Consider the following 144,179-nt stretch of genomic DNA (forward strand, 5'->3'; position numbering starts at 1 on the left):
AACATACCGGTTGTCGCACCCAACCAAAACTAACGAAGTTACAGATCGAGCGGGTACTAAGCCTGTGCATTTAAATTTCGGGGAGGACAGTCTAAATAAGGGGAGAAAAACACACAAGCCCATTTTATAATCTGCAAAAGCTTCTGCAACCAAGCCTATCTCCAGACTGCCTCCCATCTTCCACAACCCTGCTGCCACCTCAGACCAAGCCCCTCCCCCCAGCGTCCGGATGTGATGTACGTCAGCAAAACAGGAACTGGTGACCTGGAAGTTGATGTCACATAGAGGTCAACTTCGCTCTTCCTGCGGCTGAGCACTGTAAGTTTATTATTAAGGTGTTATTATTTGTTTTTTTTTATCTCGAGTCTCAATTTCAGTCGTATAAATAAGTGTGTCCATAACGGTCCTTCACTTTACAGGCGTGGTACATCTGCCTGCTAGTTTTCGGTTAGAAAGGGATCGGGAAGCGTTTCAGCGCTTAGTGTTTGTACATTATTTAGTCCGTCACTCTTCATCTTTCTCATTTTAACGTGTATTGAACGTGAATTCTGAATTATCCAGTTCGCAGTGACATATGAATTTATGCGATTTGCAAGCTCACGCCATAGTTTGCAGTAATCCCGAGAGGAGAGAAAGATATCCGCCCAGATTAAATGTAGCATTTGCGGTGTGTCATGCTAGCGATCACCACAAAAGAAATCCTGTTTAAACTGTGATACATGCATTTGCGTTTTTATCGCTGCGTAAAGATAGTTGTTGTTGGAGTGGGCTTCCCTGGCGCATTTGACTGTATTAGTCACCCGTTTTGACAGCTGTTGGATGACGACACCGGTCGATTCGGACCCACACCAGTTTTGAAACTGAACACGCAATAGAATATATAGTATCTAAACGTGTACTATATCTACCAGTTTACTTTGTTACTTTGTTTTTTCTGTTTAAGTGTAGCAAAGCATGATGTATCGGGGGTTAAAATCACAATTGTACGGTATGTTTCAATGAAAACGGAGCTTGTGAACAGTAGTGTGCCAAGTTTATATCCAGAATGTTATTGCGTATGGTTAGGCTCTTTATATGTGTGTAAGCATGCATGTGTGCACAGATGTTTGCAGAATTATTAAGGTGTGGAGTTTGAGGAGTATTTAAAGAGCAAACTCACATTCCTGTGTTTAATTTAGTAAAGTACTCCTAACTCTCCAATTGGCATAGGTGGGCCAAATGACCTCCTCTCTTTTGCAAGCTTTCTTGTGTTTTAATTTTGATAAAAACGCAGCAGTGAAGCAATATAATTAAACCAGTCCTGCGTACAGCTCAAAACTTTTACTGATATCATACTTGACTCGATGTGATACTATAAAGTGGGCTCTATAAGCAAGGAAAACTATGCAATAAAAAGTGTACAGTAAATGCGTTTTAAAAAATGCATTCCAGCTGCTGAAATGTGGCATGCCTGTAGAATCACAAAGGTTAGGTCTATATATTTGTATAATTTGACAGTACCTCTTATAATTCCTCTTAAAATAAATAGCTCATAAGCAGTGGTGAAATAACACAAAGCAGACATACTGTTCAGAAAGGGTGGCAGAAAAGCTTGGCATTCTTTCTGTATATTTACTGCACGATCAGTCACTGAGAAGCAGTAACCTCCACTGGGCCAGATAAGCCTGATCCAACGCTCGATCATGCATGTGTGTTTAAAGGCCAGAGCACTTGTCAGTGATTACTAGAACACTCGAACAGGTATGGGTGCCTACCTTTTCTCAAGGAAGTTATTGCAGTTTAGAGCACGCAGTGTGCTGAAATGCGCACTGACAGGCCTCTGGCAGTATGACCCTGTCCAGTGAAAGTCAGACGTGGACACTGTCCTTGAGTGGATCGCCTCAGTCTGCCTGCCTTAGTCAGCCAAGCTACGCTAGCAGTTGCCTGCATTGCCTTTAGGAGGTGTTAATTTGCAGTGGCTATCCTTCCACCTGCCCAGGGGGAGTCTTGCACTTTCACTTAGCTGTCTTAAAAAATCGAAACTGGGATTAGCAGAGGTGATAGAGTAGTAAAGTGTTTTGTCTCATGATGGAAATTAATGTTCAGCCTTAGCACAGCATTCATAGGTACATCTGGAGACATTCATACCCACTTCTAGACACAGCGGCAGTCAGGCATGCCGGCTTGTTTTGTCACTACAGAAGGAATCATTAGTGTGTCAGTGCACTGTACCAAACTGTACTGCTGTCTTAAATGATGTCATGCTCATACTGTAGGTCCCTTGGACTGACCATCGCATTTAAGTGTAACAATCCATATTGCCCTGCTAAATCAGGTGTATTATTTATGCTGAATCCAAAATGCATTTGCATCTGCAGAAAGTGCTAGATTCCTGTGATCAGTCATCAGTTTAAGTGCATTGCTTAGGATGGTCATGTGGCTGAAAGGAAAATCAAGTTTCATCTCCAAAGAATGAAAAGAAAAAAAAAACAGGAGAGATGCCAGAAGCTCATCCACAACAAAAACAACCATGCATTAACAGAAGCCAGAAATATACAAGTTTTCCCAGTGCAGTTCAAAAGCATTTCCAGTCTATTTGGCCTATTCTTATTACATTGTATGGCTGTTTTTTGTGCTTTGATCATACAGCAAGAAAAGGGATTGTGATCCTGCACCCTCTGCATTTTTGTTTTTCTCAATGTTTTGTGCAGGAGCGCCAATGCTTTAATAGACTGAGAAAAAGAGAGAGAAGGAGATTTAAAGATATGTATCCAAGTGGACCCATATGTGCATGGGAACAGTAAGGTACTGGCAATGCTGCAGTCTTTTCCACATGTGAAAGGGTTCAGCTGCATGTTGGCAAAGCAGTGCAGTGACTTTGGTGGTCCAGCCATCCTCCATAAACAAATCACATGGCAAGGCATCCTAATATTTATGATTGTAGTAAGGCTCTCTTTAGGCAATTTATCAGTATAGGATTATAGAGTGCTCTCATTTTCCGTTTAGACTTCACACTAGCCAGGTTTGTTGTTAATATTGTAATACTTTTCTGCAAGATCAGGGTGTCTGAATTTGTGCTTTTGATTGATGATGTTGGCATGTTTCTTATTCAGATGGGAGACGCAATTATTTAATCATGGCTGGCTTAATTAATCAGTCGTGTTTGGTTTACAGCATATGGTTTTGTAGCCTCCAGACCTCAGAAGCTCTACGTTACTGTACAACTGTTAATTTCCCCCATTCCTCCTGTAAATGCCCATATCATTCATCACAGAAGGGCAGAGCCATTCCTGTAGAAAATAAAGAATGAATCGGCGTGGCTCAGCCAGATCAGAGCTCAGGTTGGGCAGAGATGTCTCTGTTTTGAGCATAAGTGATGTCACCAGCCTGCTTGGACTGGGAATGCCAGCTCTCAAGAATTAAATGCAGTGAAACCATATATTGAGTGCTTGGTCATGGTGGGATTTGGCTTAACTCACTTGGCTAAGAATCAGCCCCAGGCCTTAGGATGAGGAGGCTGGGACTCCCTTTCAGAGTGAAGGAGGGATTCAAAAGGGATGCAGGGTAAAAAAGGGCTCACCCACCGTACAGTATGTAGAGTTTTTTTATTGAGGAAGTGACGTCAGGAATGATGACGAGTTAGGGCAGCTGAGGAGCAAGAGAGCTTGGCTGTTGTCACTGCTCCCGAACTTTTATTGCAGACTCCATTTAGTAAAACTCAGCTCTGGTAATATAACATCTTTCTTATGTTATCAGGGGCCCGCAGGCTTACAGAGGTGACAGGGAGAGGAGCCTCTCCTGCATATAGCTGAGTAATCGGCAAATTACAAAAATCATTCACAGTTCCTATTTTTTTTATAAGGTTGAAGGCATAAATTGACTTGTTTATCACAAAATGAGAGATTCAGAACTGCAGAACGTGTACACAGGTAGATCCATATTATGGTCTGGTGCCTGACACATTGGAAATAAGGACTCTTCCACCATGTAAATGAAAAAGGGGTCTGACTGATTAGCCCTTTTTACAGAACAGTGGCTGTTTATTTGCAGATAACGCATGCAAAGAAAACAAAACAGTTGCAATCAAAATAACGTTTGCGTTGCATTGTATCTGCTTAGTATATATTTTAGTAAAGCAGTGCGCAGCAGAACGTTAGTCTATAACCTCAGTTTATGTTAAATCCAATAACAATAATGATTCAATACAATGAAATTCACGTATTACAGTTTGTTGATGATGTCATTTGTTAATTATTGCAGAACATTTTTAACTGACACCACGAGCTCTCTAGAGGCGCAGTAATGTAAATAAAACATCAGAGCTGTAGCTGACAACGTGTAGCTACTCCCCTTTGTCATATCTGTGTTAGAGAAAGTTACTTTAACAAATACATTACCCTTGCAGATTGCTTACTGTACATCAGGAGTTACCTTTTAAAAAAAAGTAGTGTGGGGAAAAAAAACTTCAGTTCCAGTGATCTATATAGTTGGCATATTGTTACTATGTAAAGTAATCCATTACCTTTTAAAAACCATTGGAAAAAGTCATTCCTTACACAAGTAACTTTGATGAATTAGTTTCTAAAGTAGTTTTTCCCCAAACCAAGTAGTGTGTTTGGATAGGACAGTTTGGCACATGTGACACATACCTCTTAGCTATTAAATAATGCCAATATGAAAACGAAAAGGCCGCTTTCATTAATATTTTTGATGTGGGTGTAGCCTGCAGGAGAGGAGAAAGTGTTGAGCTACTTGGAAAGAAATGACTGCTTGTTTGGCTGATGTTGTGAATATTTAATGGTGTGTATAAAAACGTGAATTAGGAGTTCAAAGTGCACGGCCGAGTTTGGAACTCGCTGACAACCTAATAAAAATCTCTTGCTCTCCCTGCATGCTGCAAAAATTGGTGATGCATGTGCAAGTCTGCGATAGGACTTGGAAATCATTGCAAAATCTTTGTGGTGCGCACTGAGTTTGTTTTGTAAAGAAAGGCAGTATAATGTGACTGTACTGCATAATGAGTCTAGTTATTTCTTTACATTTATTTAAGCATATGTCATTTCTGGGATCAGCTCTCTGTATTTTTTTGTGGAATCTGAAATTTTGAAACTCGTCTTTACAGTCGCAAAAACATTAGAATCAATATACCTATGTTTAAAATTGAATGTAATTTTCATACTATATGACAACCTGCACCAGTGTTCTTACTTATAGTTGCCACAGAGACAGAAGTGAAGTCACCACTGGTCATTTGGCCATTCATTAGTAAGTCATTGCTGATTGATCTAGGAGTTTTGAAAAGGTGAGCCTGACATATATTAGAGAACATCTATTGCTTTCCCTATCAAAATGTGCTTCATTGCAGTGTAAAAGGTATTCTGTAACATTTTTAAGAAAATAAATCTTTTTTTTAAATTCCTTTAAATATAATGTTTGAAATGCAGTGCTGTGTAACGAATGCTCTTCATTAAAAGAGAACAAAATCAAAACTCAAATCGGCAATCCCAAGAAAAAGGTCCTACACATCCCTGTGCATCTTTGTCAGCTCGTTCAGATTTGCACAGTTTGCCTTTTCACTTTTTGTTTGTGCTGTTATGCCAGATACAGTCCAAACAGATGAAGACTATTGGCTTCATTCGCATACAGAGGGAAATCCTTCCCTCTCTGCTCTGCGCAACAGGTTTGCAGTCCTTCCTTTGCTTACTGTTTGCCTATGTTCTAAGTGGTATAGTGAATGGAAATGTTTGCTTTCTTGGGTGCTTTATAGGGGGTGTATATATCAAGCTTCTTGTAGGGTGTTCAGGATTTCTGTAGTTGTGAATGTGTAATAATAGGACATTTCTTGTGTATCATTAGAAATCACACAGGATAGTAATAGTCAGATTTTGTAGGCTATTTATTAATACCTCTTCCTCTTCATGAGTGAAAGCACCTTGACAGTAGGTGTCTGTGGGAGACTGCTCGTTCTGTGTGTTTCTTTAACTATTGTTTTATGCAGCAGATTGTCTTTATCGTGCGGGTAACATTTTAGCGATTCTAATCTGAAGGTCCCAAACAACAGGGTTTACCCTGAAAGTGACCCTGTGGGCTGAGAGTCATGCGGCGCTATCTCCCTGACTCGGGCCGCGCTAAATGAAAACAAGCTGACGCGTTGCCTTCTGAGCCGTCCCCCAGACGTACTGGGGCTCATGTGGCCAGAGTGCAGATTTCAGGCGTGGCCCACTGAAGTGTAACTCGTCCTGCTTTAGCAGGATTGAACTTGACCCATTTCTACCCCTCGGTTCCTTTTCCAACTGGGACTAAAACAACAACAAAAAAAAAAAACCTTAAGATGGGGAATTAAAAATTCGGCGCAAAGTGTTTGCATTATCCAAGAGAACACACACAATGCAGGGTTCCCAGAATATATGTTACATCAGATTATCCTTATTGCTTTCCTTTAATTAACAGCAGTTCTTCGACTTCAGCTGTTGGCGTCGAAATTCTGTTTCCAATGTGTGCCTGATATTTTTGTTATGTTTTCAGACGTACCTGCGTTGCAGTGACCTGTAGTGTTGGGCAGTGTATGTCTGAGCGTACGGTGTGAAAAGGTTTTTTGCGGTGTTGAAGAAAAGGAAGTAGTTGGGGTTGTCCGATTATATTCTTTCTTCCTCTCATTCAAGGAAGGGCTTGCCGAAATCTGACTGGTGTGCGATTCCTTAATGCCTAGCAGTTTTATCTTCTTGGTCAACAGGATCTGTGCACAAACATGAATTGCATGATGTACTGTTGCATGATCATTTTAGAAGAATAGCTGTGTTGTATCCATATTCATATCCTTGCACTTTTCTTCTGATACACCTACTCATAACAAAATCCTTGATAAACCAGAAGGCACATAAACTGTCTTAATTGCTTTATGTCTCACAGATAAGCTAATTCTAAAACAGGGCAACTTTTCTTTTTAGCTGAAGGCCTGCCTGAGGCACAGTGTCCTGAGTGCTTGCTTAGGCAGGAGCACTGCAGCCCAGTGCTGTTTCAGGTGAAGGGGGGGAATTTGCGCAGTTAGGGCTTTCCAGTGTTTGAATAGATTAAGCTATAAGAAGTTTAAGAAGACTTGATCCGGCTGATGTTATTGCACGTAGGGGATGTGTAAAACGGAGAGATTTCATGCTTTCCTGGCAGATCTGAATTCCAGAGTGTAACAGTGAGGTGGTGTATCTTAAGGATATTAGTGTTAACCTATTAGAATGGCGTTTTCATTGGAGGGGAGCCATCTTCATGCTGAGCCTGTGTTGGTGCTCGAAGCCGTCCTGTCCGTTCCCTATCCTCCACCCAGCCTCGGCAGCTTCTTGACGGATCGCTAGCCATTTCCTGCCTTGTACACCAGCGCTAATTGGAAATTTGGGTGGCCTTGCTTATTTATTTTCGTGGAATGGAGCGGGTTATATTTTCGTGGTACTTTCTCAGCAGTGCAGGATTTCGGACCGGGGGGTAGGAAGAGGGGCTCAGATGTGCCTCACGGCATCTGATGCAGCCCTGTCAGCCTGCGGGAGGTCTGGCTCCTGTTTTCCACTGTTCAGATGCACGTAGAACCTGTCGATCTGTGTGTTCCTAGCTGAGTCTGTACCTGTAGTGCTCCAAGAAATAATGGCACTGCCCTGTAATTACTAAACGCCAAAGACAGGGCCCGCTTTACAGCTGTTCAGAAGTTGTAAACTTCTGAGGCACTTGTTGCATGCACTGCTGTACAAATTGTTCTCGCTTTGCAGAAATAGTTGCCCCTTTTGGCTGTAGCGTGAAAAATATTAGCTTACTCTGTTGACCAGATTGTGACGCCCAAAGGACTCATTTGCATTTTATCTGCAGTACTGCAGAAGATAGAAAAATCATGGCCCTGGTTCTTTTTACCTCTGTTTGTGCACAGACGTGTTGTTCAAGGCTATTTCATACGCAGTGTTTGAAGGCAACATCATTTTGCCCCAGGAAAGAGCCGCCCGCTGTGATGCAGCAGGTCAAAACCAGATCGACTCAAGCAAGTGCGTTGAGACGATTGCCTTTTAAAATGGCTCATCGTCTCTCCTCCGTGTGCAGGGAAAGTGTCTCCTTGCTTGAGGTTAAACTGGAACTCGAACCTGTCCCATTTCTGCTTCTTGCTTCTTTAAAAACTTTACTTGAAAAACAAAATCAATGTTACTTTCTTTGTGGTTCACTGTATAAACTTGAACATCAGCCACTTTGGGCAGTGGACCCACCTTAATAAGTCGGCCTAGGGTGTTTACTAGTTGTTATTCATTTCTTCTGTTATTGAGATATTTCACTGAAAATGTTGCATTTGCGTGGAAAAGAAAATAATTCCCTTTTACTTTTCTTTGTTTTCCAACCTCATAGCTTATATTGAGGAGTTTAGAATATAATGTGGTTCTGTGCAATTTTCCATGCTGTGCTTTGGGTGTTCAAGCTGCCTCATAAATCTATTGTTGATTGAATTAGCATGGGGGGGGCTAATTGCTGAAACCCACTTGTTCCCCTGTTGTCTCAATTTCCACGGCTCTGAGCATCAAAACGCAGCATGTCTTGCCAGGTAGCAATTGGTCCAAATCACTGGAGAAAACAGAGCGAATGATATGTGCTCATGATCATACTGCTGATTTCTACAGAAATATATACAAAGACATAATTTAAGGGTAAGTACTTCATAGGGAAGGCAAGAGAAGATGTTTGAAGAAACGCAAAGTGTGTGGTCAGGATCAGGCACATGTCGAATTAGAGAGGCTGCGATACAGGAGATAACAGTGCTGCTGTGGAGGCCTAAACCAAAACAAAAGGTCTGGGTTTTCTTCTGGTACTGTAGCAGTAAGGGCAGAGCAAACGGCTGTGGAAATAGTGATGTCATTGCTTTGGGCAAAGAATTTAACAACGCGTTGGACGAGTGTTTAACACAGGTGCTCGCTTAATGAAGTAACTAGAGAGGAAAGGGAGCTCAGTAATGAACGGTTGCGTCGCTACAGAGGTCAAAATGCGTGCTCTGAGAGCTCGAGGAACTCACCTGGAACAGACTGCGTTTTTCCACTTGCTCTCAACACAGTGAATATTACATGGACAAACTGGAATCGTTTCAGCAGAATATTTATTTAAAAGAAGACTATTAGCCAGTGATTGGAGAACTGCAAATCTGAAATCCATTCACCATAAAAGGGATAAAATAGCAAAGGAGCTACAGAGCCAAATCTACTCTTCACAAGAGAAACAGCTCAGTGAAAGAGATTTTGAACTTCCTGTAACTTTTTTGTCACCACCAAGCCCAAGTTGAACTGATGTTCTATAAGCTGTTCTAATTTGATAGTGTACTGTATAGACGTTAGTGAGTGTTTAGCCTAATTACTCATGAGAGCCTGTTAATGTAGGCCTGTAGTATATTTGTATAAGATCATATTGTGTTTTACTGTTTCATTTTTTATGAAGCCAAGTTTTACACTGTGCCACATGTTTTTGTCTTGTTCCCAGGAATTTATTCCTAGTTAAACTGAAAACAAAAGGGCTCATGATGCCCTAGCTGTAGCACACTGCCAGGGATATGGTCTCAATGCTCAGAAAGGTTTTAGTTTAGATAAGCAGCAAAGCAGTGAAGCAAGCCCAGGAAGCAGGAGATTAATTATCCTATAACTCGGCTATATGGATTTTTCTCTTAGTCCCACCCTTAACAGTCCTAAATAAATCCTTCAAAGCTTTCATCAAATTTTCTGCTCATTTTGGCGGTGCTGGCAGGCGGCAGTTTGGCTACCCGAGGGACAGTCTTGTGACCAAGGTCAAGAGCAAATGAAACAGATTGTTTGAAATATTCTGGCTCATTTCTTCCGAGAAGTGTATGTCCTGTGCGATATTTCTCACCATTGCTCAGAGAGAGTGCCTTCCCTGTGGAGTTTATCCTGAGAGCAGTAATGAACAGAAAGCAGTTTACACAGCGAGCAGTTTCTGTCTGCCCTTGCGCTGCTTTTATAAACAAACCCAGATCCCACCGTTGCTCATAGCTCTGGCAAGAGTGTCCCCTTGACAGCCCTGGGCCACCAGTTTCCAGAGCAGCACTTCAGTCAGAGAGGGATTGCCGTGCCTGTCTGAGTCTTTGAAATAAAGAGGACTGCAGTACGTAATGGGCAGTCTTCAGAATAAAACTAACAGGAAGATGCTGGAGTTCAAAGCTGTGCTTTATGGTGTTTTTTCGATGGTGCAGCTTGACCCTGACTATGGACTAAATTTAAAATCTGGTTCTAGACGTTTACACGGAAGGAAGAAAAAAATGAGTAACGTGGTGGGCACCTGTGTTCCCAGTCGTGCCGTATTTTGGTGTCCTTCAGGCCAGCTTCTGCCATGTCATGTCTTGTACCGTGTAAATCTAGTCAGATATGAAGAATGCGCTGTGTCTAATCTCAAACTCCAGATTAGCATGCTCTGTCTGAGTTAGGGGTCAAATATATGCATTTTAAAACTGGCACCTATGATGTTTTTTTTAATTGTGCACAGCCTGTTCAGGTCTCTTGAAAAGCAGTATTTCAGTTGCACTTTCTGTTGTTTCAGATGCTGAAAATTGATATGATACCTAAGCTAAAGTGATACTCTGCATAATGTATATTAATCGCACTTTAATTGTCGTTCTTGTTTAGAGAAATATAGGCTATGCTTTGGTTATTTAAGAAAACATCTACTTAATACAGATGGTTTAAATACACTCACACGTTACAGAGGGTATAGCTTTTTTGTCAGCTGCCTAGAGCTTCTCAATGGAAGTGATTATTTTTGGTGGTCTGATATGTGAACTGTAATCAACAGTACTGCTTGTGCTGAAAATGTTACAAAGCTGGAATGTTGCATTTATTGTGGAATGTGTACTCGGGGGTCTCCACTGCCTTCGTCTCCGCTCAGTGCTCAACGCCTGTTTGTCCAGGATGCATAATCAAAACACATTGTGTTGGATTGCGCTTATGTTTCACTTCTCCATGGGTGGTAGAAATGGGGCGCAGAAACTGTGCCAAACTGGGCTTTCATATGCAGTTGAGCTGGAGTCAGACCCTTGCGCTTGGGAAAACAGCGTTCGTGCTTGCAAAGGGGGGGCCTGCCACTCGCTAGAAATGGGGGTTTACCAAGCGGCACTGAAAAGGCTCTGTAGCTTTTACCTGTGGGGAAAAAGACCACTTTGACTTAACAGCTGGTGTACAAAACAGAGAAGTAAAACAAAAAAGAAACTGCACAAAAGTGGAGTGGTCAAATACCATTGAATCTACTAAGATGCTTGTTATAGTTCAGCCCTGTTTAGTCACCGATTTTGTCATTTTCAAAGGTTGAAAACGTTGACAGCTTGTAGTTTGTTGATGAAATAAACAGCTTGTTTTCTGTTTGTTTTTAAAGGTTGAAGACTTCAGAATAGCTATAATATTCAATTCGAAGGGCAAATAAGAGTTGGAAATGTCTCAGGAGAAGGGGGATTTAAATGGCAAAAATGGAAACTTTAGGTGCTACATTTGACCTTTTCTGTAATAACATCTTTTATTAAACCTTCTTGAACATTAAAAAGGGACTCAATAGTGCAAATAAGTACCTAAAATTGTTTACTACTACTGAACAGGAAAGAATTACGTGTATTGTAGAATAGTTGAGAGAAACAGAGAGATAAAGTCACTCACTCTCTGGTTGCTCTTGGTTTACAAAACTCTGAAAGATTTTGGTTCCTGTATTGCAGCAGCGTATGTTATTGTGGATGATTTCTGTTTTTCTCAGTGTAAACCATTATTTTGAAATAAAACTTATGTTGCAGGATCGGTTGTTCATGTTCAGTCATGTACGTCTGGCGTATACTTCCGAGGAAACATCTGTTATTGTGTCTTTTCCTCATAAACTTATACTTAGCGAACAAAACTAGTAAATTGTTGCAAATAATTTGTTGCTGAGACTATTTATTAGTGTTAGTTGAGACAGTAAATCATTAAATGTTACAGCTGTGTTAACAATCATTACTGCTACCCAGTAATTTTGTGGACCACAAAACTGAAGGTTTGTTTCAAGAACCCCTCCTGCTCCTGATTCGTTAATACTGTACTAATCACTTGCAGAATGTAGACAGTCCCCTTTTTCTTTTAAAAGCAGAACAGTACATAAAAATAAATTGTGTGCATTACTGTTCCGCAGAGCTTCAGTGCCTCAAAGTAATTCATGTCTTATTATTTTATTCTATTTTTATATTCATATACAGTATTTGTGGTTTAATTTCATCCCCAAATTGCTCTTATAAACGTTTTGATAGTTTTCAGCCTTAAACATAATGTTTTGTTTTTCTGTGTTTTTTAATTTGTTAATTGTTGAGCTTTTTGCAGGTGTTTATTTGTACGAAAAGCTGTGCAGCTAGCTACCCTCCACAGAACGAATTGAAATTGAACTTGTCGGTGCCGTTCAAAAACAGGGGTAAAGGAATAGGAGATTGCCGGAGTCTGTTCTATTTTAAAACATGTCTTTGCCTTCAGCTGTCCAGGCAAAACCGGGAAGTGTGAGAACTGAGCTTGTTGTGGGATCCCCAGGTGTCTGGATGGGGACCAAGAGAAAGAAGGAAGACGAAGGACTATCCCAGACAAATGACTCCGGCAATTGGGACTTTTATTCAGCAGCAGCATCCCCTGACTCTTAAAAACCACTGCAGTGTGTGGGACTCTGGCTACCGAGTCTGCTACAGTGCACAAGCTGGTGTGTGAGATACAGCTGCCAAGGCCACATGGCTGTAACATTTGAAGGGGATACTGAAAGGTTTATCCTGCGTAAAACTGAGCATGTTTCAGTATGAGTCCCCATTCACTCTGCGGGCATAATAAAAATAGTTTGAAACGGGCACACCCGATGGGAAAAATTGTAGGAAAATAAAAGCTAGATTTTAAAATATCCTCACTGGCTGATACGGTCAGCTTTCAAGGTTTTTGCTAAAACTCAAGGTGCATTGTAGGTAAGGAAGTAGATTGTGCATTTTGTAATAACTAGTGCTGCCAGTGCAGTGCTGTGAGGAATGGAGCAGGAAGCCTGGGAGAGGAGTGATGTCTGGGATTCTGAAGGATGATTTTGTACGGCCGCTCATAGTGTTGTCTGCTGCCCTCTAAAGGTCAGAAACGAAACTTTTAATTCTGTCAGTGTCTTCTACTGCAGTAAAGTATTCCGTGGTGAAGTTCGGCCAGAATTTAAAATGTGGGGAAACGCTGTTTTATCTGAGCTGTGCGCAGTAGTAGTGGATGCTTGAGGCATACATAATGGAGGAACAATGAGAGGAAGAGCGAGACTCTTTCAAGAGATCTTTCAGGAGCAGGTGCTGCCATCTTTCTGATTTTCGAGCAGTTCCTCCGACGTGTGCTAAAGCACGCAGGTTCATGTAGAATTAAGTTTTCCCACCTTTCAGAACATACGATTATTAGATAGCACAGCAGTTTGTGATTTTCTTATTTTCACTTTCAAAGATAGAGGGAAAATACGAGGATTGGGTATTTTTTTTAGTTCTGTAAATACTGTTCGTGGGAGTCAAAAAACAGCTACAGCCAAGCAAACGCATCACGCCTCTAAGTGCTTTACAGTACAACGGCAGAAGCACAATAAGCATGTGAATCCTGAATTAAAAGCGCACAGAAGTAAGTTTAAGACATGATTTAGACTAACTTACTAGATCCAGTATGCTGGGCGATCATTCTACAACCTTAGGGACTCGCACTGAGACATGAGCGAAGGACAGGGCGGTTTTTAAATCAGTTTCTGAGGGGTAATCACTAATTTATAAGTAGAGATAAAGATGAAAAAATAGGCCCTGACAGCTGCCTTTGATCCAAGTGAAGTAAGTGTTATGCAATAAACAACAAAATCAGTTGTGAAGAGAAAGTGTGACTCCTTTCTTGTGATAGTGGCTTGTTGCCAGAGGACGATTGCTGCAGCTGTACTAGTACTCCAGGTGTCAGCAGCTTCCCAGCTATGCTTTTGCACCTTAAGAGTGTTTGGGTAACCTGTGAAGCACTGCTGTCATGTTAGTAGCCCTTCATCAAGCCTAAGTTATAGCTGTAAAGTGCAGCTTTTGAAACACTGCTAATAAAACAGTAAATCATCTGAAAATAATCTTACTTGTCGCCATCCTTCTAACTTAATTGGAACCATGCATGTAGAACGCTTCACTCTGATACATTAAAGTGTTGATTAAAAAAAAATCCAGAGAGGAAGTTACTGAAACTAAGTTTAGAGCTCAGCAGCTTTGCACTCCTCTGAAATGCATCATATTTCAAGATACTCCTGTGCGCGCCGACACAAAGATGCAGCACACATATGGATGCCACAGAATCTCGTAAGGGTAATTGCTTTTTACTGTGAGTTCGCTTTTATAGGCTTTTTTGCAGCGCTTGGCCCTGAAAGCCTTCATGGTGAACGTTGCACACGTTCAGCTCCTTCCACTGCGTGCTGTCAGCGGTGTTGTGCAGTGTGCATACACGTCCTCAGGAATCTCTCGCTTCAGTCCGAACGAACACCTTCCAGAGCCATTTAACGCATGCCGTAGCGGTTTCATTGCAACATGGCTTCGGATAGATCTGCCGCTGTATAAGCTCAGGGCCCTTCCCCTCTGGAGCGGCGCTCAGTCTCTCTCTTCCTCTGTTGCCACATGAGCAGGGGGTCTTGACGTGGCGAAGGACGGGTGGTTAATTGCCGTTAAACGAGCGTGGTGGTTGCCCCTTGGTCGGCCCTTTCTTGCTACAGGGCGAGTCGCCGCTCATTACGGCACAAGGCCGCGACCGGTATGTTTTCTCAGCAGGAGACTGAGACCCCCCCCCTCCTCCCCGCCCTCTGCTCAGTCTGCGGCCCCCCCGGGCCCGGGCAGAGTGACAGCTTGGAGCCGTTGCGTGCGAGAGAGACTTCAGCTGGTGCTGTGTGGTCTGGGTGTGTGGTCTCCAGGCCGGTCGAGAGGCTGCTCACGGGGTGGGTGAGAAAGACCGACTCTGTTTACTTTACTCTCTGGGCCTTGCGTGGACGCAGGAACCCTGCCCAAGGACTATTATCCAGCGCTGGGCCCTGCGAGGAAGTAGCGTTCAGGTCATGAGGGCCTGGGCCGACGGGGCAGCGCTGAGCTCAAGTGGATCTTGAGGGTCATGCGAATGGATACTGGGGGAATTTAGCAGTGTTAAATGCCGGGATTCGTTTTAAATGACAAAAGAATAGCACCTCCCCAGTAAACATTACAAGTTCAGTGGTACTTTGCTGCTGCATTTTTGTCAAAATGTATTTCAGATTTAAAAAGTCCTTTTTGGCCGCCAGCCCTAGCTTCTGCCAGTTGCTGCACTGAGGCAAATTATAAGTTATCAAATTTGCACTGTGCTGAGTAAAAGAGGAGGATTTTTTTTTTAAATCAGGAACAGAAATTGTTTGAGTGAGACACTTGAGGGGGAAAAAAAGTGTGTTTTAATAAAGTTGGATTCATTCTAATTACATTGAGCCTGTTCATTAATGTCACATACCTACCAAGATATATCCACGACATAACGCCAACGGGAGGCAGCTGGTTTTCTTGCGTGGGAAATGAAACCTGCTGGGAGGTGATGTAAGGTACAGTATGCAGGACTTTCCAGTCTGTAATGACAGTGCTCTGTGCGTATCTAAAAAATATCACTTCAGTCGAAATAAAGGAAGATCAATGTGGACTCTGGTTCAAACGGGTTAATACACTACCTCTTATGTATTAAAGCATTTATGGAAACCGTGCCATTTACCGTGATCTTTTTCACTCCCGTTTTTTTAAATTTCATCCTCTTGTTTTTTCGGCGGTATTTATTTTAACTTGCAGAATCATCAGTACTTGTGGCCTTTGAAAGCGAATCAAGCACTCCTGTGCGAACAGGAACTTTGCCTCCTCCTTCAACTTTCAGCAAGTGCTTTGGACAGCCCTTGCAGGACAGATTGTAATACGTGGAGCTGGTGACAAATCATGATGCTGACCAGAAGCTTATTCTAAGGCTGTGCTTCATCCCAGAGCGTGATGTAAAATCGAATCTCAGCTGCTCTCTGAGTGAGCTCTGCCGCAGAGTTCTTTGAAGTGTCAACCTTACAGTTAAAGAATTCAAATGCAAATTGTCTCAGCCAGTATCAATAACATGAAAAGTCACAAAAATAATACATAAAATTTGATATAGCCTGTAAGCGACAAAGTCTAGAATAAATACACGCGTAGTGTTAAATTCCATATTTTTTTATATCGAATGTGAATGCTTTCACAGGAAAGTTATTTGCATTCACTTTATTAAGATGCTTTCATCCATTTTGTAAAAAAAAAGATATATATCAGCAATAGTTTGCCAGTGTTTTATTTTATGCAGATGAAAATACCCTCATCTCATTAAGCCTAATTTGAGGAAGTATTTTCAGTTTGGCACCAGGTAGCTTTTCTTTTTGAATGTGCTGCAGAAGTACAGCCTAAAGACTAAAAGAAATGACTGCGGTGCTTACTGGCTAACTATGCATGTAATTGCTCTTGGGACCTACAGTACCATGTTTTTAAACATTTTTAAAGCCTGTATGGTCGTCAATAAAAATAATTTAGCACCTAATACTGCGCTTTAGAGTGGTGTAATTCTCTACGGAGCTCAACCACATTCACACTCCGTGCCATCAAGTTTTGTTTAGCACATAACCGTGAGAGTAACTCCTGTAAATTATTGCAAAGCTTGCTCTGATCATGCCTGCAGTCCCAGAATGAATTGGATAATCCGATGCCACTCCGTTTTATGTTCAGTTTGCGAGCACATTTTATGTTGTTCGTTTTAAGACTTTGAAAGAAGTCATGGCTATGCACGAGTTTGTATGTAGCTTTTCCCAGTCTATTTTCCGATCACTTGTTCGCATTCTGCTCCATGCAAACCCGTTCTTGTTTATAGAAGGTGTATTGTATTGGTGTAGAGGAGCTGAAGGTGGCTGCATTGCGCTGCAAAATGTGCAGTGTGTTCACCTTTCCTGGACCTCTGTCAAACCTGGCCCAGATTTATTTGCAAAAGTTAGTGCTGTCGTTATTCTGTCTATTTACAATGTTGTTCTTTCTCTCAGTGAGGGACATATTATTCCCCTACAGCCAATAATAAGACTATAATCCCACTATTTTTAGAAGCCTGTAAAAAAAGTGTTTGTTTTTGAATATTTGTTTCAAGTGTAACAATTTCTTTCCACTTTCTGTGACATGTTTCTATTTTTCTATATTAGTTTTATGTGTCTATTTTTCTGTTTTATGCTAGCTTTAAGCAGTGTTGACCACAGCAATATGGAATGCTCTGCGTCTCAAAAACATACTGTAAGACTAAGAATAACTGGTGCTGATGCTTGTTTTTGCCACAAGTTGCAGTTGAAATGATGCAACATACTGTATATTGTTCTGTAGTGGAGCTCTTTCCTACTGCAGCTGTTGCAGCCAAGGGGGCTGGGGCGCATTCTTAAACATGAGTAATTCTGAGTGAAAATTGATTTGATTTTTTTTTTTAAAGAGCTTTCTTTTCCGTTTCGCTTTGAACAAATTGATGCAATTCAATAAACAGCTTTCAAAATGGGAACATACTTTATTTTGAGGGTGAATAATAAAATACGCCTTCATTTTCCTCTGTTTGCCTGTGTCTGCCTGGCTGTTTATTTTTACAACGGTAAACGCTGTCATTCCAAAGCCTTTGGAAGAAACTGCTACAGTGTGCAGCAGAGGCAACTCACTAGGCCCAACAGATTTATTTATTCTGCTTATTTCTCAGTGTACATTCCTTTTTCCACTTCATTTTCATCATCTTCTCCTGCTTTTTTTTCCCCACTGGCTCAGGACCTGTCTGTTGCACACTCATGGGGTCCAGACCAACGATTTTCATTCTAAAAGCTCTTTGTCTTTGCCTGTGGTTGTGTTGACAGGTTGCTGAAAGTTCTGGGGGACCCGGTTTGCTACAGCCTGTCATGTCTCGTGCTCGGCAGCCCCCTCTGGTCACAGGCATCTCGCCGAATGAGGGGACCTCATGGACGAAAGTCACGATCCGCGGCGAAAACTTGGGCACGGGGCCTGCTGACCTCTGTGGTAAGAAACACTCCTTCCCTGAGCAGCCCGAAGAGTTTGCTGCTTTTTACACACGAGATGGTTTTTCCATCTTTTGTAGAACAGAAGAAATTGTTTGAGTCAGAGAAGCTGCAGTTTTAAAACGCAGTGGTAGCGCACAGTCAAGTCAGAGCAGTGTCGGCCATTTATATCAGCGCCAGGCAAAATATACTGCAGATTCTGGTGAGGCGGCATCTACTCTCTCATCCAGCCTTGCTCCTCCTTCATTCATTTGTTCTGGATAATCATGAAGTCAAATGTCTTTTCAAAAGAAGGAGATGCAATTTGAGATTATGTATTTCTCAAGAGTATTAGTCGGCATATATTTTTTTTAATTATGGAGGACACATTAAGGTGAAGTCTTTTCAATTGATGTGTTTTTTAAAGTTGACAACAGAAATAGTTCTTGAGAATATCTGGCTTTTTTCAGAAAATATATTTAATTTTTTTTGCCACTTTTGTAAGAGTAAAATCTTCTATTGATTTGCTTACAAACATAAATGAGTTATTTTCTTGATAATATTGGTTTCAGACAAACTGATATTTCATTCTACATGATGATGCTTGTCTATTCAAATATGTGCTTTACCTGTTTTTTCCACATCTATATTTTTTCCGCAGTAGTTGAATTTTTGCACACTGCTTTGTTTAAACTAGCAGTAAAATTTTTAATTCATGCTGCACTTTTTTGTCAGTTGTCTGAAACTTAAAAGAGTGCAGTATGCAACTTCAGGCCTCGAAAGTATTTTGTTATCTTTTTTAAGTTGCAAATACAGGCAGTCCCTTTTAGAAACAGATGGAAATCCCAAGATAGACAGGTTTTTTATGGCTTAACTTTGTAGCTATGTACTGTTGCTCATCTTCGATCATGAGCAGTCCCTATCTCACAGACGTGATGTCTCATGCTTCTTCAGTGTTTCACACCAGTGGCCCTGCAGTTGTAGATGTGACGTTCTGGGTTTGGGGAACGTGGCTTTCTCATGTTTTGGTGAAATCGAAAGAGTGCCGATCAGATTTCCCCCGTGCGGAGCTAGCTCTCCCGACAGTTGCCTTCCAGTGGCGCTCGCTGAAAGAGCTGTTCTTCAGAGGGGGGCTGCTCAGCACACTTGTGATGACTTTACTGCGGCGCAGACGTTGAAGCCCTCATCACTTCAGCCTCCCCACAAGGGTCGCCTCATCACTCCGGGCACACACTGCAGAACATGAAAAAAATAACAGCAGAGAGGCTGAAAACCGTTCACACTGGAGACATTCAGAGGCATGCTAAAAAAAAAAAAAGCGTTTAAAAATAAACGCTGTGGAACAGCTCAGCTGGCAGTGAATCCTGCACAGCCACTCTGCTTTCATCAGACCACTTTCAGTTTGTTGAGCTGTAAAACTGCAGGTTTGTTCTTTAAGGCTGCTCAGGCTACGATGTCCCACATGTACCATAAGATGAGCCTGCGAGAATTTCTCTAGCATACGGATTTCACACTCTGTAAGGTTTCATATAGAAAAATGACACTTTTTCAAAGAATGCCTATTAAAAACAACATTTGCACTTCAAGCGACCATTTCTCCAGTTTCATTTTTGCCACAAATATTTTTTTCTGATTGAGCTCAGACCGCAATTTGTCTCTTTGTGATACTGTCATCAGATTGAAATCCTTCAGTTGTCTCCTAAGCTTCAGTTAAAAAGGATCAGTGAAGTAGCAAATTCTGTCATTATTTTTAATTTACTTGGTTGACTCTTTTATGCAAAGAGGTTTAAACGTGTACCCATTTATACAGCTGTGCATTTAACTGGAGCGATCTGGGTGAATTACCTTAGTCAAGGTGCAACAGCAGCAAGTCCCACCTGAGACTTGAACCCACAGCAGGCTAGTCCAGGACCCTAACCTCTCCAGCCACATTCCTTTGCAGTTTACAGGATGAATCCATGGTTCAGCATATACAACCTTGAGCTTTGTCCCTATTTTTAAAGGCGTTAAATGAAGCCGACTGTGTGCGCTATGTGTTGCATATGTTACACCACTGCCAAACCACCTACTAATATATACAGTCAGGGGAATTTCAAGAGACTTCTTGCAAAGAAATTTTCTCCCAGATTTATACTAAATGACTGTTTATAAAACCCCCTGGTCTTGAATCATTAAAACTCCATGGAGAAGGGTCACACAGGGCTATCCATTCACACAGGTCCATGTTTTATTTAGAGAGGGCTGTTTTTGTAGCCCATGAAGTATTAATGAAAAATCTTTCTGCTGATTACTCAGAGAGAGTTCCCTAATCTCCTTTAACTCCGACACATAACTTGCTTATTGAAAAGATTGTTGCACTTGTAACTGAAGGTGTATTTAAAGCCATAAAAACATTATTTTAAAAATGGGTTTGGCATGGACTGTTGGCTGATCTACCAAATGTATTACTTTGGTAATACGCTAATATTCACACTGAATAAGTTCAGCTTTTCAAAAGAAAGTGTAACTTTCAGGGGCAAACCTGCTGGTACCATACTACATAATTTTCCTGAGGCAGAAACAGAAAATAATTTTGAAACCCGCTTTGAACATATTGCTTTTTGGGGCAGCAAAAAAATATTTCATCTGTTGCACTTCTGAAGTCGTGATGATATAATTCTGCTAATTAGAGATCCTTTCAAGGAAGTAGACATGTCATCCTTATCCTGCTGTTGTGTGCAGTGTGAATTTTTTTTCTATCTTGTTTAATATTTTAGAAATGATTTATAGCATAAAAGTTGCTTTTTGCTCTCTTATAGGTCTTTCTATCTGTGGCCATAACTGTCTGTTGACTGCGGAATGGATGTCGGCCAGTAAGATAGTCTGCCGAGTGGGACCCGCTAAGGATGACAAGGGAGAGATCATTGTGACCACCAAGTCAGGGGGCAGAGGAACCTCTACTGTGTCCTTCAAGCTCCTCAAGCCCGAGAAAATAGGTAACGCTGATGGGTCCAGCCATTCTTATCCTCTGATCCCACGTACTGTTCCAGTAAACCTCGTTTCTTGTTTTGTGTTCATCCCTTCCGTCTGCCTGCTGTAGAACTGTGGGAAGCAACCAGATAATACAATACTGGTGTTCTTGAAAACGTGGCGCTATTGAAGCAGCCCCTCCGTTGCACAATTATTCCCGTCAACTTTATATTTTTCAGATGATAAAGTTGTGAAAAAACAGTGAGAAAAAAAGTCTGATTGTATGCCTCTGGTGGGAAAAAAAAATTTTCTTTTTCTACTGCTAGGATGAACAGGATTGGGGTGTTTAAAGATCTGATTTAGTGAAGGCCTCTGTCTGGAGAACAGGCCGTGCCACTCGCTGAACGTGGCTCGACGTACATCTGCCAAGAGCTGTGCTGATACTGGGTGGCAGGGAGCCGCTGAGGAGATCGGTTTGCGCTGCAGGTCCCAAGGCTCGCTGGGATCCTCCAGTGTTCACTGGACGCTGCATCTGTCCTCCAGCTGAAAGATGAATTCCTTTGTTTCCTTTGCACTGAGGGGGAAAGAAAGGCAAAGGGTTTGGCAAGCATAAGTGTTGATGAATACATTTATATGCCTTTAGTTCTCCCAGGCCAATCTGGGATTATAGTGGTGATTCATGTTACAAATTTGGAACGGATACACATGAGGTAAAACAATAATATTTGATTCGGAATTTACAATAACAAAAAAATGGAGGTCAGGTTTCTTTATTCTGGTAAAAAAAATGCTTCATTCATTTATTCGCTATTCACAAGATCAGTCCTTATCTGTTCCTCCTTCGGGCTGGGTTGGATCAAGGGTCCGAGCTGCTTTGTCCAGCTTGTGCAGTGCGGACACATCCCTCGCCGCGTCACAGCAAAGTCCGAAGTTCTGCTCTTCGCCTTGCAGGGATCCTGGACCAGTCTGCCGTATGGGTCGACGAAATGAATTACTACGACATGCGCACCGACCGAAGCAAAGGGATTTCTCCACTGTCCCTGCGGCCAGCCAACCCCCTCGGAATTGACATTGACAAGTAGGTAAACCACAGCGAATCTGGAGCTCGAGCAGCAGCATTCCAGGGCTTGATTGTTTCCAGCAGGCTTGGATTAAGGCAAATTAAGAGCTAGAGAAGAGAGACATAATGAAAGGATGGCAGGGAGCTGGATGCACTGTTCCAGGTTCCCTCTCAGCGCAGGCGGCCTGAGAAGGAAACTGCCGATCAGGAAGCCCATGTGCAAAGGATTAATTGGGTTCATTTTTTCTGTGCACACTGCCTTGTCTGTCAGTTAGCTATGTAAACACAAGTAAATTACATTGTCTTCTGAAATGTGTCAGTGTTACAGATTTACAGCGCTAGAGAAATTTTCTTTCCCCCTTTTCAAGGGTTCTGGTGCTTCTTCCGTAGTCATGAGTCGCACACAAACACGTGTTGATGTGTGAATCATCTGTACTAAACACACGAATAACTGAGCGGATTGGGAGCTGTAAATTATTAGTAAAATGCATTGCAAAGCTTGGTAGGGACTGCTCTTGTTAGAAACCAGATTGCAGACTCCATTAATTGCATGCCTTGATTACTTCATATGCTTTTTGTGATTAGTTACATTTTATTTTTGTGATCTTTGGGACATGGTTTGTCATATTCAGGCTCTGCATAGTTGACAGGCAAGCTCAGAGTTTTAAATCTTACAATATTCTGACCCTGGCAGTCCATATCTATAACATTAATATATTAATGTTCACACCTGAAGAAGGCTCCACGGCCGAAACGTTGCGTTTTCTTTCTTCTCTTTTCAGCATAGAATGAACCTATTACTTGTTCCTTTGCAGCCTACGCATGCTGACACAGCTCCCCACCTGAACTACATTAATACATTATTTTAACTCTAATCTGCAGCCCTTTTGTAGAGCTTGTCACTACAACAGAATAATACACAAAACAGAACTCGGCACTGTGAGCTGACATCAAAGAGCCTTGCTTTGTGAGAGCAGACTTCAGTGTGTGAATTGAAGTATCTTCTTTAACAAGGATAAAATGTCTGCTACGTTGCTAGGCAGTCCATCGAACAGTAATGAGAAATATGAGCTATGACTCTGTTAAATTGCAGTGTCCGTGAGATTTCCATTTCCTGGAAAAGGGAAATAATTTGCAAAAGGTTGTTTTGATCATTGAAGTTCAACATGTAACGTTTCCAACAGCAAGACTGTTTTGATTCCCCAAACCGTCTGGTGAGATATGTATTGGATATGAACAAGGAGACAGATTTGTGAGCATGAACTGGTACCTTCATTAATCAGTGCAGTTGAGGTGTAGTGATCTAGTGTAGTAGTAGGATAGTCAGCTGTAGTAATCAGTAGTAGTAGTGTAGAAGAACATGACCTTATAGTCTTTAGCATACCTTTTACATTTCAAGAGACTAAACGTAGGCACGGCAAAGACAAAATGTGAAAATGGAAAAAAATGATCCTAGAAATTCATGATGTTTTTATGGAACAAATCGCTGTAAAACTAAATCTCCTGCAAAAAATGGTGCTAATAGCTTAGTTAGCTTAGTTAGTTATCCAGTTAACGTACAGGCAAAGCAGGGGAAATCTAATTTAGGAGCACATAGGTTATAAAACGAGTAAGCAAGTAGGATAGGTAGAAGCCATTTAATCCCAAAGGATCATCATCAGGTACCAAAGTCTAAACATGAAGTTTTAACTCAAAAAGGTTGTTTTTTTTTCTCTGTAGTTCCCAGCCAATGAATCTTGAGACTGTTAATAGGAAATAGGCACCGTTGGAAACACTTTTATCAGAAGTTAATGAGAAGTGTTAAACACCCCATGTATCTGTGTGTATGGTTGCCTAATCAGGCTTTTGAAACTAATTAGTTGAAACTGATTCAGGAGATAGAGTGACTAAGCCAGAGAAAGTGCTTGTAATAGGATCCTCAGCATCTCTTGTGTGATGAATTGCCTAACTGAAGCTGTCGAAGCACCCACAGAATTAGATGAGTCAGCAGCCGTAATTACAACATAGATGTTTATGGAAATTTTCTGTACTGTTGACACAGAATATGGTAAAAAGAAGTGGATTTCCGCCCAGCTCTCATAAATCTGCAAAGAACACCTAAATTTGATATACATTTTATAAATAAAATGGTCAATAACAACCAGTTGTTAGCATATGTACTTTTAAGCCCTTCTGGGATGTTTGTAACATTCTCAGATCGTTTCAATGAGTGAGATAATTTGTGTCTTTCAGAAAGGGAATTGAAAATCAGAGTTTATATCTTAAAATATTCAGGATTTTTCCTGTAACATTAGTACTTCTCAGTGTTCTGTGTTCATCTGTAAGAAATGGACACAAAGGCTGCTTTAGGATTTCTAAAATTGAGTTCAGCAATACTTGGGAGTCTCGATCTTTAATTCAAGTGCATGAGAGATGATGTTATGTGAGATAACATATGACTAAAATATAAGTGACTAAAGATCTTTTTGGTGTCTAAAAAGATTTAGATTATTTTCTCTCCACTTTAAAGCTTATATTTTGATATAGGGAAAAGATAAAGACTTTTAAACAACTTAAGGCGTATAACCCTTTAAAAATGAATTTAGCTTTCTTCCCCTTTATGAGTGCAAAAAAATCATCTTGAAACTCCTAAATGCTAAAAATACATTTCACACAAGCATTTCCTTTCAAAATAAATACTGCACTTTTGTACCATATTCCAAACTTATTGTTAATGTGAGAGTGAACAATTCTGCATTATACTTTACTTAAAGTGTAAAATAAGCTGGATGTTTCTGTTACTGGATTGCCTTTTCTTGGGAAGAAACAGATTCGGTTGTGTTCAGTAACTTTAGAGTATAACATAAATTTATGTGGGCGAAATCTGGGATCTAAACAACCTGACAAAGAAAAGCATAACTTCTGTGTAACATCAGAGAGGGGTAGTCTAGCATTTTTTCTGTCTTTCCTGTATCTCCAAATGATCTGCTAATAGCTTGTAGAGATCTCATATAAGCAGCAAGTATTTTTTTCTAAAATTGGTTAATAGTAATTAAAACATCTGGATTCAAAATATTTACTTTGTCTATTCCTACTATAAGGTATCATAAAATTATTTTTGTGACAGCTATTAAACTGTAATGTTAAAATAGCAGGTCCATTTCAGATTGTCGTGAAAGGGATATAACTTACTGTATAATTTAAAATATTTAAATCTTTAAAAATGATATTTAGTGCATAGCATATGCAGTAATTACAAACGTTAGATTTTTTCACTCTTATGTGATTTTAATTATCTTGTTTACTAAATAGTGAATTTTTTTGTGTGCTTTTTGATAGCAGGCTGACATGTCGGCAAACAAGGTTTTAAGTAAATACATTATTTGAAATTGATTTTTATTTGTAAATTGATTTAGTATAAAATACATAAAGAAATACTGAACAAATTCTTGTTGAATGTTATAATTAAAATGTGGTATTGCTCACAGAAAGTTTCCCATTCTTTGTAGTTTTTCAAATTACTTATAATGCAAACTTCTATCAATAAATGTTCAGAATAAACTATCAAATCTCACATAAGTGTCCTGTTATTAACTCTAATAGCTCTGACAAAGCAAACATTTATCTAATTATTAAGTTTACTACCATATTGATACTGTACATTTTAATAATGTATGCAACAGCAGTACCTTACCTGAACTTCTCCCTTATAAATGCCAGACGTTTAAGTAATTAATTAGTTAACAAAAGTCTAATCTGTACTGTAAATGTACTGTTGTAGTATACTGAACCCTTTCCAGGAAAAACAACAACTGTTTTTACTCCTTAGTGTAGGTGCTCCGTTGAAGACTGGAATAATTGGTATCTTGAAGCTCACTAGAGAGTCTCAGTTTAGGAAACTGCCTTTTACTCTTCGTATTTTAAAGGAATTCAAAAAGTCAAATCCCCTGCACTTTATTATTATATTAAAGTTAACTTGCCGTGAGTACCGTAACCTCGACTGTCTTCAGCGATGATAGATGAGGGAGAACGTGTGCAGTGTCTTTCTGAGGTGAATACCGTCGTTGACCATTGCTAAAATCAAGCTTTCATGTATCTTTCAGTAAGGGAAATTCGTCTACTAGTGATGACAATTATTAAATCATACCGCGTTTTTAGTCTGAAAAGCTAAATACACGAATCGCTGCGATGGGCAGTAAAATGATAGAAGACAGTCTGGGGACCAGGTTAGAAAGCATACGGGTCATTAGCGAGGATAAAACCGCTTGAGTATATAAAAAATGAAACCCTGCGTGTAAAAACAGTGCAGGGTGGCTTCTAATGTGCAGTCTGCAGCCACCCTTCCGTCACACTGGTGAATTCTTCCCACGCAGACTGCTGAAGAACCAGGGCAACAAGCTTGTCTTGCACTGCCCTCTTCTGGTAGGTTTTATATTGCATGGTGATGCCTTCATACCGAAATGATGCAAGTTTTCAAAGTGGTTTTTGGAAATCCTCTGTTACTTCACTGGCTTAACAGGACAGCATCCGCCCTAGAACCAGAGTTTACTCTCGTGGTATTGGTCCACATTTTCAAAAGTTTTTTTTCTTCCCGTACTAAATAAATTGTTTTCAGATTTTACCTTCACTGATACACATAACAAAGACATGGAACATCCCAAATGTTTTTGTTTTTATCTTGATTTTTTACACTGTGAAGTTTATACAGGTTTGGCACAGGCCAACAAACTGTTTGACGTGCATAGTAAATAAATGGCAATAACTAAATGGTTTTGATTCTTTAAAATTGCTCTCCGCACTCAATTTAGTCTCGGATCACTCTTAGCAATCATTAACCAGCTGCAATGACATCACACTGCTTTTTCATTTCAGATCTTGGCATTCAGTGCAAATATCTTGGCATTCTTTATCCTACACTCAGAAAATTTCATAGGTTAAAATAAAGAACAAACATAACTTTCTCATTAAAACGAACAATGAAGTGTGTAGACATGAATGTCTAGCTCTGTTCTTGCTGCGCTGTGTGCATAATCCTGTTTTGTTCAAGTATAAATTCACAGTTAATTGGTGTAATTACTCGCTCATCTGCTCATATGTAATATGTTTCTAGGCATTTTTACAGCCGATGATTTGAAAGAAGCACTTAATTTGTGCTGCAGTAGCTAGAACACATCAGGCCCGGATATAAATGTTAAGTTTTTCCATTAAAGTGAATAATTAGTCCAATTGAATAAGTGTGGTCTTCCGTGGAAGTAAAGCTGGGATAGTGTGTTCCTGCTGAAACCAAATAGGGTTGCATCTGGTGTAGAAGGAAGTGAAAAACTGACCAGCAGCTTGTGTTGTAGAAATGGAGGACTGCATGACCAGTTCAATATGTTTTCCTGTTTTAAAGGAGAAAAATGTTTATGCTGTAAAACACAAAAAGTCTGTGTTAACAGCACTTTTGTAAAAACTCCCCTGGTCTCCTGTTTTGGCTGTAGATGAGATGGTCTCCTGGCATCTTCCTGTTCTATCTTTCTTCAAATGCAAATGTTACTCACAGAAAAGACAGTACTGGAGACGTAGCTATCACACTGTTCTCATGAACTGGTATATTATTTACACAGTCTTTAGAGAATTGATTTTTTAAAATTGAGTAAATAGGGAAACACTAAGGCAAACACCAGGATTAAACCAAAACTTTGTCCCACATGCCATCTGCAAATTACAGTCCCGCTATATGACATAATACAGTTTGTAATATGTGATTCATTGGTGCATCGAAGTGTTTGATTTAATCTGGCCTAAAAGTAGCATTCTGATTTTTGCCTTTTTTTCAAATCTGCAACAGTGATTTAATCACAGTACTAGATCGGTCTTGATGTCTGTGAAACAACATCTTAGGCTTTAGTTCTGCACTGGGGATTTTTTCATAAAATTTTTAAAAATATTTATGCCTTGAATAATCTCGTTCCATTTTAGCAATTAACTACTTGGCTTAGCAGTTTTTGTTTAGTACATCTGACTTATGCCAGACACATTCACTATTTTCATCCAGGATTTCCACTAGGTTCAGTCTTCTCCTTGAGCCCTGTGATGCTGGACAGCAGTTTATCTGCTTTATTACATTTTACAAGTCTGGGCAGACTGGTTAAGAAAAAAAACTATTTTGTTCTTAGCTGTTTGCAGAAACAATTACTCAAACATATTCTAGTCATATCCCTGTGTTGTAATTTGTTCACTGAAATGCTGGTAAGCGGTCTTAAGTCATCCTTGCATGTTTTTTGCAGTGTTCAGTGATGGGTGTTGAGTGGCTCAACTAGTAAGGCTGTTTTTGAAGGGTGTGTTAAGACAGTACTTCCCAAACAGAACGCCAGGGAAAAACCTCAGGTGTGCTGTGGAATCTGAAAAGATTGTCATTAAAAAGTGTTGAGCAGCAGCGTCTTGTAGCTCTTTTCAGCATCGAACTCAAATATTGGATGTATAATGATGTATTATAAACCAGAATATCACATCAATCCTCAATACCCACACCACAAAGTCATAAGCACATAAGAAAGATTCCGTGCGATTGTATGTTGTTTTTGTAAAAAAAAAACGAATGCAAATCCACCTGTTTGGTAATTATTAGTAGTTAATCGATCAATGATCTTCTCCAGCTATTTCTCGAAAGAAGTCAGTCGGCTTCAACCACATGGCTGGGTAGCTTGTTCTGTAGTCCCCCAGCTCTTTGGGTAAAGAAATGCCTCCTGCATTTGGTCTTAAATGCACTTCTTCATTAACCTGTCAAGAGAGAGGAAAAGCAGACAGCCCAAATGTTTGCCTCCAGACATCTCATAAACACATTAAGGGTTAAAATTGCCTGTTTTATATTGGGAGGCATCTTCTTGGTGACAAATATACATTGTTTTTGCTTAAGCAAAAGTAAAAGTAATTATTACCAACCAAAGCACATTCTTATTGTGTGTTTATACAACATATGACACAACACTGACACTTTCTGTCAGTGGACTGAATTCTGCAAGGTTTCCTGCAAGAAAGCAATGGCTTTTGCTGACAGCTCTAGTTTAAGTGAAAAAAGAAAAGACAGTGTTAAATTTTATGTAAGAGTGAATCACAGCCCAGGTCTATAGCACATCTTCAGAGACAGTGAGGAATCACTGGGCAGTAGAGGTCAGAGTGATTGTTAGAGGTCAGATGCATTGCTCTCCTCTTCCCATAAAGACTCTCCAGGGGCATGTAGTTTATGCAAAACTGAAAAATAGCTCTTAGTAAGTAGTGCTTGAAAGCCATTTATCTTCTTGTTGAGAGTAGGCTTTCAAGGTTTTAAAATAATCTTTTCTTTAACTCTGGTGTTATTTTCTGATCGTTTTATTGCCAAAACACAGACAATTTAATTTCTTTGTGTTTTCTGCTAGGTAATTTGAAGACAACAATGAAATGCCATATTTTTAAGTTTATTTTTTGGGGAAATTTGTAAGTTCGTGACAGAAATAGCAATGCTTAAGAGGACACCTACATTTTCAAATTAATTTAATTTGAATGCAAATTAAATTAATTTAAAATTAATGAAGCAGGTTTAAATATAACAAAAATATCTGGCATAAGTCGGGAAATACAATGATACAGTAAGTTAATATTGCTTTGAAAATAGTGACCATTTTGTATTTTTTCAGGGGAAAAGTCCCGCAGAAGGATTTGGAAAGCCTTTTTCCTGGAATGAGTGGCGATTTCACCAGTGAAAATTTTTCTGCCACCTGGTATCTTATAGAAAACCATTCTCTCACAAGGTGAGTTTTATGTTTTTAATAATGGAGATTCAGCTTATAGTCATATTTGGAAAACAGATATTTAGAATGTGGGATAAAACCCAGGCGTAGTGTTTGGTTCCTGACCTTACACTTATTTGTCAAGTACCTTTTATGGAAAGGGGGGTGATGTTTGGGTGACACCCCCTTACTGACTAGAACAGGGCTGCACCATCTTACAGAAGAACATAGATAGAGGCTTACAAAACAGAGGAAGCATTCGGCCCATCTGTCCCAACAATCCCTGCAAAGACAACGTCAGCAACGGCCAGCAGGATCTTCAAAGGGCAGCAGTGTTGTTTGCTGTTCATGAGGGGGAAAACAAAGGTCTGTTCTGTACACTGCCTTCATGTCACTGGCACTGGTTAGGTTTAACTTTAGTTTAGTTCGATCTTCAAATCCCTCCAACATATAACAGTTTGTAGTGTCAAAACAATGAAGATTTCACAGCTCGGTTGTTTTGCTTCACGGCAATCGCTGTTGAACTGCCCCATCACCACTGTCGTGCTGCATAGCAGTGAGGTATACAGAACTGACCCAGCCCAGCTAGGAAGAGTGAGTCAGAGCGAGTGCAATGAGGAAGTTATTATCCAGTATATTCGCATAGTCTGTGAGCGCTTGCACACAACCCTGCACGTTTTAGAGTTTCTCTTCTTCAGCAACAATGATTTTTTCCACACAGCGTTTCAATAATAGGCATCTGAGGGAATTAAAATAAAAATATAATTTTTTAGCAGAGCAAGAACTTAAGTTGCCTGCTTCTCTTCTACAGATCCAGCTAGCCACTGCTGTTTACTAACTAAAACTAAATAAATTGTGTTCAGGATAATGTATTTCTGTTATTTGTTCAGCAGGTTCATGTGCATGGGTGGTTTACTGCAAAACCAAACTGCAAATTCAATTTAAGATTTAATTATAGCCACTACTCACTTACAATGTAAAAATATAAACCCCTCACTTTTCTATTTTAAATGTTTTGTAAGAGGTCAGTTTATAACACTTCATTTCACCAGGAAAATGCAGAGAAATCATTTGCTGATGCATTGTCCTTGGTATGTTCAGTATGATATGGAAATCATGTTTTATAGTTCAGGCAGAAAGTGATGGAGTGATGGATCTGAACATAATCAACATAGTCATTGGAAAATAGTAAAAAAAAAAGCTCCTAATGTACAACCACTGCTCTTCTGCAGTGCATGACAGGTCTGTGACTGTGTTTTCATATAGATCTGGGTTACTTGGTTTTACAGTAGTTTGCACATTAAGAGTAAGAGGAGGTGCACATTTTTGGAGGGTTTATACCCAACCAAGCACAAGGTAAAGTCCCAGCATCTCATTTTCATGGTGCTAATTGTGATAGAGAGCGACAAAGTCAGGTCGGCACCATTCCCGATACATGCCACGCGATTTGCGGCCACTATAAAACCCATTTCTGTAGTTTTTAGAACCATTTAGCCACAATCTGGCATCTGTTATTCACTTTGCTCGTCTCCTGACATCACCTCCTATATCTCAGTGCAGTCATAAAAGACAAGCAAGCTAATTCATGTGTAAGGTGACTTCTGTAAAAAAATGTTTTGAGCATAGAACACTTTGATAGTAGTTTGGTGGGGTTTACTATTCTCTCTTTTCCATTCAGAACAAACAACCTACTTCTTAAAGTCTGATGTGAATAGAAGTCTCATTCAAGTCTTATTCCAACCCAGCATATATCATACGGGGAAGGTACTTTTATAATAAATCAACATGCACTTCCAATGAATGATTGTGATTAGGGGAAACTAACTGTATTCCTTACTGCATAACCTGGCAGCCAAGACACTGACCCCCTTTTTTTTCCTGCTGCAGTGAACTACCTTAGCTCGATCTTTTTAAAAACTGCACAGATTTTCCTTCCCATTTTATAAGGTTTGATTGGCTTCTTTCAGGGCCTACGCAAGCAATAAATGGCCGTGTTTTTAAGGCACACAGTTCGCTTTGTATGAACCCCACAGTACTGAAGGCGGTACTCTGCCGTTTTTGTCAGAAGTCCTTGCCTCGCTGCCGAAATAAATCACACTCCCGATGTTTCACAGAATGAAAAAAAACAGACTTGAACAAGCTGTACTTAACATCACTGAACTCTGTCACATTATGCTACCCTCTTCTGTTTTGAAGGTAGTGCCCTTCTTACACTTCCATACACTTTATTTAACCCAGATAACAGGAACCCTGAATATTGGGAACTCCAGTGTTTTGCTTAACATATGTGTGTTTTTTCCTTGGAGGAAACTCTGATTTGGGTCGAAAATTGCTTTCCTGACAGAACGTCATGACAAGTCTAAATAAATAAGGAGGGCTTCAGGCCCATCCACCAGGTAACAGGAAACTGCAATCACATTAATTGCCTGACTGGCTATAAAACAAAAATATTGTATTGGCAGTTGACAGAAGGTGAATGAAAGCTTGTTTTTTTTTAAAAAAAATACCATTGAGCTAAACAATCGTTTGATGTATTCTCTGGTTTTTATAATGGGAGAGAAATACTACGTACTACTGTTTATGAAAATAGGAGGCACAGTTTTTATGAATTGCTTTTATCTATTTTACAGTCGGATAAACTTTATGACAGTATAAGCCCACAGTTTTAATTTTTTATTTCTGTTTTTTAAAGTTCTGATCATTTTTAAATGTTGGGAAAACTTGTGAAATGCGAAAACATTTTGAATGATCTGTTTAAGGTGTCTCGAGATATAAACAAAAGCAAAATACAAAACAGTGTACTGGATATTCGTTGTGTTTTCAAGTGTAATCAGAAAGATTACAGAAGGGAATGAGCTCATTTTTTAAATGTTGGGAAAATTTGTGAAATGCGAAAACATTTTGAATGATCTGTTTAAGGTGTCTCGAGATATAAACAAAACAAAATACAAAACAGTGTACTGGATAGTCGTTGTGTTTTCAAGTGTAATCAGAAAGATTACAGAAGGGAATGAGCTCATTTTTTAAATGTTGGGAAAATTTGTGAAATGCGAAAACATTTTGAATGATCTGTTTAAGGTGTCTCGAGATATAAACAAAACAAAATACAAAACAGTGTACTGGATATTCGTTGTGTTTTCAAGTGTAATCAGAAAGATTACAGAAGGGAATGAGCTTTGAAACTGAATGGTAGCCAGTGGTAGTCTGCTTCTGCAATTTTGAAGGTTTGAAGGGAGAATCCAAGACTGATTTTTTTATCATTTAAGACATACAAAGGCAAACAGGAGACACTGACATTAGCTTTTGTAGTTCTCTTGTATTGACATAATTTTCAGTATTATTTTAACTTATATAGACAGTTTTATTTTTTATTGTCTAAAGAAAAACATTGCAGTAATCAAAACAAGGGCAGTTAAATATGCAGGTGATGAGGTCTGGTAAATATATGTGATGAGGTTTGATAAATAACTGCAGATATCCAGCCTGTCAAATGGGCGCTTTCCTGTTAAGTATGAAAGCCTTTCAGCTCCGTGCCTTTTGGGGCCCGTAGTCAGTAGAAGGATTCTAATGCTGTCGCCCTCTTTCAGCTTCGATCAGCTCCGTGTTGCAGCTACGAACCTGCGGAAGCAGTCCAACAAGAAAAACGAAGGCAGCCTGGCGTATGTGAAGGGTGGCCTCAGCACCTTCTTCGAGGCGCAGGATGCCTTAGCAGGTAAATGCGGGATCTGAATCCTTGCAACTTTCTGCTTTGCTGTAAGCACTGGTCTCATATTTTGAGTGAGAAGCTGTTATAGAAGGGCTTAGTTTAATCGCTACTCAATTACTAGTTTATTAAGCAAGTCTGACTTTTTTTGTCCAAACCGCCTTCAGTTGCACCTCTTCATACAGCTGGGCATTGTATTGCAACAGTTCAGATGAAGTGCCTTGCTCAAGAGGCACAACAGCGGTGTCTCACCACGGATTTCAACCCGCAACCTTCTAGATACAAGTCTCGGACTTTAACCTCTGCAAATGTAATACAGGATCTGACAATGCAACAGCACAGTGAAAGTGGCATAAATAAAAGTTAGGGAAGGTTGTATTACATTGTGCAAAACAAAAAGTAGGAAGTAGGAACCCAATTTACAAACCTCTAGCTCGGCAGTGAAATTCTCTAAAGCATTCGCCAGCCTACCAAGAAAATGTGAATGCTTTCTAAAACAGACATTTCAGTTTCATGTGCTTCACATCCCCTGTTATACAACAAAAAATGTGTGGATATTTTTCTGCACAGTAACAGATAAAATATTGAAGGAAAGAGTGGAATAGCATTGTTTTTCTCTCATTTATCCTATGCTAGCGTATTCTGTAACTGAAACATATGGAGAGCTGTAACATTGTTCTGTTTAGGAAAGCTTTTTGTTTTAATTATTTCTGTAACACTAGAAAATGAAGACGTATTGCCGAGTCCTTGCTTTTTAAAAGGTTCATCCATTAGTCTGTTGTCATTCTGCAAGTTACCTACAGCGATGAAGTACAAGCAAACCCTTTTAGCTAGGGTGGCAACGAGAGGCAAGACTGTGCTGTACATTGTTTCGTGTTTATTTTAGCTGCGGTAATAAGGTCAAGAAAAACAGTTATTGGAAATACTGTTCTAATTAGCGACATTATTCCTCTCACAAAGCATCTCTCTGAAGGAAAGAAACCTTTTTAGGCCAAGCTATTTTCATGTCGAAAGGCTTTTTATTTACATATTTAAGCTTTTAGTTGGGCTGATTAAAGAGAATGTTACTGTGGTACTGTATTTAGGAAAGTTTGATTCCCTTGTCATGATTTAAACTAGTAAGGTCTTACCCAGCTACAGTTTTGATCTACATGATAACTGTTTTTGTTTTTCAGTTAATGTAAATTAAAAGCCTTTAAATTGTACTGTATGTTGCCCTACAAAGACTTCACAGCTTTTCATTTATATTGTGCTTGCATAAACACAAAACTCTACTCACACAAGCTTGAACTCCCCTCTCTGTTGGTCCTGTAGTGATGTGTCCGTTTGCAAAGACTAGCTGTCCTTATATTCTTGGGTAATTTAGCTGTTACTGCATGTCCTTCCTTTGCAGATTGGTTGCCTGCACTATTAAATGTGTAAATATGTACTTTAAAAATGCCAACAAGTTGCTATTATGATTCCTATTATTTGATATCAGTACCTAAATTGTGCAGATGTTGTTGTGAGTTGAAAAATACAACTGTCCCATCTGCCAGAGAAATTGGGGAAAACAATGTAATTATGGGAGCAAAGGTATCTGCAGTCTAAACAACCTCCAATCTGACATCCAGGTCGCATGGAAAGACCAGCTTTCTATGTTCCTTGTTTTCCAGACAAACATCCGTGTCATAGGCAACGACATGTAAACCGCATCAGAATGTCATAACGAATACATGCCAACTTGTGATGCCAGGATTTGGAATTAATTTTTTTTTCTAATTGGTTTCTCAAAAATGTCAAAGATTTTTGGACCATTGGAAAATCAGTATTGTAAAAGACTGACAAAATATCCTAGAGTATGCCAGAATAGTTAATAAACAGTAATACCATTTTTATTTACTCTGTCATTTTGTAGTTCTTAGATGTATCTTCTTTCACTTTCTTTCTCTTCCACATTATTTAAGGCATGAGATTGCATAAATGTTTTACTGAGCCAGTATTATAAGCTATCGTCATATTATCTTTGATAACTTTTTAACTTAACCTTTGAGTTAAGTTTGAGTTGAGATAAGTTTAAGTGTATATCTTGAAAACATACCATTCTGGTGCTCGGGTGTTTCAATTATTTTAATTAGTAAAATGAACTTCACTCTTATATGTGTATCTCAATCAATAATGTTCTGTATGTCATATTGTCAATCCAAGGTACTGTACTGGCTTGTTTAATTCAGGCACAGTTTAAAGGCAGGTATTTAATTTGATCATAATTAAATATTCTGGCAATTCATTTGATACCAACAGAGCTTTAAACAGGAAGACTTAAGTTAAATATTTCTGTTAAAGCGGTATATATATTTAATTTTCTTTGTTACTTTGTAATATTTATAAAGTGCACTGTGGGTTTTTTAATCTCATTTTGCTGAAATATCGTTCCGAATTGAGGAGCCCCCTGTTTTGAATACCTTTCAAAAATTTTTTGGCTCCTCTCAGTACATCTATGTTTGCCAAACAAAACAACACCATAAAGGCAAGATTTCTAAGAATCTTGAAAGGTTGGAAAAAAATAGCAAGAGGAGAAAGGGAAAACAGAGTTTGTGGTGATGTTTTTTTTACCTACCCCATAATAATTGATAATAATAACATGTCTCAAAATCTGTGAATCTGATAACTCAGCAGATATGATATCTCACCTAGTGACTGATTAATTCCAACTGTTGTCACTAAAGGTATTTTTTCATAGTTGTCAAAGACAGTAGTGTTTTGCAGTTAAAGGGTTTCTTATTGTCTTGGGGGATTAAAGAATTGGCTTCTGAGGAAGTGTTTCCTGGTTACCCAGTAAAAGCTAAGCAGGAAATGTGTTGTATCCCAGTAGAGCTATGGGCTCGCTTCTTTTGACCTTTGAAATACAGAGAACAACTTAAAAACAAATGAGCATTCAGCTGAAAAACCACAGTAACTAATGGTCTCCAAGCTTAGTGCTTATACTGGACTAAGAACATAAGAAAGATTAGAAATGGGAGGAAGCCATTTCTTGAAAGACCAGAGTGTTGACTTTGACACCAAGGCTGGGTGTCGTAAAAAGGGTGAATGTGATACAAAACAATTTTCTGTTAGTGATTAAACGTGTGGACGTGCCACAATTTGAATTGGGGTTATACGCTGTGAGAGATCATTATTAATGGTGGTTTTGTCTCATACCAGCGCAAGGGGAAGAAATTGATAAATTCCAGGTCACCAGTGAGACAGATGATAAACTTGACGTGTCAAGCTCAGGTCCACGCTAGAAATATTTCTGTTCCGTTTCTGTCAGGCGTGCATGTGTGAGATCAGCTTTAACATCCCGTTTCCGTCAGAATAAAAAATAACTTCTGAGCTTAATAATTTATTTGAGAAGTCGTGAATAAATCATATGACACAACTGTCATGTTCGGCTCCTGACGTTTCGAGTTAAAATGAAGGATTTTTTTAAATGAAAAAAATCTAATTCGGTTTTTGATGCCTATAAATAATTTTATTTTGGTCCGTTGTGGCCCCATTAGCTCTTTAAAAGCCAGTCATCCACATATTCAGCCACTGCAGGACTGGGAAACGAAATTTTTGGAAGCCATGAGCTGCCTGACCGAGCCAAGATAAACACTCTGCTTGGATCGTGGCAACGAAGGATCTAGTCTTTGCTTCCCTGCTCAGCTGCAAACTCTTTAGCGTGTGCTGAAACCTCCCGCCACAAGACTCCTGATGCACGACATTTGAAACACCTTCTCCAACAGAAATAAAAGACAGGCTTACATCTAATAAGGCTTAATTTGCCTCTCCTTCTGCAGTATAATAACTCTGGTCTTTGTTCTCATGGTATGTTCAAAGCGAAGCCTCTTTAAACTGTTGCAATCCCCCTGTGAAATCTGGCGCAAAGCATTTCTGTTTGCTTAGCAACTGGAGAAGCATTGAAAATGAACAACATCCAAACGCTTAGCCTGTACTTCTTCATTTTCATTTTTATATAAGTGTTTATCGGCCTCGCTGCACATTCAGACACTCTGCATTTTAAATTGCTGAGCAGCTGTTCACTAAAGCTTAAAGATGCCTCATTGAGCATTGAGTGTCAGTATTTGCCACACTAGATCAATGAATTACTTTTCGGGTATCAATGATGGCTTGTATCTGCCAAAAAGTAATAGGTCTTTTTTTTCCCCGTGAGATCTTGTTTCATTCTGTTTTGGATAATTGTTTGAAGTCAGGAGGATTACCTTTTATTACTGTTTTGATATTACCTACCATTTATTTTCCCCAAGACCAAATAATAAAAATTCCTTAAAAACTGTTGTGATTTATATCCATTCATGACCATAACATGTGCCTCTGTCTGGTTAGAGTGATTAAGAAACCTTGACAGGTTTCTAGGATAAACCAATGCAGTGTTCACAGTAATGTTGAGTTGTGGACTGTTTATGATTTTGAGTTAATCAAACTGTTGAACTGTTGCAAAGCCAGTGGTGTATTAAATAATTTGCTCTGACCTCAGAACTAGTAAATATGTGTATCCACACAATATAGAGTATATTAGAAATTAGTTGATTCAACTGAAATACAGTTTTATATTTTTATTGACAAAATCGGAATGTATGTCCTTTAATGAAAGAGCAGTTAAAGTATGTTGAGCAATGCCAGTTTGTTCAAAGCCCTGTGTACTTTTGGTTGTCTGTACACTCTCCACAGTGCAGTGTCTGTGGTTGGATTTCTGGGTTCTGTGACACCCACTGGAAACCAGCCTCACCAGATGGATTCTTGTGGCTGTTTTTTTAGTAGAAAAGTTGGCAATTGTGCTGTGACACAGTCGGCTAGCAAAATAAATGAAAAAAAGAGACGCATCTTTCGCACAAAAACTTTCTTTGACGATTAATGTTCTGTGCTTTCCCTCAATGTTATGACGTCTTTCACAGTGCAGTCAACTTGATTATGACAAAAGCTAATATATTCAATTTATGTTTTAATAAAAAAATGTTCTGATCAGTAAAGGCACCACCAAATAATAACGTCAGGTAAGTTAAACCAGTACCACATTTCTGTGTTTTGTTGAACATACTGTAGAAAAAAACAAAACTGTATTTTTGTAGAAATAAGAGATTTTGGTGCTGGTGCTTCTGTCGCTGAAAAGACCAGACGACGTTGAAGAGAAAACTGTGGTTTGTGTTGCAAGTTGTGAGGGTGGAAGCTGGGCTCTGGTGGATGGTTTGTGTTTCCCAGCTCGGGCACGGGATGTTGAAAGAGGGTTTAGAAAGTCAGCTGAAGGTCAGGAAGGTCGAGGACAGGGAGGTATTTGGTCTGAATTCCGTCTTGGCTGGTGTTATCAGATAGCGTAACCCTCCTTTCTGCCACTCAGCCCCTGGGAATGTCTGACACAGACTCGGCTGTGGCGGAGATGTTAAACAGGAAGTTTGCTTCGTCAGCGCGATTTGGCTTGTGCGCAGGAACCTACGAGGAGCCGTGTTCACCTATGTCTGACCTTGTGGGTGCTGGCTGATTGAATTGGATGGGGTATCTGTGCCCGTCTCTAGCTGACAGCACATGACTGCTGACATTGCCACTGACAAACGCAATGGGCCAGGTACTCCGTGCGTTGTGTCCTGGGTTCCAGTTTTATACAGTTTTTCTAAAAGTAAAAAAAAAAAGGATTTATTGTACAACCCAAGATCAAAACATTCCCAACTGCAAAGATTAAGATACTTCATTTTTCCTTTAACGAAAAGTAGGGCCAATCAATCCTCAGGTTAGAATGCACAAAATAATTTTGGCCTGGCAGTATGTTTTGGGAACGTACAACACTGTCATAGCCGAGGTACTATATTATAGACAGAAAGAGGATACACAGCTGCCTCTGGTGAGGGAAACCAAGCAGCTGAAGTGATAGATCCCAGACCTCATAATCCTGCTGTAGGTCTGACAGAGGTGAAACTTTGTGTATCCTATCCTTGGGTACTGTGCGCTCCCATTTTACCACACAGGAACACAGTGTGATTAAGCAAGGGGAGGAAAAACTGCCCTTTTTTTGAGGGGGGGGGAGAGGAAGGAATGCTGTGGGTGAGCACGAGTTTAGCAGTAAGGAGGCGATGTAGATTGTTAGAAAAGTATGTCATGAAAGTCTATTAAACCTTAACAAATTATTTCTCATAGCATAAACACATCTGCGAATAGGCTTCCAACCACAAAAAGCAGACATTTGCACTTTACTTGAATGCCTCACAGTATTCATTTGAAAATGCAAAATCCACAAATCATTCCCAGGCAAAAAAAAAAAATGCTGTACCTTAAAACATCTTTCTGATGAAAGACATTTTTTTTTGCTTTCAATCTGTTTCTTGATTTTGGGCCTAAGGCCATTTACTGATTTCACCTGTACAACTGTTACAGCCTGCTTTGCTCTGTCTCTGCTAGGGCGTCTCCTAAATCCATTATTAATTCTGAGCGTGTGTTTTGTGCCAAACAGATGAACTTGATTCCTCTTCTGGGCTGTTCTGAGATTTGTTCTATGAACCTGACTTGACAGCTTAAATAAATTCGTGGTCCAGTTCACTTGGGGGCAGGAATGGAACTTTTAGCTTTCAATTATATATATCTATTATAATTCATTTTACTTTAGATGTACATTAGATTAAAACACCACCCCTTTATTCCTTGAATTACCAATACATTTGTATTTAAAACTCCTATTGTAATAAATTATTGAATGTTACATTATAACAATGATAAGATCATGAGGAAGCCTAATAAGAAAACAGGATTTTGTCATTATTTCATAATGACAATGCTTGTGCTAATGACAGAAAATGACAAAAATATTTTGCTCATGCTGTAAGCTGTAAAAAACTAAAAAAAATCAGGTTGTTGGCTTATTCATTATTTATCCTCAGAAGATCATTCTGTAATGCTCTTTTTCTTCAAATTACTGTAATTTTTTTTTTTACTTTTGGCAACGCCTTTGGCAGAGCAGGGGTAGTGTTGCAATTTGACAAAGAGGCTGTGGTCTGGATTAAATCAAAGCTTGGACTCACCTGCCAATCCCAAATTCCACATGTGATGTTGGATCTCTTGGGCCGAGCCTTCTCCTACCCTTCCCAGTGGAAGGCTTGGATCACATTTTATGCGTGGAGTTTGTGAGTGATGGGCAGGTTGAAGGTTTTCTTTTTTTTTTCTTTGAGGACCCATACCTAATCATATTGATTTCCCTGTTAGCAGGAAAAAAATAACTACATCCAGGTCAGCAGCCATTTAGACATGCTCAATATAATGACATAATTGTACGTGGAAAAAGCCAGCGTGGAAGGAGAGATAGTCTTTTTTACTCACACCATCCTCAGGCTGTACTGGGCTTGTAAGTGCTGAGATCCCCTGGGCTTCACCCTGCACAGTAGAGTACAGTATTGCTCAGTTTCTTAGATTTAAACTAAATATCACAGCCTATTAAGGTAAGACCACATGCATGGCATTTTAAGAATTCTTTCAGCTCTAGAGTTTAAGCTTTAGGCGTAACTAGAAAAAAATCTGCATTTATTTGGATAAGTCCTTTGCACTCGGTGCTTTCCTGATAGGCTGCTTGACAGGACGTGTCATCTGTGGTTTTCTCTTCCAGCCCAACTAAAGAGGAGCTGCATTGTTTTAACTTAACCGAACGACGCGCCACCCCCTCGTTCTTTCAATAAACCGCGCAGATTTAACACAGCACGTGAGAGTGATTTGTTTTTTGATCTGGCGGCTCTTGGCGCCGGCACGTGCTTGGCCGCTTCGTCTGGTCTCTTCGTGCCCGACGACAGGCCGGTCCAGAGCTCCGAGGCGTCGCACCTCGAGAGAGGCCGCTGCCAGACTGTTTATTGGTTCTCGAACGAACCGGCGCACAACTCCAGGAACTTTGGGAGCAAAATCCGGAAAACGAGGAGCAGGAGCCGGAGGTTCCAAGGTGTCCCAGCGACTCACGCGCCGCCATTCGCGTTGAGTTCTGCTAACGAGAAGTGCAGGCTTGGGGTATTTCCGGAAAACACCCTCCTCCCTAAAAAAAAGCCAAATAAAATGTAAATGTGTCCATTCTGAGAGTTCTTTGATGCATCTAGCAATTTCTTATACTGTGCGTTACAGTATTGCGTTGACATAATAGTGTTTAAATAATTCTTCTGATTGTTACACAATACACAATTGTAATGAAAGAAAAGAGTCGGTACCCTAAGCATAAGAATCAATCATGATTTGTGCAAACATTTCCTAAAGCCATTGACTCTATTAAAATGTATTACTTTTATTTTAAAGCGTATTAAAATAATAGGTAAAATGTGGATGTGTAAAAAAAAGGAAAGTTATGTAGTAGGATGAAATTTGTTTGAATAAAATGCCTTGTTTTTTAGTTGGTGCTTGGTGACACTTTTAAGAAGTCTCAGTCTAAAAAAACAGAGAGGTTCTTAAGGTGTAGTGAATAAGGAGGCTTTGTTTTTCATAACCACACTGACTTGCAGCTCTCTGGGAATCCTTTTCGTGAAGATCTGACACAGGAGTGATCCGTACACGTATCGGCCACAAGGTTATCTCACATCAGGAATCGGAGGTTGTTTATTGTTTCATCTTCTGTTCCTGAAATTGAAAAGGTCCCGGAATTACGCAAGTTAAATTGAGCAGCAGAGACATTTTATTTTTGAACAGGAGGTGGCTTAAAATAACTACACACAAGCAGTTGCCTCTGAGGAAACAAAAAGACTTTTTATTCTTACATTTTTGGTCTCCTCATCATGCAGTTGTGTTTACAGGAATGCCTTTACTTAGAATAGGACTTCAGAGATTTGGACTTTAAGAGCAGGTAGCTAGTTTATAAACACATAGATTTTATTTTTAGGTCCTAGAATCGCCACCAATTTGTACAAGTTACAAAACCAACAGAAAGAGATGCAGAATTTGAGCTGTGGTCAGATAAATTGAGTTTTCACTACTGCCGATATGTTAACTACTTGAAATCCAACGGAGAAGTGAAAAAAAGCCTTTTGCAAAATAACTGAATGGAATCGAAGCTAGAAGCACAAACCCACGACAGTGAAATAAATAATATTGTACATAACTCTTATCTGCCATAGTTTGTGCTGCTCTTGAAATGCCAAGGATCAAATGTATAAGAACATTATTTGGAATTCATGTTAGGATTTGTTCGAGGTCCTGGTATTCTTCTGGACATCTTATTGCAGTGGTATTAAAGTTAGGAAAGCTTTACAATTTCAATGTTGTAAATTATAACTCGATTAAAGACACATGAACAGATCTTTGCTTTTTTACAATGCTTGGTATTGTACTTTAATATAAAACCACTACGGTGGATGTTTGGCTGTATGCAGTTTAAGAAAACATTAAAAAAAACTTTGTGGACAGGAAAAATATGAAATGACTAAGCTTAAGGGGATTCCCCTGTATTAGTTAACAGTACAACATGTCTTGGTTTGTGTTTAGCGAAACAGAAAAGGAGATTATTTTCAAAATTGGAATATCTTCTTGAAGTAATAATATCTTATTGAAAAGAGAAATGCCTGTGTTTTTACATATCTTATTTTCAGTAACCATAGTGTACTTATTTGATTATTTGATTTATTTTTTCTGCATAAAAAAATATTTTTTGATTGACACCTGACATCTCACATCCCTAAAGTTCGGCACACGTGTCCCAGATGTCCGATCTCCACTTTTTTTTTTTCCAGCCATTCATCAGAAGCTGGAAGCTGACGGAACGGAGAAAGTGGAAGGATCCATGACGCAGAAGCTGGAAAACGTCCTGAACCGTGAGCCTCCCCCTTTTCTTCTTCTTTCTTAAAGAGAGACAGAAAACCCGTGGAAGAAAAAAAGCGTCTTGAGTAGAGAAAGCAGAATTGGGTATAAAAATTGCAGCTTTTTCAACGTTGTGTGACTGGACTGACCTTCAGAGAGGATTCATCAATTCAGACCCAAAAAAAAACGAGTTGACTCATTTCTGCAGCTGAGTCACATCAGCAGTTGAATCACTTGATATTTTCATTCAGCCTGCTGCTTCGGTTAGCAGGGTAGGTTTTTTAACCAAGGGGAGACAGACGCTTTCTTTTAATATGTTTGGGTTAAAGAAACTCGGGAAGAGAAATTGACAGGTTATTTAAAAAAAAATCAGCTTACCGATTTAAACATGAGGAGCAGCCTGCATTTTAACCGTGTAGTCAGACAATCTCTCTGTACGCCATAGATCGCCTGTTGCAATCACACAGGCTGTGTGATTAGCATTTTTCAGATGGTCTGGTCATTGCATGTGCTGTGAAAGGTGCACAAGTGAACAAGGAAACAAGTCATGTACTGTACTGTTGCTGTGATCATTACCCTGACCAGACGCTCTCTTTTTTTGTTTTAATTGCTCACTTTGACACAGACCTGTGTAATATTATTTTTTGTGCCTTTGACCCACATAGCAGTGCTGATGGAGATCAAAGCTGGGTTTAGTCCAAGAAAGGAGTGAGGGATTGACTCCACAGATTTCACATCCCACAAATCTTTAATTGTTTGACTACACTGTGCCATTCAAGTTCACTGGCGTTGGTGTTTCGTTCATTGTTATCATTCACCTTCATTCTTGATTTATGTTTCTGAATGTGTAGTGTGAGAAATCGTAAGAAAACGATTCTACTTACATTATGTTGAGATTAGCAAACCTGCCAGAATGCTGAACACATGCGAAACTGATTGCCAATAACACAAGAAACAGCACAAGTCCGCATCTCTTTAATTTTCTTTTTCTTTGTTATACTATCTCTTTCCTTTGCCTGATTTTCAAAGCCTAAATTCAAAATGCTTTTCGTTCAATCCCAGAGGGCTCCATGTATATCCTTTCATTCCTTACATGATAATTTGATTCATGTAATTTAAAGTCAATAAACGGGTACTTTCCTTTAAAATTGTAAAAATAAACTTCGTGAACCAACTGCTCTTTCATGTTTACAAAATTTGAAATATGGGCATGCGGCTGGAAATCCTTTATTGAGTCCTTAAATTCAACATTAATATCAAAATTTACGTATAACCAAAAATAAGTCAAACGCGATGAGGAGGGAAAATGCAAAATATTTTATAACTTGCTGTGTTAATGTTTTCATTCAAGCTGAATGCTTTTTTTGATTAAAGAATTTTACAAAGTCTACGTTTGTGCATTGAACAGGCCACCCACTGAGCCTGCTACAGAAAATAGCACGCAAACCACCCAGCGAGACTGATGTAATTTTTTTCATCTTTGCTTTTAGCATAGTCACCAGACCAGATAATGTAGACGGTTTTTTCACAGACATAAAATGAGTGCAGAGACCAGCGATAAATTTTGGTCTCGTTTCCAAAAATGCTGTAGTGAGGTTTTGTGTGAAACATGAAAAAATGAAAGATGGAAATTGATCTCTCAGTGTATTTACAAATATAAAGATTGAAATAGCCAAAAAATGAAGCACCAGTGAAAGAAAGACTTTGCTTCCAAACTATGGCATCTAGACAAAAGTCCTTGTGTGCATTTTAATGGTATTTGTTTTTGCGTCCTCTGTGTGCTTTAAAAGTGACATTTCTGATCCTGCCACCAAACATAATCTTAAAACACTTCAGTATTAAATTATCACCCCTGTTTAATTTTCCTAATTGCTTCTAACATCTCTCTTGTCAACTGCTCTTCCCTTCCCTTAACCCTGCTCGGTCTGGAAATAAATAGCTTGTAATTTAGGAAGTGTGACAGACAGATCTGACAGAGTCGGGAGTGTTTTAGTGTTAAGTACACACGAACACTAAGTTCTCTTCCCGTGAAAGACAGTAATTGTAGTATTTGACTTTCACAAAAACAATCACTGCATGCTATTCTACGAGAAGAGAACTCTGGGCCTGCTGGATGCGTTTAAGTGAGTGATTATTCTGTGAACATTAGTAATCACCACGTGAATGATGTTGGCTTACCCTGGAGATGGAATTTCCACTTACTGTTTGGTGCCCAAAAAGTCACTAAACATCCAGTCTGAAATCTTTGCATGTATGTGCAGCCGCAAAAAAAAATCACATCTTAACAGCCTGTGGACCAGGAGGCAAGCTGCAGCATTCACAACACCAAAAGTGACAGCTTTGACCAGCTCTGGCCAGCCCTGTCCTGACCGTTGGTTTATCAAGGACTGAGGTGAGGTAATTCTGAGCAATAAAGGTTTTTAACCCCAAGCTGTCGTAACTGAGGGCTTCCCTCTGGACAGTGTGGTACGAACCCCGAATGAGAAATGGAAAGGGGTCAAGTAGGGGAAACCTGGTGCCGAGCTCGAGATAGTTCGTCTATCCAAACCGTTGTGCAAGGGAAAATTTCCTGGGGGGGAAAAAAAGTGTAAATGTAGCATTCTGACTGGACAACAGACGCTGAGAGACCAGGCATCAGAGCTGCTAAATCTGTGACTCCGGGGAGCACTTCAACCATGGGATTATGAACTTCCTTTCCCACCCCCGAATCCTCAGGAAAGTGATGTTAGCACAGTGCTGGAAGTCGAGGATAACATGTAAATAATCAGAAGATCGTTCCAAAAAATTGTCTGTTAAGAGGAGCTATTATATCTAGCATTATTAATAATAGTAACGATTATAATGCAATTTCTGGCTGATTCTGGCATCTAAAGTGATTACAAATGCACACACTTGTACACCTGGTTATTTTACTGGAGGAATCCAACTAAAGACTTTGCTCATTGAATAGAACAGCGGTGATTCAGTCAGCATTTTGAACCCTCAACTTTCCAGCTGCGATTTCAGAGCCTCTGCCCACTATTTCACACTGCTCCCTCCAAAGATGTTACTCTCTGAGTTCTGCATTTTTAAATACATTTTCTGACCACACTTATATTTAGGTTTATGTATTGTAATTATAAAACTGAAGTCGACAGGAATACGTTCACGAATGTGCTGCTTATGAAAATGTATGCATTACTAATTCTCTATAAATGTATAATATATGTAATGTATATACAGAATAATGTGCTTTCTGTTCCTTCTGCAGGGGCCAGTGTTACAGCAGATACACTTTTCCAGGAAGTCTTGGGACGTAAAGACAAAGCAGATTCCACAAGGAACGCACTGAACGTGCTTCAGCGTTTTAAGTTTCTTTTTAATCTGCCGCTGAACATTGAAAGAAACATCCAGAAGGTAGCTAATTGGACATCCTGGTTTGTTTTAAGAAATACAAACACGATGAGTTTTGTACACTTGCATTTTCCATTACATTATTTCTAGAAGTTGATTTTTAGTTTTGCCAAGTATTAGGAATAACATAAATGAAGGAACTCAAGGTATTATTTAATGTTAAATGGCGTGCAGAATGAAATCTCTGCGTATCTGATTACATTGCAGTTTAACTTCGTTTCTGGCTCTAAAACCTCACTTTCAAAAAGAAATCAGATGTCATATGGGTTTGTGAAACATAAAAATCCTTTAGGAATAAATAAACAACATTTTTGCATGCAATGTAGAGCAGAACAAAAGGTGATTTATGTTTAGCAGTACATTCTGCACGTTTGAAAGTGAATTAGTCCACGGTGTTTAAATGTTTTTTTTCCCCTTCTGTAGGGCGATTATGACGTTGTTATCAATGACTATGAAAAGGCAAAGTCTCTCTTTGGGAACACAGAAGTGCACGTTTTCAAAAAAGGTAGGCTGAGCATATCTGTCCTGCAAAAGTGTGATTTTTGTGCTAACAAGCTGCAGGGTAATAAAGTAATTATTAACCACTCTATGCATACAGAAATGGAATCTGATAAAGTGTCCAAGTTCAGTGCACTGTGCGTTCACCTTCCTAATATGTGTCAAACACAGGTTATAAATAGTGCATTAGTTCAATTCATGGTACAGTGTGAGGACAGAAGGAACAATAGCACTTGCAACAGACCAAGGTTAAATCACATAAAGGATGATATCAGGCACATGTGTTAGATTATAGTTTTACACAAAAATAATACTTTACATTAAAAATGAAAGTTGGATAGGTTTATACAGTATCTACCGTATGTAGAAAATGTAGTGAGAAGAAGGTGGTGTTGTAGTTGACTCACTGTGAGCATGCAGATAATGTGTAGAAGCAGTATAAGAAAAGAAAAAAGGAAGGTTAGATATATGACAGAGAGCATCAAATTCAAGCCTTTAGTGTTTGTACTGAAACAGTGCAATATCCTTCCTATGCCACGACTGGGATTGTGCATTATACATTGCTCTCTGTATGATACCAAAGTCACACTGAGGCCATCCAGAGAAGAGCAATTGTGAGACGGCTATTTTCAGTCAGGCTAAGGGAACTTCATGTCTTAAGTTACAGACAGACGTACAGTAAGTACAATAGGTTAAACCTGATAAGAAAGATAGAAATGTTGATTTTATTTCAGCCTAGTTTTTTCAAGGATAGGATAGAGGCTTAAAAGTAGATTCTATGAAGTACTTTTGCCCAACGTAGTATTAATGCATGCAGTAAATGACCAGGTTCTTATTTCTGCCATCTTCCACAGTTAATGATAAAAATACAGTGCACGGACAGAGTCAAAACAAGAATTGCCTTAATGAGTTGCTCTTGTCTGAAAATATTCTTAAATACTTTTTTTGCTGTAATCTGATAATCAGCAGATAATGTATTTAATTAAGTTTAGAAACAAATATGATACATTTGTAACGAGCATGGTGAGTGCATAGAATTCAAATAATTTCAGTGTACAGAAATTGATGACCTTTTGATAAGGAATGTCTGCTTCATGGAATCGTTCCTCGAGTTTTATTTTTTCGGAGAACTATTTCCCTCATCTAATTGTTTTTTTTTTTGTTCCAGTTTATGCAGAGGTAGAAACGCGGATCGATGCTTTGAGGAATCTTTTGCTGAATAAATTACTGGAGACCCCATCTACTTTGTATGACCAGAAAGGATACATAAGGTATATGCTTCGGAACAAGTGTTTTTAAGAAAAAAAATAACTCACTTGACTGCATTGACAATCCAAGTACTCAGTGTGTGATGCCAGTTTTGTGTCTGTTTCAAGTCTTATTATTCTGATGGTTGTGCTTGTCTATACAATATATGCAACCCAGAAGGTGATTTTATTTTAGTTTCAGATTCTGTTTTTTAGATGTTTCTTTCTTCAGCTCATGACTCAAAACACATTTTTACTTTGAGTCTGCATTGCTTTCTTTGCCATTGTTCACAATGCACTGTCATCAGTCCGCTGTTGGGTAGTTATATTATCTGCCAATGGTTCAAGTTAAGAGCCTTTGGATTAAGTACTTAGTGTTTAAGTTGAGACTGAGTGTTATGACGATGTGTTTTCATTTGACACAGATTAATACAAGGTTTTATTTCTAGTGGCTATTGACATGCAGTTCCAAATATTTAACAATATAATTGTAGTGTTTGTAAAGTGACACTAAAAACAAAATCTGCTTTTTATATCCCAGGTGACTTCCCAAATTCACTGTTTTTGTTAATTGTGGGTTTTGTACTGCTAAAATGTATGATACCATTCATATAAAATTGAACAGGCTTGTTTTTTTTTTAGTTGAAGGCAGTCACATTAAAAAGTACCTGGTAGTGTATTAGGAAGAAAAAAATGACAAACTGTGAAATAAAGTACCAGTCAATGTGTACATTTGAAATTGAGTTTGGGATACATTTGAAACAGAACAGCCATTCTTCGTTTGTATGTTTTAATTGCTTTTTAGAAGAAAATTCCATATTCTTGCCATAAATAAATGCAGTGAATATTTGTGGTCAAACAGCAGAGCTTGATGCACTGGAATAAACGAGAAATCACATTAGCTGACTTAGTCTGCATTTTGTCGGGCTTGCTTACAGATATTTGTCAGATCTGCATGCGCCTGGTGATCCAGCCTGGCAGTGCATTGGGGCTCAGCATAAGTGGATCCTTCAGCTGATGCACAACTGCAAAGACAAATATGTCAAAGGACCTAAAGGCAAGAACTTACTTTTTTTTAAATCTATAAATTAATATCTAAAGAACACTGGGCTTCTGTTTTAGAGTATCTAAAGCTGGATAAGGATACATTTGAACCTAATGTTTGAGTTATTTGCAGAGTTTTTTTAAATAAAACACCTCAAAACAGTTGCATTCTTCTGTGACATAAAGCAACGTAATGGAAGCAGATGAGATTGGTATTAAATCAGCTTGGATGCAGTGCTTTCAAACTTTGTGTCTTTTCTCTGTATTTCCCACTGTTAGATTAATTGCAAGGAAAATAACTTGAACTGTCTGCTGGGGTAGATCCAAATCGAGAAAAGAACTGCATTTTCCAGCAAGATTATTATAGGTTTTAATGTAATGTACAAAAATAAGAACAGGATTTTTGATAGTTATTTACATTTAATATTTTTTTATAATTAAGTTTTTTTTTAATCCTGGTTTCTTTTGTCCACATTTTGTTTTTTAGTTACTTTTAGAACATACATTAGAATAATTAAAATATGACAATTCCAGTTTATCTTAGCTAAAATGTTGTGTACAAAAAAGATGCACTGTTTTATTTTAGTAAAGTCAAATAATTGATTTGGTTTAGTTTAATTTTAAGGAGTAAACAAGTACCTTGAATATCATGACTTTTTACTCACCAAATGAGCTCACTGGAATAAATGGATTTCTCTTTCTCTTTCTTACGTTGTTGTCCATAACTGGAGAATAAACATGGGTTTATTTTATTGAGGAAAAGTGCAAAAATAAACCCAGCTTAATTTGTGCATTAAGTGTTCAATGATTTTGGAAAAATGTTTACAAATTAATGTGCAGTTATTATTTAATAGATCAAATGTCGCAAAGTTCTACTGTTCTTCTTATGAAATGCATGTGACTGGCATTTGAAACCTCAAGTAATAAAGGTACAACTCGGAAAATGCACTAACGTGTTGATTTGGAAATAATTATATTGATGGTTTTATGTTAATGAAATATTATAACTGCTATACTTTAACTGGAAAACATCCCACATGAACTCACGATTACAGTATATAAATAAGGGACATTTTTTCTATTGTAATACTTAACACCTAATGAAACGCTGCTCCTTAGCCACTAAATTATCATCATTTTACCTTAACTATGATCAGCCTTTAAATTGCTGCAGTGTCATAAATGAGCAGAGCATTTCACATTCTTTATATGACGTTCTTTTTACAAACAGATGTTATATAAAAAGCCGACATAGATCCTCTGAAATTTCCATTTCAAGCTGCTTTTTTTATTTGAGAAAGTGCCGAGAAAATGGGACAGTATTGTTTTACTCTAACAGGATAAGTGAGAAGGGTCAAGATTCAAGACAGTCCTTGTTTCTCAGAACGAGACCCTGACGCATGGTTTGCTCTGAGTTTGCCGCGAGCTGTTTGGTGACGTGCTTTGCTTACCTTGGAATGCCAATCAGGAGCCTCTCACTAGAGCTTGTGTTGGGCCCGTTGGTCTAGGCTGACGGCCTCCTGGATCGGATTGAGCAGCTAGTGAGGAGCACGAGTCAAGGAGACCCCACAGACCTTGCTCATCGTTCTGTAGTTTTCTGAACAGGTGCTTCAGCTGATACAGCTTTGGGAAGCTTATAGATTGATTACAGAATCCCCCCCCCTTCCCTCCTCTTTTGCCTTAATTGGCAGCTTTGGATACGTTGTTTGCCCCTTGTCGATGCTCGTTTTAGTTTTCTTATTACAAGAACCACCTACAGTATATTATTTTTGAGCAAATGCCGAAGATGTGCGGACCTTGATGCCGGGCATTGTATGGCCCTGCAGTTTGTGGCCGTTCACTTTGTCGTGAATCGAGCACTCTCGTTGTGCCTTTGCAGGTGAAGTGCGAATGTTACTTGGTATGTAGCTTTTTAAAAAACACAGGTTGAAAATAATGCTATTTGCAAAGGATACTGCTTTAATTTGTGTAACATTAGTAAATACATAGAAATACATGGTCATAGTCAAAGCTGCATTAAGATTAAGATTAAATAAATGTTATGTTATTTGGAATTTGATAAATGTTACAGGAATTTGTCTTATTTATTTGCAATTGGTACCTTTGTCCCATTTGCTTGTTTAGTTATTAGTCGTATTTATGAATAAATTGATTATAAATGATAAATTATGAATAAATAGACTTAAAGACATGAAGTGCAAGTAAAAATTGAATATTTTTGTAACTTTGTGTTACAATCGCAATTTTTTAAATAAAAAAGTTGAATTGGCAATTGGATGTCATCTCACAGTTTCATATTGGTCCTTCGTTTTAATCACCCAAACTCACATTGTTGTAATAGTTTCAGTTTACTTTCAGTTCTGGGTCCTTATTGTCCTCCATTGGTTTTCAAGTGGTTTGAGATGGCATTCTTGGCTGCAGGAGATACAAATCTGTAGTTTTACTCTTCATTCACACAGTACCATTACAGTATCAGTCCTAACCCTGAAATTAATGTCTTAAAAGTAACATTGTTACAGTTTGTTTCCTAGGATCCAGGAAAATTAGGATCCAGTTTTTTACTAATTATGCAGTATCATTTCAAGAAGCATGTTAGTTCCCTAATTATTAATGACAGTAGGTTTTTAGTTTTATTTTATTCAGTCATGCATTTTGTTTTTAAATTATGAAGGATGCCAAAAATGTTATTTATTTCCAACACCGTGTCTGCAGCTTACAAGAGAGTGGTATGGAAGATGCAGAGTGATAGAGAGTTTGTTCTCAGATTTTTCTGATATGCTTATTGTTGTAAAAGTTGAAAACACTGAAATCCCACCTGGTAATACCTCAGCCTTATACAGAATCCGAAAAACCAAGTTTTTATTAAAGCTTTAAAGACGTTTTAAGGTGCCAAACGGGCGGAGCTTTCTGCAGTTGAAGGTTGCAGGCGCGTTCCGCTGATGAAATGACGGCCTGGCCTCGGTGCGCTAACCTCGCGGGGCAGGCGGTCAGGTCTGCACGCGCCCGGAGGGGTACTTACAGTGCGATCCGGAACGCGTCTGCAGTCCGGCCGCTGGAAGAAGCGGCTCAGCGGAGCCCCGTGCCGTTTCCCTCTCGGGGCTTCGGAATAACAGCAGCCGCCCTGCCCACGGGGCTCAGGAAGGGGCGGGGGCGGAGAGCAGCAGGTCCCCCTTCGCCGCCCGGGCCCGTGCCAAAGGTGCCGTTCACCTTGCAATGAATGATCCGTCTTTGTAGGATCAGACAGGCCCACCGCGCTCCGTGTCAAAAGGGCTTTCTCAATTTGTTATCCTAGCAGCTGGTTCTCTTCCACTGCCTCCACTTACTGTACATCTGAGGAAAAAGGCCTCTTTGCAGCTGGCAGCATTTTGAAGGCCCGACCACATCCCCCACTACCAGACCCCATCCCGAACAAAAATATTTACAAGGTAAACCATCCCTCGTAGGCTTTTACTCATTCATCTCCATTTAGATGGAGATATGACTTATTATATGTGTCATATTAATTGCCTGGGGCACTGGGTTGTCAAATTAGTCTCCCGTTAAGTAGTTGCAGAGTAACGAAAGTTGGTGATATTCGATAGGCAAGTAATTGTCAAAGACAGTGATCTGTCTCCTGTATTTTTTTTTTTGTGGTTCAAAAGCTGCTCTTGGCTCTTGGCGCTGCGCAGTTCTGTCGCTGTAAAAGCACGTGACATTCCAACATATTTTCAGCTCCAAAACGAATACCCTGTGAGGAGGTGTAGCTTTCTGGCACTTTCATAAAATAAGCCCTCCTGGCATTGAGCCTCTGAAAATTGAACAGTTTGGGGAAAATCGTGGAGTTTTGGGGTCTTTCAAGACTAAAAACCCTCTAAGCTATTTTTAATGTCAGTTACCTTAGATAATGGAATAAAAGTGCGATCATTCTTATAAAAATATGTGCTTTTTTAGTAGTATGCACACTGACATTATAAAGACTTTGCTTCGGAAAATTCATGTTCGCACTCAGTAGTACGGGCCACAGATGACAGCTGAGTAACAGGATCTTGTCAAATCTGTTATGTTTTGTGCTTAGTAAAAAGGTTTAATATAATAAAATATAATCATGGCTGTGCACCTTACTTAAGTATTTGTACGCACTGTCTCCTTTCAGTATTTTTCAATAGTTTATTAAGTTTAATAGATATTGTTTAACTTGTGCAGTAGACAGTAAAATGTATTTTATTGGATGTATCAAAAAAAAGCATTAACACTCATTATTGGAAGGATTTGTTAAGATTTCTAGTGCAATAAATTGTTGCAAGATGTGAGTATGTACTTACTGTATTTTTTTTACAAATGCTGATATGTTTGTTTCAAAAGTCGGAGAAAAAAGTGTTTAAATCCTCTGTTGTAAATTAGTTAAATACTAGTCCTAACTGCGTTGTGTTAGGATAAATGAATGTGTAATAAGCTGAGATGAGGTATGAGTTTCAAGTATATCTAAATGTACAATATTACTTTATTAAATTAGTTTTAATAAAACTAATTATTCACATTAGTTGTGAATAATTCACATGAACAACACATTGTAATGTACACCCTACCAAAATCGAGTTTTAATGGGAATAGATATTTGTTTTATGATTACTTGATGAGGCTCTAACCAGTGTCAAATAATTTAAACCATACCAGAATCAGAGCTTCTAAGAAAATAACACATTTTTCCACATTCTTATGTTTAAAAAAATGTTTCCACCTTTAACACGGGACCAGATATCAGATATATATATTTCCAATATGCATTTATTGATTTTGGATGGGTGAGGTTGTGTTTCCATTGCAAGCAATCGGGTCTTATGTGATTTTTTTTGTGTGAAAAAGTGCCCCCTGTAAATCATTGTGTTGTGTCATTTTAGGAAGCTTTTCGTGCTCCAAATGAGTTTGATGCGGGGCACTTTGTTTTACACCTCGAAACAGTTTCTGCCCGAGAGGCGTAGTGAGGGACTGTCTCCACCCCTGCTCCTGCAGAAGCTCCTCTGAACGACACGAATTCAAGAAGAGGTTAATCTTGCAGTGATTAGCTGTTTGTTTGATTTGAAGAGCACTCTCCCCGTAAGGCTTCCTCCTGATTCCTTCCCCTCACAATTGAGGGCTGTTTCTGCGTGGCCTTTTCCCCGGGATCTCAGCGCTGCCGTGTCCGCGAAGAGACTAGAGCAGTGGCGGCCCAGGGCTCAGCTTGTTTAGTCAGCAAGCAACTGTGGGTGGTCAGGCTGAGGCGCAGGACAAGGCCCCGCTGTGCACAGGAAAGACTGTTCAAAGGTGTTTTAAGGGTTGTGGAGGAAGTCTGCCACCCTGTAGAGAGGACAGGGCCTGCAGAACCGTCCACATTCCCTCTCGGGCTCGCGGGGCTGTGAGAGTCTTCGCACAGACAGCGAAAAACACAGAGAGCCCAATGAGAAAGTTCACTAGGCACCTGGGTCAACAATGGTTCCTCATCCCTGTTTTGAAACGGAGGGGGGAAACACAGGGAGAAAAAAAAAAGTCTGATTCGCGTAACGTACAGTACGCCCACGCGTTTCAGTGCTTCTAAAAAAAAAAAATTCTCTCTCCAGGAAAGTCTCATCTGTGAAAACATTCAGTTCTGATCCTGAGTGGGAAATTCTGTCTTTTATTCGTCCTGTGTTTTTTCTGCCCTATGCACAAGACTGCATTCTGATCAAAACAAAATATCGGGATTTGCGTTGGCGGCAATCAGCTAGTTGTTTGGACAAACGGGATTAGAGAGTACACATGGCAGTGCGGTGTTTTGGTCATATTTTTCTCAAATCCTGAACAAAGTGCATCAGTCTATATCTGTATCTAGCAATCACTCTTTCTATATTCTGTCTAAGTTTATAAACATTCTGACTTTAAAACATAATAGAAATTGCAGCATTGAACAAACAATGCTAACATAAAGCAGTGTTGCCAATGAGGACGCATATCTTCATAGTGTATACATTATTCTGTATATTTTCTTACCTGGGTTATAGTGGAATTCTTTTAAAATAACATTCATATGCCTGTCAGTTCCTGTCTTAAACCTTCCATAAGACATTCATATCTCACTAGATTAGATAAACATTATATCTTGTTGCCTAACATAATATTTTATTTTATGCAGTTAGTTGCTTTGCCATAACTGTGAGAATCCACCCAATATTTATGTCTAATAATTTTGGTGTACCTAACTTTTGGACCTTTAAACTGTATTCATTACTAAAAAAAGACTTGCTATTTTTGCAAGTTCGTGTTTTGCTTTAAAGCAGCTCTTCTAGCTTTTACTGTGTGACACGTGAGTATTGTAATACTTACGGCATAGTTTTTTTTCCCCTCGTTCTAAAGAGACCATTTAGCTTGGTTCACCAGGAAATTAGAAATGACATCCAAAGCAGAAGAGGCCATGTTAGGTTAACTGGTTGCAGTAATCCTTGGGCATCTCAGCTGTAGAAATGCTATGGTAGCGCATCCTGCCCTGTGAGCAGTGCTTCAGCGCTACCTTCTGGAGGGACGGGGGAAGACGACTTCGGCCTAATCGCTGCCAGATGTTTAAGAGTCCTCTGGCGTGGGGGAAGAGGAGCTGCTGTTTTTCCCTCGAGCTCTGTTAAACGTTAGGTACGCTAGACATCCAATTAAGGAATTATTCTGCATGAAGCTCTTGCTTCCTCGAACTGGTGCAAACTGATGTTGTGTTTTTTTTTTTCCGTGGAACAAGGGAGCATTCTTTGGACTACGGGCAATTAAAGGGGAAGAAAACAAAGCAGTCTGCAGTAAATGTATTTTCAGCGGTTGCTGAGATGATGAACGAATCCCAGTGTTACCCTGCTGTTTGCAGATTCGTGAAAAGGTTGTTTGTTTTAGCAGAAGTTGGGTTGTCCCGGACGTCTGCTCGTCCCATTCCTTTAGCAGGTCTCGCGCGCGTGCACCAGAGCTGAGCTAGAATGATGTGGTACCCAGTCTGAGCGCGGATGTCCTGTCCTGTCCTCACGGTGTCCGCGGGCCTCTGCTCTGATCTCCGCAGGCACCGCAGGTGCAGGGGGGACCCACGGCGCTCTGCTGGACCTGGACCCCGATGTGCGCCCCTCGCTGGTCAGCCGTTTGAGCCAGAGCGCATCTCTGAAGCGAGACACCAGCTTCCAGTCCCCCCGCGACGAGTGTGAGACATCTCCTTTGGTTCTGAGCTCGGGCTGCTACCCTTTGTCGAGGCCGGAGTTCCCCTTGGAGGGAACAAGAACGTTGACATTCTAACTTTGCCAGGGTTTCGGCAACAGTCCAAGTCTCGGGTAGTGTTAGAATGACCATGCCTGAAGTTCAGAAATTAAATTTATGAGACCGTTGTTCTGCAGGTGATGCGTGCCTTTCTTTCAACGGTGAACCTGTCTGCCAAAATCTGACTCTTCCCATTGCCAAATTCAAATTCAAAGAACTTTATTGGCATGACTGATGAATTTCAGCGTTGCCAAAGCAGATACAATTAACACAACATTTATAGTGTCTCAAGAGAAATCTTGGTTGAGAACTGAGCTTTGTCTCAAATTTGCTTTGTTTTTGATCTTCGTGGCTCTGATTTATTTTACCTCGAGATGCAGGATGTTTTTGTCGTCTGGCAGCATTTTTATGTTGGTCTCCCTGCACTTGATACTTGATACTTGATACTTGATGCTTGGTTTTATTATTTGCATTTCTGAGGTCATCGGTATTGGAAGGACTGCAGTACAATTTTTGTAAATTATTATATATATAATAGTATTCTATAAAAGGCTAAATTCATTTAGTATGCTTTGTTATGAAAGTGAAGAAATATCGAAAGACGTATTTTATATACAGTGAGAAGCTAAAACTACAGTAAATTTTAATGGTTTCAGTACACATTTGTTGCATTTTTGTATGTTTTTCAGTATAGAAAACACAGTTTTCAAATAGGGTTTAGATAAGGTTTAAGAGGGAAGATTTATCGTGATTAACAAGGCAAAGTCCTTTATCAGTACCTGCGTACAACTGTCATCAAAAGTTTCCATACCCCAATGGAAATTTTATAATTCCTAGTAATTTATTTTTAAAAAACTTGAGGCAAAATCTCTTTTTTATATCAAGGGTTTTGTCTTTTGGGGCAAGGAAAAAGTAATCTAATCAGACCTGTTCCGTTCTTTTGACTGTTGAGTGAGTCATCATTTTGAAATATTGTGAATAATAAAAACAGCTTTTTAAAAATATCTTTTGACATTAGTTGAAATACCCCCCCCCCCCTCCGTTGAATTCAAATATGACTTGGCTGCAGTGCCAGCATATTTCATTTTGAGAAATACCCTAAAACAGTTTTAAAGCAAGTGAAGCCCAGCTGCTCCTTAAATTATAAAGGCTTTTGAAGCTCCACATTTTCCCATAGTTTTAAATTAAGAGTGTTTTAGTGGTAAATTCTTTGCATTGAATTTGATTTGTAAGATATTTGTTTCATGCAGGAGCTTACTTTTGTTTTGGGGGTATTATTGATTTTTAGATTTTGTTCGCTATGGACATAAGGTAGAGGCGCAGACGATGAAGACGTTTCCTGGGTGCATGTTGAAACACTGAGGCTATAGGAGATGAGTGGAGGCTGGAGGAACAGCGAGACAGATTCCCCAGCTGCCTGTGTGTCACCCGAGTGTCTTATCACACAGCCTGTATCGTCTCAAACTCTTCCTCAAGTGTGTTTTGCTGACCAGTCCCAGGCATGATAAAATGAGAACTGATTTATCCTAAATTAAGAGAACTTTCAGGCAGTTCAAATAAAAATCGCACAAAGACCAGGTGAAACAAGAACAACCTGCATTTAGTTTTAAACCTTGTTGCAGAACACAGATGCAATGGAAATGTATACGATATCGCTATAAATTAAGTGCTGAGTACTAACTTATTTAGAAATATACAGTATGTATTATTGGTAAACTTGTGAAAAAAAGTTGATAAAAAAACATTGCATCTTCTCTGTATATGGGATGAGTCTTTGGACATCACAAAAAGAAACTAATTTTGTCTATACAAATTTTCAAAGTCTGATTTTTTTATTTTCTTTCTACAGTTTCTAATTGTGGAATGAGAAGTCCAATTTCTACAGCAAACATTCAGTTTCCACTTTGCCTAACCTTTTAGCAGTAAGGTTTGGAAGTAAAGAGCTTTACTCAATGCAGTACTTCACTGCAATGAGATGTTTTACTATTACAGCAGACTTAGAATGCATTTATCCAGTATATATAGAGTGATAAAGTAATTGTTAACAGTTTTAGAACAAACTCAGTATTTTTTTACAGCTGATGTACAGTACCAATGGCCAAACCATGAGAAGTGTTTCCACCACAAACATAAAACAATAGTCCCATATAACATTTTAATAGCGTTTCAGATATAATTCTTTTGATGTGAATGTTTGTTAACCTGCAGAGAGCTTCTTAAATTTAGGAATGTCACTCATGATTTGATTTAACTTATTTAGAACAAAAAAATTGAATGTTTTCACATCATATTCCATAATGGTCAGATACAGAAACTTTGGTTTGTTTTTTCCGCAGCTTGGTGTTTCAAGGGACCACACCAGGTGACGTTTGTTGAAAACCTGACTGAAGTTGTCTTCAATCAGCTGCCTAACTTCTGGAAGCTCTGGATTTCTTATGTAAATGGCAGCTTATTCAGCGAGGTACTGACTGGCTTCTTTTGAAAGTTTCCATTGTGGTGTAAACTATTAAAGTAATGCAACATGGTCAACATAAACATGTCAAAAGAAAACACAATGTTTCGGCCGCGGACCCTTCTTCAGGTGTGTGAAGGCTCCACGGCCGAAACGTTGTGTTTTCTTTTTTTCTTTTTTTTCAGCATGGAATAAACCTATTACTTGTTCCTTTGCAGCCTACGCATGCTGACGCAGCTACCCACCTGAACATATACATGTCATGCTATTTTGAAATCTACCAAATTCTTAAACTCCCAGGCTTTTCAGGTGCCTTTAGCATTTAGTTAAGTTTTTTGTGGATTTACGTATGTGTCTAGTGTTAAACATCTAAAACCGCGAGTTCACATTTCTTCTAAGTATTTTATTCATTGGCGTGTCCCGCATTCAGGACGCAACTGAGTCACTTACCATGAAATGTGTGCTATTTTTCCCAGTGGTGGCTTGGAAACCCTGGTGTTTGCTAAAACTGAATAAATATGCGGCCAAGGAACTTAGTGCCAATTGATTTAGTCACCAGACTTTGGCCTTATCAGCTATCTTATCTGTAAGCAATGCACTGCAACTAGGCACAAACAAGAATCCCCAGTACTCCCACAAAGCCACCATACGCCCTTCTGCCTGTATGAACGCCTTAACCACTTTCTCGGTAATGAAAGGTCTTCTGAGGTAAAGAGACAGGAGGCGCCTGTTGACTTCTGACTTCTCCTAAAATGTTTTTTTTTTAACGTTGTTTAATAATACACACCCTGCATATTTCTTTATTGAAATTACCCAGTCTGTTATTTTTAAACCTGGCTTTAAAACGAATAATTTGAGAAATTTGTCAAGCGAGTTGACAGTTTTCTTTTATGTAAATATTTAAGTTTGGAAGAGAACAATGGCATGACAAACCTGTTTGTTTGTTTGCGATGAAATGTTTTACAAATATTGTAGACTTAAAATACATTTATCCAGTAGTTGACTGTCGTTTTTGTGATTTCAGAATAAACTGTCTTTTGTACAGCTGTTGTACCTATGGCAAAACTGTGAGAGGTGTTTTGACCACAAATGTAAACAAATAATGTAAAAAATAATTCCAAGCAGCATTTTAATTACATGCAGATTAAACATGTTAATGGAGAAGAGAAGAGCTGACTCATCAAATTGTGCAAGTGGCTTTTGGAGTTTTTAAGACATGACTATGCCCGTGTTAATCCCATTCCCATCGTGTATGCATTTTTATGCAGTTTGTTTTAAAAACAAATGTGTCACCGTGGATGGTATGCAAAGTGCAGAGGTTTTTCTAGTGCAAATCTGTCATTTTAATTATTTTTCCAGCAGAGGTCAGTGTTGTACAACTCAAATGTCAAAAGCCAGTAGTTTTACAGGTGTTGTATCTTTTTATTTATTATAAAGCTGCAATAAGAAAGGCCTCTTAAATGTGAACTAAACAATTAAAATATTTTTGTTGAACAGAAAAGCTGGTTTTATTCGTGTCAGCAGAGATGCAGTATTAGAATGTTGTATCTGTGGAATGCCATCAGCGATGGCAGTAGGTAATTTTTTCATAGAGCAAGTTTCCCGAAACAATGGGAACACAGGTGTCATCACTTTCCCTTTTTGCTATACTTCTTAAGTTTGGTTCTGACCAACAGTTATTTTGGAGTTAAATTGTTTGAATTTTAGAAAAAGAATTGGTCATTAAAATACTTTATTTGACAAGAGCAAAATCCCCTAGCCTTCATAAAGGAACTTCTTATGGCCTCTGTTTAAAAACTCATATTAAAAGTAGTGCATTTTGAACATAAGAAAGCAACAGTAATTGCAAAAAGTCAGACGCCACGCCACATTAACCAATCTTTCTTTTAAGGTTACAAGTACAAATCAGGTCCATATATTATTAAGCTCCTTGTTGGGAAGGATGTTGAAACCCTTTGTTCAGCTGTTTCCAGTTTTCATTTCCAGTAATGATTATTGTAGTGAACTAGTATTTTTATATCCGAAATGATCTTTAAGAGTGCCTTGTATTTCTGTCATCTCAAACAGTGTGTTGTTTTTAATTAAGGTTAAGTAAATTGAAATGTTCCTGCTGTTTCTGCAAGATTAGTACCCAGCTTAGAAGGTCAATAACCATCCTCATTACTGGTGTTCTTGGTGTTATGTTTTTTAAGACACCTGTAAAGGGTAAATAGAGGAGAACTGTGAAACTTTTCCACAGTTAGTTCCTTTGTTTCTTGTACACCATCGGTGGCAATGAGGCCTTAACTCATAAACTCTAAACTAGTGTTTTAAACCTAAAGCGGAACATACTTCGCTGTCACAGCTGTCCGTATCTTCTCCGGTTCTGTGTGATTGCTCATGACGCAATGTCTTGTCTCTTGTCTTGTTCATCATGACAGACTGGTGAAAAATCTGGTCAGGTGGAGAAGTCAAAGAAAAACGCCAGACAGAGACAAAATGATTTCAAGGTGAGACGTTTTGTTGCTGCCTAAGACTTGAGCTGTGTGCAATAAATGTCAGACTTCCCACGTAGCGAAGTTGTTATTTTGTCAGTCTCCGTTTTTGCTATTTATATATGCTGTTGCCAACTTTTCATTTCAATTCATCACAGCAACAAGAAGGAAAATGCTCCTGTTTTTCATTATTTCTAGCCCTTGTGGTAGAGACAACTCGGCCCTTTTTTATCTCCAACTGCACAACTGAATTTGCATGGAGCTACAAGCAAGAGGAGACCATGTGCTCCAGTTTGCTTATTTGATTTGTCTTTCAAGGATTTTCTCGAGAGCGGTCCATCTGTCTTGTGCCCTAGATGATTTTCTCTTAATATACATGTGTGGGTCCCACTTCCATTTATGAGCATGAAATAACCGTTTGGGTTGGCATTGGATTTTGAGAGCATGAATTTAGCCACATGTCATTTCTGTTGCATTAATGACACATTCTGTTGCATGCGTTCTGTGTTAACGTCTTGAAGTTTGGCTACATGGTGACAAAAAGTGTATGCAGTATTTTCAATGAGATCTTTTTACTGCTCTGCATTTCGTTACCACTGCTTCTAAATTTAACCACATCCCACTGATCCCAACATAACCCTGTAAAGTTTTCAAACTTTGTGCAGACACAACCATGGCAGCCTGGAAGAAAATGTTTGGGTGCCATTGCTCAATTCTTTTTTTAAAGCACTAACCTTGAAATGAGAACATTCCCACATACACCTACATATGAAATTATGAGATAGTATATTTCTGTTTTTGTCACTTTCACTTCCTCGAGTTCCTTCATGTGAACATAACAAAACACTAAACAAAACACTACAAGGCAGAAAACTGCTCAAGGAAAGAGCTGATGGGATTGGGTTTTGTTCACATTGTGGAAATAATAGGTTTCGTAAGTGTTCTTGGACAAAAATGTGGATTTGTGTAAGTATTAGAAAGAAACAAGATAGTTTGAAGACCTTTAAAAGACAGACAGGACAAAGCTTTAGCAGAAAGAACGTTACTATCTTATTCATATTTCTGCAAAACCCCCTTACTTTGTTTAGGCATGAGCTAAGTACTAGTAATAATAAATTATATTTTATATACTGCTTTTTAAAGCAATCATTTAATTGTTGTCTCATCATCACACATGTTTGTACTTGGCAGAGGTCAAAGATGATGTTTCTTTTCTAATCATAATTATTGGGAACATGTGTCAGTGGGTATTTAGAAGAAGGCATGAAGGTCCATCCCAGAAAACAAACTATAATTTCTAAAAAGTGATGTGCCTGGCTGAACTGTCTGACCCTTTTGTTTTGTGGTATGACTGTCTTTTGTATGACTTGTAGCTTTATGAGCAATTGAGTGTGAACACAGCAATAAGAAAGTCACCTCAGTAAAATGTTGTCAGTGACAGGAATCTATCTATTCCTGTACTGACAGGAAGAGAAAAAAGTGCTCTTCTTTTTCTAGGGTAAATTGACTGGGAGGGCATGAGTTAAGGAAAAGTTATTTTTTTTGTATGTTCTCTAAATGTAATCCTGTGGAAAGACATTAACTAAGATGGAAAAGGTGCAGCTTGGAGAGTGAAGATTGGACTATTATTTGTTAATAGTTGCAGAATATTGTTGGTGTGGTGTGTGTAATAACACTGTCTGTCATATTGCTTTTTCATTAGTCCCATGTGATGAATGATGTACAAGTAGTCGATAAAAAAATGGAAACATGTATGGCTCATGCTAATTATGCAACTAGTATCCCAGCATGCTTAGCGCACGCATGAAAATGCTGGACGGGTATGATTGCCTACAATCATAGTTAACATGGCTGCAAGAGGTGGCCTCAGTGACCACGAAAAAGGGCTGATTGTGGGGGCATGTTTGGCAGGAGCTTCAGTGTTCAAGACAGCTCGGCCTTGCTGAGTTTTTCTTGAGCATTGATGTCTAACGTGATGTCGGCACGCAACTCTGGGAAGACATCATCAGCAAAGGGCAAGAGTGGGCAGAGGTGCGTGCTCCAGGATATCGATGCATTAACTCAGCATGTGAAGCAGAACCAGCAAGAAACTTAATATCGATTCACTGCACATTTCAACCTGGGTTGCAAGCAGCCAGTTCCCCTGAAAACTCATTCCACAGAACAGGATACCATAGTCAGGTGACAATGCACATACCCCTCTTCACACGTGGCAGCGCACATTTGTTGGAGAAGTGTGCTCTGGTCAGATGTATCGTCCTTCACCATACGAAGAGTTCCTGTGTTTCGCCGGCCTTAAGACCTCTGCAGCGTTTGCTCCAACAGTGGAGAGTTATTGTGGTTCTGTCACGTTGTGGGGTGCATTTTCCTGGCACTGCCTCGCTTAGAAGGCAAGCACAGAGCTAATCGCTCTATAATAATGGTACTGAGTGACCTTCTCCCCCCAAGTTTCAGCAGTGGTGTCTTCCAGGATCCATGCCCCCTTTCCACGGGGAGAGGGTGGTCATCTGGTGGGTTGACGAGGTTGACACCAATGTTATCCTCACGTCACGGGCTTCTCAGTCACCAGATCTGAACTCAAGCAGCCATTTGTGGGGAATACAGGAACGATGCCCAATGTAGCATTTTTCCCCACCTGCATCGAGCCGGCGCGACTTGATTGTCTTTCTTGTGGAAGACTGCTGCATCATCCCTCCCGCAGAATTCCCGGTTGCTGCTAGACTTTGTTCCATTGTGCATACATGGCAGCCACTGTTAAGTGGCTTTCAATTGCTGATTCCTTTTTTTTTTAATCCACGAGCTGTACGTCACTTTTGTTTATATGTAGAACCCCTGATGCTTTCACGTGAAACGTTATTGAAGACAAATCTATGCCACTGTCTGGAAAGACTGACATAAGCTGCCACAAATGCGAATCGTGGGGGTGGGGGAAGACACCTACAGCACTTAAGTCTGCAGTTACGTGTAATAAAAACAAGTTCGATTGGAGAAACCTGAAAACTGAATGCCCACAAAAACAGCTGAGTGCCCTTGCCTTTTCCAATAAGGAGCCACAAATCTACCTATCTATCTGTGTATTTTCTGAGTTGCCTATGACTGTCAATGGAGATAAAAAATATGAATATTTCTGTTCTTTAATGCATTGTCATCGTGCATTGGAATTTCTTTTTAATTTTTAGAAAATGATTCAGGAAGTAATGCATTCTTTGGTGAAGCTGATCCGTGGGGCACTGCTGTCCAACAGCCTGTCCGAGGTGGAGCTGAGGCACTACGGTGGCTGGGAAACCAAGTCAGAGCTCTCAGGCCAGTGGCTGACACAGGTCATCCACACAGTCAGGTATGAATTCAAATCCAAATGGCACCAGCATTTGTGGTCTGCTTTTCTGCTCTGACTTATCTATGGATGTAGCTGTCGTGCCCGCATGAAACTGTACAGACCTGGTTTATTGAAGATCCACTTCATTGGAGGCAAGAGGCTGTGCTCTTCCCGTCTCTCATTTTCTGAAGAACGACGTCAAGAAAACTGCCCCCCAAATAGAAAATACCTTCAGAAGGTCCAGTACCATTCTACAGTCAGCATTTCATAATCATCAGGCAATTCCAATAACAGATAAATATTGAAGGGATTTGTGTTTTCTGAGCAGTGGTGGTGCTTGTGCATTTTGTAACACCAGTCCCAGAGTGGAACTTGGATAGATTTTAAAGAAAATGTTTTGGATTTCCCCTAGATCAAATGTATAGTGTTTCACGTGTTTACTGCAAATAGGAACTGATAATACAGTCGTTTACTTTATGAAAAATGCTTATTTAAAGACAATACTATGAACTACATACAGTAATTCAGTCAGTTTAAGATGACAAACCCATTTGACTACTGGTTTCTGCTGTGGATTTTCCATATGAAAATAAAGGCAAATTAAAAACATGATGTATAAAAATGAGGTCTTCAGGTCATCAGGGTGTTGATTCATGTATCATCTCAGAAATATCAAAAATGCAGATCAGAGCTCTTATTTGCATGCTTTGAGTCAGACAACAAGATGTGTTGTTTCTATATTTTAGTAGATTTTCCCTGAGTTTGATGTTATGCACCTTTCCTGGTTCTAAAACACACTACAGGACCAAGTCACCTAAGAATTGCAGATTTTGCAGCCAAAGCGTGACCAGTTCAGAACATTTAGTTTTGAGGAAATACACAGATGCTCTGTATCCAACCCTTGATTCGCAAATACAGAAGAGTTGTGCAATGTGTTCTTAAATACATGACCGGTCAAAGTGGAAGAAGGATTTGCCATGAGCAATTGGAGCAGCTTTAAAATCAAACTGTTTCCCAGTTTATCTTTAACCAGTATGTATTGCATTGAACAAATTAGTTAGTTATTGAAGATTGTTTCACCTGGCGTTTACACTCAGTTATGCAGTCATATTGTATTGTAGTTAATAGGTATTAATGGATGCATCAGAGCTAGCCTTTCACAACTGGTCAGCATAAGGTCCTTTTTTATTGATACAGTGCCACAAACATCACCTGTGTTTCACTCTAACCCTAACTTAGCTCTTTAATCTCTACACAGAATGAGCTATGAAGCCCTGGCAGCCCTGGAAATTCCCAATGACCTCTTGCAGGTGATCCAGGACTTGATTCTTGACCTTCGCGTGCACTGTCTGATTGTGACGCTGCAGCAGACCTCAGAAGGTAAGATGCAGACACAACAGGCCCGTCAGACACCTGTCTACTTGACTGTACGTTACAGTGTTCACTGTAAACAAGTGCCAGCAGATGAACTATCGTTTTGTGCTCTTAACAGTCTTCCTGTTTTGAGGTTACTTAATAGGTCCTTGATTTTTTTTGCCATTTTTGGTCAATGCAGGTTCTCCACAAAATTGTCAGTGTTTTAAGAGCTATGGATTAATGCTCACTGTGATCTGCATACATAGATAAATATTTAAAGGCCGTTTTAAAAAAAATAGGCATTTCAGTAACAGCAAAAAGTAAGAGATCCAAGGAGTGATCATTGTGAAACAAATACAGACATTGAAAGCACCCAGATTGTATTGAAAGTGGTTAGCTGTACCACACATTTATGTTTAGGAAGACATTTTTGGGTTAACAGAATCAACAGCTTTAAAGAAACAAGTACACTTCTTGTTTCATTTTGTCTTTAGTCAGTGGTGTGCTTATGCATATTTTTTGTTCCAGCAGAGCTGTTACTGTCAAATGAGTAGGGCTGATTTATACTTAGTCACCTACAATTAAATTATTTGTCAGATTGTGATCTTTAAGAGAGCTGGTGCTTGCTCATAAACTCTGAGTGTTGAAGACCTCTCTCTTTGCAGCTTACATTGATGTCTTGTCACCATAATGTGATATAAAATAAACTGGACCCTGGACTTTACTTATGGCAATAAACACCATTTTAAATTCATTTTGGGGGCGGGATTTGTGGTACAATGTGACAGGTTAATTCTGACATAGCTCTTTTTGTGGCATTAACTTGATTCATTTTGTGTGTTCTCAGAATTTCTAAAGGGTTTTATTTTCTTAAAGAACATGCTATCTAAAGACACACAGTGTGAAAGCACGAGTTTTACAAGCACCAGTCGTGATACAGTTAAGAGTTCACCTATGTATGGTGAAAGTTTAAACGTTTTTTTAATCGTCTGTATGGAATTTATTTACTACAAAACATTGTCAAAAGACAAAGAAGAAAAAGTCATCTTTCAGCTGTGCATTTTGATGCATCAGTCCCAGATGCATTTGAGTTTGGTTCAAACTCCCGAATAGCATACTGTATACTGTAAGCAGCTGACCAAGTGTGCAAAATCCCATACGCAGAGTGACACTGACGTGGTGAGTGGCAGCTTCACTGTTTCACAGCTCTGTAGAAATGGCAAGATACCAACCGAGAAAGGGAATCTGAATACATAATAATCACCTGCATTTATGTAGTGCTTGTTATTCCAAAGCACTTGACTTGTAGCAGGGCACCCACTTGATCCACCACTGGAGTGCTGTTCCCACCTGGGCTTCACACCCCTGATGTGCCAGGTGTCCCACTGCTCAGCAGATCAGGTGCAGAAGTCAGGATCTGCTTTGAATTAAGGGGAATGCTTATGGAGACCGAACTGTGCAAGCCCAGGCTGGAATTTCCAGATCTCCCTTAATGTCTCATCCAAAGGGCAGCACCTCGGACTTATGATCTCAAACCGGCATGCTGAAGCATCGGCTGGCTCAGAGGGAAGATCGCCACTGGTTCACCAAAACCACTAGTAACAGCGACCTGTTTTTCTGCAAATGTCCGCTAAGAATTACAAATCCAAACTTTCATCAGTATCTGAAGATACTTAAGAATATGTAAGGGAAAAAAACTTGCAAACCAGACGCTTCATTTTGTAGGAATTGCCTGAATATAATATAATAATATAGTGAAGGCAAATACCTGTCCTTGTCTTTGAATATCACACTTTTATTACGAAAGGTTCAACTGAGATAGAATTAAGGTCTGAAAAGCGTCTGAATAATTGCGCTCATATTTTTTCTTCAGATGTTAAACGGCTGGCAGAAAAAGAAGACTGGGTTGTGGATAATGAGGGAATCACATCTTTGGTACGTATAAAACACAAAAATGAATACTCTACCATAGAGGTAGGTTGAGCTCAAGTTTGTCCTTTTGTAAGTTCATGTAGTAATATTTTTAAACATGAAAATAGTGAGTGGACAAAAGGAAATAAAAATCAAGCATTTAATTAATTTTTTAGAACATCTTTAGGTATACCAATAGTTATTTTACAGTTTTACTTTTCTTTCATAAAGATTCCTGTTATAGTGAAACATTTCTGCCTTTACATCTTTGTTTTTATTGAATATATAATGCAATCTGCTTTTAGGTTTTTGCTTTGGCTAATAGGTTAAAAAAACTATTAGACTTTCGTAGGTGGAGCCACACAATGACGCTATTGCAACACTTTGGAACATTCTGTTCTTAATAAATTGAAGCATTCTTGTATTTCCTTCCTCATAGTGTGAATCTTATGGATAATCTTCTTTATAGCCCATCATTTATTATTTCACGTCCAGTGATTTAGTGACAATTTGAAAGCCAGTGTCCTCAGCAAACATGCTAACAAACCATATCATGCAAAACTAAATCCTAGATTAAGCAAGTGACACTCAACATGCTTGCAAATGAAGCTATCCGAAAGCCATCTTTGACATTTTTAGGTACACATTTGTGTTTCTTTATGTTCTTAATTTGAATAAAAAGGGCCAGAAATAACAGGAAGTAGCAGTTTGGGCCTCTCAACATTTCAACTGCTAGTCTGTCTCTTTAAATACTGTCGGTCGAGATACAGCATAGCCGTTAAGAAAATCTGTGTCTGTGCATAGTTAATGACTTTGAAGTGTTTCCTTCACCAGCTTGGCCCTATTGTACCAAACCTCATTTACTGATTTATTTATTAGAGTTGTACTGTGCCATGACAGGGCATGGATATCTTGGTTTTAAGTGTGTTTAAATTGCACAGATACAGCTCATGATCACTCTGACTGCCTTGTTTTGATTTTCAGCCGTCTCAGTTTGAGCAGTGCATGATTCAGACCCTGCAGTCTCTGAAGGAGTCCATGGATTGTAAACCAGGGGAAGTCAATGTAAGCTACCTGATCTAGTTTTCCTCAATGCAGTACGAGTAGATAAAACAGGCTTTGAGACATAATTCTGGAGATTAGTATACACTGTTATTGCAGTTCTCCCTGTGTGGCATCTGACTCTTGAATTCATGCCTACAGCCTGTATATTCATTAATGTTTGCTATTGTGGGCTGTATCAAAACACATTCAGGAATTCGCCACGTGAAACAGAAACCAAATAACAGGGTTAGGGCTTGGAACTTATAGTTAAAATAACGGCAATAACATTTTAGATTAGATGTTCTTTGTAACCCACAGGTGAATAGAGCATTAATACAGTGTTAATAACCTAGTTTATTAACTTGTGCCCAATGCATAAACCAATGCATTTATTTTGAATGTTATTTTCAAGCCTAGAACTAAAGTTTTGCATCCTTTGTTTTCTCATTGTCCTGAACCTTTTGCATTTTATTTAGGTAAGGCTACATCCTGGCAGAACACACCCTGGACAGACACAAACAAACACACAGACTCTATCACCAGGGCCAGTTTTTTCCCAAAATTATTTAACCTACCAGTATGTCTTTAGACTGTGAGAGGAAACCCACATAAACCTCGGGAGAACATACAAACTCCACACAGATATAATTATAATAATTGCTTGCACTTATGTAGCACTTTTCTGGGCAGTCCACTCAAAGCGCTTTACAGGTAATGGGGATCTCTCCACCATCACCAATGTGCAGCCCCACCTGGATGATGCAACAGCAGCCATAGTGCGCCTGTGCACTCCCCACACACCAGCTCTCAGTGGGGAGGAGAGCAGAGTGATGAAGCCAATTCATAGATGGGGATTATTAGAAGGCCATGATTGGTAAATGCCAAAGGGAAATTTGGTCAGGATGCCAGGGTTACACACCTACTCTTCTCGAGAAACGCCCTGGGATTTTTCATGACCAGAGAGTCAGGACCTCAGTTTTATGTCTTCTCTGAAGGACCCTGACCTTTTTACAGTGTAGTGTTCCCGTCACTATACGGGGGCATTAGGATCCACACAGACCACAGGGTGAGCGCCCCCGGCTGGCCCCACTCAGATATCACCTCAGGTCCAGAATTGAACCCAGCAAAAACAATGATACAAATGCATCTTTTTCCTACTATCCTCTAAATACATTACAAATACATTTTGTTTCATACATCAGAACATCTATTTCAGTTGCCACAAATGTCGCATTCAGGAGCAAGTCATTGGGCATATATTAAAGCACCAAATCAAGACATCTATTTCTCACTCTGCTCCAGAATGTTACAGTCTCTTTCTTCTAACATTCCACACAAGTGTCTCTTTTTCAACATGCACAGAGCATATCCAAATTTAGAATGAACCCTTTCACACACAGACCTAGCCCTACAGGTGGGAGTAGTCAGCCTGGGCTCTCTCAGGTGTCGCCAATGCAGTAACCTCTCTTCACGTTTTTTAGGTTACAGAAGCAGGCGACATGTTTGCAATGCAAGGACCGTGCTAGGATCATAAAATGCCCTCAAAAGTGATTGCATAGTAGAACAGAGTAGACATAAGGTTTGTTTTGCTCTCCTGACGGCCAGCAGTTAAAGAACCTCAAAACAGCACCGAACTGCGTTATAGCTTCTTGCATCCTTCCATGATGCGAGCTCCTTCAGTCTGCCTTGGGCCTTCTGTATAGGTCTGCAGGACTATAACATCAAAGACATCAGTCCTTCCACTCATTGCACTCCCTCCTTCTGCACTGTGTCCAGTCCCAGGCTTGCAGCTGTAAGCTGGGGTGTAAAAAACACGCCAGTGGCTGTTTGAAAGTCGGCATAACAAAAATAATAACTTGGCAATTCTAAATTTTAGAAAAATCTCAACAGGGAATGGTGTTGTTTTTCCTTTGCCAATGTTTGCAGGTAGTTGCATGAGCTGAAGGGGTCAGACTGTAAACAGTAGCACAAGAGGTATTCTGCAGCTATGGCCTTTACTTTTTGTTTGGTCACAATTTTCTTGTTCTTAGTTGTCTCTCAAAATTTCTTTTGAAGATTTTTCAGCAGGAGAGAACCCAAGACAAAGTTGGCGAGCTCTGTGTTGGAATAATGAAGGTAAAGGACACTGTATTTTTCTCAGAATGTCTACTGACTAACAGTGGTTTTCAGCCCTGGTCCCGGAGGAATCCCCAAGGGATTTTTTTTATCCCTGAGGCTAACTAGTTTACTTGCTTTCCGGGACCTCTCATTTATAAAGTGAAATGAGATTTGTAATTAGCATCAACTCTGTACTAATTTCCCAGTTTCAGAACCAACGCTATTCAAGCGTGTGGAATTTATTAATTGTCATTAAATAAATTAATTGTAATTTATTAAATTGACATAATTAATTGGTCACTTATTAAAAGCCTCTTAGAGAAACACGGGAGCAGACCACTAGTTCAGTATGTTGGGGAAAGACTGGAGAGAGGTCTGTTTGCTCCATCTCCTAAAAGCAATACACCTTCAGCTGGTGATTCTGAAACCAGAGGAAACAGGTTGGAAAGCTTGAATCAAGTCAGGTGTTGGGAGTTTAGCTGACATGAAAGCCAAAAAGCACAGGCATCCTACAAAGCCAGAGATTAAGAGTCAGAGATTTAGGACTTGGATGGGGATTCATTCTTAAAGTGCTGGTTTGATTATTCAGTACATGTGCTTGATACTCCTTTTAATTGAAAGTGATATTATTGCAGAAGATTAGTTTGTATTTTCACTGTGTGTCTCTGTATAACATGCACACAGAGGAGCACAACTTGTGTCTGTTGTTGTTATGAAAGCATTTAAAAGGAAACAGTTTATCTTTCATGAACTTTCTTTTAGAAAGGAATTTACAATTTTGCCGCCTTTTACTGTTCACAACCCATAGTGACTAAAACTGATATTGCCTCTGTTACCAAAAAGGGTTTTTTTGTACTTGTACTTTGTACGAAGCATACTCATTTTTTGAGTCTTGCACACACATTTTTGCTTTGCTGAGCATGAAGATGAAGCTGATACCCTGGGTTCCTTCAAAGAAAATGACTGGATGAGATCCTCTGATGATATGGCTACTATCTCCAAACTGGACTAGATGGGCTGCATGGCCTCCTAACATTTGTAAACATGTCATACATTCTTAGGGACAATCATAAGGAAAGTCACTATAGGATTTAGCCATACATGTATAGATTTGCATTGAAATCATGGCTTTTTAATGGCCTTGTGAAAGATCTAAGCATGTAATGGGTGCAGTGCTATGTTAATGCTATAATGTTATAACAATGTTAGTCCTTTGTCGTGGAAGGGCTGATTTGGAGGAGAGCTAGCCTTGGGCTCAGTGTATCATCAGTGTGCCATGGAAGGCTGATGTCGCAGATTACAGTCCTGCGTTGATTATGCAAACACCTACAGTACACACATGTATAATCTCTGCTGCGATAGTTATTTCAGCATAACATTGCACAACGTGGGTCTAAATGTTTTGTTTTTAAATGTGTCATCTCTAGTATTTTTTTTCATTCCCCTCAATTAAGAATGGGAAAACTTGGCAGTGGGTCCCTATCCCTATCCCTCATCCCAGAGGGGTGTGAGGAGAGGACCACACGTGCTTTTCTCCCAGTTGTGCTCTGTCAGAGCCCCCTTCTTGTGCCCTGCAGACCCCCACAGCGGATTGGGATTATTCGAACGTTTGCCTTTCATTAGACAATGCAGTTCCAAATTAAATCTGTTCCCATTTAGCTGACTAAATGCCTAAAATGCTCTCTTTGTTCGTCTAGTTTTTGGCTTTGAGATTTGCATCCGTCTTGATTCTTACCTGAACAGCAGTGGTCACCTCACTGCTTGTCACTAGTAATATCTCAGACCCTGTAGATCAGGGGCCTCACCGCTCATTTTGCAATGCATGATGTTGTGCTCAGGCACATGTGTGTCCCTCATTTCCCTTTCTTGATCCCAGAGCTGCATGGAAATACACATGATATCTGATCAACCGGAAAACTTATACTTGAGCATGCTCAAGCTGCACTTTGCTCAGAATCTACCCCACTTCTAAATTCTCTGTGTTCTTAAAATGCTACTATGTGGCTCTGATGCACTCAGATGTATTGCTGAAAGTACTGCATAAATAAAACGTGAAATGTTCTAGTCTGGTTAAATTTTTGTCATGTGTTGGGTTTGACACACATGATTTTAACCTCCACCTCATGCCTCATGACTTAAATTCTCCTCAAGGTTTTCTGAGGGGTAACTCATCTTTTCTGTGTTGCACAGCTCATAAGTATTTGTATTCGATTGGCCTCGTTGTTCCAGGGGTAGGCCCCCAAGTGTTTAGTTTCCATAGATAGCAGAACTGTGTAGGTGCCTATCAAAATACCTGAGAAAAACTGACAGGAAGCTCATCCCAGCAGTGATTCAGAAATAACGGGGCTAAGTGTGTACCACTATTCATGCTTTCTTACTTTCTGTTAAGAACAGGTAGACCTTTTCAGCTGTATCTTTTTTACAAAGCAGAAAAACTTCCTTCCCTTTTTTTTGTATTATGTATAAAACATGAAACTGAATCTTCTGCATTTTATGGAGTAGAACCCATTTCTGATTTATACTTAAAATATCTTGACACTATCTTTTAAACATCACTTTATGTCATTTGTTTTAGAAACCTGTGTAGATTACCGATTCTTACTGTTGATAAAAACCTTTTGGTAAAGTAGACAGGTGTTCATGGTTTTCTAAATTTTTTACTGAAATGAGCAGCTGGAAATGCGTGAAATGCGTGAAATGCACATCTCCAGCTTTCAGATATAAAAAGACATGTCTAAGAGAGACCCCCCCAGACCTCTCTGCCTCCATCTTCCTCTTCTTACCCTGTATGCCTTCAACATGCATTCCCCTTTGCCACAGGTTTTAAAACTCTGTCTCTTTTTCTCCCTGATGTAACTTGTAGGTCACAGGAAAATTGATTTTGAAAGCCGTGTGTGAATTACTATATGTATGTTGCAATACATACATGGATGTATGTAGTTCGTGGATTATTTTATACAGTACGTTTTATTCTGGGTACTTTTCAATATGTTTTACTTTGTGTTTCGTTCCGTTTTGAATCTGACATCACTACTTAAAGAGTAAAACACATAGCAATATTGAAATTAACAGCTATGAAGGTTATTTTAACAGTTCTACAATGGAACAAGGTTGTTTCTTTCTCTTTGGCTTTAGACACCAAAGGGGATTTTTGTTATTTTTTCAATTTTCAGCAACATGTAAAAAAAATATGCCAATGCCATTTAATCATTTAATAATTCTGATTTTCTCTTTTTGGCTTTAGGTGTTTATAAACTGCCTCGAACAGTTAAGTACCAAAACCGATGGTGACATAGACACATCACAGTAAGTGCTTTTGTGAAGGAATGTCTCAGTGCATTATTTCATTATTTTATTTTAATGACTTAACGATACAATTAACTGTCCTGCCGAAGTATTTGGGCCCTGGCTCGGTTTTCACATTTTGTTGCTTTAAAGCTTCAATCATGACGCTTTGGAGCAGCAGTCCTCATTTGTTATAGACATGACGTACTCCAGTATTTCAAAGCAAAAAACAAAGACAAGTAGATACATAATGGGAAAGAAAAATGAAAAGGTAATAATGACATAAGTATAGTTCATACCCTTTGCTGTAGCAAACACAAAGGAATTGAGGGGTGCAAACTTACCTTGATGAGCCACACAGTTACTTGAGTGGACTCTGTCAGTGTACAATAATAGCAGTTCACATAATTTCAGAATACATGTTTACTTATGCCTTTACATTTTTTAATTGTTGTAAAAATTATATTCGTTATTCCTTGCCCCCTACTGCAGTATTATCTCCCTCTTCATAAGTCTAATCTCCCATCTTCAGCTGCTCCTGTTGCTAAGTCTGCTTTGTCTTTGAATCATGGACCCTAATAACAATGTCTTTCGAGTGCTCTCTTTCTTCTGAATTTTTTCATATTATTTCTTTTTACCCATTTATGTGGCTTATTTTATCTGTAAACTATGTTCTGATAAAATATTAAGTTTCAGGCTATTTTATCTTTATATTTATAAAATGCCTCTATTGTGAGAATAGATGCCCCAATTATGAGGACTTGATGTTATCAAAATATTCCAGTACAATGCGTAGCTTCAGTTCTGTGCTGTCTGGAGGCCTGGTCCAAATCAGTAGTAGTGCACAGTAGGCAAAGAGGATTATATTGCGTACTTGCAGATTATTCAAAATTTAACACAAGAAAACTGTATTTTTCTAAGGTGATTTATGATAAGAAAATACATAAAAATGAGCATGAAAATACCTGCATTCAAGAAATCTGACTAAACAGGGAAAATTAACATGAATTAACAGGGAAAGTTAATTGAACATTGTGTGGTTTACGTCTTTGTCAGAGATGTGCTTTGGAGAGATGTTTCTCAAGGCGCCATTAATGGAAATCATAAAATGTGACCCTGTAGATTTGTTATATTTGTTATACATTTAATCCGACAAAACAAAGTCTTTTTCTCTTTGTCTTTCTTTAAGCATGCCAATGGACGTTGCATCACCTGATCTGTTTGGCAGTATTCATGAAGACGTCAGCCCCTCTCCTGTAAGTACAGTGGCAATCTATCCAAAAGCATTCTAACTACACTTTCTGTCAATTTTACACTGTTGCAATACATTCATGTTTTTGAATGATTGCAGTGACAGATACAGTACGTCACCACACCACCACTCCCTGACCGTGACAACTGTTACAGCTGCACATTCATTGCCAGGCTTACCTGTATAGCTGAAGCAGTTTAATTGCTTTTCTCCACTATATTTAAATCGATTATTGTTGGTCCTAACCTCCCAATGTGGAACATCCAAGTCATTGTTTCTTTCACGATCCTTGTCACCGCTCACAGGCAGAATGAGGATGTGTAGGCCAACACCTCTGCCCCCACCGTCTATCTGAGTCTCTTAACACCTCACATACACCATACTGTGTGTACTGGAGGTTCAGCGCCAGACGGAGGACAGGCTGCTTTGCTCAGCAGCAGTACCTCGAGCACCCGTTTGGCCACAGGGGGCGCTGTGTCGCTGGAAGTCAGGAAAGCCCTAGACTTATCCCGCCCTCCTCTTGTAGACACCCATTCAGCTGTGCCCTACCGCTCACAGCTGATTTGATGACATGGCCCAGGCTCGAACCCGGGATCCACAGAGCTTGTGCCTTTATCTCTGGAGTCACATGGGTGACCAGGTGTGATATTTTTTTACCATAAACAAAAAAGTAATCCGTTACACAGCATCTGCGTCCCTTTCATCCCCAGGCTGCAGACTGATAATAATAATATTATTATAATAATAACTAATAAAGTAAGAGGTTCAGAATCCCACATGGTCTCAAGGAGAGAAGACCCCCTTGTGGTTTTCTGGCTCACTCTCTAAACACTCCTCAGAAAGAAAAGTCTCATGAAAGCTGCCCGATACAAATCTTTTAATAGATGTGCCAATTCCAGCAACCTGTTTTTATTAAAATTAGAGCAAATGTACCTGAATGGAGGAGGAGTACAAAGGAATGATTCTTGTAAATGAAATGCTCATATAAAGTAATATAAGCCTACAAGGCTCTCCTCCTTTAGAGACTAGGGGTTTCCCCTACCCGTGCTATAAAACCAATAAGTTTCCCTGCAGCACTTAGTCTGAAGCTCTATCAGCAAGAATTCAAGCTGGATGAATCATTCACATTATGGAGATACTTCCTCCGAATTTTCTCATGAGATGTTCAAAAAGTGTGATATCTGCCTTGGTCAGTGGTTTGCTTTGGAGAGATGATTCTCAAGGCACCATTAATGGAAATCTTGCAACCTAACTCTGCAGATTTGTTATTTGACGGCCTGTTGTTCTACTTCAGTAATGGTTTTTATGTATTTTGTACCACTTCGCACCATCTGTGTACTGTTCATGGAACAGAAAAATAAAAAGTCTTCTTTGTCCCTCATTCATTATTTCATTACATTTTTGTTTTATTTTTTCACATTGCAGGTCTGTGCACATCGCTTGTGCTTTATAAATACTCTCAGCACAATTCATGTAGGATAATTTCACTGCTTTCAGGAGAGTAATTATTACCACAGTCACACCTCTAAGTGTTTTGAGTAAGAATGATTTGAAGTGCAATGGAGGTATTTTTTTAGCATCATGGTGGCTGATAAATTATATAATTCTTTCTCTGCACAGTGCAGCAGTGCTTACTGGAGGACGTCCAGATGAAGGATTGAAGCCGAGTGTCTTGTTTAACAGTCCTGGTTCCTTATCATGCCAACAAATCTCCATTTGCTCAAGTTTAACTCTTCTAAACCTCTTGCTTGCCCTTTGCCTTTATATGACCTCTAGTCCTGCCTTGCTTTTAGAAAGCATTTGATCAGTAAGGATCACACAGTTTTTAATATGATTATGCTTTCTGGTTACCAGTGTTATCATCCTATTTGTTCTTCCATCCTTTGCAAATTGTATTAATTCCTATTGAGTCATTAGTTTTTCTAAATTACTATTTAAAAAAAAAGCATCAGTTGTCTGTTTTGCAAAACTTAATCTTTACACTCAGCACTCAGAAACTATCCTGGAAACTGTCCAAGCTTTACTCTTCTTAAAGTACATCAGTGGGAAATACATTTCAGAGTTAATACTGTTTTAATTGTTATCAAAATCAATTTAATAGCGGTTCATGTCAGGAGTAGAGAAAAGCAACATAAACAAAAATCAGCAAACATTATTTATGACAGAAAGTTGCTAATTAGTAGGAGTAGAAAGTATCCGCTTCTTGGAAAATGTCTTTTTTTTTTGTTTTTGGTCTTTTAAATAAAAACAAAATGTTGAAAATTACAGGAACAGCTGATAATCTTACTCATATCCAAAGAAAAATTGCAAAAGAAAAAATCTGTTGTGCGAAAGATGATTGTCTGTTTCTAATTTATTTTGGTGGCTATCATCTCGCGTACTCTGCTAAATCTATTTCTTCTTCTAAAATAACAATACAATATCCCAGTGGTTCCAAACCCTGGTCCTGGGGGACACTTTGTGAACTGAATTTCATTCCAGCTGTAATCTCTAACCCCTGTGCTAATTGATATCTTAATCAATCAGCTTGATTAAGCTTTTTCCAGTCCTTAGTGTCAGAATGCCCACACTTCAAGAGTACTGTTTTCAGCACCTTCGGCATGCAGAACTGTGCTCATCCTCTCCTCTCCTTGCTGGATGTTACTCAACAGCTCCTGGTTGAGGATCAACAGACACTGTCGGCGATGTCACCCTGACATGCCTTTTCTAAAGATTCAGAACATTTGTAAATTGTTGATTAATGAATCTAGCAGCTTGTTGAGTCAAGGGAACTCTGGTTCTTAAGAGCTGCAGGGTGTCCAGATTTTTGTTAAAGATAAGCACTAGATTACTTAATTTAGAATACCACCTAATTAATGTTGGTTTCAAAAAGGGATCTTTAGGAACTTGTGATTGAATGATTACTGATAAAACCTGCAGGACTGGAGCTATAAACGTTTAGGGTGGTTTTGCTGGTGCACAAGTGGGCGATGCACTGTAAATCCAAAGAGTGAAAAGTAAGATTTGTATGTTCTTCAGCATTTTAAAAACTCTGGGTTCACAGGAGGAACCTTAATCTTGCAGTCTTTTGACCTTATGGCCTTAACCCCTTTCATTTGCAAAAAGATGAGCTTGGGAATATGTAAAAAAATAAATAAAATTATTATAAATATGCTGTAAGACATTATTAAAACCCAGTGACAAAATGACAAGTGATTATTATGTTGAAACCTTTTGTAAATGTTTGATTTGTTAACAACTCATATCCACTGACGTATGCTTTGTATATATATACTGTATATACTGTACATCCATGCACACTAGAACTTTAAAACAAATTAAATCTAAGGGACCATAATTATCATGTCAGTCTATCAGGTACTGTTTACAAATAAACTGTTCAGTGTGTCCTCCTGTAGGTATCAGTTATATTCTGGCGGGGTACTGCCAAATCGCTTGTGAAATTGTCCAGTCAAATTGAAGCACTGCTGTGAAACAGAATCAACTTGTTCTTCAACAGCTGCATTTACAGTATATCCACAGTGACAAGGAGTCAAGTAGTCGACAATACTCAGATGCTCAACTGTCCCTAACAGTTCACAGACCCATGGGATTTGATCAGATAGCCCATCGCGATGCCGGGCTTCTGACATGGATTTCAAGGAACCCATTTCCAGAACAGGACTATGCTGGAAGTTGTGGGCACATCTTAAACTCCAAGCAATCCCATCCCAAATTTCTGTCTTCATTTGTGCTCTCCAGTGACATTGTCAATGCCCATTGTTGTGTTCTACTGTGCTCAAAGTGTTATTTCCTTGGATTTGTTTTTTGGCTTTGTACAAAGATCTAAATGCTTATACCAGTCAGTTGGGTGAAAATCACCCTATACAGTATATACACACCCATATCAGTAGTTATATGAATCAATAGACTTCTCTGGGTCTGAAGAGTTGTGTTAGAAACATTTTGGCAGTTTTTTTCATGTTTCTCTGATGATGTTCTTTGTTGTTTTAGGAGCAGAGACTACTGATCATTCTTAGCAACTGCCAATACCTGGAAAAGCACACCTTTCTGAACCTGGCGGAGCATTTTGAAAAGCATGGCTTTCAAGGCACAGAGAAAATAACCCGGGTGAGTTTGTCAGTGTTCGTTCGGCACTTCGGTAAAAGCTGGGGAATAAGGTGGCCAGTGGGATCTGAGCAGTGGGAGGAGGGGTCTCAGTGTAGACAAATCAGTCCCATTCCAGTTATTAATAATATTTTGTCCTGATCACAAACTGCCTCCACCTCAGTTTGAAATGTACAGTTCTAGTTCATTGAACTGCACAGCCTCTTTGGATAAGAAAGCATTTAGCGGCTCTGCAGTTGCTAATATGGGTTTTCTTCATCCGACACGATAATCCAAGCAGTTCCCTGTAGTGCCTCTTGCAGTCAAGTGCTATGAAACACTTATAGCTTGTATTCAATAAATGGCTCTGAATGTTTTCCAAAATTCGGTGCTAGAACCTAAAAATGGTAAATGATGCGCACGCATTTCAAAAACCCTTTCGGAAAAATACATTGCCTTTAAAGGTAATATCGCAAACACCTGCTTGGAGGGAACACATTACTGTGACTTATACGGTATAATATGAATAATATGCCATATAAAAAATGGAACGCCCTCTTGCAGTTGAAAAGCTTTCCATTTTCTTTTTCTGAAATGTGCTATATGCCGTTGCAAGCAGGGATGCCAACTGTTTCCATGTTTTTACAGTAAATTGGATAGAGGGCCAATTAAGTCTGAATTTTTAATTTTCAGTTTCTTATTACAAGCACGGTACTTACTAGCTTAGTAATTAGAATATTTGAATAGAGTTATTTAGTAAAACAAATAATTTAGTTGTTCTGTTAATCTTAGCCTGGGATTTAGTTTGGCATATATCACCAATAAAACCCAAAGAAGGCTTGACTGTTCTTATTCTCTTGTTCTGTAGAGATTTTAAATTAGAAGCACAACCAGAATCTTGTTAAAGATGCCTAGATAGAAATAAATGTGGTCTCTTTGCTAGAGTATTTGTGAGATATTCATACGCCGTCTCCCAAATCTGTATCCATTTAATTATTAAAAAATGCCTTGCTCAGAATACACAAAAAGCATACTGTACAACATTACTAAATGCATTCAAAATCTGAATTGGTACAGTACACTTTCAAAGATCTTGGTTAGAAAGTGGGCGTGATGTCATGTTTGGTTCTTCCTGTGTTTTTGTAAAAGATTATTCACCAGAGTAACAAGAAGTGAGATGGCCCTCAAAGCACACACTGATGACTGTGTGGAGAAGTCCAGCTTACTCTCTAGTAACATCTGAGTGTCTGAGCAAAAAAAAACCCAAAAGAGAAATCCTGTGCAAAGGGACACATAATTTAGAGATAATATCCACAGTGAGTTTATTGTAACAGTGAGTAATGAAAAACGTTCTGTCATTTCAGTCCACCCTAGATTTAAAGAGGTTAGACATTTCTTCCAGTAAGAATGATTACAAAAAAAAAAAGATCTTTGCTGTAAGGCCGGTTATAGAACCTTTAGGCCTTTTAAGTTCTCTGTTTAACTTGTACCATAAAAGATATAGAATTATGTAAGGTGTTTGTGTAAATGCAATTTTATCATTTCTTTTTAACATTTCACCAGTTACAGTTTGGTAATGATTCTTAGATGAGAATGATTCTCCTCACATTTCCTAAAAGAAGATCCTGTAATTCTTGAAAAAGTCAGTAAAGGTCTGTTTACATGCATTTTCATTGCTTCTGCTGCTTTCTGCCATTCTGCATGTACTTTTCAATGCTCCGGCATGGAGAATGACAAACAACTGGATGATTCTCAAAAAATCTGCAAATATGTATTCAATCAGTTGGTACTCTCAGGAGTAACAAGGAAGGTTTGCTTATGCAAAGTTAGCTTGAAGAAACTCTGAAAGCCTGAGTAGTCAAATCAAGAATGGACCAAGCCATATAAATTCCCATTCAGTAGTTATTTCACTAAATTAACTATTTTTATAATGCACTGCTTTTTGTAGAAATCATTTCCCAGCTGCTGAGTAATATCTCAGCACTAGCTACACTGTTCTTTGATTGTGAAGCTGCTGCTGCAGAAAGCTAGATTCAAAGTTTTTTTTTCTGTTTTTCAAAATGCAAAGACTCTTTTCCCAAAGTAATGAGGGTCCTGATGTGGCACAAATGCTAAAATGTAGAAAAGGAAACAAAAATGGCTTCTTTGTAAGTAGGCTGCTGTGCTCAAACAAGCAAGATTCACCCCAGCAAAAGAGCACTGTATCTGGTGCAGCAATACTCGTACTAATGGGCTGTATTGGACCAGTTCATACAAGTTTCTCCACAGGGAAGGAAAGAAAGAACCAAATCAAGTTTTTTTTTTTCAGTTTTCGGATTTCATATGCGTTTGATTTGCAGAGTGCAGTCGGTCCCCATAATGAGACGCCCTGCTATCCGTCATTTCGCAACGATGTCGATAATGAATTGAGGAGCTCGATGTAAAAGAAAAAAACCCACACGTACGTCATTTTTCCAGGCACCCTAGGCTTTAGCTTAGGTTATGAATCGTTGTGCCTTGTCGCTGATCCAGCCAGTGGATCAAGGTTTGATCACTGACTTTAAATTCATTAACAGTGTGTGTAAGAAAATCTGCCCTGAAGCAGCAAATGACTTTGAAAATTCCCCTTTATATGTTGTTCCTCTATATACGTCTCCACTTTCTGTTCCCTTACTCCAACATTTATGGGAGATCTCCTGTTTGGGGTTTGGACTCTGAAGCAAGTTCCTGTTTCCAGCTGTTTTGTCGAGTGGATTTCAGTCTCATTTTTGAATACATGTGATAACCTTTAGATCCATCCTCCAAAGATAGTCCTCTCCATTGAGACCTCGGTAGGAGTTTGTGCTCCTCTGCCATTTATACCTCAGCAGAGAAACCCGCTATGATTTTCTTCTTGCTTGTCATGCCAATTGATTTTATCTGGGAAAGCATCAAGTGATTTTGAGGTCAGATAAGTCAGTGGTTTCAGGTTCTGAATTATCTCAGGGACATACTGTATTTGGCTAACTGCTCTTAAGGTCCACTCAGCCATGCTTTGCTATATATTTTTTTTCTCACTGTAAATCCACTTTTCATTCTTCCTTCTACATAATCTACACTGTAACCTAAACACAAATGTGACAGATCATGCACATCATGCCACCAAATAAACATGTGAAACGGCACACTTGGTAATTTCCTCAACTGGTTTCTCGAAAGTGTTGCTGCTTGGGCAAGGTTGCAAGTCATGCATGGAGAAGGATCTTGATCTGTCAGAAAAGTTTCCAATAGAAACTTGTGTAGTTTTTGTGCAGCCACTTGGCAAAACTCAAGAACACGTGCTAAAGTGCCAGGTTTCTTTTTCTCCCATTTCTTCACATTGCAGTCCGCTGCTGAGTTTTGTTTGTGGCCGAAGCATATGAGTCAGTTGTCCTAAACTTTTACCTTGTGCTGGTTATTTCTAACTGTGGTTCTGGAAGGTTGGTAAGTGCTGTAGCATCCTCACTTGTGGCCAGAGGCTCATCAGGCTGGCGTTTGTGCCAGATTCTGTTGCGTGAAGAGTGTGTGACTCTCCTCTGGATGGTGTTGCTAGTCCAGCGCAACACAGGCACCCATAGTTACAGGTGAGTGAACTGGTGCAAATGGGTGGAACTTCCTAGTGCTAGATGATAATGATTATGATGATGATGATGATGATTATTGGATTTTGCTATATCAACACCTTGCTCAAGGATACAACTGCAGTCTTTCACCAGAGATTTGAGCCCACAACCTTCCAGGTGTGAGCACTAACCAAGCTCCACACTGGTGCCCAGTTAGCACCTGGAGTGAAGCACCAATCTCAAGGATATAATGGCAGGGCCTGCTGTGAAGGCTTCCAACCCTGACTAGCCCTGTCCGGTAGACGGCACTAGCCTGTTCTCACTGCAGTTTTGGCGTAGCTTTGTAATTCTCTGTGTCTGAAGACATTTGAAATGCCCCCACACCAGGGGTTTTCATTAAGGGTTTTTAGCGACCCCCGAGACTCCTCGGCGTCTGTACAGAAAATCCCCAGAGAGCTGTCTGGTAAGGTGACGGCGCTTATGTTATAGTGCTGCTTTTACCTTGCTTTTTTGTAGTTGATACTTGCCTGAAATACTGACTTTGCACTGTTTTTGGTAGTAAGTATTGACTTTAAATTGAATTGAATTATTGTAGGTTTGGTTTTCTGTTTGATTTTGTATTCCTTAATGAGAGATGTTTTTTTTGTAAAAATAAATTAAAAAAGGTTAAAAGCAGCCCCTGTTGTACTTAAAACATAGAGCCATGTCATACGCTTAGACATACTGTAGTGTAGTTTTCCTAGTTTTTCCACTGTACTGATAAACTCATGTTAACTGTCTGCTTTATCTGTCTTTCACATGATTCACTACAGCCATTTTTCCTTCTACTGTACTCAGTGCTTGCTGATGTCACCTATATATAAATTCTCCTCTGTATCTAATCAGTTCTTGTTAATGTGGTTGTTTTCTGGAAAATACATGGTTTTGTTTTGCTATATACATTTTTTTATTACCTTTAATAATAATAATAATAATAATAATAATGTTTCTTTATTAGCCCTATACAATTTCTTGCATTAGGAATTCGTCTTTTCACATACCCCAGCTTTTCTCCATGGAGACACAGACAGGGAGAGAAGCTTGGGGTCAGAGCGCAGGGTCTGCCATTGTACGGCGCAGTTAGGGTTAAGGGCCTTGTCCAGGGGCCCAACGGAGTAGGATTCCTCTGCCGGCCGCGGGGTTTGAACCGGCAACCTTCCAGTAACAGGCGCAGATCCTGAGCCACAGAGACACCGCTCCGCCCAATCTCTTGCCCAATCTCCCTCTTTATTTCTTCCAGCTCATAGTTTGCACTTTTTATGTAATTCCTTAACTGATGCGTATCCTGTGAGCGTTTTAACCTCCATAACGGTAACCCTGAGCCCATCCCAGTGTTGGTAATCCTGCACGAAGAGCTGCGTCCCCAGACGGACATCTCAGTCAGCAGTGAACTGAAGATATGTTTTTGTATTGCTTATTTGCAGTGCAATATGCAACTCGGAATACCTTTAAAAATGTACCATTGTGTAAAAGCAGTGTCATTTACACTGAACCATTAAGGAGGATTCTTTTTGGTGTGTGTTTTTAAGGGTATCTTACAAATAACTAGACCAGGAGCTGAACTAGTGTGATGGTGCCTCAGTGCTGTATAGCACATTGGCCCTGAACAACAGGCTTCTCCCTCCTCACTTTTACACACTGACAACCTTGAGTGTTTTAAACAAATGCTGGCATGCAGGCAATCAGGAGCAAAAGTGTGACCTAATAAGAATTAAACAAATTTGTGATGAAATTTGCGTACAACATCTGATGAATGTTTTTCTAGTCCTGTAAGTGTTCAGTGATGGTGCGTGTGTGATTATCTACAACAGATATTGTAAATGCACGTTGGGACAAGTTGCAAGCACATGTATAATAATAATAATAATAATAATAATAATAAAAACAACTTTTATTTATAATGCACCATTCCAAACTCAAGAGCATAGTTAGAGATTCCATAGAGTAAAGAGTTGGAGAAATCAAGCCTTTATGTTATGAATGCGTAAATCAACCACTCATTTTGGACATTGATAGAAATCGCCTAATGCGGAAAATATTTCTTAAAAAAAGATGTCTTGATGAAATTTTTCACTTGGTGCTCAAAAGACAGGAGCTGGTCGGGTGTGACTCCCTGATTCCAGACAAGAAGCGATGCGGAGAAGCAATGGGAGACAGTGGCCATTACAGTGAAGCTCGCTTTTTGGCTTCAGGGAATTTGATGTCAACCAGAGCTTCATGTCAGGCAGACGAGATGCTGTTAGTGACAGAGGCAAGTCATGGGCAAGCTGAGACATCCCTGTGAGGAGCACGCGACAGGCAGTGGAGATGCTTCTGAAGACAGTGACTGACCTGTGTGTTGAAGTTGTGCAAATCCATATCATAAGAGTGTATCCAAATTCATTCTGGAAAGGACAGAAGCCACAGAACTAAAGATGCAATAGAACTAGAAGACTGGGTCACATTTTTCAGAAACAAGAGGTGTTCAATGGGGGGTAATGTTGGGTTTCATTGGGATGGGTCCCATTTACATTCAGTATACTTAAACTTTGATTAAGTCTGCCTCTCTGCAGCCACACTGTTTGAGCAGTAGGTAATGATGCTTCACAAGCACATTTCTCTTCTCTCACCATTGTTACTGTGTTACTGAACCATTCTTTAAAGGATTTCGATGAACCGTTAGCTAACAGTCCTAAAATAAAAACAGGGCAAAGTTGTGATCAGGGACCCTCCTGGACAACCTTTTATGTAACCTATATTTTAAAGCTGAAAACAAAAGGCATTTTTTACTTGGAGTTTTGTGGGATTCCAGAACGAGAAACCCTATCTTCTCTCAAGAAAAGATTTAATGAGATAGATGGGGCAACTGGATGTCTCTTATGTTTTTGTTCTGATGTTCCCTCTTATGCTTCGCACCTCCAATATCCAAGACCTTATAAAAATACGCATCTGTCCTCTTGTCCTTGTTAACACAACAGCATTAACTTTCATTCACATGCTAAGTACAAACTGTGAGTCCAGTGAATATTAGGAGCTTCAGAGGAGGTTTGCTACGAAGTGTCCTTTTGAACACAGAGCCAACTTGTTTACAAAATGTATGAACTCCAGAACGCACCGGGTGTTCTTGGAGAACTGTGGGTGCAGTTCATGAAGCACGTTGAAGAAGGTTGGCAGAGAAAATACAGTGAGTTTCTTAACCAGGAGACCTGGTTTTACTCCAGAATTGCACTAGGCGATCAAAAGATCAAAAGATGAGAAAGTAACAAGTGCACCAGAACCTTGAATCATGTAGGAATTCAAAACTAATAACAGTATTAGGTTTATGTTCTTAGTGAACTTAAAGTAAACACATTTTATGAGTGTTAAAGCACCATTCACATCATCATCACTGAAGACCATCAGTCATTTCTTCAGCACTCTTTACTGTAGTATACGGACATCAGTTATATTTTTCTTCCTTTTTTATATGGAAAATATTAGTGATGAAAATCACAAAGCTGTTCTTAAACTTCCATGTAAAATTCTATAGTTGTATGATCACATTCTAAACATGTGAAATATTGTAATTTATGCTGCATACAAAAATACTAGAACACTTCATTTAGAAAGTATAACAATTTTAAATTAGTTTCATTCCTTTACCTTAGTTCTTAAAGGTGTTATATTTCTCATACATCAAATAGTAAATACTTCACTGTAAGATGAAATGATCTTTTTTTTAACCTCTTATCAAAATTGAAACTTTTTTGCAAACCCTCACAAAGAGAGTGAGCAATAAAAATACTGTTTCTGATACATTAGGGTTAACATTTTAGCCTTTAACACTGAAGCCATAACATTAATATAAAATAAGTGTATTGAAACAACACGTGTTCATGTCTGTTAAATGACTCCTTCACTTTTTTAAGTCATAGGATGTGCTACTACTGAAATACATGACTGGTTTACTCTACCTGAATCTTGATAGTTGATATAAGTGACAAAGAAGAGTAGTCCTAAAGCAGAGCCATGATGTACTCTACTAATTTACCCAAGCTGCATGCTTGTACAGTAGAAATCCTTTTCTCCTTTTTTGACCTGTGAGAATGTTTTAAAAACAGATGGCAGCTCAGCTTTGAAGAGAGTTGAACAAGAGTGCAGACTCCTTCCCAGAAATCCTCTTAATGTACTGTACCATATGTGTGGGCCTACATTTTCCTGTCTTAGCTTTCAGAAAATTGTAACTGGATCAACAGCCGCACAACGTGTTTTGATGAACGCATGTCCATTGACCGTGTCAAAAAGAATCGCAGTTTGAAATTTGGAAAATATTATGGGACAAGTATAACGTCAGGTATGAAAACGAAGCTGCCTAGTGGTGGAAGTAACAATGCCTGTGTTTTAATCTCAGACTTGCCGTCTATAGGTTGTAGTTAATGTCGAGCCAGAATCAAATTGTTGGCAATAGCTGCAAGGTGACAATGTGTGAGTGCCTGAGAGACACGTCGTTTTTAAATACCTGTAATTTCATTCCAGTAAGCCACTTCAGTGTGGATTATTGGCACAAAGAGTAGAAGTATAACTCCACAAGAACAAAGAGCTTAGACATGCTGTACTGTATATACAAGCAGTGTTCATTTAATTTATTGTATGATGCATACAGTAACTGTACTCGTGGGAGTGAAAAAAAAACATTGATTCTCCTTTATTTTTGCAGGTCAGTGTTGAGTCAGTGAGGGGCCTGGACCAGAGGCTGTTTGAGTCCTACATAGAAATGAAAGCAGATCCCATTGTGGGTTCTTTGGAACCAGGGATGTACGCAGGATACTTTGACTGGAAAGACTGCCCCCCACCAGCAGGTTCGTTGCTGACTTTACGATATGTGTTCCAACTTGTCTATTTTCCCTTGGCTCATAATGCTTACAAAACACATTGACATTTTTTTTTCCTTCAAATTGACTTCAGTAATAAATTTTTTTTCTCATTTGACACTGTGGGGAAACATGGATGAAATAAACATACTTCTCAATGGTGCCTATCCCTTGTTCTGAATCATTGACCTTAAAACGATGCATTTATATGATTTCATTGGCTATCATTTATACGATTTGTTCCAATGGTGCATTTGGAATTCAGTGCATCTTAATTTAATCCTCAGCCGCCAGTGTTGTGAATACAGGCCATGTTCTGAGAATTGCAGCAGAGTGAGGGAACCACTGCTTTACTGTTTGCTATGCAGTCCTGTCAGTTTCCAGCCATGGTCTGGAACAAGACATCTCCCATGTCCCAAGCAATAGACCCTGTCAGTGGAGTCTCTTCTGCATGACAGACATCCTACCAAGGAGGGAATCTGTGGTGGCTGCAGTTCTTCTGGCAGCACCACATGGATTATAGGTGGTATGAGAATATTGCAAATGGATAAAAAAGGAATAAATAAAATAGGAATCAACATCCACAGTTTTCTTGGTAGTTTTTTGTGCTACAGGTTTAGTTGCAAAAACAAAAGGTAAGGGAAAAGACTGGCATATCTGTGGATTGAGGGGACTTTTTCATCCAGCAGCCATATCACTCTGCAACTCACAACTGGCAACCCACTGAAGCTCAGCAGCTGTGAGCCGGGTCAGTACCTGGATGGGAGACCTCCTGGGAAAAACTAAGGTTGCTGCTGGAAGAGGTGTTAGTGGGGCCAGCAGGGGGCTCTCACCTTGCGGTCCATGTGGGTCCTAATGCCCCAGTATAGTGATGGGGACACTATACTGTAAACTGGCGCCGTCCTTCGGATGAGACGTAAAACTGAGGTCCCCTGACTCTCTATGGTCATTAACAATCCCAGGGCGTTTCTCGAAAAGAGTAGGGGTGTAACCCCGGCGTCCTGGCCAAATTACCAATCATGGCCTCCTAATAATCCTCATCTATGAATTGGCTTCATTACTCTGCTCTCCTCCCCACTGAGAGCTGGTGTGTGGTGACCGCTCTGGTGCACTATGGCTGCTGTCGCATCATTTAGGTGGGGCTGCACACTGGTGGGGGTGGTGGGGATCCTTATTACCTGTAAAGCACTTTGAGTGGAGTGTCCAGAAAAGCACTATATAAGTGTAAGCAATTATTATTATTATTATTATTATTATTATTATTATTATCCCTTATATGGATTTTTGTAGCTGTTGCACTACAGCTGTAAAATATAAAATGAGAAGATGTTATACAGGATAATACTATCAGCTCTGTTGTCTTGGACAAGCATACAGGTGTAGCTAAAGGCTTTTACCTGTTATACTTACGCATTCCAACAGGCATGTCTGCTGATACAGAACCTTAAAGTTCCAGAAGCAGTCACAGGTCTAGTACTGTATGCCATTCTCTGTATTCTATGGCATGATTTCAACAGAGGGTCTTAAAATGAGTTTGATTATTCAGCGTGGTCGTAACTATACACTAGACAGTGTCGCATATTATCCAACAGGTGATATTTTAAGCGAACCTTCTCAGCCATTTCATGGCAAATGCTGTGCAGTTTGTTTTCATAGCCACACATTATTTTCCTTTCCGATTTTCCTGCATCTTGTGCGCCAGTAGTATTGTGACATAATGATTACTGGTTTAGCCACAGTCGATGTACATCTCTTCATTTTGTTCTTGTTGTTGTGTTTCATGTGTTTGTAATTGGTGTAATTTAAGGAAAAACAAGGATTGTACAATGAACCATATAGGATCATTGTGCAATGAACCATATAAGACTCATCTGAAATCATTTCAACACATTGACAGCAAACCTGTGTTTTCTGATTAGAACTGTACGCTATGGAATTACTTTTAAAAGCAGTTTTAAGTGAGAATGTGTAGTTTAAAGACTTGCTGCTGGATCTTTCTACCATTGTGTCCCCCTGTTTTTGTTTTATTGAGATTTGAACCAGTGCTGTAAAGGTGTGAGTATTTTAATGGGTTCTTGTTTCTTTGCTCTTTGTGATTAGCAGTTAATACCAATAGATCCGATTGTTGTGATGTCAGATATACACTTTATATTTTTTTCCTACTTGATTGCTTCCCCACATTGTTCAGAATATGTAAGCAACGTATCAGCATGAACACTTACTGTATGTCTTTTTCATTAGCAACCTTTCTATCTTAGCACATGAATACACTATGCAATCAGCATTTTAAACTGTAAAATGTGTTTCTGTCTGGTCTTCGCATTGGTACAGAAGCTCAAATATAGTGTAGTAGGGAAATTTCTACACCCAGTAGAAATGACTGACAAATTAGATTTGACGCTAACTGTCAGTTATAGATTAAACACTTCAAAAGGTTAAAAAAATGTGTTTCAGAGCCAAAATGAAGGATGTACGATAAAACATTTCTAACATTTTAAAATGACAAATTGTATGAGTATGTAGATCATCAAAGGAGGGGTTTACCAGCTAACCTTTATTGATGGTGTTTTGTACTGCAGCTTTTCCCTTCTTAAAATGTCCGCTAGCCACATCTGAAGAAAACGAGGGTCGTTTTGGTTTGGGAGGAACCTTCAGAAATTTAACAAGAAATCACTTGGTTTCTCTGTCTGAAAAATGAGTTGTTGTTTATTTTAAATAGTGTGTGTTTGATCAGTCCCAAAGCAGCTGTGTGTGATGTTTTCTTTTGCTGTCTTTGAATGTCGGTGAGTAGTTATGAGGAGGTACAGTTGGAAGGTAATACTGCAAGCATGGAGCACAAGCTTTCACAGTCAGACAAGACAGAGCCACGACCCAGCACACACAAGGCCCAGGCTGCACTGCAGTGGTGGACGCAGGAAGAAAGTGACTGTCCTTGAGTAGCCCAAAACCCTGCCTGAAATCGGGTAGGGAAACTTGCACCAAGCTGGCGTGCAAAGCTGACAGAATTCTACCTCTTTACTATCACACAACAGTTGTTGGGAGGAATTTGCTTCCGGTTCAGCAAGTGAGCACTGATGGAGGGGATGGACAGCACACGGAATGTTAAAAAAGTCTACATTGAAATGAAAAGACAGGCAAAACACCATCACGGCGTAAACGTTACCCTGACATGCGGCAAACAGAAGTGCCGCTGAAGAGCTGCTCACAGGCGGCTGAAATGCTGGAGGGGGAGAGTTCAAAATTCGTATGGCAGTGGAAAAGAAGCTTTGGAGGCTGGAGCGGGCGGTTCTCGAAAGGATCAATTTGCAATGTTGTCCTGAAGGGAGGAGCTAAAAAGAATCCAAGCCGGATGAGAGGGTTTTGAAATAATCCCATAGGCACGGCTGGAAGTATGACTTGTGGGAAGCGAAGGGAGTTCACAGCCTAGTATACTCACTGTATGCGAGGCTCTGGACTCGACTCCTTACAGTTTTCCTGGTTGTGCAACTGTCGAAACTCCCGTACAACACCGTGATGGAAACAGTCAAAACTGCAGTTGTGTGAAAATGTAAAATAAGAGGCATCTGAAAAAAAGGGTTCTGAGCTGTCACTGCTTCTACCAAGTATTGACTAAGAGCAGGAATATTTGCTGAATGGGCAAATTTTAGTTTTTGCTGACATTTAACGTCTTTCACCCTTGAAAATGTTCAGGTTGAGCTTTCAAGTTTTGGTTTCAGGCTTTCACATCAAAAACACCATTGGAATTCAGTATGACTTCATTATAAGAGCATGGAACTCTTTTGCAAGGCCTTGTAAATATATGGTGTTTCAAGTACAGTACATATCGACAAAATTGAGTTGAATTAAAACTGTATTAAAGTCTGTTTGATAAAGTTGATCCTCTTGGCATAATGTAGACTTTTGCAAGAACAAGATTCATTTAAAGGTTGTACAATAAACTACTTACACATTGTAGATGTGATAAATTAAATAATGAAGTACTTTAACTTTAAAAATATAGTGTATTACTTTACAGTTTTTAGTATTACTTTATGAGCAATTTATAGGACTTAGAAGTCATCGACGTTGCTTTCCTAAATTGTTTAATTTGGGAAGCATCATTGATACCAGTAGATCCAATGCAATTATGTTTGAATTCATGCCCCACTTTATCAAGCCATCTTGATACTTTCTTTATACATCCTGTTTTATAAGTATGAAAAGAGCACTTTTAGTTGACTGTGGTAGGAAATAAATGAATGGTGGCCAGGCGGTTTTTTCAGTCTTCAGGACCTGTATGATATTGATTTAAACATCATCTACATTTTTGTTAGTGCATTTTCACTATATTGGTTTTATGTTGGACAGATTATATTTTGACTGGTGCTTCTTTAAGTTTATTGATAATCTTTAACACATGTGAAAGCTCTTACAGTGTTTTCTACATATCTGATTGGATTAGCTTGTAACAACAAATCTGACAAAACAAAACAAAAATTCTGCCATGGTTGTGAGGCTCATTTTCCAAGTCATGGGGGAATAACCTTTGTATGTATAATCTGTAAACTGACATCAAATAAAAATGCAAAGGTGCTATTTAGCATACACAGAAAATATTACTCGCATTACCTGTAGATTAAACGAATGCTTCAGTATTTCTTCACAACTTCTTCTATATCTCAAATCATCCTCAGATGTGATTACATTTATGGTAGCATAGAGGCTGTGCAAACTATGTGTCGGTATAAAACAGTGAGAGCATAAATGGAACTGCAGTTGTGAGACAAGTCTTATATTCATCTATGTGGACTGGAAACAGCAAAAAATCTATGAATGGAAGAGAATTGTAATGAACTGCTAACATGCTTCAGTCCTGTTTCTCTACTGCCCAACCCATCGCCTGGTGCTGTTAAAGCAGTATTTTCACAAACCCTGGCAAGTTGTCTTTGCATTTGGATGAACCTGAACTTGCCTCACTTCAATGGTTATACTGTAGCTGTAACTACTGTACATGCAGCTGTCCTCACAGCACCACTTTCCTGACTGTATGTGTGTATGTATGTACGTGCAGTGCATTTTATTTTAAAATCCAACTGTATCTCATTAATTATATTTTTTTCTTCTAACTGTGTACTAAAGGGAAGTGTTTCTGTAAGACCCCACCAGAGTACAGTTTTGTGGGTCCTGTACTCCTTGTCCACAGGCTTGATTTTACTAATGTTGTGTCACGCACAGCCACTGATAAACATAACCTTAAAAGCCCAGAAGACGCACAGTTCCTTTGGGTTCATGTACCTTATGAAAAAAGCACCGTAATATCGAAACAGTTACCTGTTTTCACAAGGTGCAAAAAAGACTGGGATTTTTGTTAGAACATACTGTATGCTCCCACTCATGCAAAATGTATAACTTTCTGGTGCATGTCCCAAACAACGTGAATATTTTATTGCTTAAAAAATTAAGATGGTCTCTAAAAAGCTTTTACTTGTTCAGTAGAACTGTGCTCCTCTTAATATTAAGAATACTGAAGCTAAATTGCTGCAGTTCTGTTTTCTTTAAGAAGCCTTAAAGTTAGTTCTTTGCAAATCTGAAGACTGGATTTTGCATTGCTTTTTTAATCCGATTTTGTTTTTCTTCTATCAATCACAAAACACTCTTTTATAATATGTATTTGTTCTTTACATGTTCATTGTAATTGCCTGTTTGCAATGATGTTTTGTGTATTTATAGATTTATAGGTTGGAATACAGTGTGATGAGACTCCTAAAAACTTTTGTGCAGTATTAAATCCTTGTACTGTAATTTTGCATAATTGATTTTGAATATAAAAGCTCTGCATTGTATTTTAATCTTTATTTAAACTCATTGTATTAACTGGGAATCACTGTCATGCCATGAAATTATTGTAGCATTGTGGCTACTTCAACTTGGTGATGCAAATGCAACTTTTAATTTTGATTTCTAATGCTGCAATTCTTGAATTGCTTATTATTTTTAAGACATCAGGTTATCTTTGTTTTTCTGGTAACTTGTATATTTTTGGAATTTCCTGTTTACATAACCATGTTGTCCTGTTAACAAAGGTGATGAAAACAAGCTGGGTGAAAAACTGGAAAATGTGGTGTAAGGCAGTAAAAAAGTGGCTTTTCCAAATTTCACCTACACTTCCTTCTCAGTTTCTCTTCTTTGCACAAAATAACCAATCAAAACAAATCTGGGGCTGGTACTAGCAGCTCATGCAGAGAGCAGATTCGATGACAGACTACATGCAAAACAGCGCAAATGTTAAGACAGGAAATTGTTCACGGAAAAAAAAGTCTACCATTCTGCTTCCTTGGGGAAGCACCACTTCAGTTGTGCAGACTGTTTACAACCTAATATGCTCTCAACAGTTCCTCTCTCTGGGTATGACAGTACCAGCTCGACAGTAGCCCACTTACTGATTCTCTAAACCAAGGAAAATGGGCCAGTGGAACTAAAAATGTTCAGTTGTGAAAAAAACAGCATGAACCTAAACCACAACGAATATAGTGTTTGAATTTAATGTGAACCTTTCTAGGTGGGTTAGAAGAGATTAGTGGGTGTTTAAGGGGTGTACCTAACAGTGGGGAATAACCTAGTTAATGGATTTCTCATTGCAAAAACAAAATGGTTAAACATAAAAATAGATTTACTGGAATGCAATTGTTTATTACATATGTGTTGGCCCTGTCAAAATCAGCATGTACCCATCATTAGACACAGCGAGTGATAGACCTTCTTTCTTATTACATGCTGAAAAGAGAAGGGGAAAACACAATGTTTCAGCTGTGAAGCCTTCTTCGGGTGTTCTTTCTTTTGTCCACTTCATCTAGCCAGAAGGGAAGGAGTGCATAATTATTTTCTTGAACTCAAATGGTCTTTTTTCTCTCTGGCATATTTTTAATAAGCAGTCATACAAAGGCTTGCAGAAGTTCCCAACTCAGTGTGAAGCTTTTGTGCCGCCTTCTCTGAAAAGGTCATTCTGTGAACAGTCATGTTAGGGTAGGTTTGTCATGATCTGATGGACGTATTCCAGGATGTCATGCCTGTTAACAATAAATGTGTCAGAAGGTCTTACTTCAGAATACACATGGAAATGTATGTTGTAAACTGCACAGTAATTATACTTTATACATGAATGTTGTGGTTGTATATAACCATAAGATCAGATCTGTTGGCTGTGTCACTTTAGGGTTTTTTTTTTCTTTTTTTTCTTCAAGATCATCCAAAATGCCAGATGTGAATTGTTTCAGGTTTGCTATAGACAAATGTAGATTGTACCATTGTAGGAAAATGTACCATGGTTCTTGAGGAATTCATTGGTGAACATACATCAGTATTAATCTTTTCTAATCTAGTTTTTGCCCCAGATTAAATTACATCTGTCACCCTGGTACCTGATATGATGTTTGATCAGAGTTCTGATCTAATTCCTGCCGTTAAATTAAGAAGAAAACAGTTCAGAGATTTCACCTAGAGATCATGCTGTTTCCTGTGAGTAACTTGTTTTACTGCAGGAGCTGCTGATAATCTTTGATTATTTGCCTATTTGAGCCACAAGTGACTATCTGTGTCTCATGCCCTTTTACTGTTACACTTCCTGCTTTTGAGAAGGAGTCACCTACCTAATTCTGTACAGTGTAGGAGTATGTTTTACACCTCCTCATTCATTAGAAATATGAATGAAGTTAAAATGTTAATGAGGAGAAACATCCATGTTCCTGTTATACAGAAATTGCAATATTGGTCTTATATCGTATTTAATTTATTTTTTCTGTTTTATGTATTTCTAGTGTTTGAAATTACTTTCTATATACAAGCATTGTCGTGTAGAATTGCATATTACATATTGAATATTGAATACAATATGTATTAAGACTTACAGAGCTGAAGTGTTTTGATTTATAATAGAGTTTCTTTCTTCAGATGTTACAGTAGGTCTAACCTTAAACCTGTATAGATTATTGAAGTAATTTGTTAAAGAGAAAGTTTTTAACCTCATTAATGGAACGGAATATTCATTTGTTTTTGTGTTTACCTGGCTTTTTACTGTAAATGAGCAGTGGATGGAATGGTTTACTATCGGGAGTTGTTATTGAACAGATCGCAAAGCCTTTCTTTTTTTTTTTTTGGTCCAATAGGGAATTTCCAAAACTCACACTCTGCCACTGCAGTGTAATGTAAGATAGGTAAGTGGGTTTAGGCTGTGTGGGTGGGGACACTTCTTCGGTGCTGAAGTGTATGAAATGTCAAAAGATAAACCTGAGTTTGATCACATAGGCCATCATACCCCCCTCCCAAAAAAGTCTAGTCCTCAGTAAAATCTTTGTAAAAAGGTTATGGTTTTAAACTCGATATTAACAGTGAGAGAGTAGCAGCTGATGTGACACACTGGACTTTTTGAGGGAAGCAGGTAGTTAATTTTGTCTGGTGCTTTTAATCCATGGTACCAGCATGTCCTCATGATGGTATGTGTGCTTACATTAGAGAGAGTGCAGAGTAGTTTTCCCTGCTACATGTATAAAGCATGTACATTATTTATCTAATTGCTGTGATTTGTCTGCCTCCATCACTACTCCTGTAAGCATCTTTCTGGTTAACATGTTGCCCTGTGTGAGGGTGGGAGTTGAAAGGAAAAAAAAGGTTTCCTTTTTGCTACAGCTTCTGTGAAACGTGGAGCAGCCTTCCCTAATTTGTCAAAGAAGTGTATGTTGGTAAGCACCAATTGTTCAGACCTGAGTGTAGTGTGCAACCTGCAACTTAATTAGTTTGCTAGATCAAAGACATTTTCTCAGTTAGCATCAAAACAACATACATTTTTTAGTTATTTTTTCCAATACATTCTTAAAGATAAAAGTCCATGTATCGGTGACTGAGTAATGGAAATCAGGCATGTGTATCGTTGACAGTAGAAACTTTTGGGTTTCTAAATATCCCTAACAAGTTTGACTGCAGCTTTGTTTCTGTAAGCAAATCTTTTCAGAATTGTACCCTGTTGAACAGCTCAGGATGATTTTGCTTTAGCTGTGCAGGAATTACAGATGAGACATGTAAGACTCAGAAACCAAGCAAATACATTAGTAGGCATAGGGGCAAAAGACCCAAAGAGACTATAGTACTGGGAAATTAGAAGGTTATTCAGTCTGAAGATAGGAAATACAGATGTAAATATAGAAAACTGGAAACTTTAATTATTAGGTGCAAACTCCCAAAGGTTTCCTTGTGGTGAACAAAAGAGAACAAATCAGCTTAATAATATCAGAATTACTTGAGCACCTGTGAGGTAAAGGATAAGCAGCAAAAGAATGAGAGTATTGATGGATAGTGATTTTTCTGATTGTTAATATCCTCATGCTCATTCTTGCACGTGCCCCTGCAGTAGTGGATGAGACTTTGGCTTTTTAACCGGTCATTCTGTCTTCTGAGTGTATAGTGAATGAAGAACGTTTCTGCTTTTTCCATTACCGGGTACTGTTGCCATGCAAGCTCAGTGTCTGTAAGTTTTATCTTGGGAGTCTCCTCTGCTGTCTTATCTGAGCTCACAAAAATGAGTCTATTAGGATTTCTCCATCCTTTAAGGGCAGAGCAGTGGCTCTGTGGCTCAGGATCTGCGCCTGTGGCTGGAAGGTTACTGGTTCAAATCCCGCGTCCGACAGAGGAATCCTACTCTGTTGGGCCCCTGAGCAAGGCCCTTCACCCCAACTGCTCCAGGAGCGCCGTATAAATGGCTGACACTGTACTCTGACCCCAAGCTTCTCTCCCTGTCTGTGTGTCTGTGTCTCATGGAGAGCAAGCTGGGGTATGCAAAAAGACAAATTCCTAATGCAAGAAATTGTATGTGGCCAATAAAGTGATCTTTTCACTTTCTCTGCATGGGTCAAGCCTGTGATCCCACCAGCACAGTTCTACAGTCCCTTCATGCTTGCAACAACAGCTCAGCACACATACTGATTATATACTTTACAGTTTAGTGGTTCCCAGCCCTGGTCCTAGAGGGACCCCTGTGTGGTCTGATTTTCACTCAAGCTTGCCTGTTGATCGCTGGCACTAATTGATACCTTCAACAGATCTGATTGCTTGTCTAGTCTTTTGTTTGCCTGGGTCCTCGGTTTCAAAGATGCCCCACTGCAAGTGTCTTTTTCCCACAGCTTCATCATACAGAGCTTGTTGCGGTTTTTCCTCAACTCCTTTAATAGGAGTTGCTCCCTTTCTTCTGTCTGGGGAGCTTAATCTTAATCTTGATTGAGTTCGGAAAAATTCAGAAAGTGGTACAGGGTTCATACCATTTATCCTATTTAACTTAAACTTAAGCCGAATTTTTTTTTTTAATGTCATTAGCCATTAAGATCTCGTGTGGCACAAAAAGCAGAAGAGACAGGAGGTTCCCCAATGCCAGAGTTGGGAAGTGATGCTGTATAGAGTCACCCAATTGTGTGTAGCCCTGGTCTTGTCTAACTAGAATCCGGGATGCTGCTAGGGTTTTTAGATTAATTTTTTGTGGCCTGCCAGGAGAGACTTCAGCTCAGGTTTACGAAATGTTGAAAACTTCATTCTATGCCCCTTCATTATATTTCTCATCAATTTCAAATCTTCTCACTGTAGAGAAACCTACAAAATTGTGAGAGTCGGCAAAGACCTTCCTGTTCATAAAGTTAAGAATTTGTCATTTTTTTCCCTGTCTTGGATTTTGTTTCATGTTTCTTAAATGGCACAAAGTGAGACGATATTGTGGGATGATGTAATTACACTCCATGCAGAATATTAGTCCTGTCCACTACTGCCCTTCGGATCTGTGCTGTTTGTGGAGTAGCAACACCGGCGTTTAAAAAAAACAACTTGAAAAAGTGATACCTTGCTCACCTGCAGTGGTCTTCTAATGCAGATGAGTATATATGTCATAAGGAAAAATAATGCTGTATTGCCCATGAGATGTGGCCATGCTTAATAAGGTAGCCTTCTCTTGTAGTGTGAGATTCCTGTGTTAAACAGGCCTGTTACTTTACCAAAAAGTCCAATTCAGTTTTGTGCCAGTATAGTTCTTTGACCTGATACTGTATGTGCTGGAAGCCCATATTAAGATTTTGAATTTCATCTTAATGCCAGAGGACCCAGGCACTGGGAATTTTGAACATTACAGCAAAGTGTATATCAAATGATTAAACCGGATTCATATGGCATGGTTAAGTTTTTTGGTATAGCTTCAGTGCAGTGCAAAGTTAAGGTGAAACTCTTGTGGTTTTGATTTAAAGGAAGTTGTGATCAATGTGAGACACTTTGGACGCTTCAAAAAAAGACAGGACTTCTCTCCTGGTTTCAAGTATATATGAGACTTTTCACTTTTCTCTAAAAAAATAATCAATCAGGTAAGACAAGCAAATTGTTCAGTTAAGTCCAAAGTATGCCTGTATTTTTTTTTCTTCTTCAAAGTCATTTAAAAAAGAGTCTGAGCAGAGACCATCCTAGAAAAAGAAGAGTTTCATTTTATTTCCTCTGCAGAGTCGCAAATATGTCCATCACCTGGAAGAGATTGAAATATGAAATATTAAAATGCAATTATCGTATAATTTCATACATAACATTTGAAGTACACTCCATTTACTGAGTGATGTGATAACTACCATAAAAGAGCACAATTAGTTTTTAACACATGTAACATGACTTCCAAAATAACATCACCAGAATAATGTCCTTTATCCGAGGCTGTGAATGCAAAGATGAGTAATCATACTGACACACACTAAAAACTGTTTATCAAGCTGTCGTCTTGTCTATAGGAATTATCTGTTTTTCTGTGTCTTTGTGACTGTATTTGCACCATATGTATGTGTAATAATTTGATTTGTTTCAAAACAAGGAGCTTTTTTGTTAACTGTGAACTTCTTCGTGTTGCTTATGTGTTGTATGTGTCTATGCTTTTTTTTGCCATTTTCATTTGATCACAATATTAAGTTACTTAAGGTAGCATGTCCTTCTGTATGTTCTTAAGCACTGTGGTTTGAAATACAGAGGTTTTTCCTCTGTGTGCATTGTCCCTTGTGTTGTTACGTATAAAGAAAGAGGAACATTTGACCATATGAACCACGGCTGCAAGGATATGGGACTTTCACCAGATAGCTTGATCAGTTTCCGCTACAACAAACCTGTGGTAACTTTCGTTGCTTTAAGTTTTCTGAATTAAATACTATTCTTATTTAAATAGTCTTTCTTTTTACTGTGATCTTCACTCCAGGTTTGTATTAATTACATACTTGTAAACACCATATTGACACCCGAAGAAGGCTCCACAGCTGAAACGTTGTGATTTCTTTCTTCTCTTTTCAGCATGGAATATACAGTACCTATTACTTGTTCCTTTTCAACCTTATAGATGCTGCAAAAAGACATGAGGTGGACAGTTTTAGAAATAGATTGTACCTTCTTTTTTATATCATAGATTTTCACTGGAATGACCAGCTAGGCAAATAAAAACATAGCAGGGATGACAGCTGAAATTCACCTGTGATAATAATGAGAAACATTTCTACCCTACCGCAGTACCCATCCTCAACAGCTAACTGCAATGCCTCAGACTCAATACACATCTGCACTGTGCACTTTTTGCATGGTCTCCCATGTTTTTTACAGTACTACATATTTATTGTTCTGTTTTTATTATTTTTTATTTATATACTGTCTACATTGTGCAGTGTTGTCTGCAGTACTGTCTATATCCCGTGAGATCAGCTCAAATAAGAATTCCAATGTACATAATCCAGTGGCAATAAACTCCTCAACTACTCTATTGTACATTTATTTCCAGAGTCTTTGGTGTCTTCTCTTATTACCATTATATTTAATTTTTAAACCTATATAAAGACAATGTATAAGAAGCTCATGTTGCACATTTCTAGACAGTGGAGAATTCTCTTTTATATTCCATTGTGCAGATATGCCTTGCTGAAAGGACTGTTTTGTTCAGTCTGTCTCTTTGATTAAAGTGTCTTCAATGGTCCATTTCTGTGTTGTTCTGCACATGTAGACAGAGGCAGGTGACCAGTTTGTGGAACTCTCTCTGCAGGTGTAAGAAACTACCTGAAGGAAGCTTTAGTGAATATCATCACTGTTCACGCAGAGGTAAGAAATATGTTTTCTATAGGCAATCTCGTGCTTGTGAAGATTAGTCACTAAATTGTCCCTTTGTGCTTTTCTGTGTGTGCGTTCTTGTGCCCAGAGACTGAGTGGTGACCTGTCCAGGGTAAAGTCAACCTTGTACCCTATGTTTCTTAAACAGGATCTAAGAGAGTCACATTCAGCTTTCTCGTTCATTAAAGAATGCAGAGGTTACTTTCCTCATGTATATCTACATTACAAATTTGTACTATGCTTTACCTTTATGATTGCGGTAAATTCGAAGTTGGCTTGATAGAAACCTTTGACTTTATCAGACTGTAAAATGACATGGCTGGATGACATGTGACTCTCGTCTCTTTTTTTAGTCTGCAAAACACAAAACGGACCTTAAGAAGTTTCTAACATCACGCCAGATCTATATTTTTATACAGTTGAAGGGGTTTTTTTGGGGGCCCCCGTAGGTTTGCACATTTTTTAGCTTTTAACATTTTTCAGCTGCTAATTCTGATCCGAAACCCCTTTGAGTTACTTCAAAACCCTGAAGAGTTTCAATGTTGACAAGACGATTCCCTTGGTAACAGCGTGCCTTACTATACTGTACAGTCGGAATAAAACCGCTGCCGGACGTACCTGTTGCCTAATGTCTCCACGGACCGACCTGAACCAGCAGCAGAAATGTGTTCAGCAACAAAAATAATGCTCTAACCCCTCAGGTGTTCACGGTTTCCAAAGAGCTGGTCCCGCGGGTGCTGTCCCGCATCGTGGAGGCAGTGGCCGAGGAGATGAGCCGTCTGATGCAGTGTGTGTCCTCCTTCAGCAAGAATGGGGCTCTGCAGGTACCCTCTTCCACTTCAGTCCCCAAATTCCCAGGCTGCCCCCCCGAGGGAGGGACCCCTGGAAAAGGGGTGCCTGAACCAGGCTTCTCACTCGAAGCTCGGCTTGGCTTTGCTTGGTGGCGCTGAAGATCTTTACTCTGCAGTGATTCAAGTGGGAATTGCGGTCGCTAGATTTACAGAGCTTTTGTTTCGAAGCGCTTAGTAAATTAGCTGGGCTCTGGCAGTCAGAGGAGTGTGTGTATCAACACTGAAAATTACTGAGGTTTCATCCTGCAGCTGGGTTAAAGTTCGATGTATTTGAGCTGCAGCATTGACACAAACGAGGTCCAATGTTTCATGCACTGTCCGTCCAAACCATTTATTGGGGTGATGAGAAGATATGTGCAGTAGGCAGGGTTGTCCCAGGAATTTGGAGCTTGAATCAATTGATTCTAGGTTACACAGAGCACTATGAAAGATTATCAGTTGATTATTGTATCTGATTTCTAATACCCTGGGTCCCATCCGTGTTGAAGATTTCTTCATTGATAGTGGAGTTACAGTGACACATTAGGCCAAAAGTGTACATTTGGTTACAGATGTTTTTACATGCTTAATGTATTGTGTCATATTCACATATCTTCTGTAAAGCTTCAGGTTCAGTCTTGAACTTGGCAATAAAATCTACCAGACAGTGTTTTATTAAAATACCGTGCATTATCTTCTAGTCACAAAACATTTGCTAATGTAACAATAAATCACATATCTGATAGACAACACAGCCCAGGGAGCCCTACTTAAACTTAAAATTCACCTGAAAAAATTGCAGGTGGGATAGCATCGTGAAATCATGCAAACTGGAAAAAATCTACAAACTAATTTCCTGTTAACCTGACACCTATCCACTTGAGAAATGTGTTGGGTTCCTCCTTTGGGAACTTATCTTTGCGTTTGTCGTAAGTGTTTTTATTTCTGAGAAAACTGCCTTTGGTTCACCAAGTTATGTGTTTGCCTGCTGAAAGAGTTCCACAAAACATGCCTGATAATGGCACACACAGTAGTCCCCATTAATCATATCTCTGTATAGCAATCAGTGTCCTTTCCATTGCCTGATCTGTTGTGGATGAAACTTTTTATCGTTTTCTGTATCGACCTTTTCTCCAGGCACGGCTGGAAATCTGTTCCCTGAAAGATGCCATAACGTACTACCTAACCCCAGACAGCAGGTAAGATGAGTAAGACTCTCTAGCTTCACAGATCCAGAAGCACAAACCAAAAACATCATCGTTATCAAAACAGGTTTTCAACCACTTCTGTAAACGTTTGTATTCAAACTTCACAGAAATAGTACATGTATAACAACTTAATCCTCACAACCTTTTCTGACCATAAAAAACATACTATAGTTTATAGTCAGAACATTTTTAAAACCATTATCCCATCAATAGGATTCAGCTTCATGCAGTGATCTTGCATTACAACACAACGGTTCACTGCTGTTTTTGTTTTATATTCAGTGTTTTACTGCATGTTATTTCCTTATTTGTTTGTTTTTTAAAGAAATAAAAAATGATGTTTTCGCTTCTCATTTTTCTACTGCATATTTCAAAAACCAGAAGGAGTTGTTTAGGGGATGCTCGTTGTAATAAAGGGTATTCATTATTTGAATTTTGCTGAAAATGTGCTGTGCCTATTATAATGAACTGCTGTTTTCTGCATTCCCTTAAAAAGGCTGGTGCTCTAGCATTATTTTCGGGCTATTTATACACACTTCACGGGTATATTTATGTGAATTATGGGATACTTTTTTTTATCCTATGCCAGTGATGGCTTTCTGTTAGTATTCTCCATTGTAATATACAGGTTTTTGTACATTACATTCTAAAGCATGGGTATTCTAAGCAATAAGTGCTAATATACTTTACTCCCTCAAAATATAACGAAAGTAGCCTTTAGCTGGACTTTCGTGAGCTGCAGGTTGCTCTTTGGTTAGGTCTCAGATGAGTCTCATGGTCCTCTGGATGTATCTGGTTCTGAGGTTAGCCTCTTCCCTGTGTCCCAGATCACACACAGACAGCCTCCTGTTGTATCGATGGGAAGTGAAACTGTTCTCTCCAGAGCTCAGGCCTCCTGTGTGTGAGGCAGTACCTGTTAACTGTAAACTGTGCTATTTTTACAACTGCAGAGCTGCAGCACTGGCAGTTGATAATGTTTCTGCGCACCTCTGTTGTGCTATTAAAGCACCCTTAATATGATTCTTTACATATATTTTTGGGGGATAAGTTCTTGAATTAGCAGGAACATCCTTTCATTTTAGAGAGGCGCTCCAAGGAATACAGAGCCCTTTAAGCTGTCAAAACGGCAGATGAAATTTCGTCGTGACAGTGCAGGTTTAACGCTTCAGCAAAGACTGCACCATACCATTCAAACGTTTAAAAAAACGCGTACCAAGAGGAAGGAAGATATTGAAAGACCAATTGATAGTGTTCGTCCCCGTTTGTTCTGATCCCTGTGTTTACTGGGGATGAGAGGAACCTCTTTCTGGGTTGCCTCAGTTATGCCTCTGTGTTTCTCGGACCATGCAGCTACTTTCTTCTCATTACTGGAAAAGTTTACAAGCACTTTCTTTCCCATATTTAAGGACTGATTCAAATATACTTCTCAATGTGACGTATCTCTTAACGTGCACACGGTTCTTCTGTATTGAAGAAGGCAGCTGCTTATTTTTATAGATGAAGCAGTCGCCTGTTCTGGGATGCGGAGTTTCAAGTAAACCTAGTGACTACAGAGATGAAGAGGGAAGAATTTTGTGCTTTTCCCAAGTTTTGAAAGCAACTGCACGTTATGCAATAATGTGGACCATGTTTATACAGAACAAATGACCACTTCAGCTTTGCTTGAGTGATGGATTCAGGCACGTACCATATAACGATCTTAAACTTTTCATACTTCCATTTGTCACAGACCTCCTGAGGCAATTTACTCCTGGAATGGTGTCCCCTTAAACATTTTGTAAAAACTCTATACATACAATATAGAGTGTATAGGCCTGGTTTAGGGCTTAAATTGAAGCTTAACATCTGACATTGCAGCAGCAGGACTTGCGTTTCTTCACACAGCAATCGTTCCTTGGTGTCTAAGCCCTCTACTTCATTGATCCACTTTAATTTACTGTGTGTAGTACTTACCCTCCCTTCAACTTCTCAGTATTTTACCAACCTCTTGTGTGCTTGCAGCCGTAGCTTCAAGCAAGCTCTAGAAGTCTTACCCCAGCTGCACAGTGGAGCAGACAAAAAGTAAGAATCTCGAATTGCACTTTGCGTTTCACAGCCTGTCACTGACATCGTTGTTTAAGTGAGGAGCAGCTATACAGTACATCACGTTTTAAGAAGTGACGTTGTGGTCTCGTAAATGAGAAGTTTTCTGAGCTTTGCAGTTTATACAAAACTAATCTCGGTATTTTGCATCGTACGGTAATAACTTTGTTATTTTTTTCTCTTCTCCTCTTATTTGCTGATTTACCAACTGTTTAGCTTATGTTTCCTTTTTTCAAATCCTGTCCTCTAGAACACAAGAGCACAACTCCAGTGTCTTTACATCATCAACAGCTGTCAGCTTTGAAAGCTGTTAAATTAGTTCAGTGAAGTTCATCATTAGCTCAGTTAGGCCATTAGGAACAGAGGTGGAATGGACCCTTAGGGATGCACCAGGGCTCTGCACCAGGGCTCTGCACCAGGGCTCTGCACCAGGGCTCTGCACCAGGGCTCTGCACCAGGGCTCTGCACCAGGGCTCTGCACCAGGGCTCTCCAGTGCTGATCCTGAAGGCCCACACACCTGCTGGCTCTCAGGTGGACCATTGCACCCACGATTCACTGAATTAGGATTGATGTCAACTGTATGACTGTTGTCAGATCTCTTAAATGTTAGAGTGGCCTTTTAGCAATTGCATTCAATGCAGTTAAGTAAAATGAAATCCCAGGCATTCTAGTAGAAAACAAGCCTGTTAACTGGAATAAGGGTTCAGTCAGGTCATCAGCAGAATTGTTTCAGGCCTGGAGCTGTGCACACCGTGCTTCAGCAATGGGCTTCAGTGATCTCTCTCTTTCTCGCCTCACTTCCGCACGATGAGCTTTTTTTCCAGTGCATTATGCTGCAGTTTCACGTCCTTTCTTTGCCAAGTCTGAACTATAAATGTGATTGTTACCTCTGTTGTTTTTCCTGGTTCAAGGTTTTAGTTGTGCAGTACACTGCTAGCTTTGCAACAGTATAAGGAGAAGATGTGGTAAGACAGCCCATCATTGAAAAAAACAAAGTAGCATCGCAAAGATGAGAAGACAAGCATACCCATGCAATGCTATTCAATCCAGAGTGATTTTTTTTACTGTTATTAAATGTGATACCTTTACTGGTAATGTTCCAGTTCAGTCTGCAGTCATTTTGTTAAAAAAACATTTGAAAGCTGTTTCTGTATCTCTCAGGTCAAAGAACATTACAGGGAATAGTCAAATCATCACAGTGAACGTAATGGAAAAATACTCCTTTATACATCACATCCACAAGCCACATTGCAGTTTTAATTTGAGAGATTCAGAAATTTAGGTTTATACACCTTTATGTTTCAACATTTAAATGTTGATAATGTCGTGATTGTGGATTGACTCTACATATTGAAGGGGAATCATTTAAGGTTTATGTATTAGTCTATGTAATAATAAACGTTCACTTGGGATTGTGTGCTATTTTATGGATGTGTTCTTCTTCTTGAAGAAGACTGTCGTGCAATTTAATGAAAGTCCTATATAAATGGAAAAAATGAAAAATTCTGCTCTGGAAATGAATGACTTACCTTACAGCCCCAGAAAAGAATTGCTATAAATTGCTATATGATTCTGAAGATTGATATTTTTTGAATGAGCTCTTTGTAAACACATTCTCTCTCTCTCTCTTTCAATAGGTTACTGGAGGAACAGCTCAACAAGTTTAAGAGCAGCATGTATTTGCAGCTGACTTGCTTTCAACCTCCCTCTGTTCTCCCAGTAAAAACATAGTTAGTGTACCATTGTGCCTCACGTACACATTTCACTCCTGTGATGCTGAAGAAAATGTACATCAATCTGCTATTAAACCGTATGATTTCTGTCATTCTGCCATTCATTCACACCAATTCAAATTGGTGAACCTAACAATATTTCAGATTTAATCTCTTCATTAGTAGTAGAAATTAAAAAGTTCACATAAAAGCTTTATTTAGCACTGAAACATACTGTATGTGTGATTAAGGTGTAGTTGTGGTGGCTTCATAAGCAGCTGTTAAACTCTTCAGTTTTGAGTGAAAAAGGTCTCCTTTAACTATGCGTTTGCTTGAAAATCAATTGCTTGTTTATGTCTTAGAGCTGCAAAAGCTGGCAGATTTCACTAGTCCACAAGTTCACTAGAAGCCAGTAACCAACCGACCACTTTCCATTAGATGACAGTAAGCTCATTTGTATTTGTTCCCTACCCTCAAGAAGCTACTTGTGGTTTTTCTGATAACTTAAATAACAGTTTACAATGGAAAAATCTCAGTACATCCATAAACAATCTCTTAAGTCTCCAGGGGAAAAAAAAACTTCTTGTATTCAATTTGGAAAATATCCAGAGGTGTTTTTTTATTACTTTGTTTTTCACTTAAAGTAAGTAGGTTTTCATCTTCAAGGTAAAATGAGAGACATTGCTACTCTGCAGCAGATAAACCTGAAACCATGGAATGCAATGATATTTCTGTACATTCATTTCCTCCCAGGAGACTTCTCATACTGCTTGTGTTGTTACTAAGTACCGCTTAGTAAGTTGTTACTGTTACTAAGTTTTCATCCTCCTCTACGATCATTTCAAAGTCCTGTGGATCTTTACCTTTTCATTTTGCAATCGTAATTTTATGTTTATCCTTTTTTGTGCATCGGAAGAATGACAACTAAACTGCAGCAATTTATAATAAACAATATAGATGACTGAACGATGGGTGCACTGTCTAATTTTAGATTCCTTAAAAATAACTGAATGTATTGCACGGATGTTTCTGTTTCATGCAGATTAACCTGCACATTTCGTTGCTGCCTATGACATGGATACAAAATTCAGAAATATCACAATCAATGTGATGAATGTGTCATTTAAAAAAAAGAAGAAGCTCGGCAAAACGTTTTGAATCGGTAAATTTCACAGAGACATTGGAGAGCAGTGCAACACCACACACCTTTACAAACATGCCTTCTACGGCAGCCTCCCAGTAGACTATTGGTTTTGTAAGTCGACTGTCCCTCTGATTTATTTCTTGTAGCCCCGGTTTAACCTCCCTTCTGTAAAAAACAGACTAAGAAGTCTTTTAACTGTTAACATAGATATAAAAAGAAATCTGATTCTCTAGAACTTCCCCCCTACACATACACAGCAAGGAGAATTAGTGTAGCATAAGCTGACTGATAAAAAGCGTATTAACCATTTAAATCAAGGAGAAAAAAAACACAGATATACATATCTGCAAATGTTTTTTCATGCAGTAAGAATGTATTTATATATACATTGAACATATATTGATTTAGGTGGGTTTCAACTGTTGGACAGTTACTCGGCAGTGCCAGTTTGGAGAAGACTAGAAGACTCCTAGTACACTAACTGAAGACACAGGGTGCCATCCTGATAGGATGGCATGTTTGGGGCTTATGTAACTGCAGTGCTGAGGGTTAGCATGTAGAAGCACCCACTCAGTGCTGCTTAGCACTTTCTAAAATACATGCGCATCCAGCCATAGTCAAAAGCAAGTAATTTAAATGTGATGATATGAATAAATGTCAGCAGTTCACGTGTTGAGTTGTTTTTTTTTTATTTTAAATCCCGAGTTCTTTTTTTTGCACATTCACTCTGGCAGTGTTCCCTCTGAGCCGTGCGCGTGTGCGCATGCACACAGGTTATGAAATCAGTGCATACAGGAAATTGAACTGCGCACAAAAAATTGAATTAAAAAAAAATAAAACAGACATGGTTGTCAATTTAAAAATGCTCAATTGAGCACATGAGACTGGCTGCAAGAGGCCCAACTTGGCGGTGTGCATTATTACTGCTGCTGGATCATCGATACCTCTGCTCTCGTAGTCTCGAACCTCCCTGCACCTGCTCGCTCGACACTATGACTGGGCTCGCTGAATCACTGTCCCGGTCTTTTGGACCTCTATGTTTCTATGAGAATGACTATATTAAAAATAATTTCAGGTTTACAATTTTACAAACACTCAATTTAGTGCACACAAGTGTTTGTCACTGGGAAAAAAAATTGCACAACTTGACATTTTTGCGCACACGGGCCATTAAAAATTAGAGGGAACATTGCACTGTGGTGTCATGAACTGCATCAAACACAGTTCTAACACCAAACAAAAGTTTAAGTACAAGCAGAGAACAAGAGCAGATTTTTTTAAGTAAAGCAGAGCTCTGCACACCCAACTAAAGTACTTGCATTTGGCTGTCAAGTATGCATTCCTACCCTTTCTCATCTGCTGTTTAAGCTGGTGAGCTGTTGTTCTTCAGAAAGTGTGCCTGATAGAACTAAATTCAGTCATGTATCATACTTGAGCAACAGCAGAGAAAGGAGCAGGTATACTATGAGGTGATGGGGACTATTTGCATCTTCTTTGCTTTATTTCAACGCACTGCAGTAAACGAAATAGCATTTTACATTCTGGTCTCATGAAGTGGATCCAAAAATCATTTACTTTTCATGAAAAAGATTATAAGCCTTCGTTCAATCATTGCAACTACTCACATGATCCTTATTAAGGATTTTATTTATCTTCTTACTCCAAAGAATAGAGATCCACTTGCAACACAACCCTGTTGTAGTGGTGAACACACAGTTAGTTGTGTGATAATCTAGTTATCTTTGCTTAAAAACCAAGGGGAAATTTGATTTTTTTTTTCAGTTCTGTCACCAAAGGTTCCCACCTACTCAGTTGGGAAAAGGTTGATCAGAAAGGTATATATCCCACTGAGATTTAGAGAAACAATTTAGTAGTGGTGTTCCATTTAAAGTGTGTTATTAACATGAGTGAGCACTTGGTAATTAGGGTTCTCCTTTTTAAACTCGCTAGTTTGGAACTGATAATGAAGCTGTTCAGCAACACTCAAAAAGCAGTGGTTACGTCAAATGGAAATGATCAGTGTAGAATTACCAGTTTCAATAATGGACTCACAAAGGTGGATACAGAAAAAAATGTAAGTTTCTTCATTGCATATTGCCCCTTGCAGATGAGCTGAGATCACAGATTCATCTCTCAGCAGGCTTTTTTTCATTCTAAGAGCAATGGCATCTCTTAGTAAGGCATTCTTTGGTGTCAGAAATGCAGCTGCTTTTTGGAATGGCGGCATGCGTGGTGGCCAACCTGCAGAAGAAAAGAAAAAACGTAAAACAAGATTAAAACTTCGAGTTAACTCTTTGGGTATGCTCAACATTTTTCCTTGTACAGTATATGCAATACCTGCAGTTTCTGGTTTTCAGTTCCTGTTAGGCCCTGAACTTTCAAAGCCTCCTGGTGTACAAATTTGTATGCAAATCTGTTAACTGGACATTTTTACTGGCTAGAACTAATAAATCAGCCCAACCTCTGTGTGCATTTTATATTTTTACAAGTATTACAATATGTCGCTTTTACAGATTTGCTCATATTTCACCTGTCAGCCTGGTGACTCGTTGGGCTTTTTTTTCCCCTCCCAAACCGTTGGCATCTACATAGATCGAATGTCTTTTACAATCAGCTTGGACAGTTGTAAGTAACTTAATGACAGTTTCTCTTCCTGTAATCACCCGTTAATTCCAAGCACCACACTTCATATAACCTGACACATTTTCTTGAACTGTGATGATGAACAAGTAGTTGTGACTCATGATCAAACCGATGGTTTGGAGAGCTTATACTCACAGAGGGTTCCACTGAATCTCTTTCTGTTTCTGACCTTTAAATTTATAAATAAATGTATTGAAACCCCTAACCCACATGTTGCATAATGAAATTGAGAAGTTATCTGTCTGTCCAAGGGACTGAACAATAAGATGTGCATCGTCTCCAGGCTTGCTGAGAAAAGAAGAAGTGGGAATATCTGAGTTTTAAAGGTTGTAAAACAATACACCTAGCTCAGACTCAGAACATTTACAGTTGTACACTGAAACGACTAGAAGGTAGTGAGACATCTTCTTGTACCAGTTTCAAATCATAACTCGCTGTTACTAATTGTTGTGGGTATTTTGATTTTATTTAGAGAAAGTAAAGACTTAGGTGAATAGAAAACCTAATGAAATTCAGCAAGTTCACACATTGTAATTTGTGATGAGTCTGTGAGTTCAGTTTAACTGTCTTAAGCATCCCCTTGATTGAGTTCAGCAGGTGTCTTCCTTTACCTGCATTTTTTTATTCTGCAGTTATATTTTCTTATATCCAATGGTGCACATTAGCAAAAGGCAAGCCTGCGATCACCGTGGTGAATCTTACTCTGTTCTGTCAATGAGATGATGATGTCAAGACAAAGTACTGTCTGTAAAGCAGTCATAAGGTTTTGTTAACCTTTGAGCTTTTTGATGGCAACACGAAACAGACCTTGTTCCATCTTAAATAACTGATACAATCTGTCGCAGGTTTTTAATGAAACGTGTCTTTCCCCTTCTCTCTCTCTCATATGTGGATTTTTGTTTTTTTTAATAGCAGCTTCTTGCGAGTTTTAAGAAATTCCCAGCAGGCAGATTCAGACAAGGAAAATGTTAAAACTGCAGAAAATAAAAACATCACCTTTGAAAATTCCCTAACCAGCTTTAGTTATGAATTCGGAACAAACTGTTAATATCTGCTATCATGTTCTTGTCCCTTATATTGTGTGTCAAGGGCAGTGAGGTATACTTTCCCTGACCTGACACCTGTTCCATTCACACAGCTCCCCAGCACACGAGAGGATCGCTGTCTCTTGATTTCCTAGCAGTTGTTTATTTCTTAGGTAAGCATGGTATTTCATCCAGAAGGCAATGAGGAAACAATTGTGAATACAGCTTCCTTTTCTTATACCACTAGACAGCTGATAACATCAGCCTCATGCGTACAGGAATAATCGCGCTTTGGTTGTTTACACAGAATAGCCTTTTTTTTCCAGCTATTTTGGTACATTTTGCAGAAATATAGGTCTTTACAGTGGAATGTGTTTTTTCTCAGGTTTGTTTTTTTACCCTGACCTTTAAGAAAAAGACCTATTTTATTAACCCAAATTCATTTATTAAGTTTTTTTTTTTAATTTAGCTTGTTAAAAGGTAAATGATGAGTTTGTTACTGAGGTTTAGCAACGTTTTAATGAGTAGAAAATAATGGCTAGCATGCTTTATGAAATGGATTTAACAGAACATGGGAAACAGTTGGAGCATACTGTATATAATTTCACATTTTACTAAACAAAAACATGACATCACTGTTATTGTTTGTTAAGAGGTGGATTACTGTAACAGTAAAAGTGCCTGGTGTGTAGTTTTAGGTTTATGTAGGACGTACAGCACAGCATTGCATCTTACATACTCATTAATACAGTGAGCCTACTCAGAAATGAGAGTTGGAAATTTTGTCACTGATACCTTGTAAGCACTTTTACAATGTGCAACGTGCATGTTCTGTGTTTGTTTGAGTACATTTTAGTTCGTTTTTTCCTTGCCATGTATCCTGATATGCAGTTTCATGCTAAGGTTCAGCACATCCTTTCAAGTTAATGCGACATCTACAGTACACTACTGTACTAAAGGTCCAGTTAGGTAAGTGACCAGGCCTGGGAGTGCTGAGCACACACCTGACAGAGCAGCTCTGGAATACACTTGGCACAGACAGGAGGCAAATCCTGCAGTTCAGTCCCCGTGTGGTGGGGGTGTTTTTATTTAGAGCTGTGCCCATCCTCTGTTCCCTTTGGTCCACCTTTACAGATTGTGTTACGGTGGCAAGGCGGTGAACCCTGGGTCCCGAGCTCAAATCTTCCACTGGGAGTTTGGCCTGTCCTCCAGTGTGCGCAGGGCTTTCCCCTCGACCTGTGGGCAGATGTCATCGTGACAGAGCTGCCGTCAAAGACAGGAGCTGTGAGGCCAATGCAGCCGGACAGTAGCTGGAGGGAACTCAAGGGGGAAGCAACTGATGAAGTAAAAAGCTTGTGTTGAAGTTTTGTTTGAAAACACCTTCGTATCATCTTTTCGTGGAAATCTGGGGGGATGTATAACCATGAACATTCATGTTTGAGGATTTTTTTTTTTAATGGCTCAAATGCTCTCTCAGTGCCAGGATAGTTTTCAAATAAATGTTTTAAATAGGAGCGTTTCGTCAAAAAACGATGAAACTGCTGTGGAAAATGTCAAGCTGGCGATATAAATAACTTTTTAGAACGTGTATTTTTTTGGGTTCATACTGTATGTTTGCTTCAGATTTCCTGCTAAGACTTAATTGAATAAATCCTTTCAACCTGAGGATAACAAAAGGTACATTCAGAATGAAAGTCGCAGAGAGGAACTGCAGGTTTTGCATGACTTTGAAACGATTTGGCGATTTCTTAGAAACTGAGTTTAACCTTAATAAAGGTTCCTATTTTTCCGAAATGTTTAAAACCATAACAATGATGAATTGTATGCCTAACATGTTCCCTGATAGAAAACAAAAATGAATAGCATAGAGCAGGACTAAAAGAGTATGAAGCCAAACGCGTCGTGACAGGATGAAGAGGTCCAAGCAGGGAGTTGCATCAACATGCACTGGTTGCAAAGGAACAAGTTAGGGTTAATTCCTGAAGAAGGGTCGGCAGCCGATGCGGTGTTTCTCCTTTTTATTTTTCAGTGTGGAATTAACCTTTACTTGTAATAATAGTTCGTATACAGAGTATTTGTGACAATAGTTATTCACACCAGGAATCCTCCTTGCGCGCGTGCTTCAAGTGGAAAACCTGAAAGGAAAGTGGTCCTATTGCCTGCTGCTCACTCATTCAGCTCTGCAGTTTATTCCTACCAAGCATGCAACACCACACGGTCTTCGAAGAAAGAAATTGTGAATTGTTCTCATAGTAAAAGCCCTGCAAATCACTTTCGCAAGAAAAGTTATCCAACTGTGAAGGGGGCTGTGTTGCTCGCTAATTTAACCACTTGAACTTGCATGTAGAATTGGTAGGAGTCTCCGAGCAGAGTAGTGTTGCCTTTTTTTCGAAGTACTATGCGAAAGGTATTTAACGGCACAGCTTGTGACTTTTTCTTCGTGTTGCAGAATGACTAGCTGAAATACTAGCCCCCTAATTTGTCTCATATGTGTACCACCAAACTGTATACAATATTGTCTGCACTCCCACTTGTGGTATTGGCCAGGATATTATTTTAAAATGGCAAAATGCATTATCCTATAATTCTCCAAAAATTGTAAGTTAATACAAGGTAGGAATAGAGAACGTGCTTAGTAAAATATTGTATGTAATGTAAAAAATGAAGCACTTTCCCATTGAAACCTGACCACATATGTTATATACAGCAATTCTGTGTTAATTAATCAGGTCACGTGAACCCCCAGCACATCTTTCCAATGAAAGTGGCCATCACAGTCCTGCTTAGCAGGGCTCATTCAGACGGAAGCAGATTTTCATAAAGGAAGCAGCTGTGCGTTCAATTTGCAAGGGACTGTAAGAAATCTGACAGCAGCACTCCCACCTTCCAGTGTGATCTCGTCAGATCTCAGAATCAGATTGGTGGACCTGTAGGAGACACCCTTCCCCCAGGACCAGAAGATTCCAATGGCGCTATTCATAAGAGAAAGTGCTTTAGCCCGGTCTCCTGTCCAAAGCTCACTTTGGGCTTGCTCGGTCTCATTACTCTAACTCACAATATATTTAAAGAAGCTATCTATGACACAAATTTCCAGTAACTCAAAGGGCTGCATAGGAATTTGCAAAATGCTGTACTGTTAAGTGCCTTGAATACCTTAAATATTCCACTTCTCAGAGGTGAAGTTTGGTAAAAGATATTTTTGGTGTAAGAAAAATCATTTGAATTGATCTATGGTAGAGCAAGCTTCCCCTGCCTCAGTTTGACAATTAGCTGAACTGCCTGTTTGTCCGATTGTGGTGAGGGGTATTGCACAGGCAATCAGTCAATCAGACACTGACAGAGGCACCTACAGCTTTACAGAGCTAAGACAGCAGCAGTCAAAGACACATTCATTTCAGCTTGAACTCGCCTTTTGATATAACAGTGAATTGTTTGCACCAGCTACAAACATTTTCTCATTTTCTGCTTTCATGTGTCCTTGAAAGGCCAGCATTTTCTTTATTTTGTGCTAAATTAAATAGATATTTTTCTAGTGCAATAAACAAGACTCTAGTGTCTTCCTGGCCCTTTTAAAGGTTGTCTCATTCGCATATACAGCTAATTTTAACAATGTTGGTGTTTTCCAAGGTGTTGTTTCTGGAGCTGTAAGAGTGAAGGGGGAGTTGAATTCCTCACCCAAAGTGAGGACATACTGTACTTGAAGACTGTCTGACAGCAAAGATACACATTTTAGGACAACTGTATTCAGAATGCAGCTGTCTGAATGCTGAGTCCTAAATTCTGATACTGCAAAGTTGTTTTTTTAACTGTACAGTATGTAATCAACTTAAAAAGAGATTGTGAGGATGGTGATACATTAGAACTTCCAGCTTTCAATTTTATTTAAACAAGATACTTGAGCATGACGATGCTGGCCATCAGATTGATTTAATCGACCATAAAATCCACTTTCCCATCAGTGGTTAGGGAGCATGATTTCCCCCTCATCATGCAGTTGTGTCCGATTATGAGTATTGGGTCTTACTGAAATGACTTTGCGGTTTCTCCTTTGATTTTCTAAGCAGGTCAGATAAGCACCAGCAGACAACAGATAAACAGATGGAGCACGGGATCCAAATTGCTTAACAGATCAGTTTACAAGAAGCACTTTGAAATAAAATTCGAATTTAGAAATAAGAGGAATACTTTCCTGAAGCAGGACTGGTTTGCATGACTGTAACACCGCTCTCAACAGAGCTTGATGATCAAAAATGGCATTTGTTATATTTTTTCCCCTGTATTCTCCTGTGGTGCAGGTCAGTATTTCCCCCTTCTCGTCCAAATTAACCATTGTGAAATTAGTAAAGAACATTGCTTTTTACTTCTGGAAACTTTTGTGTGCTTTCTGTTAATTCTTTATCTCCCTTTTTATGCGTGTGACTGAAGAATTCGTCACTGTTTCTTGCAGCCTTTTTTTGCAGGCTTTTAACCAAAGACATTTCGTAAACCACACCGCCATCAGTTATGGTACGTAAATGAGATTAACCCCTGGCACCGCTTACACAGAGAGATCCATTCCCAAATGCATGAGAATAGGACCAAAGTGATTCCGTCTTTACTGAATTTGAACATATTTTTAGTTTAACTGCTGTTTCTTAATCAAATGCACCAAAGTAACATTCATACTCATTTTTTGTTTTGCATTTACAAGTACAGTAGAGTCACACATTCAATCAGTAGGTGCAGGGGTTAGTGTTTCTGTCTTACAACTCTTGGGTCCCGGATTGCTTGTTTTCTCTCAGTGTGCTTCCCAAAGCCCAAAGGCATGGAGTCCATGCTGACAAGACTCTCTAAATGGCCCTGTACTGTATCTTTGTGTATGAGCGCATGCTTGTGGTTCTGAACTAGAATGCACTGGTATCTCATCTAGATTGTAGTCAGTTGGATGGTTTTAAATGTCTAACTCTGTATCATTTCCTTAATTGTATCGCTATGATTTTCTTTTGAACAGTTGAAAATGTGCTTTGCTCAAAACTTATTTTGTGTGCTAGTGCTTCTACTTTCAGGGGAATGGTCAGGAATACAGCACAGAGTTTTTTGTGACATTGCAGATATGGTTTGTTGTCTTCATCAGTACTGAACTGCACTGATAGTAGTAGTCGTCGTCACAGATCCAACAATAAAAGCAGTAGTAGTTTTGCTATCAGTAATCACAGCAGCAGATTGTGATGAAAAATAAAAATAGAAATATTCATATGACGGTGGGGACATGCAGATATTTTTTGTTTTCTTTCCATTGTAGATGACAGATTGACAGATAATGATGTCTATATATGGCTAAGTTATGTTACCAGGCAGTTAACTGAAATATAAAAAATTGGAAAAAATGTCAGTCTTGTTTGAATGTATGTGAGAAGGTGTCTCTAGAATTAATAGTTATCTGCAAGACTGATTAGCACACTAACTGTCAGACAAAAGAAAACAAGAGTAACACCCTTAAAGTAACACATTTTTTGCCTCTCCACAGGCGAAATAACAGTTAAATTATTCATTTCATCTCCACATCCTGAAAAGATTCAGACCTTACTTGGTTACTGAAGCACTAACAAGATTACGATATTGCACCTGTGTGGCCGTTCTGACTGTTTTATCTGGGTAAGAGGAGCACATGCCGAGCACTAGAGGAAATACACCAGAGAGCGTAATATTGCAGATAGAGATTCCTGATTTTCTGGTCTTAAAGGGGAAATAAGTGGTTAATTGTGTAGGTCAGGTGATTAGTGGTTGGGTTTTCTTCTGTACGACGGGTACAAACGGACTAAAAAACTGGTACGTGTTGTGTACAAAGTAGCAATATCAGAACTTTGGTGGCTGCAACGAAGTCTATGATTCAAGTCACATTTTTCCTGCAGACTGCGACTACCATGTGTTTCTCACAACGCCCAAACACACCACACCCAGTGAGCACTGTTCAGGCCAGGAAGGTACTGATTGTTATACAGTGGCTTGTAAAACACTGCACACTCAAAAGCAGAATTACATTTTTGCTGTGATGAGTAATCTCCAAAAGACTGGTGATAGAGAAAATAAAAATCATAATCTAATTTATGCAGTTACAAGTTTTCTGGTATTGGAAAGTTAGAATATAAAGCACTCTTTTCACTAAACATCACCTAGGGAGACTTTGTCTTGTATAGAACGATATTCTGCCACAGAATGCTGAGTCAGGATGCTTTAAAAACGAATATTTTTACTCAAGATAGTAGAAACACCATACATTCACCATTCCATTTTCTAACCACTTCAACCAGTACAGGGTCACAGAGGAGCTGGAGCCTGTCCCAGCAAGCAATGGGCACAAGGCAGGGTACACCCTGGATGGGACGCCAGTCCATTACAGACACAGACATACTCACACCAGGAGCAGTTCTCCCAGCAATGAACCTATCTGTAGGTCTTTGGACTACTTTGGAAGAAGGAGACCGAAGCACCCGGAGGAGAACATGGGGAGAATATACAGTACAATATCCACCCATCTCCACTCCAAAAACAACATCATAATATACAGTGTAAGTCTTGAGGGATGTGGTCACTTCTATTATGGATGAATATGCGGTGTTCACTTTTGTCAATGATTTCTCAGTAAAATAATGACTCTGGGAGTTTAGCGTGCTGTGTTCGCAGACCTTACAATGTATTTTGGATGTTCATGAATGTCTTTGTATTTAAAAGGTTTGGTTATCCAAGCCCTCAATAAATAATACAGGATGATTGCGAAATAAGCAAAAATCATAAACATGAGACAGGATGATGAACACGGTTTCACTTCAAAACCCATTACATTGGTAATGACCGGGACCTGGTGCCATCCTCAATGTCAAAAATTATTCCGAATCATTCAAAATGGAGGAAAAGGTAGCTAATGCACTCAAATGTCTGGCTCTTAGTACATTAGCTAAGCTATCTCTGTATACAGTACCTGCTGGAACAAAGTATACTGTATATGGGCAATTAAAAAATGAAAGTGCAAGAAAGTTCAAAATATTTAACATTTATTGGAAAGTAAGGTTTCATTTCTGCAACACAAAATCTGCATGGTTACAGTTTAAGCTATTTTTTTTATTGGTTGAAGCAAAACGATGTAAATATTGAGGACAGAGTTCCTTGAGTGCCCACTATTATTTACAGTAGACATTTTTCACACAATAGCTTGTGAGAGTGAGTAATGGAACAATAGACAACTTCTTTAGGTTTCAGAAGAGTTTCAGAATCAATTTTTATAGTAAAGAGTAGGAGGCTTTGAATCTGATGTTAGACAAGAGGTTTACATGACAGAGGGCAAAGGATAAAAAACACAGCCTTCCTGAGTTGTAAACAAACTCAAATTACACTCTTTTATTGTTCTTCTTTTTCTGGCTTTGATCAGTTTCATTCTAAAATTAGAAAGGTGACAACCCACGGATTTCATTCAAAAAGGTGGGTTCAAAAGGAATTCTGCTTTGTATATAAAAAAAGGACCTTAAAGTGATATAGTTTACTGTAAAAAACTGTAATCCTTACCATAAAGGGATTTTTTCATGTGTTTTTATTTCCATTTTGAAGGAAACATTTAGTTTTAAATAGAATCCTGCTAGAAGATGATTTTGATTACTTGTAAATGTTATTTCTTTATCTCAGTAATACCAGGGACATTTTTATAACACATATTGCATTTTCCTTGCAAGAACAAAAACTCATTTGTTTGTCAAGGAAAATTGAATATTGATATATACAGTATAATATGTCTATTATGTTGTTTTGACTAAACCAGTAATTAATCTGGTCTAGATTTTGTAGGTAAGAACTTTACACTTTCTTCAATTACCTGAACTGCTGAGAAAACACATGACTATCAAGTATAAATCTGAATGTACAGTATATTACTTTAATTGTAATTTTCCTGTTTTAAATGAAAATGCCAATAGGGTTATTTTAATGCCTTTGACTTCAGACCAAAATATGATCCTACGCTTATGAAAGTAGAGAAGATGCAAATTCAGCAAGTGACATCCCAGGTAAAAGAACAGGGGCTGTGTTTTCTCACTGAGCAGTGCAAGAGTTATGCCCAAAGTCTGAGTGTAAAGCAAAAAGTTGTGAAAATGTTTGCAAAGGAGTAGAAATCTTTCAATACCAGCCTCTAAATTTGAATTTCATAACTGCTTTTTCTAGCTTCAACACCATGGCCAGTTAATGGGTTTTTTCTCTGATGTAGCTGTTCACTTCTCCCACTGGATGAGAGCTCAAAATGTTCTCTTTATCTTCACAGCCTCTGCTCTAATGTGTTTTTAATTTGAATATCATCTTGTTGCTGAACTACCTCATCGACTCTCAAGGTACATTTTTGATTTACGGTGTCTACAGAAGGTAAAGGAAAGTCAATGTAGAAGGCCAGCAAGCAGAGCAGACATGTCCCATGACCAGTTTTCAATTTTCTCCTCAAATCCTTCTTTCTGCCTTCACCAACCCACACATACTGTGTGAAGCGTGCAACTTACTTTCTGCTGTAAGAGGGGATGAGAGTAGATTCTTCGCTGTCAGAGTCCGAAAATTTTGGGGGGTTTTCAAAGATAAAAAGCTCAGAAATTTCACAAACCGATGGTTGTAGTAGTCCATTCCAGAGCCAGAACACCCATACTCAATGGCCTGAGTGCACTTAATCAACTGGTACGCTGTGTTCAGAAGCCCTGTTCAATGAAACTTGCTTTAGTGAATATCAGTATCTGTGTTTTATTTAGTTTGCACCCATAGAAAGTAACACATAGATTTTAGGTGGGGTTCCAGCACACAAATTGACAAGACACTGCAGACTTATTGATGGAGGAATAAACTGAAAGGAAAGGGCATGAAAAGTGTCTTAAAAGTAAAGTAGGATTGTGTGTTTTACACACAAATTAAAAATATCCAGATCACGGAGCCTTATTCAAGAAAACCCCAGTAGTCTGTGTTTTTTTTTTATCTTGTAGCACTTTAGCGGGTTCTAGTTTATATCCTGGGGGAGTGAGTTTTAAAAACAGAAACTGTGAAAACTTTCTCAGAGGGCAATGAGGGCATATTTTCAGAAGACATGATGAATGTCAGAGTAGTGCCAATCGTTTTCTCATTCCTTTCACAGCTGTTATATCTGTGCCTTAGATTTCCACCCTAGACGGTTTTATTTCTGAGACGCTCGAGCAGGAAAGTCAGGCAGGGACACTGGGAGGTGGCGAGGGGGTGATTCAGGGTGTAAACTCCGTTATTTATTTGGTTGTGCCATACAGAACAAATAAAAAATCTAGATGATAGAAAAAAAATTGTTTCACACAAAACAAGGTCAGTACATTGTAAGGCAGAGACGGGGAGCCTGCAATGATCAGACCCCAGACTTGACATTTTTTAAACATTGCAGCATAATGGTTTTGACTTTCATTATCGTAATAAGCAAAAAGTTCATGTAAACACAACATAAGAGTGTTTTTATGGGTAAAATTACATTTTTTCATACTTGTTTTGCCACATTGAAATCTCAGGTAATAATCTCAATAAACAAGGAACACGCCCATCAGCACCTCCAAAGCAGCATGGCACCTAAAACAGTAAAAAATTGAATGCAGCTGTCATTTAAAAACTGTAGCATACCTGCTGGATTGTGGTGGTAGATATCTGTAAATATGTTTTAAACATGATCTACAGTATATAAATCTTAGCCAACATATAAATCCCTATGTAGCAATGTTTGAATACCTGAATATGGTTATATGTGGACTTAAATCATTATTGATCATTTATTTTTCAGAAAATGCAAGCACAGATCCTGTACATCAAAAATGATACATTCACGATATCACTATCCTACCTGGTAAATATATTACAAACGCTCTTTCATGATAAAATAAATTGGAACCCTGGAAAGTTTAATAGTATTACTATTATTATTATTAAGATACTGAATCTGAAAGGTGACTGTAGTGTTATTTATTAAACTTGCTGTATAAAAGACAAATTCATTTATCAGATCTTTCTGTTGTGCATGTCGGGGTTATGTGGGTGTATCACATACCTTTATCACATTGAACAATCTTCAGAGCCACACTACTGTGAAGCTATGATTTTGAAATTCTGACACTGAGGGGCTTTTTAAATCCATAAAAGTGTATTAGTCATGCCATTAGTTCCATTAAATAATATCTGCTTGTTTCCAGGTATTGGTTAACATCCAAATCTTAACCTACTTTCTAAAGAATTAAAATAATGTTTTTTTGTTACACTAAGCACATAATGCAGAAGATTATTTGATTGTGGATTCTAGGAGGTCTGAGGTTCAGTATTGGATTGGCTCCGTACAGTATATTGAATTACAAATAAAAACCACTGAGCTAGGCATTTGTGATTTGAGATGTGCCATTTTTCCAACTAATACAGAGAAATGTAATTGCTCCAAAGGTAGTTTTAGATTTACACTTACCTTAAAATTCTTTACATTTGCAAGCTGAACACTGCTGAAGTTATTCTTTTTGACTTTTTACAGAATTTGAACAAACGATTCCTAACTGTCAACGGCACATTTAGCCTTCTGTAGTAGTTCATCGCTTTAAAATTTAAATCATTCTTATTTGAAAAAAATAAAGAGCCGAATGAAAAAACACATTTAAATAGACAGTACATATTACTACTGGATTCAAGACGCTTCTCTTGTATGTTTGAGCAATTACTCCACTGTTCCGATTTCTTATTCCACATTATAGCTGGATGAGAATGTCTGGATGTTATTACCCTAAGAAGTAACTTTTCTCTTGCTATCTCACCTTGTGCAGAACTATTTCTTTACCAACAATTTCATGCCCAGTGTAAAATTACAGAACACCCTATACTTCAAATATCCCATGAAGCACAGCAGTTCCAATAATGTAGATTGTTACCTTTATGACTGGTAATAAGCTGGCCAAATGCAAAATTAATAGATATTTTATACTACAATATATACAAATATTAATATATGAGCATGGTTATTAATGTATTTGTTGTGCATTCTGTAAACTGATATTAGATGCTCAAGAGGTATAGGATCAGTCGGAAGATAATAATTGAGGGTTGTCTTGCAGGCTTGTCGGTGTGATGATAGGAAGTTTAAAAAAAGGTGAAAATGTCGTGGATTTTGTCACAGCGTACCATAGTGGAAATGTGTTCAAAAGAAAGTTAGGAGTTAGAAAAACAGCTTCAGAAAACCCATATTCCATGAGAGTTAAAATGTTGACTGTCGATCTCATTCCGTTGCCCTGTGGAAAGTGTGTATAGCCTCTGCTGCCGTCATCTGTAATCATTACGACAGCCCCCTCCCCTCCGCCATTATGTCACTCAGAGCTCTTTTTCTTATAACCATCATCATCCTGTCTGAGCCCTACTTCCTGTGCTTACGCGAGCAGCACAACCCCACATCAAAATCTTTTTTTTTTATTTTCCTCAAAGGCAGCATTTTAATAACACGACCAACAAACAACTACTGTACACCAGCCCAACAACAATATTCTTTGTGTCTGATTCCAGTTCCCTCCCATTACGTTATGTATCCTATTACGTTATGCCACTGAAATGGTTTGCAAATGTGCACCAGCAGTAGCATTATTTTAAAATAGAAAGACGCTGAATGACTTTTTTAATGACAAGATGGGACACCGTTTGTGTTTTAGAGCTTCTTGAATTCTTTGTTTTTTGAAAGTTTTGGGTTTTTTTACTTGACGTGTATGCATTGTAAAATAACTTTAATCTGCTTTTTAGAGCAATCTGTAAGCCTCTACTTAGCTACTGTAGGTAGCTACACACTTCCTTAGAAAGAAGTGAAGATCATTCCAGACATTTAATAAAATACAATCAAAGCACTGGGCATGTTTTCAGTTTTATTTTAAAGTCAAAGCTACTACAGTACTATTACTTTTTTCTTTGTGGGTACTCTTCCTGTGCATCTGTGTCTAGCTTCCTGTTTCATATGTTCAGAAGTCTTAATACTACCCCAAATGTGTTACTATGCTGTTTTACTTTTTATGAAATGGCTAAGCACACCCCAGAATCAAGGTATTACCTTTTTTAGATCAATCTGCCTGAAAGCAGTTTTCTCAGACATGAAGTCTTGTATCTGTACCTTTCCGTCTCTCTCAGAACATCCCAAAGAGTTTTTGAGAATAATTATTTCAAGAAGAAATTGTAGAAAAATTCTAAAGACTGTTCAATAAGGGCTTGATTAGTTAGCTTGGCCACCAACGGGTTACCTGCTGCAAAGGTAGTGAGCTGTTATGCAAACTGTTGAAAATTCATTTTTTTCAGAGCCGGCAAGTTTGTGTTGTTTATTTAGTGATTGATGTTTTGAAAATAAAATAAAATTTGGTACAGTCTGACTGATCATATACTATCTTAATTAAAAGAAAGGCTTTTATGTACAGCATGCTGGTAACACCTTAAATGTATTTTTAATACAGAAGCACCACAGGTTATGTTTGGAATAGTTCACTGAGGAAAATTAGCTTTGAAACTGTGTAATTATCTTGTTTAAACTTTCATTCTATATCTATAGGATCTGTAAATATTGAGCATGTTTTTTAGAAGTGCTCATGTTTATGCATGTTTTGAATGCTGCTGCAATATGGTTCATGCTGCAACTTTGCACGAGCAAAGGTTCATGTCCCATTTAGTCTTTCCACTCCAGTGCTTAGATAATTTTAGCCAAGTCTAAAAGTAGCACTAACATCATGCAAAGGAGAGATGACTACATTCTGATTGTACTTCTAATGTAGATGTCACCTAAAAAAACAATCATAAGGTCACCTGGCCTTTGGTTTTATATTTCAAAGATGGTGGTCCTATGAATTCTGCTCAGTTTTTACATACTATATCATAAGGCCTGATACATTTTGTGTTTTCCCAGAGGCTTGATCTCTGACAACCCTACAAGCAGTACTGTTCATTAATTCAAAGCAAATGTATTATTTGTCTCGGTGACATAAGATGCCTTTCTTATTGTTTAAAATTTGGGAAATGCTGCCATAACCATAATTAAGATCCTAAGTCTTGCTGAGTCTTCTAGATTCAGGACTGCATTCTGGTTTTTAAAGTTGAATATGGTTTAATTTTTACTTGCTGGAATCTTATACTTAACAGCTCAAGTCTGTGCACTAGAGCTTTGCTGTCATCAGTCAGTTCAGTGGCCACAAAGACACAAAGTTAATACAGGCTAAGTACTTCTGATTTTAGGTATAAAGCAGAAATGTAACATGTTTCAACACTGGATCTTTAATGTGAAGCAAAAGAAGAAAATAATATTCTGAATGAGAGCAGTTCTTCATTACACATCAATGGCTTAACATTAAATCTCAGGAAGTGAAATGAGGTCACAAGATCTTTATTCTATACTATCAAAAGCCCTGCTTCAGTGATGATGCTGCACTGCTCTGTCATCACAAGATATGAGACCTGTGATTTTTAGAACAACAACAATGAATGCTAAACAATCCCATTAGCTCAGAAACACTGCAGAGTGCTGCACCCATAAGCATGTCTAAAATGCCTAGAAAAATACAGCAATCTGTTTCATTCATTCATGCATTCTGTTCTCGTCTCTACTTCTTAATCAGGCTTTGGCTGAACTGCAGAAATGATCATCAGGCATAGCTAAGAATGGCACTGACTGTCATACACTCTGATAACCCTTCTCTGACCTGAATTAACTGGTTCAAACAAGCCAAACAACTAGCTGAAACCCAGCATTTAACAAAGGTTTCCTGCTAGTTTCTAAGCAATTTTGTTCTACAATTACATAACAGAATGTTTAATAATAATAATCCACTTTATTTTATATAGCACCTTCCAAAGTAACTTCTGAAAGTGCTACACACTAAGAGAAAAAAAGTTAACAAGGAGAACAGGCAACAAAATTAGCACAATTAAAACAAGCGTTTGGAAAGCAGAAGTTGTCAGGGGCTAACACAGGATCGATCAAGTAAAAGCCCTTCTAAAGATGAAGGTTTTGAGTCTGGTGCCAAATCACCAATGACCAGCTGAAGTGACAACTGGCAGCCACTAGTGTACCCCACAACCAGGGCTGGGAAACACCGATCTAGAACACTGAAAGGTTACAGTAAATGAGCCTAGGTGGAACACAGAAGACAGAAGAGCAACAGGTCTGATTTGGCACCTAGTTTATAGTGGCTCTTACTTGTCTGCGGGAAAACAACCTTTTTCAATGGGTAACAGTCTATTCTGAGCGACCTTACCCGTGGTGTTGCATAGGGCTGTTTCATGCAGGCAATGCAATTCAGTCTCCTGTTCCACTGCTACACTGCTGAATCCCTAATACACTTAAGGATGCCTCCTGAATGTTTCTCTATGGGCTCCACAGCATGTGCATGGAAGAATCTCACATCCCTAGAAACATGAATAGCCACAACTCTAGAAACATGTCTCTTAAGCTAATCATTTTTTGGATAATGTCAGTTATTCTTATACTATACACTCCTTCCAGGACTTCCCTGGAATAGTGGATCTGCCTTCAATATGCTCATCTCATCTTTTTTATAAATCTTCCAGCTTTCACGCTGATCTGCTCTCACCATCTCAAGTTTGCAGTGTGATACGCTTGTCTTCCTCCCTTGAGATACTCTCTGTTAGTGACAGTGTTACCCTTGTCTCCTTGTGCCTGGATTGTTCTATTGGAATTGACTCCTGGTGTATCACATCAACAGGATCCACTTGGTACAAACATACAGCAGCCAGTATTCTGCTTTCCAGGTTTTGTTAACCCATTAAGATCTTTCTTCCAATCCCTGGACAACATCATGTTGTATTCTGTCTCATTTGTCTACACTGTATATTTCTTTAAATGACTTAAGTCCACGGAAACTGGTTATAATATCTGAGTCTACAAAACAGGAAAACTTTTTTTTTATCTGCAAGGTACCAACAAAGAACTTTTCCTCAATCTATTTTATTCAGTAACAAACTCTCTCTTTTCTGATGACTAGTTTTCCCTTGTTTTTAGACGTCTTTATGATTCCCTTCTGTGGAATTGTTCCGGCTATTCGGTGTTTCTATATTTTTCAAACGTGTAATTCAAATTGACCTTTGTTAATGGTTTGTATAAAGCTAATAAATCGCCCGTGTTAGCACATTAATCATCTGCCTTTTTTTTTGCACTGATCTACACTATAACATTTTTCTCAACCATTTTGATTTGGCATTTGTGAAAAATGCATTCTAAACGTTTTCAGAATCGTGAATTGGAACGACAAAGTCCTTAATAATCTTTGCTTCAGACTCCACACGAAAACAGCCCAGAGGACTAAAGGGGATATGAAATACTTATATCATTTAAAATGGACAACAGGGCAGCCTTTTATAAGACATTCAGGCTATTTTTAGTTTATTGGTGTTGTTCCCGAATCATCTTGATTAGGACTACGATCTGTAGACTACAAGTGTTTTTGTCAACCTCTATGGGTTTTCTATCTGAAACGTGGATTTCAGTTGCTGAAACAAATGACATGTTGGCGTTAAACATGTATGATATATGTGTTGCCTGACCATTCATTTTACCACGATGTTATGTTGAACTGGAGCTCCAGTCAGCGTGCAATTCGTGACCTGTTTCAGTCAACTTCTGCACCGCAACTTCGTGGACTTTTGATGAATTGTTGATTCATTAACGGGTAAGGAGAGGGAAAAAAGGACAGGGCTCCAAGACTTGCTCATAAGTGATGTTGTGATGTTCATGCTTCACTCCTGGAATGTAGTTTGATATGACCGTGATAAAAACCATCACTGACTGAATTAAGGGCTTTTTTCTTTGAAAGGGTGACACCCCCTGCATTAGTCTTAAGGTACCAAGGGCACTCATTACCAACAGACACAACACTGCTCTTTTGTTCTGCTCCGACAATACACTTTTTCTCCTCGTATGCTAGTTTTTTATTTATTTTTCTGGAGGGTGAGGGCAGGTGCTGCGCGTTGCGCGCTGTAACCACTCCCGGTCTTCGCAGCCGGCAGGGAAAAGCCCTGCGCATCGCCTTGCTCGTAAATTTGTCAGAACCGCCATTTGTTTACAAACACTCCAGTCCGCGGCCATTCACAGAAAAAAAGGGGGGTGGGGGGGCTTCCTGTGTCGTGCACGTCCGGGTCTTCCCCCTCCTCCTCCCCCACGGCCGCTGAGGCTGAGGGACCGAGGACCGTCACCTTGAGTCAGGCGTTTTCCCATCAAGACGCAGCACATGCCAGGAAGCTGTGTGGGTGTAGCCCACCCGGCCTCTCCCCAGCGGGGTTACTGCAGTTTACCGTAAAGCAAGTCCCCTGTTGGGAGCCCTCAGCGTGAGAGACCCAGACAGGATATTACTAGCCCCTCCGTTCATCATACTGGTATATCTACAGTACACGAACGCTGCCGTTTTGTCCCGGGCGGTGGTGGTGATCGGAGAAAGTGTAGAGCATGACCAATATGCTGGCCCTGTGCTTGAAGAAGGGTGCCCAGCTGGCCAGAGAGGTGCAACGTGAGAAAAGAATACGAAGCCATTCTGAAGGTTTTTCCCCAAAAAATATTTTTATCAGAAAGATATTTACAGTAGCTTTTACAATCTTTGAACCCACACTCTTATTTTCTGCATGTACTGTACTGTATGTTGGTCTCTTGTTCCCCCCCACCCTCCCCCTTATTTTTCTTTTGCTTCTTACTTAGAAAAAGATAAACTTTCATTCTCAAAACTGTTCCAGTATAAAGTGTAGAATTCAGTTACAAAAAGTAGATTTTGCAAACAAGCTTTTACAATCTTCAAACCAGCACTCCTGTTTTCTGCATTTATGCTGGTCCCTTGCTTCACTTTTCCTTTATAGAAAGAAATAAACCTCTTCTTAAAACCGATGCAGTGTAAAGTGTAGATTTCAGTTATAAAAAGTAGATTTTGCAAAAAAAAAAAGCTTTTACAATCTTCAAACCCACACTCCTGTTTTCTGCATTTATGCCAGTCTCGTTTGCCTTTTTTTTTTAATTTTGTTTCTTATTTAGAAAAATATAAACCTTACTTCTTAAAACCAATCCTGTGTACAGTGTAGATTTCAGTTACAGAGAACAGATTTTGCAAACAAACCTCAGAGAAAATGTCACAGCCCTCATATGTTATATGATCCAAGGTTTCTATATATTCTATATGCTACAGTAGTCATGGGTGATTTACTGTACTTATTACAGCCACATCAGAATCAGTCTAATCTAGCTAAACCTGGCACATGCACTGTCGCAGGAAGACTCACAGGAAGGCACACGCTTTTTTAAAGGGATTCCCAACAGTCCACTGTCACGTCTATTACAAGTTTAAAAAAAAGAGGAGGCAACTTGGCCTATTAAGCAATTAAATTGATCTGTACATATCAAGCACGCTATCCCTCTTACTGGACTTTAGCATGATGATCAAAGTAAGTGTTCATAACAATGTTTTTTAACACATTCTGTAACTGCTCAGTTGCGGCTGTTGTATGACTTTAAACTTCCATTTAGCGTAATACAAAACACATGGGTTAGGACATCGTGGCATATAAACTGATAGACTAACACATAAACGGTCCATAAACAAAATATTCTATATACAATATATCCTATATATATAAAATCCAGATTGTCAAAAGACCTTCCTGTCTTCATCACTGATTGAAAAAGACCATTGAACACTACGGGCCAGAAACATCCTAATGGGTTCTGACATTTTTTTACAAATAATCAAAAGTCCCTGCAAATTATCATGTGCTTCTCGAGCTTAAAGAATACCAATATTACCAGGCCCTGAGGATACATCGAAACAACCGAAGAACAAACAGCAATACACAACACATTAATCAAAAAACACATAGGAAAATATTCAAAGAACGCATGAGGATATTGTGTCCCATAACTGACTTCCCTCGATTAGTTGAAGAAAAAGTCTTTCTAGCTTGAAACAGAGGGATGGCCAGCAAGTCCTACAGTCTCTCCTCTCGCCCATGTGTCCAGGGATAGGTCTCCTCTAATGCATTCATGGGACAGGAACAAGTTTTCATGCTCAAGGCTCTGCTGTTTTGTCAGTTTTGTGTCAGCTCCAGAACTGTGCAGTTTTCATTCCCACCCCCCGCCACCTCCCCCCCCCCCCCCCGCCTTGCAACGTCGGCACAAGCGAAATCCCTTCCCGGGATTCGCTGGTCGCTCGGATTCAAAGTTCGCCGCGTTAGGAACAGCGTTCATTTCCGGAGGAAAAGTGGTCCAGGAGGCCGCGGGGCTCACTCCTGTGGGGAGCTGTGTGGAATGACCCTCTGGCACGCCTCAGGGGAAGAGACGTGATCTGGGATCTCGTATCCTCGGAGGTAGTGGCTGGTGTTTGGCTGAGCGAAATAGAAGAGCTGTCGGGCGAACATGGGTTCCACCTGCAAAAGCGAAGCAGAGAAGTCCGTTTTAAATTGGATGTTTTACCTGCACGAAGAAGGAACGCGAGTCATTTAGCGGGGAGACTTGAAACCTAATGCGAAATACTGTTTTGACATGCAAGATGAGTAATCTTGAATAAAAATAAGAAGAATGCAAAAATGACTACTCAGTATAGGCCAACTGTCAAGTGGGGAAAAAACCAAAACACACAAAAAACGTTTGCTGTACAGAACATGTACAGTTCAAATGTAATCCTACACAGCACATACATAGAAAGAGATAGCCATGTTTGTCAGCATAAATCCAAGCAGATAACATTGAAACACCACAGGAACTGTAGGAATATTTGAGAGGGAATTCTCCTAGGCAGGGTACAGTCTTAACAAATTACACCTGATTCTATTTTAGTCATACTCCATCACTTCTCTGTAGAAAATACTTAATTGAGATTTAGAGCTAAAAAGACTCTTAGAAAAGGTCACTGGAAAACGGTTGTAAACCTACAAGGCAAGCTCTGGTAAAACTGAACTGATCTGTAAATCATGATACACACTGCTGGCAACCATGCTAAACTAGTGGGCAAGCACAGTATCATGGGGAATGGACAGGGTCAAGGACACAGCTGCATTGCACATTTACCACGGTCAGCTTATAACAACAGGAGGCAAGACAAAACTAATTTGAATGAAAAGCTCAAGGAAGCCTTAGAAACATACATGAGCTGTGATCATCTTCCTCTGCCTTTGGGGATCAGGGTATTCATCCCCAAAACACAACACAATCTGGAACCTGGGCACCGAGCGTCCATGGTGAGCATAGCCTTGGAGCTCTAGGGAAAGAAAAAGAGCGTTTTAATAATCCTTACATTCAAAGCACCCCCATTAAACACATTGACCTGCCTACGGTTCTCACAACGTGACATCCCCTTCAAGTAAAGGAAAGAGCTAAGTATGATTTGAAACAGGGCTTAGGACAAGCAGATATACAAGATACTTCAGAGCTTCAAGTACACCTGAGTCAACATCTTTTGAAAATTTATAGTGATGAAACTGATTAAATCTTTGTTGTTGATTACGTAGGGAATAACTGACCACACTGAATGGTTTACACAGCTGATTCCTTTTGTGTCCTTTTCACAGAACAGGTTTTGTGCAAAATGAGGAACTGTTGAATTTAAAATCTTCTGTTCACGCTAGCATCCACTAGTGTGATAGTAACACTATCTCTTCAGCGCAGAAGTGTACAGAGCCCATGAAAGCACGCAAGACACAGTCTCGAACAAAATGGCTGGAAAGGCCCAGTGGAAAACAGCATTGAGCCTAGTCTGTAAGCAGCAAGAGAACAACTTGAAGTGATTATCTGTAAGGCTAGAGAGGGGGACGAGAGCAGGCTGTTTAAGTGGAAAGGCCAGTGGTAAAAAGAAGTGTTTGACTTATTCAGGTGCGCACTGACACTAAAGCTCCATTGTCCTAGACGTTTCCAAGATGAAATGCATTTATCTTCAGGTTGAAAAGGCAGGACTTTTAAACAATTCCCTGTAAATTAAAGTCAAATTTCATCATGTTCCTAAGCTTGTAGATGCCTTTCCGGCCTTTTTGCAAGGGCAGGGACCCCTGATTATCTACAGAGGTGGGTTCTTTATTTTGTCTCACTGCTGTAAGCCAGACTTGCCTTTAACATGTAAAGCACATGTTTAACTGTGCAGTTACTGAGAGAAAGAATCTCTTAAAACCAGACACTAGTTTTGGGAGGTATGTCAATCAAATTGACAGTCATGAGGAAAACACTTGCAATGTTTAAAATTGCCCTAATTTAATTTAATATCTCCTAAATGTTACAAAGGATGTTCCGAGTAAGTACCACTTGTGCTCCTGGTTCATCGCTTAGCTGCGATGACCTAGATGGGCCAAATGTTTGAGCTTCCTTATGTTTGAAAACCTTCTTTGTTCTCCGTCTGGGCATGTGTGTGCAGTGGCTCCCACAATCCCTTTCATACCCAACACAAAATCCCCACTGTAAGGCAATAGGCTCTGAGCTTCAGAAGGTCCTTTTTTGAAAAATAAGGAAAATATATCTTATTGACGGGACTCAGTCCTAACCGTGGTCTAGTGAGTAACTGTAATGTGTGAAATTTGACAGCTGAAAGGATTTGGCTATTTTTAGGATGTAAACTCCTAGGTCCGGAGTTTGAAGGCTCGAAACAGTGCTGATGCGCCGATCGGGGGGCAGCGAGGAGAGACGGACACGTACCCGCGAGGAACTGCTGTGTATCGAAGAGCTTGCAGGTGTGGTCCTTCTCCAGTTTGTTGGGCTTATCGCTGTAGGGGGCCAGCGGGCCTTCCCAGAAGATCCTGCTCTGGCACAGTCTCTTAGCGTAGAGCCCATCGGGCGCCATCCACAGCAGCACGCCCCTCTCCAGGGCGTTGGGCACCTTCTCCACGCCTTTCCTCTGGGACTGGGGGAAGGGGTACGGGAAGATGACCTGATCTATGTTGCTGTGGCCGTACAGCTTGTCGTCGATGCTCGAGGAGGAGGATATCCTGCAGCCCTCGGGACTCGTCGTTGTCACTTCCTTGACAAGGGACTCTCGGTAGTACAAGCAAATGTGTAGCCGGCAATCTAAGAGGAAGAATCACAAGACGGGTCACCTTTACTATTTTATTGCTACGATCTGTCAGCAATCAATAAGACCTCCGTGCAGTGTAGTGTTTCTGGAAACTTCTTCTTCTCTACATATTAAGCTCTTTCGAAAAACATTGTGACAGGCAATAAGAGAGAAGAAGAAGAGTTCATTTAAATATATCTCAAATGCATCTGTTTCGACCCTATGCTTGAAGGTGTCATACAGTGAAAGCAGTGTAACCCCAGCTAGCCTTCTGTTTGATTTTTAGCAATGACGTACAGCAGCACTGATGTGTCATTAAAAGCCCTGCGAAGAAAAAGTCAATAAAGAAACAGCTGCATTAAACCATCCACAATGTCACAGTGGGGCAAATCTGCTAAGCATGAATTGCCAGCAAACTTTTAAACTGTTATCATTGTGTGCAGGCTTAGAGCTTCTGATGAAAAATAAATAAATAGTAATGTTAAATGAGGAAGTCATCATACAACACTACTGTTGTACACTGTGTGATACAATAATGTACTATGCCTTTGACACCATTTAACAGTACGGTCTATTGTACTGCACTACAGTATATCTTAGTGAAATATTAAAGGAAGTTGTAACCTTGGCAAATTAGCATACGTATCTTAGGTGTAATGCATTAGCAACAGACTGTGCTGTATTCTCAAATACCACAGAAGTTATGTTAATATGTACAGCACTTCGAAGAAGACACATCAATTTCCTATCGGTAATGAGGAATTTTCTGACGCTCTGTAGATATTTTAGGTGTTTTTTGGGACGATATTTAGAAAATCTTGTTGAAGATGATCCCCAGTCTACACACTGGGTGTCAGCTGGAGTCCAGTCTTTTTCATAAATATGTACAGGTATGTCCGTCATCAATGATAAATGGGCTATCAATAATCCCAACATATACTTGGGAACCCACCCAAGCAATTTTTCTTTTTTAATATATACTACATATAATTTTGAAAAATAAAGCTGTCCTATAAGAGAGCCAGCTCTTCTATTCAGAAGTGTTCTATTCAGTAGTGTAGGACCATTCGCAGTCTCTGTTCTCATGATGTAAGATGCACATTTTCTACAACACTGAATGAAATGACAGAAGCTTCTCACTGTGGTACATCTAAAAAAAAATCCCACACCACACATCACAGACAGTTCAGGGCGGTTTCACTCTCAAAATATTTCCACCCATTTAATTGTTGCAGAATTGATTGTAACTGGTCCCGGATTTGTGAGGTGTAGTTTTTCCTCCTGCATGTGTTAGTTGAGAGACAAAATTTGCCAGGCCCCATTTATTGCGAAATCTGAATTTACGACACCACAAAATCACAGTGAGTTTTCCACAGATGAGTGTGGTGTCCAGGAGAGATACACTTACGCCCTGTGGAAATGTACAGTACTTTGTGAATGGAGGGGAGAGTTCTTTACCTGTGAGAGCTACTGCCTCTGCAGACCTCATGCTTGGATCAAGTGAAAACCCGGGTGGTTGAGAGTCAGTGGGTGAACAAGCATAAAATGATCCTGTTATCTGGTACCCTTGGGTAAATATGAGAAATTTTACATTTAGTATCCTTAAAACATACATCCACTAATACCTTCTATTATTTTCCAGCAGATACCAGAAGTAAAACTTTTTTTTTACAAGAATTCAATTATTCTAAATGATAACCCGAATATTTAATAAGATCAGGCACAATCACTTCCATTAGATGAGACGTCTAGCAAGGTCAAAACAAAGAAAAGGAAGCCACAGATGTACACATTTTTAACATGGTTTCTGCAAAAACGGTTTCTTCCTACAGGCAAGCAAATAATCCAAAAACCCCCTTTAATAACCATGGATCTTTCTTTGTTTAAAAGAGGCGTTTTAGGTCTTGCCATTCCAGTCCTGGAACACATGAGTCATTTATACCTTTACCTCTGCACGTTATCAGCATTAGTTCCTTAATTCTCTGGGGCTAATTAGTGGCAAAGCACACCTTCACAAAGACAGAATGGTAATGCTGAATAACAGTTCTTTATTGTATAGAGGGAACAGTTACTCATTAAATAACAACCTCAAAGTTTGGAGAAGTAGTTGCAATTAAAACTTTATCACAAATAAAAGCAAAAGTTCGTGCCTCACCTTTCTAGCTTAATTGAAAGAGACCACGTTTACACTTTTCTCATTTTTATCTTTGGCCCCCTTTCTATGAGTAGTTTAGAGAGGCAGCAGGGCTGCTATTCATCACTATAGTGAAATCTACTTATGTTGTGGTTTCACGCCCTCTACCCAAGTTTTCATCAAACACGCACTGTAAGGGAAATATTGAGCTCTTACCATTTTCACAAGCAGCTCCTTGCCAAGAGAGGTTTCGTGTAGGATACGGGCACTGGCCATAGGGTATGTCAGGGTGGGGCTGCTCTTGAACATAGTCCCTCCAGTTGCGATCATGTGGGACCATGTAGTTGGGCACCTGAGGAACACAAAACCATGCTTCCCTTTAAGACGAGAACAGAAAAAGACTGCAGCATGGGCTGTAGCAGCATCTTAGACAGGAGCTGTCCTAGAGTCATCCTCTTGTACACATCAGACTATCTGAAAGGCACTGATCACTGTATTAAAAAAAAACAAGCTAACTGTGTGATTTTTAATGTGCATGGAAGTATTCATGAGGGATGCACAGTGTGTGCTACAGGGCTGGGAACTGCAAGATCAGATGTGGCCTTTGCCATCCTGACAGCACAAAGGAATAGCCAGAGAAGGCCAAGAAACATACGCATATGTCAGATGGGGTAGAGTAAGCCGGGAGTTTCCCAGGTTGGGGCAAAGGCCTGGACAGTTGTGCAGTAAGAACTGGCACCGTGTCCAGCTGGAACTTAACATCTGCGATTTCCACCGTGGAAGTGCAGAGCAAAATAAAGGCAGAATCTGGCCGAACAAGTCCCTGAGGGTGACCGTGTGTCCGTTCCAACAAGAAATACTGTATCTGCAACTGGCGTTGTTCCCCCTCCCTGCAGAACACATAAATACCTGTACTTCTTCTTATTCATTTCTTATGCCGTTCTCTAAATGCTGTTCTGTGCAGTACATACAAAAGATTCTGATTCCGCTGAGGGCTTGGGTCTATATCCTACTTTTGTACGAACAAAACATGAGATGCAGCTAAAAAGAATCCCAGGTATTACAGGGGTTTCACTGATGTATTAAGATGTACCAGAAAACTGAAAGATGATTATGGAGGTAATAAGGAGCTCTGTGCCTGCGCTGTTAAATTGCAGTGTAAATTGGCAAACAAAGCTGATCTTTATTTTCACCATATATACTTATTTGTAAAATTTGAAAATGATATCATTTTGACTGCTAGACACTTTGATTGTGCTAAAATTCCAACAAATTCCCTTAGGAATTCCGGACAGGGAAACCGGGATTTGTGCTGTGGAAAACTATTCATGTTGCACAGCCACTAAAATGCATCGGAACATTGCAACAAATCTCATTTGAACTTTATTACCAAACGATGAGGTTAAGGGGGTAGGGGGATTGCAGATTTGCAGCCTGTAAATGCACTGAATAAATGTCCATACCTGAGAAAACTCAGGCTAGTGGAGCTACCTTTACTATGACCAAACATACACTCCATCACACTGCTGCATCACGTTATTACAGCTACTTGAATAAAGAAAAATCCTCTTCCTCTTGGTGAGAGGGAGGCTACCTGGGTTTGCAGAGGAGGGTATGGAGGATGCATGGGGTAGCCCAGAGAGCTCATGTGTGTGTTTGCTTCCTCCATGTTGATCTGCTTTGCTCCTGCTTAAAAAACAATGAAAACAAGCCCTTGTTATTTAAAAACAAACTCCAGATATTTAACTTAAGCCTTCTTTTTAAAGGTGTTCTCCACCTGCACGCAATTCATTAGCCATTAATGCGATCCTAAAATAAAATATTAATATTTCATATTAAGGAAAATATTTTTTTGGGGAGGGGGGCAAGAACTAATTAGAATATCAAACACTTTTTTGACATTTCACAGCAATGCCTGAAGCAAAGGAAATGGCAGCAGAGCAATGCATCATAGCATTGTTTTTTGCTAAGATGTAGCCTCTTTTGCAAATCATTAGAATCTTCTCTTTTATTTACTCTTTAAACACTAAAAGAGGAAAGAGAGTTTGCATTTGCTTCTTTGACATTAAATTGCAGATTGCACTGAAGTTAAAGTACACAACACCTTTAAGTGCACTGCAAGATCCTCAGATCTGTACAAGGTGAGGTGTTTTTGGTATAGAAACTAGTTCAGTGTTTGCACTGGAAGGGATTAATGAACATGTGCCCTCACTCAGAAGGAAACTGACTTAAAACATTCTCGTTTAAAAAAGAGCAACTCAAAACCATGATCTGAAGACTGAGCGCGTGTTGAGGAAAAAAAAACTCTGAGTGCCAGTGTATTCATGAACTAAGCAGGCCACAACACCACATTGCTCAGTGACAGAGTGACAACAACAGAACAACAAAAAACAGATTTTTTCTCCAGGCGTTTGGTTATTTTGTCTTGAAAAGATCATTAAAAACTCTGAAAGAAAACAAAGTAAATTAAAGAAGAAAATCAAAATGGCATGCCTTTCTTTGTTCCTTCTGGGATTATTCTGTAGACCTTATAAGGGTCGGAAATGTCCAACTGACTTCTCTCCACCAGTTCCTCAAAGTCGTTGCTTTTGTTTAAGGCACATCGCAGTCGAGTTTTCCACGTTGGGGGGTCAGGCTTATCGATTCCCTCTCTGAACTTCCCCTTGAAAAGTGCCCAAGCCTAGCACAGCGAAGAACACACAAACACACTTTTTTTCAGGGATTTGTTCACAATACATTCTGCGTATTTGGCTAAATTGTGATACTCCAGCTGGAAGTGTGACTTTGAAGTCAACAGACCTTACGGATCGTCAAGTAAGTTTACTGGTTTTTAAAAAGGCATCCTGGATGCACAGTTTCTTCCTAATGTGCTGGTGTATGTGACAGTTTGAGACACTTACTGTATATTATTATTCTAACAGGCATTGTTGTCTTTTGTGTTGTTGCATTAAGAATAGCCATTTGTGAGAAAGCAAAAACATGGCCAGCCATAATGCTCAACAGCAAAAAAAGCCTTCAACACAGTGACAAGAAAGAGACATCAACAAAACAGACAAGCCCAAATGAAAATAAAAAGTGTGCTGTACCCTGGTTTTCGAAACTTTTTAAAATTACAATAAAATTGTCATTGCCCTTTAGAATGGTCATTACTGGGCTGGTGGTTTGCACCAACATTTGGAGGATTTTCAACACTTAAAAAGGTCAAAAAACTTTAAAATGGAAATTATTTTTTTTTCTTTTAAGAGAGGGTCTGTATAACACGTTTATAGTCAGTACACAGTATAAAACCTTACAGCATATGAATAATGAACATATCTCGTTAGGCCGATATGTTATTCATATGCTATAAGATATCGATATCATAATGATTACTCAAACCTATTATTAGTCATAGGTCGGTAATAATGAAATCGCAATGTCTTCTAATTGAAGCTGATAGCATATACTGTATTCATATGACGTAAATACATACAATGCAGTAGTGAACAACTCCACAGATGAAGGGATAAATCACTATGTAGGTAAATCAGTAGTCATCACTTCCCTATTAACTCAGCACATGCATTTCTATCTAGAAGAAGTCGTTATTAAATCGTTATCGCATACCTCCCCGGACTCTAAATCAGTCTCCTTTCAAAGATATGTCGTGCCTAACGCGTGCTTTGGGCTCCGAGTAAGCCGTGTTAACTCGGATCGATCGCGTGGTTTAAGGCGGTGATCGTAGCGTGCTTCGCTTGCACGGTCTGTACCTTGAAGAGCGCCGCATCCTCGTCTCGGTTGTAGTCTTGCTTGCCCGCGTGCTTCCAGGGGATCCTGAAAATGGTTTTCTCGTCATTCTCCCAAACCAATCCGGGGTACTTCCCGCTGTCAATCTGATCGATCAGCCACTGCCTAAGTTTCCCATTTCCACAGCTGACTGACATGCCGCAGTCACTGTCTATGTTCATGTCTGTCAAAACGCATGCAACAGAATGGGCATTACGGAGTCGTGGGGGACACGTTTCGCGGTAGGCGTGCAAAGGAGGCAGGAGTCCGCGAACAGTTAAAAAGTTAAAATGAGGGAGAGCTAAAGCCACTGAATAAAAAAAAAACACAAAGCGAACGACAGGCATGCAGTAGGAATGAAGGCGGAGCTGATGAGACACAAAAACGAAATATTTCAGTGCACTCACAATTAGCAATTACCGTCGTAATCACTCGTTACAATCATCGCGAAGCAATGTACAAAATTAAATAATTAGAATTAAAAAATAATAATAATAGCAATATGAATGCCACTACTAATACACTGAATTGAATTCAAGCATCAAAGGGTTAATGAGGTGAAGCCTTTCCAAACCTAAACTGGCCACTTACCTTTGATACTCCTAGCAAGAGCTGTCACAGTGTCAGAAGGACCAAAACCCAGAATAAGGAACTTTTGTTTCTTAAATAGTTTATAGTTGAGGGGCGTCGCCAGCGGGGCGGAGCTCCAGCCAAGCTCAAGAAAGACGGGCTGTTCCCTGGAGAAGAGCCGCGCAGAGCGGGTTCTCTGAATCTTATCTAGTACCGTAAACGCCTGGGAAATCCCTGCAGATCGTGAGCAGAAGGGCCGAAGATGCTTAAAGAGCACAAACGCTCTTTACAGGTCAACAGACCTTGAAGATGCCCTTCTAAAAAAAAAAACTGAGCACACTTACGATAATGTTTGATGTCTTGATATTGTTACTCATACCAACTACTTTCTCACTTTCTCAACGTGATACTACATAATAATAATAATAATAATAATAATAATAATAATAATAATAATAATAATAATAATAATAATAATACAATCTTTAATTTATTGTTTTTATTTAATAGGGGCATATGAAAGACCTATTCTAGTTCACATACTTTACAAGACATTTCTCTCTGTCGCCCATCAATCGGAACCCGAGTATTGTTAATAGGTCATAGACTCTCCACCGATAGGCTCATCGACGGGAATAACAATCAAAAGTTATGCCACCTGAAACGCGATAACAGACTTATAGTTGTAGCGCCGAGACAGGTTTTCTGCGGAGGATGAGTGAAGCTTCATTCATGTCACCTGCTGGACTATAGGAGGTCTCCCTCTACTGGTATGAGTCTGAATCAATTCTAATGCACCTGCTAACGCCGAGAAAAGTGAATATTTTCTTGGCTGAACTATTCTGCAATAATGCTATTTAGTTGTTATTTAGCATTTAGACCACTAAACTCCTTAGAGCTAATGCGTTTTCATTTATAATGCCTAATATCGCCCCCAAATGTTTTGCCCTACAACGCTCACAAAAATTATTTAAAATCTCCTTTTAAAATCCGCATAAAACGAGGAATTGGAAAGTGCATTGGATGAATGTTGCTGTATAATGTACAAAACGCTTTAACCTTGTGAAAATGTCGTGAATTGTGTTTATTGTTGGAGGAGAACATGACTAATGATCAGCACTACTGTACTTGCGCCTCCCGGTGGAACTTTGTGATAAAGACCCTTTTTCTGTTCTCACCTACATACGGTACAGCGGAGTGTATAAATCTGACAACACCCCGTTATTTCTGTAGTTCTGATCTGTGGCGCTGTGCCTGTTAATTTAATATGACCATATTGCTTCATAAAACGCGCTGCTCTCGTTTAAAGAAATTAGGAAACCTGTGGTAGCAAATACAGAGGACGTTTGAATACGTTTCGTGATGGTCATTACCGGCAGTCAGTCTGAATAGTACGGTATTTTAGCATACCTTGCTATTTCAACGAAATATTCCAGTTTCCCATTACGAACCGCAACAATACAATGACCCTAAATTCCTCCAAGAATAGTTTAAGCTTTATATAAAATGAGGTTGCAATAAAGGATAATCGTTTTGATTCTTAAATAAAAACTCCTCTTAAACGCGGTTTTGTTTGCAAAGGTAAATAATCACGACGCACTGTAACAAATTACCACGCTGCTTTTTGCTAAACACAAGCCAATGTAAGTCTGTAAGAGCATTCATTACTAATGTGTGAAATCACAGCGAGTTACCGTTGCTCCGTTTTTCAATTTAGCGTGTTGACTGGAAGAAATCGAAAACTAGGCTGTTTGAACGGGACGGTTTGTCTTGACATGAGCCGGCAGACTGGCTCTTGACTGCAGCCTGTGCTTCACCTTCGCACATGTCCTGACCGGGCGCCCGGAGCCGCGCCGCTGCTCTCAGACCAGGCTGAAGTCGGAGTCACCGGCTTGTGAAAACCTTCCTTGCCAGACGTCTAATTATGTCGAGCTGGACCGCCTTCGCCAATGCAAAGTGCGGCTCACGAAACTTGAAAAATCAGATTTTCACTTCGAAGACCGGCAGATCTCAACGTTGCTGTCCTTTGTGCATTAGACGATTTTTGCAATCGTCTGCAAATTGCCTTTGGCCCCTTAACGTTGTTCCCTTACCAAGTCAAAATCAAGTTTACTATGTGTGTTGTCGTGTTTTTGTCTTCTGTAACTGTTGTTCATTGTTCGTCTCTTTTTTTCTTTAAACTTTGCACTTACAATAAGTGGTGTTTTCTCGTGTGTAGTGACTGTCCTGCGCCTGCAATTATTTAAAAAGACTCATTTTAAAGAAATATTTCTTATTGTTCTAATTGTTTAAATTCTATTGGAAGGGTGAATTAAAAAAATTAAAGATTCTCACCTACAGTAAATGCTGGTACGCAAGAATTATGTGGTTCGCACTTTTGTTTTTTCTTATGGAGTCTCATAATATGGTGTTTATGCAGTGCCTAGAGATGCACATTATACACAGGAGTTTGCGGTCTGGAATGGCCTCGGAGTCTAGCATTGCTGATCGACTCTTATTGGACACTTGAACCTGGCACACGTGGCGCACTTCCCTGTGCTAAACTCTGCGCTTATTTTACGATGGTGTTGTATGCTCCTGTAGTTCCCTTTGCACGAAGTCAGTGTTTTCCATCGTTCAGCTGAAAGAACAGAAGCCTTTGCTTCTCATGTTTCCAGTTCAGCTTTTTTAAATTTCAATAACTCATTTAAAAAGCTGGTAAAATTAATCATGTCCTGATAACGGCACCAAATATAGACGGATATTCAATTACAGCACATAGAATTCCTATTAATAAACATCAGGGTATTACAGCAGTAATAATCTGACTTTCGGTACACAAACTAAACCGACAAATGACTAAAATAAACACATTTTATGCTATTTGTGCAGGTGACAATTTATACTGTTTATTGTGTTTTTTGTATGTGACAGCTGGGTTCTTTAAGCAATGAATCATATACAGTAGTATGGTGTTGATGCGCCATCCGCTCACGTAATGGAGTGTACAGAATCGCATGCGGTGTTGTGAGTGTGTCGGCAATTTGTGTACAGTATGTGTGTTACACGCCTCAGACGACAGCTGTGGTGAACAGTACAGTACTAACAGAAAATAATCAACCTTTCTGCAGAAACACCTTGAAAAGTGCCTTCAGTTTTCTACAGTTTGGTCAGTCCTTTCTTACTGAACATTGAACCTTGTCGCTCCTGAATAAGACCAATAATTCGACTTACATCGTTACACAATCGCGGGAGTGACATGGATCGAAATAAGGTTGCTGCTAGAAAATCAAATACCATAATGAAATGTTTATGTATTTTTAGGGTTCTGAATTTTAAATTGCACATAATAAAACATTTTTCCCAATCCTTCGCCAGAATTCTAGACATATTCAAAAGCAGTTTATCCTGTGATAAATTTTATAATCATGTATCTTCACATTCTATGTCTTTAAGGATGATTATAATGATTAATAATTTATTTTATTATTACTGTTTATCTTTTGTTTCTATTGGAAGTAAAGAGAATTAGCTTTTGAGAAGTAATGGAACAGTTTCCACAGGTATAAGGAAGGGGTCTTTACATACTGTATATTCCAGTGGAGCCTATTTTTTAACATTTTGCTTTGCTTACTGGGGAAAAAATATGGAAAGATGGCTTTTTTAATTCTCTGCGATCAATAACAAATTACTTAATTGAGAGGAAACAAGTTAATGGAAAATACCAAAGATATGTTATGACCTTTATATCTTGTCATAATAACTATGTCATTAGGCTCTATCACTGCTTTCAAATATGGTTTTTAAATTTTAATATTCAGAGTATTTTCAAACATGTGTTAAAATCATTTCAAAATGTCTAGGTTTCCCATTAATATTGTACAATATATTCTGGACTCAGTGAAGAGGAACTAAAGGGTAAGTATTGAGGTATAGTAACCCAGTCATACTGTATACTGTAGATAACATATAAAACACATTTTGATAATTTTCCCAGTTCATATCAAACGATTCAAAGCCATTTGAATATTTTTTGCAAAATATATTATCACAAGTAAACATCCAGAATGCTCACTTTTAAAATGTGTTTTAAAATGTAATTATCACTTAAACTCTTTTAAACACTTGTCTTAAAAATCAAATGAAACACAAATTTCTACTGGATAACTTACGAAATATCAGTAGCAATACAAATCTTAGATGTATCACAGTTAACAGTTTTGTTTTTTGTAAAATTGTTGTTTTCGCAAACCCCAATTAAAATGATATAAAGATGCCTACAATAAAGAAATCAGTATTCAGATTCAGATCTGTGAACATTCTGCTGCTTATTTATTATCGCTTTCGGAGAAATGAAATCTGTAAAAATATCTGTACTGTAATGTGTTCAACTCCCAACCTTCTGCATTAGACCTCAGTGACAGAAGACAGATGTCTTCACAAAACTTCACATGGAAAAATCTTGAAACTTATTCTGGTAGCTAACCCTAAAATATGCAAGAGTTACAGTATGTTTCCTGTATGCTTACAGTATATAGATAAAGTTTTGAAAGAAAAACAACTTATTTTAAAAGAATTTTACCATAAAATTAAAGTTCAACAAGGTGTGAGTCGTTGGAAA

General features: G+C 39.1%; 2 protein-coding genes across 6 annotated transcripts in view; one reads left to right on the plus strand and one right to left on the minus strand.

The window, feature by feature from the left end:
* Positions 1–202: 202 nt before the first annotated feature.
* Positions 203–108,241, plus strand: exoc2 (exocyst complex component 2). Of its 2 annotated transcripts, XM_088644047.1 has the most exons (28): positions 203–318; positions 17,887–18,046; positions 20,823–20,999; positions 21,925–22,051; positions 29,668–29,781; positions 33,348–33,472; positions 43,162–43,242; positions 46,479–46,624; positions 47,045–47,126; positions 48,288–48,390; positions 49,305–49,423; positions 56,432–56,566; positions 58,956–59,080; positions 61,492–61,560; positions 64,725–64,882; positions 66,120–66,241; positions 68,091–68,152; positions 69,113–69,193; positions 71,228–71,287; positions 74,514–74,575; positions 75,744–75,810; positions 79,800–79,916; positions 88,167–88,308; positions 101,378–101,433; positions 102,144–102,266; positions 103,410–103,471; positions 105,482–105,541; positions 107,201–108,241. In XM_088644047.1, exons 2-28 carry the CDS (start codon positions 17,929–17,931, stop codon positions 107,292–107,294), a joined length of 2,787 nt encoding a protein of 928 aa, XP_088500173.1. In that variant the 5' UTR covers positions 203–318; positions 17,887–17,928; the 3' UTR covers positions 107,295–108,241. The 2 variants fall into 2 exon arrangements, with proteins under 2 accessions (XP_088500173.1, XP_088500174.1); XM_088644048.1 differs by lacking the exon at positions 56,432–56,566.
* A 20,397-nt stretch (positions 108,242–128,638) lies between these two features.
* The window catches only part of LOC148657594 (interferon regulatory factor 4-like), a 16,465-nt gene continuing 924 nt past the window's right edge, over positions 128,639–144,179 (minus strand). The window contains exons 1-9 of one of the 4 annotated variants that reach the window (XM_088644051.1): positions 141,274–141,441; positions 138,994–139,193; positions 137,738–137,924; positions 136,839–136,933; positions 135,461–135,596; positions 134,569–134,676; positions 132,756–133,124; positions 131,222–131,334; positions 128,639–130,504 (exon numbers count right to left, since the gene is read on the minus strand). In XM_088644051.1, coding sequence (XP_088500177.1) covers positions 130,361–130,504; positions 131,222–131,334; positions 132,756–133,124; positions 134,569–134,676; positions 135,461–135,596; positions 136,839–136,933; positions 137,738–137,924; positions 138,994–139,191 — 1,350 coding nt within the window. In that variant the 5' untranslated portion in view covers positions 139,192–139,193; positions 141,274–141,441 and the 3' untranslated portion in view covers positions 128,639–130,360. Of the gene's footprint in view, positions 130,505–131,221; positions 131,335–132,755; positions 133,125–134,568; positions 134,677–135,460; positions 135,597–136,838; positions 136,934–137,737; positions 137,925–138,993; positions 139,194–139,600; positions 139,756–141,273; positions 141,442–144,179 lie in introns of those variants that run through there. The other 3 variants (XM_088644052.1, XM_088644049.1, XM_088644050.1) reach the window with 3 other exon arrangements.

Source organism: Lepisosteus platostomus, chromosome 8 (assembly GCF_059453375.1).
Source record: "Lepisosteus platostomus isolate fLepPlt1 chromosome 8, fLepPlt1.hap1, whole genome shotgun sequence".
In the NCBI taxonomy this organism is placed as follows: Eukaryota; Metazoa; Chordata; class Actinopteri; order Semionotiformes; family Lepisosteidae; genus Lepisosteus; species Lepisosteus platostomus.

Bases quoted from the DNA above. Each gene is read 5' to 3' on its own strand.
- exoc2 (XM_088644047.1), top strand. From the start codon at position 17,929: ATGTCTCGTGCTCGGCAGCCCCCTCTGGTCACAGGCATCTCGCCGAAT. The intron at 18,047-20,822 runs GTAAGAAACACT...GCTCTCTTATAG, and splicing joins GGGGCCTGCTGACCTCTGTG to GTCTTTCTATCTGTGGCCAT. The intron at 74,576-75,743 runs GTAAGTGCTTTT...TCTTTCTTTAAG, and splicing joins GGTGACATAGACACATCACA to CATGCCAATGGACGTTGCAT.